Source organism: Ranitomeya imitator, chromosome 7 (genome assembly GCF_032444005.1).
Source record: "Ranitomeya imitator isolate aRanImi1 chromosome 7, aRanImi1.pri, whole genome shotgun sequence".
In the NCBI taxonomy this organism is placed as follows: domain Eukaryota; kingdom Metazoa; phylum Chordata; class Amphibia; order Anura; family Dendrobatidae; genus Ranitomeya; species Ranitomeya imitator.
This window is the reverse complement of record NC_091288.1, coordinates 210,636,172-210,758,067: the sequence shown is the minus strand read 5'-3', so window position 1 is coordinate 210,758,067 and position 121,896 is coordinate 210,636,172. Positions and strand designations below refer to the sequence as shown.

The following is a 121,896-nucleotide window of genomic DNA, read 5'->3' as shown; positions in this document are numbered from 1 at the left end:
CGATAATGAGCGACGTATCGGTAATATACACGTCTGTGACCGATAATGAGGGACGTATCGATAATATACACGTCTGTGACCGATAATGAGGGACGTATCGGTAATATACGCGTCTGTGACCGATAATGAGGGACGTATCGGTAATATACGCGTCTGTGACAGATAATGAGCAACGTATCGGTAATATACGCGTCTGTGACCGATAATGAGGGACGTATCGGTAATATACACGTCTGTGACCGATAATGAGCGACGTATCGGTAATATACACGTCTGTGACCGATAATGAGCGACGTATCGGTAATATACACGTCTGTGACCGATAATGAGCGACGTATCGGTAATATACACGTCTGTGACCGATAATGAGGGACGTATCGATAATATACATGTCTGTGACCGATAATGAGGGACGTATCGGTAATATACGCGTCTGTGACCGATAATGAGGGACGTATCGGTAATATACGCGTCTGTGACAGATAATGAGCAACGTATCGGTAATATACGCGTCTGTGACCGATAATGAGGGACGTATCGGTAATATACACGTCTGTGACCGATAATGAGCGACGTATCGGTAATATACACGTCTGTGACCGATAATGAGCGACGTATCGGTAATATACACGTCTGTGACAGATAATGAGCGACGTATCGGTAATATACGCGTCTGTGACCGATAATGAATGACGTATCGATAATATACACGTCTGTGACCGATAATGAGCGACGTATCGGTAATATACACGTCTGTGACCGATAATGAGGGACGTATCGGTAATATACGTGTCTGTGACCGATAATGAATGACGTATCGGTAATATACGCGTCTGTGACCAATAATGAGGGACGTATCGGTAATATACACGTCTGTGACCGATAATGAATGACGTATCGGTAATATACACGTCTGTGACCGATAATGAGGGACGTATCGGTAATATACGCGTCTGTGACCGATAATGAGCGACGTATCGGTAATATACACGTCTGTGACAGATAATGAGCAACGTATCGGTAATATACGCGTCTGTGACCGATAATGAGGGACGTATCGGTAATATACACGTCTGTGACCGATAATGAGCGACGTATCGGTAATATACACGTCTGTGACCGATAATGAGCGACGTATCGGTAATATACACGTCTGTGACAGATAATGAGGGACGTATCGGTAATATACGCGTCTGTGACCGATAATGAATGACGTATCGATAATATACACGTCTGTGACCGATAATGAGCGACGTATCGGTAATATACGTGTCTGTGACCGATAATGAATGACGTATCGGTAATATACGCGTCTGTGACCAATAATGAGCGACGTATCGGTAATATACACGTCTGTGACCGATAATGAGCGACGTATCGGTAATATACAGATTGATGGACCTGCCGCCGAATGTACAGAGCCGTGACAGCTCAGCAGTTTTCGGCACTGCAGCTCTGCTCCTATTGAAGTGACTGAGAGCTGAGCAGCAGTACCCGAGAGCGGCCACCACAGATGTTACGGCGCTGTGCTGATCACAGGGGTGGCGGTCCACCACCACTTCAATAAGCCGTAACGGGTGCACTTTTTTCTTGCCAGGCTTTATACATAGTGAAAGACCACGAGGGTGAGATTTAGCTCCCTGTTCCCACAATTTCGGTGAGATGACACTGATCTCCGATGCTGGGAGCCTCCAGATACGCAGCCATGTAAGTGACTGATATCAGCAGCTCCTCAGTAATTCCGGTATACACAAGGACAGGTTCCAGCAATGTGTGACTGTCCCATGCACAGTGTATGTAGCTGAAGCTACCATTGTCCACAATGTCTTGTGCTGGGGCCGAGGCCGCCCCCTGATAACAGCCCATAGCATTATTCTCCTCCACCATCTGTACAGGGGGCACAATGCCGTCAGGGGGTAACGTCCTCCTGAAATCACCAAACCCAGACTCCTCCATCAGACGCAGCTAGAGAAGTGGGATCCATCACTGCACAGAACACGTCTCCTCCAGAGTCCCGTGATGGCGGCTTTACACCACTCCATCCGACGCTCGGCATTGTGCTTGGTGATGTACGGCTGCATGCAGCTGCTTCGCTATGAAGCTCCCAGCGGGGCGCAGTGTTTGTGCTGATGTTATACCAGAGGAGGTCTGGACTCTGTATGTGGTCAGCAGAGCGGTGACTTTGCTGCTCTCAGTCCCCCCACTCCGTAACATTAGGTGGTCTCCACTCCTCAGTAATATTACTCACAAGTGATGGGGTAAGATTCAGGAGGGAAGAAATGTCATGGACGGACTTGTTACCCAGGTGGCTCCCAGTACAGGACCGCACTGGTATCAGTGAGCGCTGCACCACCGGCTGATCTGTCACATTAGTAAAGGCATACGGCACGGTGGGGGGCCGGAGGTTATACAACAGGTGGGGGTAGCGAGGGGCCGTATTTTATCACAGGGGTTCAAGTTTTCAGATTATGCAAATAATAATATATGGGAGAAGCGCTGGTCCGATGGTCAGTGCCCAATGGCTGAGCCGTATATAATCTGGTGGGAGTCAGGAGACGACGGCCTGATCCGCTCCTAATGACCTGAATTACCGTCGTCTTATTTGCTGCCCGAGACTCCGTTCAGCTCAGTGCAAGAAGAAGACTGCGAGCGCAGGGACTGTGCACCTCCGGGAGGCCCGGGTGACTCTGCGACTACATGGCGGCTGCCAGCACTCCACGTGGCGGCTGCCGGCACTCCACGCGGCGGCTGCCGGCACTCCACGCGGCGGCTGCCAGCACTCCACACGGCGGCTGCCAGCACTCCACACGGCGGCTGCCAGCACCCCACACGGCGGCTGCCAGCACTCCACACGGCGTGCATAGTGTGTGGGCCCTGTTACCTGTTGTGGGCCTCTATCAGAGGCCACATAGGAAGAGCTGGTAGATGAGGGCCCGGTCCCAGCCTGTGCATCAGTGCCGACCTCTAGAATTAAAAAAAAAGTAAAGAAATGAGACGTCAGATCCCGGATGTTTGTTACGGGTTTATTGAACATATTCTTACTTATCGTCTCTACAGAAGGACATTTCCAGCAGACAATCTAGGGGACGGGGGTTAATAACTTCATTACAGACGACGTCATGAACTCTTAAAATTATGTATTCTCCGAATGAAAAAAAAAAAAAGATCCACAGGCAGAACGCAACAAATAAATAATCTCTGTAACGTTAATAATCTTACTATTAGTGTTCGTATGTATAAAATATACAATAATTTAAGATATTTAATATACAGGTTAGTTGTAGCGTAGGAACCAGGGGGGCAGCAGCCTGGCACTGTGAACGGGGTGGAAAGAGAGGTGGCAATGTTTTTGGGGGTTCATAGTATTTACAAGCATTGCTAGGATACAACCCTTTTTTTGACGTGTCCTAGTAGTCATATGGACTCCATAGATGGGGGCACAAGCTCGGGGACGGGCTGTAATCCTCCCTCTATTAACGGCACCTACTCTTTGAGCTGTCGTATATACACCTACATATCATATATATAACCAGGTAAAACCATGGTGGTTCGGAAGCCGGACCCGTGGTGGTCCGGCTTTAAGTGGAGTCCATCAGGGGTCTCATTTAAAAATAAAATGGGATGTAGCAACCTCTTTAGTGTTTATGAGTCTGGAAAGTAGAGCACCCCCACTAACATAACGAGCATCTATGCAACGACTACGGGGGTCCCACTTGAACCTTTGCCAGGGCATTAAACAAATAGGTGGGATATACGATAAAACCAATTACGAGCCAAGATCAGGGGTAGAAGGTTCAGTCCCAAACTGCTACATTGGACGAACACCCCTCCCCCCCCCCCCCCCCATTTCACGAGAGAGTTTCCCTTTAAATAATTTTTTTTGCAAAAGCGCCACTGTAAAACGCCACTCTCTCCGGATGCCGGGGGGCTCCGAGCCTCACGCCCCTCTCCCTATATATCTACAGTATATTTTGACGACACATCCAAACATTCAAGTCCTAAAAATAAAAAAAAAAGGCCACAGCCAAATTCAATTTTCCCCTGAATTATGGCAGTCGGTGGCATCTTGGGCGGTATAGGGGGTCCAGGCTGCTGACAATCAGTAGTGAAAACCATCAGTGCTATAAAAGAACAAAAACCCCGGAGCGATAAAGCAAGAACTACAATCTATCGGCAGCGGGGTCATGGACGAGCTCAACGCTGCCCCCTATGTGCTAAACTGGCAGAAAAAAAGAAATAATATGGCATCTGAAGGGGTTAAATGGACGACGACGCGTGAAGAGAGACTTCCATGCTGTAGTGACGTCCGCCATGACCGACCTACCGGGCACTGATCGTCCGATGCTGAATAATGTGCAGACATTAATACATGGCGGACGCTCGTCTCGATGAGCGGCTAAGAGGTAAGAAAAGCTGTGCAAACGTTGCAGTTCAGGTATACGTTATATTCTCACTCTTGACCCCGCGCTCTATATACACACACCTCTTTATATATTTATATATGAACAGAAAACAAGAGTTTTCCCAGAGAGGAGACATGCAGTGCTATTGCAATAACCAGGAAAGGAGCATTTACAAGGAAGTGGAGGAATGTGTAAGAGCGCCACCTAGGAGAACAATACCACAGAATACTATATGTAGCAGGGCGGGCGCCTAAATGCACCCCCATATTCTCTAACTATTGGTACAGGCCACTCATTAAAAATGATAATGGGTCATTCCCAAAATGAGGTCGGGAAGGGGTGACATCCGCGACAAGAGCGATCCAGATGAGACAGATCATCGGATCACGGGATGACTCGGATATTAGTGATTTCTGGTTAATTATAAGTAAACCGTGTACATGCAGTGACGTCACCGGATCCCACTGAGCGGCTATTTGTAGGATAGCAGCAGTCCACGATTCGTCCGCCCTCGCCTGTGTCCTATAAATGATGCACATGGTGTGGGGGATGAGGGGCCTGAATGCGGCGGGAGCGACACAGGGCGCCGATTTACAAAGCAAACAGAGAGTCGTCCACCCGCTCCTGCTTCTTTCGGTTTGTGGGATTCACGGTCACGGAGGGCTCTGTAGTGGGGGGAGACGGGAGGTCCGGGAGATGCTCTACGGCTTTGGCTCGTTCTTCCAGAAACTTGTCGAATTCTGCAAAAGGAAAAACTGATAAATAAATCCCCATCACTCCGGAAGGGGTCAGGAAAGACGGATGGAATCTCACTGCACCCCAGCCTCCCCAGATCCCCTCCAATCTCACCGCACCGGCCTCCTCAGATCCCCTCCAATCTCACCGCACTGGCTTCCCCAGATCCCCTCCAATCTCACCGCACCAGGCTCCTCAGATCCCCTCCAATCTAACCGCCTCCCCAGATCCCCTCCAATCTCACCGCACCGGCCTCCTCAGATCTCATCACACAGCACCAGCCTTCCCAGATCCCCTCCTACCGCACCGGCCTCCCCAGATCCCCTCCTACCGCACCGGCCTCCCCAGATCTCATCACACAGCACCAGCCTCCCCAGATCCCCTCCTACCGCACCGGCCTCCCCAGATGCCCTCCAATCTCACTGCACCAGCCTCCCCAGATCCCCTCCAATATCACCACACCATTCTCCTCAGATCTCATCACACAGCACCAGCCTCCCCAGATCCTCTCCAATCTCACTGCATCGGCCTCCCCAGATCCCCTCCAATCTCACCGCACCGGCCTCCCCAGATCCCCTCCAATCTCACCGCACCAACCTCCTCAGATCCCCTCCAATCTCACCACACTGGCCTCCCCAGATCCCCCCTCCCACCACACCTGCCTCCCCAGATCCCCTCCAATCTCACCACACTGGCCTCCCAAGAGCCCCCCTCCCACCGCACCGGCCTCCCCAGATCCCCCCTCCCACCGCACCGGCCTCCCCAGATCCCCTCCAATCTCACCGCACCAGCCTCCCCAGATCCCCTCCAATATCACCACACCATTCTCCTCAGATCTCATCACACAGCACCAGCCTCCCCAGATCCCCTCCAATCTCACCGCACCGGCCTCCCCAGATCCCCTCCAATCTCACCACACCGGCCTCCTCAGATCCCCTCCAATCTCACCGCACTGGCTTCCCCAGATCCCCTCCAATCTCACCGCACCAGGCTCCTCAGATCCCCTCCAATCTAACCGCCTCCCCAGATCCCCTCCAATCTCACCGCACCGGCCTCCTCAGATCTCATCACACAGCACCAGCCTTCCCAGATCCCCTCCTACCGCACCGGCCTCCCCAGAACCCCTCCTACCGCACCGGCCTCCCCAGATCTCATCACACAGCACCAGCCTCCCCAGATCCCCTCCTACCGCACCGGCCTCCCCAGATCCCCTCCAATCTCACTGCACCAGCCTCCTCAGATCCCCTCCAATCTCACTGCACCAGCCTCCCCAGATCCTCTCCAATCTCACTGCATCGGCCTCCCCAGATCCCCTCCAATCTCACCGCACCAACCTCCTCAGATCCCCTCCAATCTCACCACACTGGCCTCCCCAGATCCCCCCTCCCACCACACCTGCCTCCCCAGATCCCCTCCAATCTCACCACACTGGCCTCCCAAGAGCCCCCCTCCCACCGCACCGGCCTCCCCAGATCCCCCCTCCCACCGCACCGGCCTCCCCAGATCCCCTCCAATCTCACCGCACCAGCCTCCCCAAATCCCCTCCAATCTCACCGCACCGGCCTCCTCAGATCCCCTCCAATCTCACCGCACCGGCCTCCCCAGATCCCCTCCTATCTCACCACACCAGCCTCCCCAGATCCCCTCCAATCTCACCACACCGGCCTCCCAAGAGCCCCCCTCCCACCGCACCGGCCTCCCCAGATCCCCCCTCCCACCGCACCGGCCTCCCCAGATCCCCTCCAATCTCACCGCACCAGCCTCCCCAAATCCCCTCCAATCTCACCACACCGGCCTCCTCAGATCCCCTCCAATCTCACCGCACCAGCCTCCTCAGATCTCATCACACAGCACCAGCCTCCCCAGACACCCTCCTACCGCTTCGGCCTCCCCAGATCCCCTCCAATCTCACTGCACCGGCCTCCACAGATCCCCTCCAATCTCACCGCACCAACCTCCTCAGATCACCTCCAATCTCACCACACTGGCCTCCCCAGATCCCCCCTCCCACCACACCGGCCTCCCCAGATCCCCTCCAATCTCACCACACTGGCCTCCCCAGATCCCCCTTCCCACCGCTCCAGCCTCCCCAAATCCCCTCCAATCTCACCACACCGGCCTCCTCAGATCCCCTCCAATCTCACCGCACCAGCCTCCTCAGATCTCATCACACAGCACCAGCCTCCCCAGACACCCTCTTACCGCTTCGGCCTCCCCAGATCCCCTCCAATCTCACTGCACCGGCCTCCACAGATCCCCTCCAATCTCACCGCACCAACCTCCTCAGATCACCTCCAATCTCACCACACTGGCCTCCCCAGATCCCCCCTCCCACCACACCGGCCTCCCCAGATCCCCTCCAATCTCACCACACTGGCCTCCCCAGATCCCCCTTCCCACCGCTCCAGCCTCCCCAAATCCCCTCCAATCTCACCACACCTGCCTCCTCAGATCCCCTCCAATCTCACCGCACTGGCCTCCCCAGATCCCCTCCTATCTCACCACACCAGCCTCCCCAGATCCCCTCCAATCTCACCACACCGGCCTCCCCAGATCCCCCCCTCCCACCGCACTGCCCTCCGATCCCCTCCTACAGCATCGGCTTCCCCAGATCCCCTCCAATCTCACCGCACCGGCCTCCTCAGATCTCCTCCAATCTCACCGTACCAGCCTCCTCAGATCCCCTCCAATCTAACCGCACCGACCTCCCCGGATCCCCTCCAATCTCACCTCACCGACCTCCTCAGATCGCCTCCAATCTCACAGCACCAGCTTCCTCAGATCGGCTCCAATCTCACTACATCAGGCTCTCCAGATCCCCTCCAATCTCACCGCACTGGTCTTCCCAGATCCCCTTCCACCGTACTGGCCTCCCCGGATCCCCTCCAATCTCACCGCACTGGCCTCCCCAGATCCCCTCCAATCTCACCGCACCGGCCTCCCCAGATCCCCTCCAATCTCACAGCACCGGCCTCCCCAGATCCCCTCCAATATCACCGCACCGGCCTCCCCAGATCCCCTTCCACCGTACTGGCCTCCCCAGATCCCCCCCAATCTCACCACACCAGCCTCCCCAGGTCCCCCTCCATTCTCACCGCAGCGGCCTCCCCAGATCCCCTCCCATCACACTGCCTCAGCCTCCCCAGATCCCCTCCAATCTCACCACACCAGCCTCCCCAGATCACCTTTCATCACACTGCACCGGCCTTCCCCAGATCTCCCCCATCACACTGCACCAGCCATTCCCTGCCACCCTCCAATCTCACCGCACCGGCCTTCCCTGACCACTCACTACATTGCCCCAGCCTCCCCTAACCTCTCGCTACATTGCAGCGGCCTCCCCTAACCTCTCGCTACATTGCCCCAGCCTCCCCTAACCTCTTGCTACATTGCCCCAGCCTCCCCTAACCTCTCGCTACATTGCCCCAGCCTCCCCTAACCTCTCGCTACATTGCCCCAGCCTCCCCTAACCTCTCGCTACATTGCCCCAGCCTCCCCTAACCTCTCACTACATTGCAGCGGCCTCCCCTAACCTCTCGCTACATTGCCCCAGCCTCCCCGAACCTCTCGCTACATTGCCCCAGCCTCCCCTAACCTCTTGCTACATTGCCACGGCCTCCCCTAACCTCTCGCTACATTGCCCCAGCCTCCCCTAACCTCTCGCTACATTGCCCCAGCCTCCCCTAACCTCTCGCTACATTGCCCCAGCCTCCCCTAACCTCTCGCTACATTGCCCCAGCCTCCCCTAACCTACTTCTAGCTTTCGTATGACATATTCTATTACACTGACCTCCAATCACCAGCCTCCCCAAACTCGATCTTTTCACACTGTTCCGGCCTCTACTGACCACCCTATTAAAATCCTCCAGCCTCACTGACCCCATCATTCTGTCCTTGCATCTGCTGACCCCCATCACATTGAGCCATTCTACCCCTCCCCACTCTACATTAGCGTCCTCTGAGCCCCCCACCCTCACTGCACTGTGACAGGGACCCTCTTCCCCTGAGTGATCCACTATCAGCCTCCCCGGACCTCTCCTAACCTGTGTCCTGAGCATCATCTGCATAGAAGACACACCGGGCATTTACCTTCACTGGTCACTCCTTCCTCCAGCTCTTCCCCCTTCTGTAAAAAGAAAAGGACATTATTCTACAGCAAAGACGAGAATGTGCCTGGACCAATGCAGCAATCCCCCCACCAGTGACATCATATCATACAGCTTTGATAATCCCCCCACTGACGACATCATATAAAACAGCTCTGATAATACCCCCACTGATGACATCATATAGCACAGCGCTGATAATCCCTCCCACCGATGACATATACAGCTCTGATAATCCCTCCTACTGATGACATATACAGCTCTGATAATCCCTCCCACTGATTACATCATATCATACAGCTCTGATAATCCCTCCCACTGATGACATATCATACAGCTCTGATAATCCCTCCCACTGATGACATATCATACAGCTCTGATAATCCCTCCCACTGATGACATCATATCATACAGCTCTGATAATCCCTCCCACCTATGACAACATATACAGCTGATAATCCCTCCCACTGATGACATCACATCATACAGCTCTAATCCCTCCCACTGATGACATAATACAGTGCTGATAATCCCTCCCACCGATGACATCACATACAGCTGATAATCCCTCCCACTGATGGAATCATATACACCTGATAATCCCTCTCACCGATGACATCATATACAGCTGATAATCCCTCACACTGAAGACATCAAATCATACAGCTCTGATAATCCCTCCCATTGATGACATCATATCATACAGCTCTGATAATCCCTCCCACCTATGACAACATATACAGCTGATAATCCCTCCCACTGATGACATCACATCATACAGCTCTAATCCCTCCCACTGATGACATAATACAGTGCTGATAATCCCTCCCACCGATGACATCACATACAGCTGATAATCCCTCCCACTGATGGAATCATATACACCTGATAATCCCTCTCACCGATGACATCATATACAGCTGATAATCCCTCACACTGAAGACATCAAATCATACAGCTCTGATAATCCCTCCCATTGATGACATCACATACAGCTGATAATCCCTCCCACTGATGGCATATATAGCTGATAATCCCTCCCACTGATATCATACAGCTCTGATAATCCCTCCCACTGATATCATACAGCTCTGATAATCCCTCCCAGTGATGACGTCATACAGCTCTGATAATCCCTCCCAGTGATGACATCATATAATACAGCACTGATAATCCCTCCCACTGATGACATACAGCTCTGATAATCCCTCCCACTGATGACATCATATCACGTAGCTCTGATAATCCCTCCCACTGATGACATATACAGCTCTGATAATCTCCCTCTCACTGATGACATATACATATTGGTGGAAGGGATTATAAAGGCTGTATGACATGATGTCACTGGTGGGAGGGATTATCAGAGCTGTATGATGTCATCAGTGGGAGAGATTACCCGAGGTGTATGTGTATGATGTCACTGGTGGGAGGGATTATCAGAGCTGTATGATGTCATCAGTGGGAGAGATTACCCGATGTGTATGTGTATGATGTCACTGGTGGGAGGGATTATCAGAGGTGTATGTGTATGATGTCACTGGTGGGAGGGATTATCAGAGGTGTATGTGTATGATGTCACTGGTGGGAGGGATTATCAGAGCTGTATGATGTCATCAGTGGGAGAGATTATCCGAGGTGTATGTGTATGTCATCAGTGGTGGGAGGGATTATCAGAGGTGTATGTGTATGATGTCATCAGTGGGAGAGATTATCCGAGGTGTATGTGTATAATGTCACTGGTGGGAGGGATTATCAGAGGTGTATGTGTATGATGTCACTGGTGGGAGGGATTATCAGAGGTGTATGTGTATTATGTCACTGGTGGGAGGGATTATCAGAGGTGTATGTGTATGATGTCACTGGTGGGAGGGATTATCAGAGCTGTATGATGTCATCAGTGGGAGAGATTATCCGAGGTGTATGTGTATGTCATCAGTGGTGGGAGGGATTATCAGAGGTGTATGTGTATGATGTCATCAGTGGGAGAGATTATCTGAGGTGTATGTGTATAATGTCACTGGTGGAAGGGATTATCAGAGGTGTATGTGTATGATGTCACTGGTGGGAGGGTTTATCAGAGCTGTATGATGTCATCAGAGAGAGATTATCCGAGGTGTATGTGTATGATGTCACTGGTGGGAGGGATTATCAGAGGTGTATGTGTATGATGTCATCAGTGGGAGAGATTATCCGAGGTGTATGTGTATGATAATCCCCCCACTGACGACATCATATAAAACAGTTCTGATAATCCCTCCACTGACGATATCATATACAGCTGATAATCCCTCCACTGATGACATATCATACAGCTGATAATACCCCCACTGATGACATCATATAGCACAGCGCTGATAATCCCTCCCACTGATGACATATACAGCTCTGATAATCCCTCCCACTGATTACATATCATACAGCTCTGACAATCCCTCCCACTGATTACATCATATAATACAGCTCTGATAATCCCTCCCACCGATGACAACATATACAGCTGATAATCCCTCTCACCGATGACATCATATACAGCTGATAATCCCTCGCACTGAAGACATCAAATCATACAGCTCTGATAATCCCTCCCATTGATGACATATCATACAGCTCTGATAATCCCTCCCACTAATGACATCACATACAGCTGATAATCCCTCCCACTGATGACATATACAGCTGATAATCCCTCCCACTGATGACATCATACAGCTCTGATAATCCCTCCCACTGATGACATCATACAGCTCTGATAATCCCTCCCAGTGAGGACATCATATAATACAGCACTGATAATCCCTCCCATCGATGACATACAGCTCTGATAATCCCTCCCACTGATGACATCATATCACGTAGCTCTGATAATCCCTCCCACTGATGACATATACAGCTCTGGTAATCCCTCCCACTGATGACATCGTATTATACAGCTCTGATAATCTCCCTCTCACTGATGACATATACATATTGGTGGAAGGGATTATCAAGGCTGTATGACATGATGTCACTGGTGGGAGGGATTATCAGAGCTGTATGATGTCATCAGTGGGAGAGATTATCCGAGGTGTATGTGTATGATCTCACTGGTGGGAGGGATTATCAGAGGTGTATGTGTATGATGTCACTGGTGGGAGGGTTTATCAGAGCTGTATGATGTCATCAGAGAGAGATTATCCGAGGTGTATGTGTATGATGTCACTGGTGGGAGGGATTATCAGAGGTGTATGTGTATGATGTAATCAATGGGAGAGATTATCCAAGGTGTATGTGTATGATGTCACTAATGGGAGGGATTATCAGAGCTGTAAGCGTGTGATGTCACTGGTGGGAGGGATTATCAGAGGTGTATGATGTCATCAGTGGGAGGGATCATAGTGACATCATAATTCAGTAATGGCGGCCATACTGATTTCTCACAAAGCGCCTGTACACAGACAGCAGTTCGGACCGATATCCCTGAGTGAAGAGTAGAAGAACATCTCACCACGTCTGTCCCGAGCCACTCCTCTAGGTCATCCATGTCCGAGGCCTGCGCCACGGGAATCTACGGCAAGCACGAGCAGCCAAAATGCATCCAGAAGCATGAGGCGCGGCAGTGTGGAATGGCAAAACGAGGAGGGGAAAAATAAAACGAAGCAAAATAAAATAAATAAAATGAATAAAAGAAACAAAAAAATGCAAAATATGACAACAGAAAACGTGCTAAAGATGAAGAGGTAATAACAGAGATGGGAAAATAACATGGAGGATGACAACGCCATAGCCGGGGTTGCGGCAGGACGGGGCACCCGTGGTAGGACAGACATGTTAGGAACCTGTGACTACAGATCTTCATGGACGCCCCTGGGCCAGTGATCTACTGACCAGGGCTTGTCCAGAAATGGCTGCTTTACTGAACTCAGTAAGCCACCAGGGGGCGCATGACTAAAAGGATTCACTTGAGTGAAGCTAAGCTGCAATACCAGACGCTGCCTGTAGACATGGGTGGCGCTGTGCCAAGTGGTTTTATATGGAGAATATTAGGCTATAGATCAGCAGCCATGATTCCCAGACTAAAGCATAAAGTCTATGAACTCTTAATACATTTGGCGATGGTTATGGTTTCTACGAGGCCAAGCTTCATTCTGTTATTACACGCACACAGACATGAGACACGTCTAGGGATCGGCAGGTTAGCGGCTGCGGTGTCAGTGGAGGTTAGCGGCGGTGTCAGCGCTACAGGGACAGGCAGCGTCTCCGCTCCTCGTATAAGCACAAGTTTGCTTCCATGTGATTGTGATATAAGAGGGGAGATCGCGGGATGACGACCAATACCAGACCCTTTAAACTGCTCGTTTCCCCCCTCCATTCAGTATCGGGCACTGGCCGCCATCTTGCCTGTCCTCACCGGCTCCGGGCCGATACCTGCTGCACCGGCGCATTCCAACCTGTGTCTCTCCAGCTATTTCAGAACTACAACTCCCAGCATGCCCTGACATGCCGACGACCGGCTGGAGACCACGGCTGCAGAAGCCCCCCAGGCCGGCTGCGGTGCGGAGCTTACATAGGAGCGGCGGGTGCGAGGCTGGCAGCACGAGGACCAGGATCAACGACTCTCACACGTGTCAGGGACTTTAGACAGGAATGTCTCCCCGCCGTGTAAACACAAGTCGTGTCACGGGGGAATTTGGACCCGTCCGTGTGAAGTGCTGGATGTTATCAGTGCGGCATTGCTTCCTATGAGATCACCGGCTGCAGGAGCGAGCGGAGGACTCTGCAGGCACGAAAAGTGGAGGAGAGCAGAGCACAGCGGACCCCGCTTATTACAGGGGTTCAATACAAAGTACAAAGTAGTCTCCTCCTCTCCAGGATCCCCTCCTATGCTCCTCCTCTCCAGGATCCCCTCCTATGCTCCTCCTCTCCAGGATCCCCCCTCCTATGCTCCTCCTCTCCAGGATCCCCCCTCCTATGCTCCTCCTCTCCAGGATCCCCCCTCCTATGCTCCTCCTCTCCAGGATCCCCCCTCCTATGCTCCTCCTCTCCAGGATCCCCCCTCCTATGCTCCTCCTCTCCAGGATCCCCCCTCCTATGCTCCTCCTCTCCAGGATCCCCCCTCCTATGCTCCTCCTCTCCAGGATCCCCCCTCCTATGCTCCTCCTCTCCAGGATCCCCATATATGCTCCTCCTCTCCAGGATCCCCACATATGCTCCTCCTCTCCAGGATCCCCTCAAATGCTCCTCCTCTCCAGGATCCCATCAAATGCTGCTCCTCTCCAGGATCCCATCAAATGCTGCTCCTCTCCAGGATCCCATCAAATGCTGCTCCTCTCCAGGATCCCATCAAATGCAGCTCCTCTCCAGGATCCCATCAAATGCTGCTCCTCTCCAGGATCCCATCAAATGCTGCTCCTCTCCAGGATCCCATCAAATGCTGCTCCTCTCCAGGATCCCATCAAATGCTGCTCCTCTCCAGGATCCCATCAAATGCTGCTCCTCTCCAGGATCCCATCAAATGCTGCTCCTCTCCAGGATCCACTCATATGCTCCTCCTCATCAGGATCTCAAAATATGCTGCTCCTTTCCAGGATCCTTTCATATGCTTTTCCTCTCCAGGATCGCCTCACATGCTATTCTCTACCAGGATCCCTTCATATGCCCCTCCCCTCTGTAGACTCCTCCCCTCTGTAGGCTCCACCCCTCTGTAGGCTCCTCCCTCACAGCGTCGCTATGGAATCCCAGTACAGCATCTATTGTCTGGCTTGCTTGTAGCCGGTTACCATGGAAACATATTGTTGTGTAGAGGAGCTGTGGACACAAAGTAATTTTTCCCAAAATGATGTTAGATACATTGTAAATATATGTTAAAAAAATATAGCTAATTTTAGTTAAACTTGTGTTTATCTCAGGAGTCCAGACACAGACGCTGAGGATCAGGATTGCAGAGATATTAGCCAGATATCTGCGAGTCGTGTGCACTGCATGATGGGACGGGACAGCAGCCATACCGCCATATGCTGGATATATGGACGTCCTAGGGCAGCTCCATTGACCCGCAGGTGCCGGGGTTTGCTGCTACATTACCCTATAGAATATATATGTTCTGCTGGTGCCGTACAAGCAGATATCCGGCTGCTCACACTCCGCTTGGTTAGGTTGGTAAGATGCCACGAGGGTGAAGAGGGTCAGATGGTTATGGGGGGAGGTCTACGTTCGGGAGCACTGCTCACCATTCCTTGAGTAATGAGCCACCTGTCTATGGGCTCCATGGCTGAGACCCCAGCTCTACCTCTCCTCTGGGCAAAACCCAAAAATGGCGTAAAAAACAAAAACACAAGGAAAAAAAAATAGAGATTATATACCGTGAAACAGTGTGAGGACATGATGCATAAAGAGGAGGTGTCCAGGCACATGATCCACTGATCTCGGAGGTCCTTATTATAGAGTTAAGCTTTATAGCTGAAAGCAGCACAATCAGCAGCTCATAAAGACTAATCATCAATACTACGCTCAATATTCGCCTCCGCCGGGGGACGAGGGCAGATGCATCGATCTGCGCTGCAGGAACAGCACTCGTCTGTGACCCTGAAGCTCCTATTACTTCAATGCATTGGTCTGGCACCACCTAGAGCTCCCAAGGGGGAACTGCAGGCTGCATGCCACTGTGCCAGAAGTCACATGGTTAAAACCAGCCGATGCCCAAGGCTCTGGCCGGGCGCTACATACCCCTCCTGTGTTCTGCTGCCGGACATCTAAAGCAGTAGCCAGCCCACCGAGAGCTTGGGGGTCCTCGTAAGTCACACTGCCGGATAGAAAAGTGTCAAATACATACACAAGACACATGGCAGTAAGATGCAAGTACTTGTGTAGTCTTCAAGATAACAACCTTCACCCAAATAAAGGGATTGTATTTATATTACCCAGTAATATTGGTAATAAAAAGCAGAATTCTACTCACCTGCAGTCACCACTAGAGGGAGCTTATTCTTTAGGGTTTATTTTTATATTCGCTGTATCTCTGTATACAGGGAGCTCCCCCTAGTGGTGGCTGCAGACAGGATCTTATCATGTATCTCTGTATACAGGGAGCTCCCCCTAGTGGTGGCTGCAGACAGGATCTTATCATGTATCTCTGTATACAGGGAGCTCCCCCTAGTGGTGGCTGCAGACAGGATCTTATCATGTATCTCTGTATATAGGGAGCTCCCCCTAGTGGTGGCTGCAGACAGGATCTTATCATGTATCTCTGTATACAGGGAGCTCCCTCTAGTGGTGGCTGCAGACAGGATGTTATCATGTATCTCTGTATACAGGGAGCTCCCTCTAGTGGTGGCTGCAGACAGGATGTTATCATGTATCTCTGTATACAGGGAGCTCCCCCTAGTGGTGGCTGCAGACAGGATCTTATGTATCTCTGTATACAGGGAGCTCCCCCTAGTGGTGGCTGCAGACAGGATCTTATCATGTATCTCTGTATACAGGGAGCTCCCCCTAGTGGTGGCTGCAGACAGGATCTTATCATGTATCTCTGTATACAGGGAGCTCCCCCTAGTGGTGACTGCAGACAGGATCTTATCATGTATCTCTGTATACAGGGAGCTCCCTCTAGTGGTGGCTGCAGACAGGATGTTATCATGTATCTCTGTATACAGGGAGCTCCCTCTAGTGGTGGCTGCAGACAGGATGTTATCATGTATCTCTGTATACAGGGAGCTCCCCCTAGTGGTGGCTGCAGACAGGATCTTATGTATCTCTGTATACAGGGAGCTCCCCCTAGTGGTGGCTGCAGACAGGATCTTATCATGTATCTCTGTATACAGGGAGCTCCCCCTAGTGGTGGCTGCAGACAGGATCTTATCATGTATCTCTGTATACAGGGAGCTCCCCCTAGTGGTGACTGCAGACAGGATCTTATCATGTATCTCTGTATACAGGGAGCTCCCTCTAGTGGTGGCTGCAGACAGGATCTTATCATGTATCATTGTACTTGTTTTATTATGTATACCCCTCCTCACATGTAAAGCGCCATGGAATAAATGGCGCTATAATAATAAATAATAATAATAATAATAATAAATCTCTGTATACAGGGAGCTCCCTCTAGTGGTGGCTGCAGACAGGATGTTATCATGTATCTCTGTATACAGGGAGCTCCCCCTAGTGGTGACTGCAGACAGGATCTTATGTATCTCTGTATACAGGGAGCTCCCCCTAGTGGTGGCTGCAGACAGGATCTTATCATGTATCTCTGTATACAGGGAGCTCCCCCTAGTGGTGGCTGCAGACAGGATCTTATCATGTATCTCTGTATACAGGGAGCTCCCCCTAGTGGTGGCTGCAGACAGGATGTTATCATGTATCTCTGTATACAGGGAGCTCCACCTAGTGGTGACTGCAGACAGGATGTTATCATGTATCTCTGTATACAGGGAGCTCCCTCTAGTGGTGGCTGCAGACAGGATGTTATCATGTATCTCTGTATACAGGGAGCTCCCCCTAGTGGTGGCTGCAGACAGGATCTTATCATGTATCTCTGTATACAGGGAGCTCCCCCTAGTGGTGACTGCAGACAGGATCTTATGTATCTCTGTATACAGGGAGCTCCCCCTAGTGGTGGCTGCAGACAGGATCTTATCATGTATCTCTGTATACAGGGAGCTCCCCCTAGTGGTGGCTGCAGACAGGATCTTATCATGTATCTCTGTATACAGGGAGCTCCCCCTAGTGGTGACTGCAGACAGGATCTTATGTATCTCTGTATACAGGGAGCTCCCCCTAGTGGTGGCTGCAGACAGGATCTTATCATGTATCTCTGTATACAGGGAGCTCCCCCTAGTGGTGGCTGCAGACAGGATCTTCTCATGTATCCATGTATATAGGGAGCTCCCCCTAGTGGTGGCTGCAGACAGGATCTTCTCATGTATCTCTGTATACAAGGAGCTCCCCCTAGTGGTGGCTGCAGACAGGATCTTATCATGTATCTCTGTATACAGGGAGCTCCCCCTAGTGGTGGCTGCAGCCAGAATCTTATCATGCATCTCTGTATACAGGGAGCTCCCCCTAGTGGTGACTGCAGACAGAATCTTATCATGTATCTCTGTATACAGGGAGCTCCCCCTAGTGGTGACTGCAGACAGAATCTTATCATGTATCTCTGTATACAGGGAGCTCCCCCTAGTGGTGGCTGCAGACAGGATCTTATATATCTCTGTATACAGGGAGCTCCCCCTAGTGGTGGCTGCAGACAGGATCTTCTCATGTATCCATGTATATAGGGAGCTCCCCCTAGTGGTGGCTGCAGACAGGATCTTCTCATGTATCTCTGTATACAAGGAGCTCCCCCTAGTGGTGGCTGCAGACAGGATCTTCTCATGTATCCATGTATATAGGGAGCTCCCCCTAGTGGTGGCTGCAGACAGGATCTTCTCATGTATCTCTGTATACAGGGAGCTCCCCCTAGTGGTGACTGCAGACAGAATCTTATCATGTATCTCTGTATACAGGGAGCTCCCCCTAGTGGTGGCTGCAGACAGGATCTTATATATCTCTGTATACAGGGAGCTCCCCCTAGTGGTGGCTGCAGAGAGGATCTTATCATGTATCTCTGTATACAGGGAGCTCCCCCTAGTGGTGGCTGCAGAGAGGATCTTATCATGTATCTCTGTATACAGGGAGCTCCCCCTAGTGGTGACTGCAGACAGGATATTATCATGTATCTCTGTATACAGGGAGCTCCCCCTAGTGGTGACTGCAGACAGGATCTTATCATGTATCTCTGTATACAGGGAGCTCCCCCTAGTGGTGACTGCAGACAGAATCTTATCATGTATCTCTGTATACAGGGAGCTCCCCCTAGGGGTGGCTGCAGACAGGATCTTATATATCTCTGTATACAGGGAGCTCCCCCTAGTGGTGGCTGCAGACAGGATCTTATCATGTATCTCTGTATACAGGGAGCTCCCCCTAGTGGTGGCTGCAGACAGGATCCTATCATGTATCTCTGTATACAGGGAGCTCCCCCTAGTGGTGGCTGCAGACAGGATCTTATCATGTATCTCTGTATACAGGGAGCTCCCCCTAGTGGTGGCTGCAGACAGGATCTTATCATGTATCTCTGTATACAGGGAGCTCCCCCTAGTGGTGGCTGCAGACAGGATCTTATCATGTATCTCTGTATACAGGGAGCTCCCCCCAGTGGTGGCTGCAGACAGGATCTTATCATGTATCTCTGTATACAGGGAGCTCCCTCTAGTGGTGGCTGCAGACAGAATCTTATCATGTATCTCTGTATACAGGGAGCTCCCCCTAGTGGTGGCTGCAGACAGGATCTTATCATGTATCTCTGTATACAGGGAGCTCCCTCTAGTGGTGGCTGCAGACAGAATCTTATCATGTATCTCTGTATACAGGGAGTTCCCTCTAGTGGTGGCTGCAGACAGGATCCTATCATGTATCTCTGTATACAGGGAGCTCCCCCTAGTGGTGGCTGCAGACAGGATCCTATCATGTATCTCTGTATACAGGGAGCTCCCTCTAGTGGTGGCTGCAGACAGGATCTTATCATGTATCTCTGTATACAGGGAGCTCCCCCCAGTGGTGGCTGCAGACAGGATCTTATCATGTATCTCTGTATACAGGGAGCTCCCTCTAGTGGTGGCTGCAGACAGAATCTTATCATGTATCTCTGTATACAGGGAGCTCCCTCTAGTGGTGGCTGCAGACAGGATCCTATCATGTATCTCTGTATACAGGGAGCTCCCTCTAGTGGTGGCTGCAGACAGGATCTTATCATGTATCTCTGTATACAGGGAGCTCCCCCCAGTGGTGGCTGCAGACAGGATCTTATCATGTATCTCTGTATACAGGGAGCTCCCCCTAGTGGTGGCTGCAGACAGGATCTTATCATGTATCTCTGTATACAAGGAGCTCCCCCTAGTGGTGGCTGCAGACAGGATCTTATCATGTATCTCTGTATACAGGGAGCTCCCCCTAGTGGTGGCTGCAGACAGGATTTTACCATGTATCTGAAATTTAGAGCTGTAAGTTGAAAATTAAGAGCTTTGATTGCTATTAAGATGTATTATAAGTGAATCAGCACAGAGGCTTGGATATACATCATCACTTACATGATCACTATGTGCTGAACTCTCAATATATTTTGTTAGCGATTTCCTAGTCTATAAAACACCACCATGCACCGATCTCGTACTCACTCCTTCCTCTGTTCGGCAAGAGAACTGCTCCTTGTCTGTGCAAACATATCGAAGTCGTCCCGTGGGTTGGTGTTGGGGAGCGCGCTGAGGGTGGAGCTCACACTATTCGATCCGACATCTGAAAGGGAAAGTTTCCTATATCATTTTGAGATCAGATCCATCTTAAAAAAAATAACTCCTTCCCCCCTTTAATAGAGCAATGTGCGTCTCTTCTAGACAGGGGCGCAGGCGAGCTTCTGCAGTGACGTCACATGCGCCTGATTAACTTCCACCCATAAATCAGGTTTGCTATGGACGTCACAGGGAGTAGTTAACTTTTAGGACCCCTTTTTCCTAACCTTACAGCTCCCCTTGCTCTTCCCGACCACGGAGCCCAAACATCCACCTAAATCAGCAGAGACACATTCCTGTATTTCTGCAGATCAGACATTCAGGGGTTAAGAATGGCTGCTAGGTGGTGCAATTGCAGCCATATTGGTTGGATCATTTGTTACTTACCAAGTCCTCCCAGCTGGGTGGTTAGTGACGCCGGGGCGGTGTTCCCCACCATCGGGCTCACGACTGCAGGGGATCCGGGTCCCAGGTCTATAAGATTATCCTCCGTGACCTCACCCAGCATCTGCGACGGGAAATACATAATCAGCGGCTATTATTTAGGGGGGACTACAAGATAAAAGCGGATCCGGCGCAGTCTCACCCCGTTCGTGTTCGGCGCGGAGCGGCCTGACCTGTAGCGCTCAAACCTAATGAAGAAGAACGGCCATTAGTCAGGTGGACGTGAGGTCTCAGGCTCTCGGCAACGCTTCTTTTCTTTACTCACCTTTCATATCTGAGGAAGACGTTATTCAAGTCGTCGTTGACGTGCAGCAGCTCCTCGGTCACCTCCTCGTTGGACACTCGAGAGATTAGCTCCACGATCCGCTGCTGCATCGCTCGGCAGGTCCTGTTCAGGTCCTATAAACACGAACAGTCTGGGCTCAGATCCGAATCCCAATAGTGCGGGGATCCATCCCCCGTATCCGCGGAGCACCCCCCTACCTGCAGAAGCTCCAGATCAGAAGCGTCTTCTTGGCCGGGAGTCATCTCCGTCAGCATCTCAGACATGACCTTAGTGTTCCCACGGACGATATCCAGCTCGCTCCTCAGGCGGCCGATCTGGAGTGTAAGCGGAGGACGTGACCACCTAGATATAGTGAGCAACAGTGCCGACTCCGCACATGGCCCGTGAACGCTTACGGCTTACCTGTTCTGAGCTGGCAGTGATTGGCCCACGCACGCTTGGCGGAGGTGCTGCTGGGGCGGTGAATGGCGCCGGAGATGACGAGAAAGATCCGGAGTTTGCCCGCTGGTGGGACTGGGGCGTATGCATGTTCATAGCGGGGTCCACCTCGGGCACGCTCTGCGCAAACAGGACACATTAGATAGAGGGACACATCGGCTCGGCAGCTACAGTCTAATAGTCTGTGTGGTTACAGGTCTGGAGCATCATGTCCCGGATAATTGTGCTCCAGCCGCCGATAATAATGTAGAGCGGAGAGCGGAGGACACACTGCACCCGATACACTGCAGCTATGAATTATTGATCCCGTATTCTGTCTGCAAGAAAAATCAGCGGCCCTGCAGACCGCACAGGAGATCGCGGCTTCTCTATATACCGTAACACTGTGGTACTGCAGTATATAGTGTAAGCGATCAAATTCTTGCAGATTTCTATCACCAGGGACACTAAAAAAATAAAGGAAAAATTAAAAATAAAATGTTATAAAAAATTATATTTAATAAAATGTGTATTTTTCATTTTTCCATCATTTTCTTAGTTTCCCTAGGTAAATAAAACCATAACAATATTTAATTAGTTTAAAATGCTTAAAAAAATTAATTACCGTACCCCTGAAAAAAACAACGGAAAGTGATAAAAAAGGAATACAAAGAAAAGAAGACAGCTCAGGGTGGAACACAAAAAAAAAAGTTTTTGTCACAAACTGCAGAAATTCTTTTCCAACCCAAAATAATAATAATAAAAAAAAATGGACAAGTTTGGTATTGGAATTATTGTACAGATTTTTATTCCGTCATGGTGACGGGATATTTTTACCATACAATAAACGCTGTAGTAACATATCTCTCCCCCCAAAAAAAATTCAGTTTCTTAATTGACGGACAAATAAAAAAAAGCTTTGGCTCTTGGAACAGAATTAGGGAAAAACTAAAAATTCTCGAGTCCTTAAGGTCCTGTCCTTTTCCAGATCTGCAAGGATGTGCGTCACATGAGGTTTTCTACAAACGAAAGGCGATTTCCTACCCTTTGTGGTGTGTGTATCGGAGACAGGGCATCGAGATCGGCCATGGGAAACTCAATCCCTTTTCTTTTCAGTTCTTCATAAATATGCACCACTCCGGTGAGGTCGGGGCTGCTCCGAAACGCGTCGGCCCAAGCCTGGAAGAGAGGAACAGAGCGATAACAGACATAGAAGAAATTCCAGAGACATTACTGTCCACAGATACTGGTGAAAGGAGGAAAATCGGAACAGGAACGTCACTGCACTCAGAGGCAGCAATATGGCTCCTGCCCCCAAAAACATTGCGGGTTCTGCTGTCTATCTGCCAACGTGAATGCACATTAAAAGAACAAAGTCTAAATCCCATCTAAATGAAGGATAATAACACCCATCGCAGTCACAAATGGCGCCAATAAGGATGGACACTTCTCAGTCCTCAGGTCTTGTACCCGATCATCCTCATAAGAGCGTCGCTTACCTCGCTGACTGTCTCAATAAAGACTTTAAAACAAAAAGCTGATGAGCAGATGAGCCGGAGAAGAGCCCGCTGGGTACTGAGGCTGCCGAGGTCCCTGGCACAGAGAGATCCCTGTGACACAGGAGCCCAGCGGTCTGCCCAGGGACATCTGATCTGACCAGAGAAACCTCATATGAGCCACCACCCGGCAGGTGGAACACGCGGCACCAGAGCGATCAGTGTCCAATGTCTTATTTATCAGGTAATTTGCTCACTAATTTTTAACTGGTGATTGTTAATATGATTCAGGAACGAGAAACGGAGGACGAGGGGAGAAGAAAAGAGGTCCAGAGAAAGAGCAAAAGAGAAAGAACATAGGAATGTGAGGGAGGGAACGAGAGAGAGAGAACATAGGAATGTGAGGGCGAAAAAGAGAGAACATAGGAATGTGAGGGTGAGAAAGAGAGAGAACATAGGAATGTGAGGGCGAGAGAGAGAGAGAGAGAGAGAGAGAACGTAGGAATGTGAGGGCGAGAGAGAGAACATAGGAATGTGAGGGCGAGAAAGAGAGAACGTAGGAATGTGAGGGCGAGAGAAAGAGAGAGAGAGAACGTAGGAATGTGAGGGCGAGAGAGAGAGAGAACATAGGAATGTGAGGGCCAGAGAGAGAGAGAGAGAGAGAGAGAACGTAGGAATGTGAGGGTGAGAAAGAGAGAGAGAGCATAGGAATGTGAGGGCGAGAGAGTGAGAACATAGGAATGTGAGGGAGGGAGGGAACGAGAGAGAGAGAAAGAACGAGAGAGAAAGAAGTGAGGGAGGGAGGGAACGAGAGAGAGAGAGAGAGAAAGAACGAGAGAGAAAGAAGCGAGAGACGAGGGCGAGGGAGGAGAGAGGAGAGAGCGAGAGAGGAGAGAGAGGAGAGCGAGAGGAGAGAGAGGAGAGCGAGAGGAGAGAGAGGAGAGCGAGAGGAGAGAGAGGAGAGCGAGAGAGGAGAGCGAGGAGAGCGAGGAGAGCGAGGAGAGCGAGGAGAGCGAGCAGACAGAGGAGAGCGAGCAGACAGAGGAGAGCGAGCAGACAGAGGAGAGAGAGCAGACAGAGGAGAGAGAGCAGACAGAGGAGAGAGAGCAGACAGAGGAGAGAGAGCAGACAGAGGAGAGAGAGCAGACAGAGGAGAGAGAGCAGACAGAGGAGAGAGAGCAGACAGAGGAGAGAGAGCAGACAGAGGAGAGAGAGCAGACAGAGGAGAGAGAGCAGACAGAGGAGAGAGAGCAGACAGAGGAGAGAGAGCAGACAGAGGAGAGAGAGCAGACAGAGGAGAGAGAGCAGACAGAGGAGAGAGAGCAGACAGAGGAGAGAGAGCAGACAGAGGAGAGAGAGCAGACAGAGGAGAGAGAGCAGACAGAGGAGAGAGAGCAGACAGAGGAGAGAGAGCAGACAGAGGAGAGAGAGCAGACAGAGGAGAGAGAGCAGACAGAGGAGAGCAGAGCAGAGAGGAGAGCAGAGCAGAGAGGAGAGCAGAGAGAGGAGAGCAGAGAGAGGAGAGCAGAGCAGAGAGGAGAGCAGAGCAGAGAGGAGAGCAGAGCAGAGAGGAGGAGCGCGAGAGGAGGAGCGCGAGAGGAGGAGCGCGAGAGGAGGAGCGCGAGAGGAGGAGCGCGAGAGGAGGAGCGCGAGAGGAGGAGCGCGAGAGGAGGAGCGCAGAGAGAGAGAGAGAGAGAGAGATCGGGCTCAAGAACATGGGGTAAGAGGGGTGAGCTCCCTGTCCCAGTAGACCACTGCGCTGCCCACCTGTATCAGGGCCAGGACTTTATCCTGCACGATGGTCGGGGGGTTATTCTTAGGAGAGATGATTTTTACCAGGACTCCATCTATAAAGTCGCGGTGCGTCACAAGCACGTGAAACCGATGGCCGCAATTCTTCACACAAGTCTCCAACACCTGAGAAAAAGTCAGAGAAAGGTGACGTCAGCGTTCCGATTACTGTCTTTAAGAGCTTTGGTTGCAGTCAGTAAATGGGAACATTCATAGACTGTGCTTTTCTCGAGTGGATTATGTTTTATTCACCAAAAATGCAGCGATTTTTCCCTTTCTCATTGCTTTCCATGGGTGGAAAAAAAAAAAACAGCTGCTCTGAGCGGGGGCGCTCCATCTACCAGGGCAGAGACTCTGAGCTCAGTGATTGGCTGCAGTGCTGTTAACGCTGCAATCAATTACAGACTCTGGGAGAAGCAATAGAGACTCAGCGATGGACCCAGGGAGGGCGAGCAGAGCACATCTTGTAATTGAAACACAAAGCTGGTTAGAAAGTTGCAGAACTTTGCGCACCGTCAGCGCCAGCATCACTTCTCTGTAATTCTTGTTCCCGTTCAGCCTCTTCTTCAGGGCTCGAATTGCATCTTTCGGTCTAAGGGGAAAAAAAAAAAAAAAAAAAGAGGGGTTCTGAACAATTGTTTGGGGTCTAATTTTTTTTGTTTTACGGCAACTTGCCTGTAACCCACCACCACCACATTAAGTGCAATAAATCCAGTTTTGATGAAGATTCTGACCACTGGCGACCATGTGCTGAAGGCAAGCGTTCGGATGACGTCAGCATGGAGGTGACAGGTATATACAACGGTAACATTTCTGGATCAGTAATGATTCCGATGTGTCGAGGGACCGGCGAGACGCCCGCCCGCAGGGTCTCCGCGCTGAACTCACCCTTCCTCCGTCTCGTTGATGATGTCACAGATCTCCATGTTCAGCGTCCAGTCCTCGCTCTGCAGGGAGCCATCTGTGGCTTTTTCTGCCGAGACACAAAAGTAAAAGATACATTAAATTTTTGGGGGTTTTTTTCTCATTTTTTTTTTCATCCATTTCCCTTTCTGGAAAAGCTGGGTTATGATAATCAACATGGTCGCCGTCACAGGGGTCATAACCCAACTTTTCCTGACTGTAACCTGAACTTTCAGAAGAAACTTTTGACATGTCACAAGTTTTGATCTTTTGTGGGTTCCGGGAGCTGAGAACACCCCCCGTCCCCCTCTCCTCCCCCCCCGGGAAAAGGAAGTCAAGGGGGTTCTCAGCTCCATAATAAAATTTTCCGACACACTTTTAGGATTTCATTCACCGCCTCACGACCCACAGATTGAATCCTCTTGGTTTCGTTACAGTGTATCATTGTCGGTAAGAGCCCCCAAGGTTTGAAGTTCGGGGGGAGCGGCTGGAAGAGTCTCCTGCAGCTGCTTTATCATTGTGAATGCCTTCACTGATACACTGTGACAAACTGCAGCTGTGTGGAACGGGACTGCATTGGGTAAAATCTTTTTTTTTTTTTTAGCTTTCAAAAAGGTGAATTCACTGACAGCAAACAGAGGTTTATTTTCTTCCTTTTTAAATAGAAGATCCCTTTAAAGAACTTCTTAAAGGAATGTTCCATCTTTAAATGAGAGGACACCCTTCCGAAAGAGAAAAGAAAAAAAAAAAAAAAAAAAAGGAGGAAGTCTCCCTAAAGGATGAAATTGCATCAATCATGCCCAAGCTGCTGCAGCGCTTCTTGCCTATAAAAGCACATCCTGAATATTTCCTACGCCCCCTTATGTCGCCCCATTACCCCCAGTCTGTCGCCCCCTCTATTGTAACGCACCCATCAGCGCCGGCGGCGGCGGCCTCCACTCGGTGGCTCGGAGCTCTGCGGTGATGATATATCTCCAGGCGAGACGCAGCGTGGACAGGACCCAGTACAGAGTGATCATGGCTGCCCTGGGGAGGCCGAGGCGTGCGGCTCCTCATCTAATCGCCCGAGGATGCTGCTGGCACGCTACACACGGCGCCGCTGCAGCCGGTTTAACCCCCGAGTTCCCCGCAGGAGACGCTGCAGACGGGCGCCGTGCCTCGCACTGCAGCACTGCACAGCTGTGCAGGAAACGCGCGGACACTGCAGAGTCAGCAGAGTCCCAGCAAAGCCATCACTCCGGCGTCGCTCCACCCAGAAGCTGCACCGTCAGCAGCTGCAACAAGGGGGCCCCCCGACCACCAGAGCGGCCGCCCACAGCGCCAAAGACAGGAGTGACATCACCGCAGCCCTGACAGCTCCTGGGAAAGCTGGGTGACAACCAACATGGCGGCCAAGCTCTGTCACTGGGAGACCAGATAAAACTAGGAAAGTGAAGCGCAGACAAATCTTATTGATCAGGGAGATTGAGGAAAGTCAGGAGACGTCAGCAGCCATACTGATGGTTTCCTAGAGAATAAACTCTCAGACAAAACTAATCTGCTTCTTGGAAAGCTGGGTGATCACCACATTGCACGTCCATCCTACAAGACGCACTATGCGGATCTGTAGGAAAACCGAGCGACAGGCATCACAAGAGATAGAATGGCGGCCATACTGGTCCTCACACGGCTTCACTGGAAATGGGCGGATTTATCCAAATAGTCTGAAGGAAAACACAGATTTCTTGACAACCAATCACAGCGCAGTTTTCATTTTACCACACCAGTGTAACAACCAATCATAGTGCAGCTGCCCATTGCAACAAATCAGAGTACCTAGTTTTCATTTTAGCACGTCAATGTAGAAACCAATCAGAGAGCAGCTGTCATTATACCACAGCAGTATAGCAACCAATCACAAAGCAGCTTTCAGTGTACAACAGCAGTATAGCAACCAATCACAAAGCAGGTTTCAGTGTACCACAGTTGTGTAGCAACCAATCACAGAGCAGCTTTCAGTGTACCACAGTAGTGTAGCAACCAATCACAAAACAGCTTTCATTTTACCACAGTTGTGTGGCAACCAATCACAGAGCAGCTTTCACTTTACCACAGCAGTCTAACAACCAGAGTAGCTTCCCATTGCAACAATTCAGAGTAGTTTTCATTTTAGCACATCAATGTAGTAACCAATCACAGAGCAGCTGTCATTATACCACAGCAGTGTAGCAACCAATCACAGAGGAGCTTTCATTTGACACAGCAGTGTAGCACCCAATCACAGAGCAGCTGTCATTTTACCACAACATTGTAGCGACCAAAGAGTACCTTTCATTTTACCACAACATTGTAGCGACCAATCACAGAGTAGCTTTCATCTTACCACAGCAGAACCGCCAAACAGAACAATTTACATTTTATCACAGCAGTGTAGCAACCAATCACAGGGCAGCTTTGATTTTACCACAACAGAACAGCCACAAATCACAGTACAATTTACATTTTACCACAGCAGCGTAGCAACCAATCACAGGGCAGCTTTGATTTTACCACAACAGAACAGCCACAAATCACAGTACAATTTACATTTTACCACAGCAGCGTAGCAACCAATGACAGTACAGCTTTTGTTTTACCACAGCAGAACAGCCACCAATCACAGTACAATTTACAAAAATGAAAAGCAGAGCTTTCATTGGTTGCTAGATAGAATCTATAATATAATGCTAGGAGCATCACTCTGTCCGAAGCCTCTATAGACTGCACAAGCGCGACGCGCCTGCGCAGTCTGGACCCCACAGAGTTACACATCCGGGGATGAGGATTGTGGCCCAGGAGGGTTGTGGCGCTGGAATCGGCGCTTGCGCAGTCCGCACTTTCCGACGCCATTTTTATACTGAATCTATATATAAAATACGTCAGCGGAGCAATCCAGCCACTTTCTACTGAATATATATAGAAAATACGTCAGCGCAGCAAGCCAGTGACTTTTTACTGCACATGACAGAATGAAGGCGCAGGATGGGAGCAGCACATGGCAGAATGGGGGTGCAGAATGGGGGCGCAGGATGGGAGCAACACATGTCAGAATGGGGCGCAGGATGGGAGCAGCATATGATGGGAGCAGCACATGAAAGGATGGGGGTGCAGGATGGGAGCAGCACATGACAGAATGGGGCGCAGGATGGGAGCAGCACATGATGGGAGCAGCACATGAAAGGATGGGGGTGCAGGATGGGAGCAGCACATGACAGGATGGGGTCACAGGATGGGAGCAGCACATGGCAGAATGGGGCGCAGGATCGGAGCAGCACATGACAGAATGGGGGCACAGGATGGGAGCAGCATATGACAGAATTGGGCGCAGGATGGGAGCAGCACATGACAGAATGGGGGCACAAAATGGGAGCAGCACATGACAGAATTGGGCGCAGGATGGGAGCAGCACATGAAAGGATGGGGTGCAGGATGGGAGCAGCACATGGCAGAATGGGGGGCAGGATCGGAGCAGCACATGACAGAATGGGGGCACAGGATGGGAGCAGCATATGACAGAATTGGGCGCAGGATGGGAGCAGCACATGACAGAATGGGGGCGCAGGATGGGAGCAGCACATGACAGGATGGGACCAGCACATGACAGGATGGGGGCTCAGGATGGGAGCAGCACATGACAGAATTGGAGCTCAGGATGGGAGCACCACATGACAGGATGGGGGCGCAGAATTGGAGTAGCACATACCAGGATGAGGGCAGCACATACCAGAATGGGGGTGCAGAATGGGAGCAGCACATGTCAGGATGGGCGTGCAGAATGGGAGCAGCACATGTCAGGATGGGCGTGCAGGATGGGAGCAGCACATGACAAGATGGGGGCTCAGGATGGGAGCAGCACATGACAAGATGGGGGTGCAGGATGGGAGCACCACATGACAGGATGGGGGCTCAGGATGGGAGCAGCACATGACAGAATTGGAGCTCAGGATGGGAGCACCACATGACAGGATGGGGGCGCAGAATTGGAGTAGCACATACCAGGATGAGGGCAGCACATACCAGAATGGGGGTGCAGAATGGGAGCAGCACATGTCAGGATGGGCGTGCAGAATGGGAGCAGCACATGTCAGGATGGGCGTGCAGGATGGGAGCAGCACATGACAAGATGGGGGCTCAGGATGGGAGCAGCACATGACAAGATGGGGGTGCAGGATGGGAGCACCACATGACAGGATGGGGGCTCAGGATGGGAGCAGCACATGACAGAATTGGAGCTCAGGATGGGAGCACCACATGACAGGATGGGGGCGCAGAATTGGAGTAGCACATACCAGGATGAGGGCAGCACATACCAGAATGGGGGTGCAGAATGGGAGCAGCACATGTCAGGATGGGCGTGCAGAATGGGAGCAGCACATGTCAGGATGGGCGTGCAGGATGGGAGCAGCACATGACAAGATGGGGGCTCAGGATGGGAGCAGCACATGACAAGATGGGGGTGCAGGATGGGAGCACCACATGACAGGATGGGGATGCAGGATGAGAGCACCACATGACATGATGGGGGCGCAGAATTGGAGTAGCACATACCAGGATGGGGCAGCACATACCAGAATGGGGGCGCAGGATGGGAGCAGCACATGACAGAATGGGGGTGCAGGATGGGAGCAGCACATGACAGAATGGGGGTGCAGGATGGGAGCACCACATGACAGGATGGGGGCGCAGGATGGGAGCACATTACAGGATGAGGGCACAGGAAGAGAGTAGCACATGACAATATGGAGGCGCACAAAACAGGATGAGGCGCAGGATGGGGGCTGCACATGACAGGAAGTGGGCGCAAGATGGTCGCAGCACATGACAAGATTAGGGCGCAGGATTGAAGCAGCACATATCAGGATGGATACCATATACCAATATAAATGCTCACCACTCGGGCATAGAACGGGTTCAATAGCTAGTAAACACATAAAAGAAGCTGAACTGAGGGAAGGAAGAAAAAAAAACAACAAAATGTTAACAGACCCTTAAATTAAAAAAAATAAAATAAATAAAAAACAGTAGAAAGCGTCCCAATGTGCAGAGCTACATAGATTACTGGCGGGAGAGGCTACGCCACGCAGTACCTGTTGCTCCGTCCTGTCAGGGGGTCACATACTTATAACATGGCACCATTGCAGCTCACACGTTTCCTTCCCTCATCACTGGACTGGTGACAAATCAAGGGTCTGAGACAGGGGAGGATTTTGCAGATTTTGATTCACATTTGCTGTGGATTTCTCCAATGAAAATCCAAATTTAGGGTATGTGCACACGTTCAGGTTTTTTCGCGATAAAAACACATTAAAAATGCAGATATATGCATCCTATCATATGGAATGCATTCTTAGGGTAAGTTCACACAGGGCGTTTTTGCTGCTTTTTTATGCTAATTTTCAGCTGCTTTTTACAGTACCAGCAAAGCCTATGAGATTTCAGAAATCTCCTGCCCACACATTGGTTTTTTGTTCTCTCAGTAGTTTGTGCTTTGCTGTGTTTTTTGGACATAGGACATGTCACTTCAGTCAGCGTTTTTGCCGCGTTTTTTTCACCCATTGACTTGAATGGTTGTTGAAAAGAATGCAGCAAAAACGCAGGTATTTCATTATTTGCTGCTGAAAATCCAAGGACATTAGCACGGACAAAGAGAAAAAAAAAAAAAAAAAAACGCAACAAAAACCTGCGTTTTTGACGCAGCTTCTTTCCTGCCAAGAAGATCAGGTTTTGCTGCAGAAAAAAAAAAAAAAAGCAGCAAAAACTCCCTGTGTGAACGCTTAAAGCACAACGTGTGAAATCTGCGACAAGTTCACAACAAAATCCGCATGTAACAGATAATGAGGGAGAACATCAAACAAAATTCTCATGTAACACGGAGGTAAAGGTGGAAATCTGCGACAAAATCAGCATGCAACGCAGAAAATAGGGTGAATCTGCGACAAAATCTGCATTTAGCACGGGAGTAAAAGGGAATATCTGCAAAATAATACACACAACACAGATACCAAGGCGGAAATCTGCGCCAAAATCTGCATGCAACAAGGAAGCGGAAAATCTGCATGTAAAATGGAAGTAAAGTGGGAAATCGGCCACAAAATCCACATGCAACATGGAAGGGAAAAATCTGCATGTTTCACAGAAGTAAAGAGGGAAATTTGCCAACAAAACACGGAAGTAACAGAAGAAAAAGGAGAAATCTACATGTAACACGGAAGTAAAGAGAAAAACGTGCAACAAAATCCGCATGTAACATGAAAGTAAAAGGGAAATCTGCCAAAAAATCCGCATGTAACATGAAAGTAAAAGGGAAATCTGCCAAAAAATCCGCATGTAACATGGAAGTAAAAGGGAAATCTGCCAAAAAATCCGCATGTAACATGAAAGTAAAAGGGAAATCTGCCAAAAAATCTGCATGTAACATGGAAGTAAAAGGGGAAATCTACATGTAACAAGGAAGTAAAGTGGAAAATCGACAACACAAAATCAGCATGTAACATGGACGTAAAGGGGAAATCTGCCAAAAAATCTGCATGCAACAAGGAAGCGGAAAATCTGCATGTAAAATGGAAGTAAAGTGGGAAATCGGCCACAAAATCCACATGCAACATGGAAGGGAAAAATCTGCATGTTTCACAGAAGTAAAGAGGGAAATTTGCCAACAAAACACGGAAGTAACAGAAGAAAAAGGAGAAATCTACATGTAACACGGAAGTAAAGAGAAAAACGTGCAACAAAATCCGCATGTAACATGAAAGTAAAAGGGAAATCTGCCAAAAAATCCGCATGTAACATGAAAGTAAAAGGGAAATCTGCCAAAAAATCCGCATGTAACATGGAAGTAAAAGGGAAATCTGCCAAAAAATCCGCATGTAACATGAAAGTAAAAGGGAAATCTGCCAAAAAATCTGCATGTAACATGAAAGTAAAAGGGGAAATCTACATGTAACAAGGAAGTAAAGTGGAAAATCGACAACACAAAATCAGCATGTAACATGGACGTAAAGGGGAAATCTGCCAAAAAATCTGCATGGAACATGGAAGGGGAAAATCTGCATGTAACGCTACGTTCACATTTGCGTTGTTGGGCGCAGCGTCGTTGACACAACACATATACACAACGCAGCGTTTTTTGACGCATGCGTTGTCATAAAATAGTAAAAGTACAGGAAATTTGGCGCAGGGAAACCGCTACAAGTAGCGTCTTCTGCGCCCTGTCTGGTGCGTCAAAACGACGCATGCGTCCTAAAACGCATTACACCGCATACCGGCGCATGTCCATGCGCCCCACATGTTAAAGATAGAGGGGCGCATGACGCATGCGTCGGTATCCGTCGACGACGCTGCGCCCAACAACGCAAATGTGAACGTAGCCTAACACAGAAGTAAAGAGGAAATCTGCGCCGTTGGACAATAAACAACCTCAGCATTGAAGGTTCTGCAGTGAGGGCGCACCTGAAGATTTGCAGTTCTCTCAGATTACGCCCTGAGGATTTCTAGTAAGCGACACAGACCCTTTAAATGTTCAGTATTTGGTCAGTGTTTGACCTCAGTATTAGGAGGCCAAGACCAGGAGTGCTGACGTGTCTCTATTATACTTTTCCTCTGATTGTTCCTCTCCTGATTTTGGGCTTCCGAATACTGAGGTAAAATGCTGACCGAATACTGACCGTGACCTAATGGGGCAATCAGTCAACGGTTCACCCTAAAAATCATCTGTGTATTACCTTCGGGACCACCAGAGGTAAACGAGAAAAAGTTTAGGGAATTGTGTCATCTCGGTGGAATGACCCTTCAAGCAAATTCCACTCTGCTCTGGCCCTGAGCCGCACCTCTGCACCACGCCCGGGTACACGACGGCCTCCTGACATCTCGCCCCGATAATTACTATTATTATTCACGTAGGCCTTATATACCACACAAGCAATCACTCCGACATTTTGTTTTCCTGACAAATATTTTCCATAAAAGCAAAAATAAAAAAAAATTTGAGAACTGTCCAAATTCACAACAATTGGTGACAGAATCGATGACAAAATGGACAGTAATGTATATAGAGGAGTATACTGAGTACATGGGGGATACAGCACTGTATATAGAGGAGTATACTGAGTACATGGGGGATACGGCACTGTATATAGAGGAGTATACTGAGTACATGGGGGATACGGCACTGTATATAGAGGAGTATACTGAGTACATGGGGGATACGGCACTGTATATAGAGGAGTATACTGAGTACATGGGGGATACGGCACTGTATATAGAGGAGTATAGCGAGTACATGGGGGATACGGCACTGTATATAGAGGAGTATACTGAGTACATGGGGGATACGGCACTGTATATAGAGGAGTATACTGAGTACATGGGGGATACGGCACTGTATATAGAGGAGTATACTGAGTACATGGGGGATACGGCACTGTATATAGAGGAGTATACTGAGTACATGGGGGATACGGCACTGTATATAGAGGAGTATACTGAGTACATGGGGATACGGCACTGTATATAGAGGAGTATAGCGAGTACATGGGGGATACGGCACTGTATATAGAGGAGTATACTGAGTACATGGGGGATACGGCACTGTATATAGAGGAGTATACTGAGTACATGGGGGATACGGCACTGTATATAGAGGAGTATACTGAGTACATGGGGGATACAGCACTGTATATAGAGGAGTATACTGAGTACATGGGGGATACGGCACTGTATATAGAGGAGTATACTGAGTACATGGGGGATACGGCACTGTATATAGAGGAGTATACTGAGTACATGGGGGATACGGCACTGTATATAGAGGAGTATACTGAGTACATGGGGGATACGGCACTGTATATAGAGGAGTATACTGAGTACATGGGGGATACGGCACTGTATATAGAGGAGTATACTGAGTACATGGGGGATACGGCACTGTATATAGAGGAGTATACTGAGTACATGGGGGATACGGCACTGTATATAGAGGAGTATACTGAGTACATGGGGGATACGGCACTGTATATAGAGGAGTATACTGAGTACATGGGGGATACGGCACTGTATATAGAGGAGTATACTGAGTACATGGGGGATACGGCACTGTATATAGAGGAGTATACTGAGTACATGGGGGATACGGCACTGTATATAGAGGAGTATACTGAGTACATGGGGGATACGGCACTGTATATAGAGGAGTATAATGAGTACATGGGGGATACGGCACTGTATATAGAGGAGTATACTGAGTACATGGGGGATACGGCACTGTATATAGAGGAGTATACTGAGTACATGGGGGATACAGCACTGTATATAGAGGAGTATACTGAGTACATGGGGGATACGGCACTGTATATAGAGGAGTATACTGAGTACATGGGGGATACAGCACTGTATATAGAGGAGTATACTGAGTACATGGGGGATACAGCACTGTATATAGGAGTATACTGAGTACATGGGGATACGGCACTGTATATAGAGGAGTATAGCGAGTACATGGGGGATACAGCACTGTATATAGAGGAGTATAGTGAGTACATGGGGGATACAGCACTGTATATAGAGGAGTATACTGAGTACATGGGGATACGGCACTGTATATAGAGGAGTATACTGAGTACATGGGGATACGGCACTGTATATAGAGGAGTATAGTGAGTACATGGGGGATACAGCACTGTATATAGAGGAGTATAGTGAGTACATGGGGGATACAGCACTGTATATAGAGGAGTATAGTGAGTACATGGGGGATACAGCACTGTATATAGAGGAGTATACTGAGTACATGGGGATACAGCACTGTATATAGAGGAGTATAGCGAGTACATGGGGGATACGGCACTGTATATAGAGGAGTATACTGAGTACATGGGGGATACAGCACTGTATATAGAGGAGTATACTGAGTACATGGGGATACGGCACTGTATATAGAGGAGTATACTGAGTACATGGGGATACGGCACTGTATATAGAGGAGTATACTGAGTACATGGGGGATACGGCACTGTATATAGAGGAGTATACTGAGTACATGGGGGATACGGCACTGTATATAGAGGAGTATACTGAGTACATGGGGGATACGGCACTGTATATAGAGGAGTATACTGAGTACATGGGGGATACGGCACTGTATATAGAGGAGTATACTGAGTACATGGGGGATACGGCACTGTATATAGAGGAGTATAGCGAGTACATGGGGGATACGGCACTGTATATAGAGGAGTATACTGAGTACATGGGGGATACGGCACTGTATATAGAGGAGTATACTGAGTACATGGGGGATACGGCACTGTATATAGAGGAGTATAGCGAGTACATGGGGGATACGGCACTGTATATAGAGGAGTATAATGAGTACATGGGGGATACGGCACTGTATATAGAGGAGTATACTGAGTACATGGGGATACAACACTGTATATAGAGGAGTATACTGAGTACATGGGGGATACGGCACTGTATATAGAGGAGTATACTGAGTACATGGGGACACGGCACTGTATATAGAGGAGTATACTGAGTACATGGGGGATACGGCACTGTATATAGAGGAGTATACTGAGTACATGGGGGATACGGCACTGTATATAGAGGAGTATAGTGAGTACATGGGGATACGGCACTGTATATAGAGGAGTATGCTGAGTACATGGGGGATACGGCACTGTATATAGAGGAGTATAGTGAGTACATGGGGATACGGCACTGTATATAGAGGAGTATACTGAGTACATGGGGGATACGGCACTGTATATAGAGGAGTATACTGAGTACATGGGGGATACGGCACTGTATATAGAGGAGTATAGCGAGTACATGGGGGATACGGCACTGTATATAGAGGAGTATAATGAGTACATGGGGGATACGGCACTGTATATAGAGGAGTATACTGAGTACATGGGGATACGGCACTGTATATAGAGGAGTATACTGAGTACATGGGGGATACGGCATTGTATATAGAGGAGTATACTGAGTACATGGGGGATACAACACTGTATATAGAGGAGTATACTGAGTACATGGGGGATACGGCACTGTATATAGAGGAGTATACTGAGTACATGGGGACACGGCACTGTATATAGAGGAGTATACTGAGTACATGGGGGATACGGCACTGTATATAGAGGAGTATACTGAGTACATGGGGGATACGGCACTGTATATAGAGGAGTATAGTGAGTACATGGGGATACGGCACTGTATATAGAGGAGTATAGCGAGTACATGGGGGATACGGCACTGTATATAGAGGAGTATAATGAGTACATGGGGGATACGGCACTGTATATAGAGGAGTATACTGAGTACATGGGGATACAACACTGTATATAGAGGAGTATACTGAGTACATGGGGGATACGGCACTGTATATAGAGGAGTATACTGAGTACATGGGGATACGGCACTGTATAGTCTATAGGGGCTGCCTGTATACGGGGGCTGCCTGTATACGGGGGCTGCCTGTATACGGGGGCTGCCTGTATACGGGGGCTGCCTGTATACGGGCTGTGTGTGTATACAGGCTGTCTGTATATAGGGGCTATCTATATATATGGGCTGTGTGTGTATACGGGCTATCTGTATATATGGGCTGTGTGTATACAGGCTGTCTGTATATAGGGGCTATCTGCATATATGGGCTGTGTGTGTATACGGGCTATCTGTATATAGGCTGTGTGTATAGGGGCTGTCTGTATATACGGGCTATCTGTATATAGACTGTGTGTATACGGTCTGTGTGTATAGGGGCTATCTGTATATACGGGCTATCTGTATATAGACTATCTGTATACGGGCTGTGTGTATAAGGGCTGTGTGTATACAGGCTATCTGTATATAGACTGTGTATACGGGCTATCTGTATACGGTCTGTGTGTATAGGGGCTGTCTGTGTATACAAGCTATCTGTATATAGACTGTATGTATAGGGGCTGTCTGTATACGAGCTGTGTGTGTATAGAGGCTATCTGTATATAGGGGCGGGCTGTATATACGAGCTCTCTGTATATAGGGGCGGGTTGTGTGTGTATAGGGGCGGGCTGTATATACAGGCTGTGTGTATATACAAGCTATCTGTATATTGACTGTGTGTATACGGGCTGTCTGTATACACAAGCTATCTGTATATAGTGGCGGGCTGTATATACGGACTTTCTGTATATAGGGGCTGTGTGTGTACATACGGACTGTCTGTATATAGGGGCTGTGTGTGTATATACGGACTGTCTGTATATAGGGGCGGGCTGTATATACGAGCTCTCTGTATACGGGCTGTGTGAATATAGGGGTTGTCTGTATACACAAGCTATCTGTATATATGGACTGTCTGTATATAGTGGCGGGCTGTATATACGGACTGTCTGTATATAGGGGCGGGCTGTATATGCGAGCTCTCTGTATACGGGCTGTGTATATAGGGGCGGGCTGTATATACGAGCTCTCTTTATACGGGCTGTGTGTGTATAGTGGCGGGCTGTATGTACGAGCTCTCTTTATACGGGCTGTGTGTGTATATAGGGGCTGTCTGTATACACAAGCTATCTGTATATACGGGCTGTCTGTATATACGGGCGGGCTGTATATAGGGGCTGTCTATACACAAGCTATCTGTATATACGGGCTGTCTGTATATACGGGCGGGCTGTATATAGGGGCTGTCTGTATAAAGGGGCTGTCTGTATACACAAGCTATCTGCATATACGGGCTGTCTGTATATAGGGGGCGGGCTGTATATGCGAGCTATCTGTATATACGGGCTGTCTGTATATAGGGGCGGGCTGTATATACGAGCTCTCTGTATACGGGCTGTCTGTATATAGTGGCGGGCTGTATATACGAGCTATCTGTATACGGGCTGTCTGTATATAGGGGTGGGCTGTCTGTATATAGGGGCGGGCTGTATATACGAGCTCTCTGTATACGGGCTGACTGTATATACGAGCTCTCTGTATACGGGCTGTCTGTATATAGTGGCGGGCTGTATATACGAGCTATCTGTATACGGGCAGGCTGTATATAGTGGCGGGCTGTCTGTATATAGGGGCGGGCTGTATATACGAGCTATCTGTATACGGGCTGTCTGTATATAGTGGCGGGCTGTCTGTATATAGTGGCGGGCTGTATATACGAGCTATCTGTATACGGGCTGTCTGTATATAGTGGCGGGCTGTATATACGGGCTCTCTGTATACGGGCTGTCTGTATATAGTGGCGGGCTGTCTGTATATAGTGGCTCTCTGTATATAGTGGCGGGCTGTATATACGGGCTCTCTGTATACGGGCTGTGTGTATATAGGGGCGGGCTGTATATACGAGCTATCTGTATATAGACTGTGTATACGGGCTGTCTGTATATAGGGGCTGTGTGTGTATATACGGGCTGTCTGTATATAGGGGCGGACTGTATATACGGGCTCTCTGTATACGGGCTGTCTGTGTATAGGGGCGGGCTGTATATACGAGCTCTCTGTATATAGGGGCGGGCTGTATATACGAGCTCTCTGTATACGGGCTGTGTGTATATAGGGGCGGGCTGTATATACGGGCTCTCTGTATATACGGGCTGTCTGTATATAGGGGCGGGCTGTATATACGAGCTCTCTGTATACGGGCTGTGTGTATATAGGGGCGGGCTGTATATACGAGCTCTCTGTATACGGGCTGTGTGTATATAGGGGCGGGCTGTATATACGGGCTCTCTGTATATAGGGGCGGGCTGTATATACGAGCTCTCTGTATACGGGCTGTGTGTATATAGGGGCGGGCTGTATATACGAGCTATCTGTATATAGGGGCGGGCTGTATATACGGGCTCTCTGTATATAGGGGCGGGCTGTATATACGAGCTCTCTGTATACGGGCTGTGTGTATATAGGGGCGGGCTGTATATACGAGCTATCTGTATATAGACTGTGTATACGGGCTGTGTGTATATAGGGGCTGTGTGTGTATATACGGGCTGTCTGTATATAGGGGCGGGCTGTATATACGGGCTCTCTGTATACGGGCTGTCTGTATATAGGGGCGGGCTGTATATACGGGCTCTCTATACGGGCTGTCTGTGTATAGGGGCGGGCTGTATATACGAGCTCTCTGTATATAGGGGCGGGCTGTATATACGAGCTCTCTGTATACGGGCTGTGTGTATATAGGGGCGGGCTGTATATACGGGCTCTCTGTATATACGGGCTGTCTGTATATAGGGGCGGGCTGTATATACGAGCTCTCTGTATACGGGCTGTGTGTATATAGGGGCGGGCTGTATATACGAGCTCTCTGTATATGGGCTGTCTGTATATAGGGGCGGGCTGTATATACGAGCTCTCTGTATACGGGCTGTGTGTATATAGGGGCGGGCTGTATATACGGGCTCTCTGTATATAGGGGCGGGCTGTATATACGAGCTCTCTGTATACGGGCTGTGTGTATATAGGGGCGGGCTGTATATACGAGCTATCTGTATATAGGGGCGGGCTGTATATACGAGCTCTCTGTATATAGGGGCGGGCTGTATATACAAGCTCTCTGTATACGGGCTGTGTGTATATAGGGGCGGGCTGTATATACGGGCTCTCTGTATATACGGGCTGTCTGTATATAGGGGCGGGCTGTATATACGAGCTCTCTGTATACGGGCTGTGTGTATATAGGGGCGGGCTGTATATACGAGCTCTCTGTATACGGGCTGTGTGTATATAGGGGCGGGCTGTATATACGAGCTATCTGTATATAGGGGCGGGCTGTATATACGGGCTCTCTGTATATAGGGGCGGGCTGTATATACGAGCTCTCTGTATACGGGCTGTGTGTATATAGGGGCGGGCTGTATATACGAGCTATCTGTATATAGACTGTGTATACGGGCTGTGTGTATATAGGGGCTGTGTGTGTATATACGGGCTGTCTGTATATAGGGGCGGGCTGTATATACGGGCTCTCTGTATACGGGCTGTCTGTATATAGGGGCGGGCTGTATATACGGGCTCTCTATACGGGCTGTCTGTGTATAGGGGCGGGCTGTATATACGAGCTCTCTGTATATAGGGGCGGGCTGTATATACGAGCTCTCTGTATACGGGCTGTGTGTATATAGGGGCGGGCTGTATATACGGGCTCTCTGTATATACGGGCTGTCTGTATATAGGGGCGGGCTGTATATACGAGCTCTCTGTATACGGGCTGTGTGTATATAGGGGCGGGCTGTATATACGAGCTCTCTGTATATGGGCTGTCTGTATATATGGGCGGGCTGTATATACGAGCTCTCTGTATACGGGCTGTGTGTATATAGGGGCGGGCTGTATATACGGGCTCTCTGTATATAGGGGCGGGCTGTATATACGAGCTCTCTGTATACGGGCTGTGTGTATATAGGGGCGGGCTGTATATACGAGCTATCTGTATATAGGGGCGGGCTGTATATACGAGCTCTCTGTATATAGGGGCGGGCTGTATATACAAGCTCTCTGTATACGGGCTGTGTGTATATAGGGGCGGGCTGTATATACGGGCTCTCTGTATATACGGGCTGTCTGTATATAGGGGCGGGCTGTATATACGAGCTCTCTGTATACGGGCTGTGTGTATATAGGGGCGGGCTGTATATACGAGCTCTCTGTATACGGGCTGTGTGTATATAGGGGCGGGCTGTATATACGAGCCATCTGTATATAGGGGCGGGCTGTATATACGGGCTCTCTGTATATAGGGGCGGGCTGTATATACGAGCTCTCTGTATACGGGCTGTGTGTATATAGGGGCGGGCTGTATATACGAGCTATCTGTATATAGACTGTGTATACGGGCTGTGTGTATATAGGGGCTGTGTGTGTATATACGGGCTGTCTGTATATAGGGGCGGGCTGTATATACGGGCTCTCTGTATACGGGCTGTCTGTATATAGGGGCGGGCTGTATATACGGGCTCTCTATACGGGCTGTCTGTGTATAGGGGCGGGCTGTATATACGAGCTCTCTGTATATAGGGGTGGGCTGTATATACGAGCTCTCTGTATACGGGCTGTGTGTATATAGGGGCGGGCTGTATATACGGGCTCTCTGTATATACGGGCTGTCTGTATATAGGGGCGGGCTGTATATACGAGCTCTCTGTATACGGGCTGTGTGTATATAGGGGCGGGCTGTATATACGAGCTCTCTGTATATGGGCTGTCTGTATATAGGGGCGGGCTGTATATACGAGCTCTCTGTATACGGGCTGTGTGTATATAGGGGCGGGCTGTATATACGGGCTCTCTGTATATAGGGGCGGGCTGTATATACGAGCTCTCTGTATACGGGCTGTGTGTATATAGGGGCGGGCTGTATATACGAGCTATCTGTATATAGGGGCGGGCTGTATATACGGGCTCTCTGTATATAGGGGCGGGCTGTATATACGAGCTCTCTGTATACGGGCTGTGTGTATATAGGGGCGGGCTGTATATATGAGCTATCTGTATATAGACTGTGTATACGGGCTGTCTGTATATAGGGGCTGTGTGTGTAAATACGGGCTGTCTGTATATAGGGGCGGGCTGTATATACGGGCTCTCTGTATACGGGCTGTCTGTATATAGGGGCGGGCTGTATATACGGGCTCTCTGTATACGGGCTGTCTGTATATAGTGGCGGGCTGTATATACGGGCTCTCTGTATACGGGCTGTCTGTATATAGGGGCTGTGTCTGTATATAGGGGCGGGCTGTATATACGGGCTCTCTGTATACGGGCTGTCTGTGTATAGGGGCGGGCTGTATATACGGGCTCTCTGTATACGGGCTGTCTGTGTATAGGGGCGGGCTGTATATACGGGCTCTCTGTATATAGGGGCGGGCTGTATATACGGGCTCTCTGTATACGGGCTGTCTGTGTATAGGGGCGGGCTGTATATACGAGCTATCTGTATATAGGGGCTGTGTGTGTATATACGGGCTGTCTGTGTATAGGGGCGGGCTGTATATACGGGCTCTCTGTATACGGGCTGTCTGTGTATAGGGGCGGGCTGTATATACGGGCTGTCTGTATATAGGGGCGGGCTGTATATACGGGCTCTCTGTATACGGGCTGTCTGTGTATAGGGGCGGGCTGTATATACGGGCTGTCTGTATACGGGCTGTCTGTGTATAGGGGCGGGCTGTATATACGGGCTGTCTGTGTATAGGGGCGGGCTGTATATACGGGCTGTCTGTGTATAGGGGCGGGCTGTATATACGGGCTGTCTGTATATAGGGGCGGGCTGTATATACGGGCTGTCTGTATATAGGGGCGGGCTGTATATACGGGCTCTCTGTATACGGGCTGTCTGTGTATAGGGGCGGGCTGTATATACGAGCTCTCTGTATATAGGGGCGGGCTGTATATACGGGCTGTCTGTATATAGGGGCTGTGTGTGTATATACGGGCTGTCTGTGTATAGGGGCGGGCTGTATATACGAGCTGTCTGTATATAGGGGCGGGCTGTATATACGGGCTCTCTGTATATAGGGGCTGTGTGTGTATATACGGGCTGTCTGTGTATAGGGGCTGTGTGTGTATATACGGGCTGTCTGTGTATAGGGGCGGGCTGTATATACGGGCTGTCTGTATATAGGGGCTGTCTGTGTATAGGGGCTGTGTGTGTATATACGGGCTGTCTGTGTATAGGGGCGGGCTGTATATACGGGCTGTCTGTATATAGGGGCGGGCTGTATATACGGGCTGTACACGGAGGCCCTGCGCTCTGTAGGTGGACGGTAGAGGACACGGTCCGGCCTGCGGGTCTCTTACCGACACACTGCCCCACCGGGGTGCTGTACGGGTTCCCCAGTAGAAACTCCATCTTGATGACAACAAACAGCCGCCGGCCCCTGCAATGGTTCCCACAGACAAGCCGAGCGCCCGCCTGCTCCCTGTGACCATTGGCTGCATTTACTGCTAATCTACAACCATTGGTTGATTCTTCTGTCAATCAATATAAGACCCTACCCATTATTCTAAAAAAAAAAAAAATTAGCATCATCCACATCTGATTGGACACTTCTCCTGTCATTTAATTTGACATACTGAGTCCTCGGCCAATTAGAAATGACTTGTCTCCCCTGCTATCCGATGAAGATGACAGGACCAACACCCGCCCTTTGATTCTGATTGGCTAATGGCCCTTGACATTTCTTGGTCATTAAGAACACCCACCTTCTCGTGACGTCATTTTCAATAACCAATTCCTGTTGGCTCATTATAATTTGAATATGGAAACTTTATTTGTGCCAGTGCTCCTTAAAGTTTATGCTTATTTATTGGTCAATTCGGATCACGTGCCCCGTTTCCCTTAGTAACCATCCAAACACTTTGCAGCGTTTGCAGATCTGACAGGTAAATAATGGAACTTTTGTGTTTTTCAATTTATTTACTGTTTTTTTTTTAAATTGCACTGAAACATAAAGAGAATCTTAGGCGTTGTCATAGTACAGCGGGTACTTTAGGAATAGCCAGGTGTGGAACTACAAGTACCAGCGAGTCCTACGGTGTAGTACAACGTTCTCTATCATCTAATACACCTTTTATTTTGGTTTCTTGTCATTTTTTGCCTCTAATTCTGCTTGCTGTCAGTGAATATACAGATGTTTTTTTTTCACTTTTAGGAAAGAAGCCGAAGCCGAGCGCCATGTATGACACTGCGGAGCCGAACGTGATGGATGAGGAGATGCTGAGAGACGCCGTGGAGGAGCAGGGTCCGCGGGGGGAGGCCGGCCGCATCGCCAAGATGGAGGGCGTCAGCTTCAAGGACGTCACCAGCTTACGCCTCGACTTCAAGAGTGAGACGAGCCTGCAGCATCGCGGCCAGGAGCCGCTCCGGGGTTATGTCGCCCTCGGGTGTCAGGGTCCTTATGTCGCCCTCGGGTGTCAGGGTCCTTATGTCGCCCTCGGGTGTCAGGGTCCTTATGTCGCCCTCGGGTGTCAGGGGCCTTATGTCGCCCTCGGGTGTCAGGGTCTTTATGTCGCCCTCGGGTGTCAGGGGCCTTATGTCGCCCTCGGGTGTCAGGGTCCTTATGTCGCCCTCGGGTGTCAGGGTCCTTATGTCGCCCTCGGGTGTCAGGGTCCTTATGTCGCCCTCGGGTGTCAGGGGCCTTATGTCACCCTCGGGTGTCAGGGTCCTTATGTCGCCCTCGGGTGTCAGGGTCCTTATGTCGCCCTCGGGTGTCAGGGGCCTTATGTCGCCCTCGGGTGTCAGGGTCTTTATGTCGCCCTCGGGTGTCAGGGTCCTTATGTCGCCCTCGGGTGTCAGGGTCCTTATGTCGCCCTCGGGTGTCAGGGGCCTTATGTCGCCCTCGGGTGTCAGGGTCTTTATGTCGCCCTCGGGTGTCAGGGGCCTTATGTCGCCCTCGGGTGTCAGGGTCCTTATGTCGCCCTCGGGTGTCAGGGGCCTTATGTCGCCCTCGGGTGTCAGGGGCCTTATGTCGCCCTCGGGTGTCAGGGGCCTTATGTCGCCCTCGGGTGTCAGGGGCCTTATGTCGCCCTCGGGTGTCAGGGGCCTTATGTCGCCCTCGGGTGTCAGGGTCCTTATGTCGTCCTCGGGTGTCAGGGTCCTTATGTCGCCCTCGGGTGTCAGGGGCCTTATGTCGCCCTCGGGTGTCAGGGGCCTTATGTCGCCCTCGGGTGTCAGGGGCCTTATGTCGCCCTCGGGTGTCAGGGGCCTTATGTCGCCCTCGGGTGTCAGGGTCCTTATGTCGCCCTCGGGTGTCAGGGTCTTTATGTCGCCCTCGGGTGTCAGGGGCCTTATGTCGCCCTCGGGTGTCAGGGTCCTTATGTCGTCCTCGGGTGTCAGGGTCCTTATGTCGCCCTCGGGTGTCAGGGTCCTTATGTCGCCCTCGGGTGTCAGGGTCCTTATGTCGCCCTCGGGTGTCAGGGTCCTTATGTCGCCCTCGGGTGTCAGGGTCTTTATGTCGCCCTCGGGTGTCAGGGTCCTTATGTCGCCCTCGGGTGTAAGGGGCCTTATGTCGCCCTCGGGTGTCAGGAGCCTTATGTCGCCCTCGGGTGTCAGGGGCCTTATGTCGCCCTCGGGTGTCAGGGTCCTGGCTGCTCCGCTTCACTTTCACAGTTTTCCTCCTCAACTTCCAAGAGCTGTAACTTTTTTCCTCCGGTCCATAAAGTCGTTTTGGGGCTCATTCTTTGCAGTACAAGCTGCAGATTCACTTTCACCATTTGTTCCTCTGTACGACTTTCTGATCTCTTTATTTTCCATTTTTTTGGAAGGAGAAGCGATGATAAAACAGCAATTTTTATTTATTGATTTAATTAATTTATTAATTTATTCAGTTTTTTTTCTTATTTCCATGTTCACTGTATGAGCTTTAATTTCAATTTTTTATATATATAATTTTGTTTTTACACTTTTTATTAGTCTTCCTGGGTGACTTGCACAATACAATAATGCGATATTGCAGAGTATTGTAAATTACTGATCTCATATATGGCGGACGCAGAGGATTTCACTGGTTGCCATGAGAAAGTCAGTAGCACCCCTAGATCCGATCGCAGACACAGGGGTTTTCAGTGGAGCCCCCCTGGTTGCCATGAGAAAGTCAGTAGCACCCCTAGATCCGATCGCAGACACAGGGGTTTTCAGTGGAGCCCCCCTGGTTGCCATGAGACAGTCAGTAGCACCCCTAGATCCGATCGCAGACACAGGGGTTTTCAGTGGAGCCCCCCTGGTTGCCATGAGAAAGTCAGTAGCACCCCTAGCTCCGATCGCAGACCCAGGGGTTTTCAGTGGAGCCCCCCTGGTTGCCATGAGACAGTCAGTAACACCCCCTAGCTCTGATCGCAGACACAGGGGTTTTCAGTGGAGCCCCCCTGGTTGCCATGAGACAGTCAGTAGCACCCCTAGATCCGATCGCAGACACAGGGGTTTTCAGTGGAGCCCCCCTGGTTGCCATGAGAAAGTCAGTAGCACCCCTAGCTCCGATCGCAGACCCAGGGGTTTTCAGTGGAGCCCCCCTGGTTGCCATGAGACAGTCAGTAACACCCCCTAGCTCTGATCGCAGACACAGGGGTTTTCAGTGGAGCCCCCCTGGTTGCCATGAGAAAGTCAGTAGCACCCCTAGCTCTGATCACAGACTCAGGGGTTTTCAGTGGAGCCCCCCTGGTTGCCATGAGAAAGTCAGTAGCACCCCTAGCTCTGATCGCAGACCCAGGGGTTTTCAGTGGAGCCCCCTGGTTGCCATGAGACAGTCAGTAGCACCCCTAGCTCTGATCGCAGACCCAGGGGTTTTCAGTGGAGCCCCCCTGGTTGCCATGAGACAGTCAGTAGCACCCCTAGCTCTGATCGCAGACCCAGGGGTTTTCAGTGGAGCCCCCCTGGTTGCCATGAGACAGTCAGTAGCACCCCTAGCTCTGATCGCAGACACAGGGGTTTTCAGTGGAGCCCCCCTGGTTGCCATGAGACAGTCAGTAGCACCCCTAGCTCCGATCGCAGACACAGGGGTTTTTAATGGAGCCCCCCTGGTTGCCATGAGACAGTCAGTAGCACCCCTAGCTCCGATCGCAGACCCAGGGGTTTTCAGTGGAGCCCCCCTGGTTGCCATGAGACAGTCAGTAGCACCCCTAGCTCTGATCGCAGACCCAGGGGTTTTCAGTGGAGCCCCCCTGGTTGCCATGAGACAGTCAGTAGCACCCCTAGCTCCGATCGCAGACCCAGGGGTTTTCAGTGGAGCCCCCCTGGTTGCCATGAGACAGTCAGTAGCACCCCTAGCTCCGATCGCAGACCCAAGGGTTTTCAGTGGAGCCCCCCTGGTTGCCATGAGACAGTCAGTAGCACCCCTAGCTCTGATCGCAGACACAGGGGTTTTCAGTGGAGCCCCCCTGGTTGCCATGAGACAGTCAGTAGCACCCCTAGCTCTGATCGCAGACACAGGGGTTTTCAGTGGAGCCCCCCTGGTTGCCATGAGACAGTCAGTAGCACCCCTAGCTCCGATCGCAGACCCAAGGGTTTTCAGTGGAGCCCCCCTGGTTGCCATGAGACAGTCAGTAGCACCCCTAGCTCTGATCGCAGACCCAGGGGTTTTCAGTGGAGCCCCCCTGGTTGCCATGAGACAGTCAGTAGCACCCCTAGCTCTGATCGCAGACCCAGGGGTTTTCAGTGGAGCCCCCCTGGTTGCCATGAGACAGTCAGTAGCACCCCTAGCTCTGATCGCAGACCCAGGGGTTTTCAGTGGAGCCCCCCTGGTTGCCATGAGACAGTCAGTAGCACCCCTAGCTCTGATCGCAGACCCAGGGGTTTTCAGTGGAGCCCCCCTGGTTGCCATGAGACAGTCAGTAGCACCCCTAGCTCTGATCGCAGACCCAGGGGTTTTCAGTGGAGCCCCCCTGGTTGCCATGAGACAGTCAGTAGCACCCCTAGCTCTGATCGCAGACCCAGGGGTTTTCAGTGGAGCCCCCCTGGTTGCCATGAGACAGTCAGTAGCACCCCTAGCTCCGATCGCAGACCCAGGGGTTTTCAGTGGAGCCCCCCTGGTTGCCATGAGACAGTCAGTAGCACCCCTAGCTCTGATCGCAGACCCAGGGGTTTTCAGTGGAGCCCCCCTGCTTGCCATGAGACAGTCAGTAGCACCCCTAGCTCTGATCGCAGACCCAGGGGTTTTCAGTGGAGCCCCCCTGCTTGCCATGAGACAGTCAGTAGCACCCCTAGCTCTGATCACAGACACAGGGGTTTTCAGTGGAGCCCCCCTGGTTGCCATGAGAAAGTCAGTAGCACCCCTAGCTCTGATCGCAGTTGTTGCCGTCCCCTATGCATGGAGTAAGCTCAGCTGTTTCGCGCACCCCATACATACAGTGCTGACATCCACTGGACGTGTACTGCAGATGCAGTTTGAACCTTGGGCATTGTGGACCCTGACACAACTATGGGTTCTCCCACGTGCTTAGATCCTCAAAGACGTTTTATCTGAAAATTACCTTTTTTTTTTTTTTAATCTAACTATAGAGTAGGTGATAAATGTCTCATCTCTGGGGATTTCAACGATCGTTTGGGTTCTTAGCCAGGTTCCATCTCACTGCCATCAAGATGGGATGACATTGCAGTCACGCATGCACGATGCCATGTAATGTCTATATGACGGGGTATAAATGCAAGGCAATGAACCAGCTCACCGGGTCCGGGGGTCCGCGACCAGCGCCGCTGCCAGCGCCCAGCAAGACATGTTCCTAAACTTGGTTCTTGGACTTCTTAGTCTAAGAACATGTCTTGTTCGAAACGCGTCTGGTAATTACATGGTTTTCCTCCCATGTTTCCCCCCTTTCTCCAAATATTTTTAGTAAATGTTTTTGGATACTTTTTTTTTTTAAATGAATAAGAATAAATCATCGATTTTTATCTACAACGTACCGGGAGCTGGATCATTTTCTATGATGGCGGACAGTGCTAGGCTTTCTCCATCAGTCCTATATATGGCGCTAGGCTTTCTCCGTCAGTCCTATATATGGTGCTAGGCTTTCTCCGTCAGTCCTATATATGGTGCTAGGCTTTCTCCATCAGTCCTATATATGGTGCTAGGCTTTCTCCATCAGTCCTATATATGGCGCTAGGCTTTCTCCGTCAGTCCTATATATGGTGCTAGGCTTTCTCCATCAGTCCTATATATGGCGCTAGGCTTTCTCCGTCAGTCCTATATATGGTGCTAGGCTTTCTCCATCAGTCCTATATATGGTGCTAGGCTTTCTCCGTCAGTCCTATATATGGTGCTAGGCTTTCTCCGTCAGTCCTATATATGGTGCTAGGCTTTCTCCGTCAGTCCTATATATGGTGCTAGGCTTTCTCCGTCAGTCCTATATATGGTGCTAGGCTTTCTCCACCAGTCCTATATATGGTGCTAGGCTTTCTCCTTCAGTCCTATATATGGCGCTAGGCTTTCTCCGTCAGTCCTATATATGGCGCTAGGCTTTCTCCGTCAGTCCTATATATGGCGCTAGGCTTTCTCCGTCAGTCCTATATATGGTGCTAGGCTTTCTCCGTCAGTCCTATATATGGTGCTAGGCTTTCTCCACCAATCCTATATATGGTGCTAGGCTTTCTCCACCAGTCCTATATATGGTGCTAGGCTTTCTCCACCAGTCCTATGTATGGTGCTAGGCTTTCTCCATCAGTCCTATATATGGTGCTAGGCTTTCTCCATCAGTCCTATATATGGTGCTAGGCTTTCTCCGTCAGTCCTATATATGGCGCTAGGCTTTCTCCGTCAGTCCTATATATGGTGCTAGGCTTTCTCCGTCAGTCCTATATATGGTGCTAGGCTTTCTCCGTCAGTCCTATATATGGTGCTAGGCTTTCTCCACCAATCCTATATATGGTGCTAGGCTTTCTCCACCAGTCCTATATATGGTGCTAGGCTTTCTCCATCAGTCCTATATATGGTGCTAGGCTTTCTCCATCAGTCCTATATATGGTGCTAGGCTTTCTCCATCAGTCCTATATATGGTGCTAGGCTTTCTCCATCAGTCCTATATATGGTGCTAGGCTTTCTCCATCAGTCCTATATATGGTGCTAGGCTTTCTCCATCAGTCCTATATATGGTGCTAGGCTTTCTCCATCAGTCCTATATATGGTGCTAGGCTTTCTCCATCAGTCCTATAGTCATGGTGTTCGACCTCTGCTCTACTCAGTCCCAACCATAGTGAGATGGAACAAAGGATCAGAGCCGCTATTTCATGGAACGCTGTGGTTTCATCTTAGGTATCGCTCGGGGAACAATTCGGGAGGTTTACTTAATTAAATTGCTGTTCCAAAGTGACTTGTGACACTGAAATCATCCTCTAGGGTGTCCAGGACCCCCACTGATCTGATGATGAGGGTCCACGCCGCATGATGTGACAGATGACAGATGGATTAATGTCGGTTTCATTGTTTCAGACATCCTGAAGGTGGATAATCTGTGGCAGTTCCACAATCTGACCAAACTACAGCTGGACAACAACATCATTGAGAAGATCCAGGGACTGGACACGTTGGTGCATTTAGTTTGGCTCGGTGAGTAAACTGCTTCCATACAATTCCTCTCTATTGCCGTTATCGCTGGGAAACTTGCAGATCGTGAGAACGTTGTCCTCCTGTAAGTCCGCATCCTCCATTCATTTGTTGCTGCACAGAGGCACTCCTGACTGTGCAGGGAACTGCCGCTGGTCCCATTCTCCCCAATATGGCGGGCTGCGGTTCTCCGTAGAGCTGAGCCAATGCACGCCCTTCATTCACAGATGCCCAAGTGATGGCATATCGTAGGAAAATCGGCTAAATAACCAATCATATTGTGACATCTCACAGACCTGTCTTTCAACAACATCGAGGTGATTGAAGGCCTGAGTGCTCTCACCAAGCTGGAGGATCTCTGTCTGTACAACAACCGCATCTCAGCCCTGGAGAACATGGACAGTCTGAAGAATCTGCAGGTCCTGTCCATAGGGAACAACAACCTGACCTCGCTGGAAAACGTAAGGCAGGACGTAGGGTCCGGAGGGGTGGGGTATACACTGCGATCATTTATGACCCATCCCCCAGATGGACAGATAAATGTAGGATCGCTGAAGTCTGACGGCCCCAATGAGGGTCCCAAATTCCCACGTGCGACCACCGCTTCGATAGGCAATGATTGGAGCAGTGGTCACGTGAACTGCCGCTCCATACCCATAGGGGACTTCATGATTACTGGGGTCTCAGCAGGTAGACCCCAAGGATCAACACCTAAACAAGAACGCCCACTTGGCCAACAGAGGGCATACCTCTAGGCTGACCCGTAGAAGCGCAAGCACAGTGCGAAACGGCCGTCGTCTCCGTTCCCCCCTGCTCACAAGAGCTTTGGCTCCGTCGTTCACGGCCATGAATTTTATCTGGATGTGTTAATAAAAGTTTTTGCATTTCAAGAAGACTGGTGAGTGCCCTCATCTTCTTTTTTTATACTTGGATTATACCTCTAGGCCATACCAGATAAACCTAAAAAAAAAAAAAACACACCGGACCGATAAGGTAATAGTAATATTGCTAGATCAAAAAAGATTGTGCTTTAATAATTATAAGGTCCATGCTGAAAAATAGAGGTATCGGAGAGGATGATAAATATACAAAGATACGTGTATTAACATATTAAATATACATAAACATGGTATAACTAAGCATAATATATAGACAAAAAGGTGAAAGGGAAAGCAACAGCTAAAAAATAGCATACATAGATGGTAAAAAGGATGCTAAAGATAACATCATAAATCCAAACACCCTTGCTCTAACCGCATACCAGCATATACCAGATAGTCATACTCAGGTTAGCGATCCTAAAGTGCACACAGTCTTAATTTAGACAATCCCTAAGGGTTAAACCCTATAAATAGTGGAGGACAGGGAGCACATAGTATGTTCCAGGTAACAAAATTAGACATAGGTGTCACTATAATTAAATAAAGTTACCTTGGGACATGTTGGTCATGAATGCCGGCGTGCAGTCAGCAAAGGGAGAGGCCTCGACGCGCGTTTCACCTGTCGTGTCTTCGCCAGGAATCATACATTTGTCACCTATCACGTGCATCTCACTTAGCCCCCTAGAAAGTCTATTAATTGGTTATGGCACAATTTAACTCTTTTTAAACTTAACCCTGCTGTTGTCTTCGGTCAGGGGAGACCTATTTTGAACTTTGGTATTTTTGCGGGTGTTCAAGATGTGGTTCTGAAACTTGTGGTTGATTGACTTAAATTGAGGATGGGTCAGTCGGCCACGGGTTTCAGAGGCGCATCTTGAATATTTTAAAGAATATTGAAGTTCAAGGTCGGTCATTTTTGACCGAAGATAACAGCAGGGTTAAAGGGAGTTTTCAGGTCCAGAGCAACATGGCTGATTTGTAAGGCCAATTTCAGAAGTCTGTATATCATGGTCCGAGTATGAACCGCATTACACAGAACGGATGCAGCAAGTCCCAGTCAGGGGACCCGTCTCCAGTCCTCGTGTTGTGGTCCATACTCAGACCATGACACACAGAAACGGCACCACACCTGTCCATGTTTTGTGTCCGAGCTGTATTGAAGTGACTGTAGCGGAGCTGCAGTACCTGACACAGCCTGTGGTCAGGGTGGTGCTGTTTAAGAAGAAAGCAGCCACATGTTCCTCACCCCCCTTTTACTCTCTATATGTATAAATGATGCTATGAGGGATGCGTAGAACTCCTGACATCTTCACATAACTCTGTGTTATTTCCTTGCCTCCAGCTCATCTACCTCCGCAGATTCAAGCATCTGAGGACCCTGAATCTGTCAGGAAATCCTCTGTCTGAAGATGAACATTATAAATTATTCCTGGCGGCCCATCTGCCAGACCTGGTGTACCTGGACTTCCGACTGGTAGACGAGAACATAGTACGTATATTGTTCTTTTCTCGGCAGTATCACCATAGCCAAGGACCATAGTAAAGGGGGGTCCGGCGTCCAAGCTCTGCGCCATGCAGATCTATCACTGCACTTGCATAGAGCCGGCCAAGAACTCAGGATCACACTTTACTATGGACAAAGAATAGAAAAAGACTGAGGTGTGACCACGCACGCCCCCGGTGAAGGTTTTTTTCATGGATGCACAATGGCCATCTTTTGGAGCACCAGGGGGCGCTATCATTAGCATAAGAGGTAAAGAGCTTTGTAATAAAACATTTTTTTTTTTAAACAGGGGTCAATTGATAAAGTGAGTAAAATGCATAATTCTACATAATATTAAATATAAATGTGGCACAACCCCTTTAATTTAAAGGGGTTGTCCATTACTTAAATACCGATGGCATGACCTTAGAATAGGTCATCAATCTCAGATTGGTGAGGATGCAACACTTGGTTCCCCTGCCGGATGGATGAGATCAGTTGCGGAGCTGCGCACAGGGCAGATCTGCCATCTTTACAGTGGTCCAGTGCTGCAGACATTCCCCTATTCTTACACATGGGAGTGGATCTACAGTCCCGCGCTGCGCCAGTTGACAGATTGGTGCTGCGCAGATCCGCAACTGATCCCATCCGACCTGCAGGGGAACCAAGTGTGGCATCCTCACCAATCTGACAATGATGACCTATCCTAAGGGTAGGCCATCAATATAAAAGCAGTGGACAACCCCTTTAAGGCCTCCGTTTTGTACCATAGAGGGACATTGCCAACGTGAAGTACCAGTATTCCATCGAGGAGCTGAATCAGAACGAAACCCTGGAGACGGTGAAGCAAGAGAAAGCGGAGAAGCATCAGCGAGAGCTGGATGCACACAAGGTACTCGCCAAATAATAGACCTAAGTGTGGAAGGGGCTTGGTGTTCCCCTGTCCAGCCCCCTCATCAGTCATGACATCGTAGTGCTGTCCCCCATCCCGTGCAGACACCAGGCACCAGCTGCTCTAATCCTCCATTTTCTGTCCAGGCCGCCTATGTGGAGTATCTGAACGGCCCCTACCTGTTTGAGGGGATGTACGCAGAGGACGTGGAGGGATCCCGGCTCTCAGCCCTTCCCGCTGTCGCTGAACTGGTGGAATCATATCCTTTTATTATGCATCTTGTACAGTGAATATGGCGGCATTATGCGGACTCGTTATTGAAAGCAAACCCGACCTTTCACGTAAAACCTGTAGAAAAGCTGCCGCCTTCGCTCACAAGGTACAACTGCTTTTGGTGCACAGTCCAGTTTAATATGTTCAGGAACTATCCCAATTCTCATGCTCTGTAACTTGCCTTCTGCTCTTCACCAGTGGGTGGTGCCTATTCATCTGCATTCTGCCAGCACTATAGGTGCTGAAACTACCTTTCCTTCACTTCCCAGTATGCATTACTTCTACCATTGTCCAATGGCTTGCTTGCCCTAAGATGAAAGTCGTTTCTCTGTTATGTCTGTATGTGGTTTGACAGACAGTAGATAAGAGACAAAGACCCACCCCCACTTCTTACAAAGTCTCGCCCCAACTTCCTCTAGAGAGACAAAGACCCACCCCCACTTCTTACAAAGTCCCGCCCCAACTTCCTCTAGAGAGACAAAGACCCACCCCCACTTCTTACAAAGTCCCGCCCCAACTTCCTCTAGAGAGACAAAGACCCACCCCCACTTCTTACAAAGTCTCGCCCCAACTTCCTCTAGAGAGACAAAGACCCACCCCCACTTCTTACAAAGTCCCGCCCCAACTTCCTCTAGAGAGACAAAGACCCACCCCACTTCTTACAAAGTCCCGCCCCAACTTCCTCTAGAGAGACAAAGACCCACCCCCACTTCTTACAAAGTCCCGCCCCAACTTCCTCTAGAGAGACAAAGACCCACCCCCACTTCTTACAAAGTCTCGCCCCAACTTCCTCTAGAGAGACAAAGACCCACCCCCACTTCTTACAAAGTCCCGCCCCAACTTCCTCTAGAGAGACAAAGACCCACCCCACTTCTTACAAAGTCCCGCCCCAACTTCCTCTAGAGACAAAGACCCACCCCCACTTCTTACAAAGTCTCGCCCCAACTTCCTCTAGAGAGACAAAGACCCACCCCCACTTCTTACAAAGTCTCGCCCCAACTTCCTCTAGAGAGACAAAGACCCACCCCCACTTCTTACAAAGTCCCGCCCCAACTCCCTCTAGAGAGACAAAGACCCACCCCCACTTCTTACAAAGTCCCGCCCCAACTTCCTCTAGAGAGACAAAGACCCACCCCCACTTCTTACAAAGTCCCGCCCCAACTTCCTCTAGAGACAAAGACCCACCCCCACTTCTTACAAAGTCCCGCCCCAACTTCCTCTAGAGAGACAAAGACCCACCCCAACTTCCTCTAGAGAGACAAAGACCCACCCCACTTCTTACAAAGTCCCGCCCCAACTTCCTCTAGAGAGACAAAGACCCACCCCCACTTCTTACAAAGACCCGCCCCAACTTCCTCTAGAGAGACAAAGACCCACCCCCACTTCTTACAAAGTCCCGCCCCAACTTCCTCTAGAGAGACAAAGACCCACCCCCACTTCTTACAAAGACCCGCCCCAACTTCCTCTAGAGAGACAAAGACCCACCCCCACTTCTTACAAAGTCCCGCCCCAACTTCCTCTAGAGAGACAAAGACCCACCCCCACTTCTTACAAAGACCCGCCCCAACTTCCTCTAGAGAGACAAAGACCCACCCCACTTCTTACAAAGTCCCGCCCCAACTTCCTCTAGAGAGACAAAGACACACCCCCACTTCTTACAAAGACCCGCCCCAACTTCCTCTAGAGAGACAAAGACCCACCCCACTTCTTACAAAGTCCCGCCCCAACTTCCTCTAGAGAGACAAAGACCCACCCCCACTTCTTACAAAGTCCCGCCCCAACTTCCTCTAGAGAGACAAAGACCCACCCCACTTCTTACAAAGTCCCGCCCCAACTTCCTCTAGAGAGACAAAGACCCACCCCACTTCTTACAAAGTCTCGCCCCAACTTCCTCTAGAGAGACAAAGACCCACCCCCACTTCTTACAAAGTCCCGCCCCAACTTCCTCTAGAGAGACAAAGACCCACCCCCACTTCTTACAAAGTCCCGCCCCAACTTCCTCTAGAGAGACAAAGACCCACCCCACTTCTTACAAAGTCCCGCCCCAACTTCCTCTAGAGAGACAAAGACCCACCCCCACTTCTTACAAAGTCCCGCCCCAACTTCCGCTAGAGAGACAAAGACCCACCCCCACTTCTTACAAAGTCCCGCCCCAACTTCCTCTAGAGAGACAAAGACCCACCCCATTTCTTACAAAGTCCCGCCCCAACTTCCTCTAGAGAGACAAAGACCCACCCCCACTTCTTACAAAGTCCCGCCCCAACTTCCTCTAGAGAGACAAAGACCCACCCCCACTTCTTACAAAGACCCGCCCCAACTTCCTCTAGAGAGACAAAGACCCACCCCACTTCTTACAAAGTCCCGCCCCAACTTCCTCTAGAGAGACAAAGACCCACCCCACTTCTTACAAAGTCCCGCCCCAACTTCCTCTAGAGAGACAAAGACCCACCCCCACTTCTTACAAAGTCCTGCCCCAACTTCCGCTAGAGAGACAAAGACCCACCCCACTTCTTACAAAGTCCCGCCCCAACTTCCTCTAGAGAGACAAAGACCCACCCCCACTTCTTACAAAGTCCTGCCCCAACTTCCGCTAGAGAGACAAAGACCCACCCCACTTCTTACAAAGTCCTGCCCCAACTTCCGCTAGAGAGACAAAGACCTGCCTCCACTTCCTGTAGAGAAACAAAGAGCCGCACCCACTTCCTGTAGTGAAAAAAAGCCCCTCCTCCACTTCCTGTAACAAAACAAAGCCCCACTTCCATTTCCTGTAGAAAGACCCCCACTTTGGGTAGAGATGAAGTTACACCCTCATTTCCTGTACGGTGATGAAGCACTGCCCCCCACTTCCTGTAGAGAGAAGGACTCCCACTTTGGGTAGAGACGAAGTTCCGCCCTCATTTCCTGTACAATGATGAAGTTCCGCCCTCCCTTCCTGTACAGTAATGAAGCCCTGCCCTCCCTTCCTGTACAGAAATGAAGCCCCACCCTCACTTCCTGTACAGTAACGAAGCCCCGTCCTCACTTCCTGTACAACAATGAAACCCCGCTCTCACTTCCTGTACAGTAATGAAGCCCTGCCCTCCCTTCCTGTACAGAAATGAAGCCCCACCCTCACTTCCTGTACAGTAACGAAGCCCGCCCTCACTTCCTGTACAACAATGAAGCCCCGCCCTCACTTCCTGTACAGTAATGAAGCCCCGCCCTACCTTCCTGTACAGAAATGAAGCCCCGCCCTACCTTCCTGTACAGTAACGAAGCCCCGCCCTCACTTCCTGTACAGTAACGAAGCCCCGCCCTCACTTCCTGTACAACAATGAAGCCCCGCCCTCACTTCCTGTACAGTAATGAAGCCCCGCCCTCACTTCCTGTACAGTAATGAAGCCCCGCCCTCACTTCCTGTACAGTAATGAAGCCCCGCCCTCACTTCCTGTACAGTAATGAAGCCCCGCCCTCACTTCCTGTACAGTAATGAAGCCCCGCCCTCACTTCCTGTACAGTAATGAAGCCCCGCCCTCACTTCCTGTACAGTAATGAAGCCCCGCCCTCACTTCCTGTAGAGACAAACCCCTGCTCCCACTCTTATTATACAAGGGGGAGACACCTTGTGCCTCTACTTTTATAGGGATTTTTCCGGAGATGAGACATAATTTGTAGCTAAATAGACGGATCACTTTATCACATTAGATCTAGTTGTTTGGGGCGATAGTGACCATTGCACGCTGCGCATTATCCTGGCACCATATGGCGGTTTCGGTAATTCTAAACTTGATCCCAGTTTTCGCCGCCCGCCTTCTCCCCACTTACCCCATGGTATCACGAGCCGTCGTGCCTGTGCAATTCCTTAGCCTGCCCCTCACCTATAGGACAAAATGCACTGAAATCTGCCAGAATATATTCGACTACGGCCTCAAGCACCACGAAAAAAGGGAAGCAGAGATGGCGGTATTCAACGAATGTCTGCAGGAAGCCGTGACGGAAAACCAGGAGGCCGGAGCCAAGAAAATCCAAGAATTGGAGTCGAAAAATAACGAGGTGAGGAAGGGACATCACGGTCTACGGGGCTTCTAATCACGAATAGGTCTGAAACTCACCATTGCAATTCTGCAAGATCTCTGCTTGCTGTCAACGAATGCAAACCTAAACCTTGTCACGGCTGAGGATTTGCTACAGTTCCTCCCATGTTTTTCATTCCTGACTGCTCCCGCTGTAGTTCTGTGCTGGAGCCCGGGCTGTTCTGTAGTAGATCTGTCTGTGCTGCTTTCTATCTGATCTTACAGCCAGATTTGTTCGTTTTTCGGCAGCTGCTATATGAACTCTCCCAGATCACCGAGCAGCACATTCTGGATGCTAAATCCTTGCAGTACAGCCAGGACGTGGCGCAGCTGATGGACGCACTGTTACAGCTGGAGATTCAGCTGGTGGATCAGCTCGAGGTATGAGGAGCGATCCATTGGTGCAGATCCGGCAGCGATGCTTTGGGTCGGTGATCACCTGGTCCATTCTCCTTCCCGCAGGAAATCATAAAGGAATACGAGCGAAATATTGGCGATCTGGTGTCCGCGTTCCTGGAAACCGTGCAGAGCCTATATCCTTTCTCAGTCCGTAAAGGCTGGAGGCAGCGGACAAAGTAAAACAACTTCCTACCATAGTTTTCTACTTCAATGCGTCAAGATCTCTGCTTGCTGTCACGCAATGAGATCCTTTTCAAGGAATAGGGCAGGCTGTGAAGTTGCGGCTCCTTGCGTACCCCAATGGGCAGGGGCGCTGCAGCCCCCACATTCTCACAGTAATCATCAACCCCGTCACGACAAGTGCCTTTAACAACGCTCAGCACGCGGATGTTAACCTGTTAAATCCTGCTGTATGCGCCTTACTCACCTGCCCCAGGTCCGGCGCCAAAGCTCCAAGTGTCTCATTGTCTGCATCGCGGATGTGATATGGTAGCAGCCAATCAATGCGCTCAGCTCTTTGATGGCACGAGTTAATTGGCTACGGCGCTCTTGACGCAACATCAGCGCTCCAGACAATACGGAGGAGCGGCCCTGGACCTGAGAAGGGTGAGTAATACACATATTTAAAAAAAAATTAAATCCAGGGAACAGTGGTTTTCCAAAACCCCTTTAAAGGCATATTCTAGCCATATACTATTCCTTATTAACCCCTTTTTAAAAGTAGATTACTGGCAAATACTTAAGCAGTTATTACATGAGCAGGACATTTCGCCAGTGAACTACAAATCCTCCTATTCACTGACAGCTTGCGGAGATGTTGAAAACCGGTACTATACTTACAAGGTTTATTGACTCCCTGAACTTTTTTTTTTTTTTGGAGATAAGCGAGGTCCTTCACCATGGGAGATGAGGGATAATAAAGTGGCTGATAACAGGGGACAGTAGATGAGGGAAAATAAAGTGGCTGATAACAGGGGACAGTAGATGAGGGATAATAAAGTGGCTGATAACAGGGGACAGTAGATGAGGGATAATAAAGTGGCTGATAACAGGGGACAGTAGATGAGGGATAATAAAGTGGCTGATAACAGGGGACAGTAGATGAGGGATAATAAAGTGGCTGATAACAGGGGACAGTAGATGAGGGATAATAAAGTGGCTGATAACAGGGGACAGTAGATGAGGGATAATAAAGTGGCTGATAACAGGGGACAGTAGATGAGGGATAATTAAGTGGCTGATAACAGGGGACAGTAGATGAGGGATAATAAAGTGGCTGATAACAGGGGACAGTAGATGAGGGATAATAAAGTGGCTGATAACAGGGGACAGTAGATGAGGGATAATAAAGTGGCTGATAACAGGGGACAGTAGATAACCTTTAGTTGCTCACCACATGAAGCTAAGATATGAGGGAGGAATAGATAAAAAGACAAGTCATTGGGTAAAGTGATGGAATTTTAGAAATTGCCCTGACTCGTCCCCATACAATGGCCCAGATCAGAGACCTGGAGAACCAGCACCACGAGAAGCTCCTGGAGCTGAGCATCAGCCTGCTGGAGAGAGTCCTGAAGGGGGAGATGGACGACGACGTGACCGATGAACTCCGAGCGGTAATGGAACACGTAGATCTGGCAGTGTAAAGCATGGTGGACAAAGCAGCTAGTCCGAAGTCACTGCTCGCGGTCACTCGCCTTCTACTCTCTTCACAGTTATTTGTAGACAAAGACACCATCATTAACGCGGTCAGCGCCTCCCATGACATACACATGCTGAAAATCGACAACCGAGAGGACGAGCTGGTCACCAAAATTAACAACTGGGCTACAAACCTGGTACAGAAGGTGAGATTTTTTGATTTAGGGGGTTTTCGTTATGCGAGGAAAATCATTAATAAAAAAAAAAAGTTGAGATTTGGAAAACTTGGCAACAGCGCCCCACCTGTCCGCAGGTTGTGTGTGATATTACAGCTGGGGGAGGCGAGAGCGACTTCATTCATCATTTTTTCCACTGTAACTGGGGCTTCAGTAAGAGCCTCGGTCACAGAGGAGACTCATTCATTTTATGTCAACGTCTGTCCAGGTTCACAGGGAGGAACTGCAAAGGAATCGGACGCGGGTCGCCGAGATCAACACCTACATCGATCACTTGCGAGACGAGCTGGACAACCTCGACGTGCTGGAGCAAATATGACAGTCTCTCCGGCCAAGCGTGGAGCTGCGTTTCACGCCATCTTGGCCAGAAACGGTCATTTAAGGTGGAGTTCACACCCACTACAGCTTTCTCCCTGTGAAAAGTCTCCTTTAAAGGGGTTGTCCAGGATTAGAACAAAAAAAATGGCTGCTTTCTTTAAGAAACAGCACCACCCCGTACCATGGATTGTGTGTGAAACTGCAGCTCAGCTTCAGTGGAGCTGTAATACCAAACACAACCCATAGTCACGAGTGGCGCTGTTTCAGGGAAAAAAAGCAGACTTTTTTTTTTGTTCTAATACTGGACAATCCCTTTAAAAGGAGACTTGCCACATGACTTGAGATATTGGCCGAACATCCTAAAAAGACACCGACACAGAGAAAATAGTACCTCCTAAATCTCCAAGGGCCTTTCTCCTGCTGACCGCTATCCTGCCCTGACCGAAGAGGGACAAGAACACCGAGACCCCCCCCCCCCCATGACTAAAGATGGCTGCCTTTCATTTTTGGAGGAGTCGCTTGTTTCGCTAAGATCCTAAGCCATCAAAGGGTTAAACATTGACCTAAAATAGGTGAACTCTCCTCCTTCCCTTTTGCAGAGCTAATTTGCATACTTTTCCCAGGGTGCTTTGCCTCACCTATAAGCCCCCTATACCTGCAGGGTGGTCTCCACAAGAACAGAAAAACTCGCCCCTTCCCCCCACAAAGACTATAATGGATCACATGACCAGAGCAGTCATTTTGTGTAATTGGCCCAAGAAAGCCAATCAGCGAGGAAGAACGATCCTGTCACATGCAGTCCTATGTAAACCGACCACACAATATATATTAACCCATTTCTCATTTATGGTATTTATTTTTTATGTTGCAAAAAAAATAAAATACATGATTACAAATGGGGCTTTCTTATTTTGATTTCCGACCGTTTTGTGTACACAGCTCCAATGCAGAGCTATGACTCCAAATGAACCTTGTCACCTGACCTTGCAAAGACGCCTCCTTTTATCCGTCCCCTAAATCTTGCTAACCTACCGGAAGTGATTTAACAAGAAGTACAGGACTGCTTGACTGGACAGTTGGCTTGTAGTCTGTAACCAAGGAGATGCAGTATTCAGCATGGGAGCTGTGTACACAAAATAGAATTTATAAAAAAAAAACATTGAAACAGCATTGTGGTGAGAAGTGAGATGTTGTCCGTGCGTCATGGCGGATCTTGGAGATCAGTCCTGCAGGAGTTTGTGCTTAATACTGGAGCTTGATGAACAGAGATGGACAAACAAGGTCCCTGCCGCCGTTCGGGCCTGTAACTCCTGAAGGTCGTAGTCGTGAGCCCATTCCACGTTGCCCCAGCGCTGGATCTGAGATCAGAGAGAATAAAGGGTTAAACGTCCATCAGATAATAGTAGACGGATCCGAGCCCTTTGATCCTACCTGGAGATTTCTGTTACAGGGTCATCCCTTCCATTACAATGTTGCACCGTGCCAAAGGGATCTGATCTCTAAAGCTACTAGGCTACAACGCCCGGTCTACCCCATAGGCTGTGAGGACTCTCTGGGTGTTATAGTCTATGTATAACTGGAGACCCCTGCTCTACAAAGCCCTTTCATAATGGTGGTCCCAGATCACAGGCACCTATCAAATAACAAAGGGTCATTCCACTGGATTCCCCCTTTACATGTGTCAGATATCAAAGGGTCATTCCACTGGATTCCCTCTTTACATGTCAGATATCAAAAGGGTCATTCCACTGGATTCCCCATTTACATATGTCAGATATCAAAGGGTCATTCCACTGGATTCCCTCTTTACATATGTTAAATATCAAAGGGTCATTCCACTGGATTCCCTCTTTACAAAGGTCAGATATCAAAGGGTCATTCCACTGGATTCCCCCTTTACAAAGGTCAGATATCAAAGGGTCAATCTACTGGATTCCCCCTTTACATATGCCAGATACCAAAGGGTCATTCCACTGGATTCCCCCTTTACATATGCCAGATACCAAAGGGTCATTCCACTGGATTCCCTCTTTACATATGCCAGATACCAAAGGGTCATTCCACTGGATTCCCTCTTTACATATGTTAGATATCAAAGGGTCATTCCACTGGATTCCCCCTTTACAAAGGTCAGATATCAAAGGGTCAATCTACTGGATTCCCCCTTTACATATGCCAGATACCAAAGGGTCATTCCACTGGATTCCCCCTTTACATATGCCAGATATCAAAGGGTCATTCCACTGGATTCCCTCTTTACATATGCCAGATATCAAAGGGTCAATCTACTGGATTCCCCCTTTACATATGCCAGCTACCAAAGGGTCAATCTACTGGATTCCCCCTTTACATATGCCAGATACCAAAGGGTCAATCTACTGGATTCCCCCTTTACATATGCCAGATACCAAAGGGTCAATCTACTGGATTCCCCCTTTACATATGCCAGATACCAAAGGGTCATTCCACTGGATTCCCTCTTTACATATGTCGAGTCCGGATGAATGAAGCAGGCTCAGGAGCTGGAGATGTCAGCTGTGTTATCCAGATGTAACAGCAGCAATCAGAGCTAGCTCAGTTTGCTGCTGTTTAACTATTTAGATACTGTTGTCAATCACTGAATGTGGCATTTAACCCCTTCCCGACCCATGACGCCACGTAGGCGTCATGAAAGTCGGTGCCATTCCGACCCATGACGCCTATGTGGCGTCATGGAAAGATCGCGTCCCTGCAGGCCGGGTGAAAGGGTTAACTCCCATTTCACCCGATCTGCAGGGACAGGGGGAGTGGTAGTTTAGCCCAGGGGGGGTGGCTTCACCCCCTCGTGGCTACGATCGCTCTGATTGGCTGTTGAAAGTGAAACTGCCAATCAGAGCGATTTGTAATATTTCACCTATTATAACGGGTGAAATATTACAATCCAGCCATGGCCGATGCTGAAATATCATCGGCCATGGCTGGAAATACTAATGTGCCCCCACCCCACCGATCGCCCCCCCAGCCCCCCGATCTGGCCGGTACACTGCTCCGGCTCCCCTCCGTCCAGTGCTCCGCTCCCCCCCCGTGCTCTTGTCCGCTCCCCCCGTGCTCCAATCACCCCCCCGTGCTCCGATCACCCCCCCTGCACTCCGATCCACCCCCCCCCCCCGGTGCTCCGTTCCACCCCCCGGTGCTCCGTTCCAGCCCCCCCGTGCTCCGTTCCACGTCCCCCGTTCTCCGTTCCACCCCTGCCGCGCTCCGATTCCCCCCCCCCGTGCTCCGATCCCCCCCCCCCCCCGTGGTCCCCCCCACCCCATCATACTTACCGATCCAGCCGGGGTCCCGTCCGTCTTCTCCCTGGGCGCCGCCATCTTCCAAAATGGCGGGCGCATGCGCAGTGCGCCCGCCGAATCTGCCGGCCGGCAGATTCGTTCCAAAGTGCATTTTGATCACTGAGATAGATTATATCTCAGTGATCAAAATAAAAAAAATAATAAATGACCCCCCCCCCTTTGTCACCCCCATAGGTAGGGACAATAAAAAAATAAAGAAATTTTTTTTTTCCACTAATGTTAGAATAGGGGTAGGGTTAGGGGTAGGGTTAGGGGTAGGGCTAGGGTTAGGGGTAGGGTTAGGGTTAGGGTTTCGGTATGTGCACACGTATTCTGTTCCTCTGCGGATTTTTCCGCTGCGGATTTGATAAATCCGCAGTGCTAAACCGCTGCGGATTTATGGCGGATTTACCGCGTTTTTTTCTGCGCATTTCACTGCGGTTTTACAACTGCGATTTTCTATTGGAGCAGTTGTAAAACCGCTGCGGAATCCGCACAAAGAAGTGACATGCTGCGGAATGTAAACCGCTGCGTTTCCGTGCAGTTTTTCCGCAGCATGTGTACAGCGATTTTTGTTTCCCGTAGGTTTACATTGAACTGTAAACTCATGGGAAACTGCTGCGGATCTGCAGCGTTTTCCGCAGCGTGTGCACATACCTTTAGAATTAGGCCATGTGCACACGGTGCGGATTGGCCGCTGCGGATTCGCAGCAGTGTTCCATCAGGTTTACAGTACCATGTAAACATATGAAAAACCAAATCCGCTGTGCCCATGGTGCGGAAAATACCGCGCGGAAACGCTGCGTTGTATTTTCCGCAGCATGTCAATTCTTTGTGCGGATTCCGCAGCGTTTTACACCTGTTCCTCAATAGGAATCCGCAGGTGAAATCCGCACAAAAAACACTGGAAATCCGTGGAAAATCCGCAGGTAAAACGCAGTGCCTTTTACCCGTGGATTTTTCAAAAATGGTGCGGAAATATCTCACACGAATCCGCAACGTGGGCACATAGCCTTAGGGTTAGGGTTGGAATTAGGGTTGTGGTTAGGGTTAGGGTTGGGTTGGAATTAGGGTTGTGGTTAGGGGTGTGTTGCGGTTAGGGTTGTGATTAGGGTTATGGCTACAGTTGGGATTAGAGTTAGGGGTGTGTTGGGGTTAGTGTTGGAGGTAGAATTGAGGGGTTACCACTGTTTAGGCACATCAGGGGTCTCCAAACGCAACATGGCGCCACCATTGATTCCAGCCAATCTCGTATTCAAAAAGTCAAATGGTGCTCCCTCACTTCCGAGCCCTGACGTGTGCCCAAACAGTGGTTTACCCCCACATATGGGGTACCAGCATACTCAGGACAAACTGCGCAACAATTACTGGGGTCCAATTTCTCCTGTTACCCTTGTGAATCTAAAAAAATGCTTGCTAAAACATAATTTTTGAGGAAAGAAAAATGATTTTTTATTTTCACGGCTCTGCGTTGTAAACGTCTGTGAAGCACTTGGGGGTTCAAAGTGCTCACCACATATCTAGATAAGTTCCTTGGGGGGTCTAGTTTCTAAAATGGGGTCACTTGTGGGGGGTTTCTACTGTTTAGGCACACCAGGGGCTCTGCAAACGCAACGTGACACCCGCAGACCATTCCATCAAAGTCTGCATTTCAAAAGTCACTACTTCCCTTCTGAGCCCCGACGTGTGCCCAAACAGTGGTTTACCCCCACACATGGGGTATCAGCGTACTCAGGAGAAACTGGACAACAACTTTTGGGGTCCAATTTCTCCTGTAACCCTTAGGAAAATTAAAAATTCTGGGCTAAATAATTATTTTTGAGGAAAGAAAACGTATTTATTATTTTCACGGCTCTGCATTATAAACTTCTATGAAGCACTTGGGGGTTCAAAGTGCTCACCACACATCTAGATAAGTTCCTTTCGGGGTCTAGTTTCCAAAATGGGGTCACTTGTGGGGGGTTTCTACTGTTTAGGCACATCAGGGGCTCTGCAAACGCAACGTGACGCCCGCAGAGCATTCCATCAAAGTCTGCATTTCAAAACGTCACTACTTCAATTCCAAGCCCCGGCATGTGCCCAAACAGTAGTTTACCCCCACATATGGGGTATCACCGTACTCAGGAGAAACTGGACAACAAATATTGGGGTCAAATTTCTCCTGTTACCCTTGGGAAAATAAAAAATTCTGGGCTAAATAATTATTTTTGAGGAAAGAAAACGTATTTATTATTTTCACGGCTCTGCATTATAAACTTCTATGAAGCGCTTGGGGGTTCAAAGTGCTCACCACACATCTAGATAAGTTCCTTTCGGGGTCTAGTTTCCAAAATGGGGTCACTTGTGGGGGGTTTCTACTGTTAAGCCACATCAGGGGCTCTGCAAACGCAACGTGACGCCCACAGAGCATTCCATCAAAGTCTGCATTTCAAAACGTCACTACTTCACTTCCGAGCCTCGGCATGTGCCCAAACAGTGGTTTACCCCCACATATGGGGTATCAGCGTACTCAGGAGAAACTGGACAACAACTTTTGGGGTCCAATTTCTTCTGTAACCCTTGGGAAAATAAAAAATTCTGGGCTAAATAATTATTTTTGAGGAAAGAAAACGTATTTATTATTTTCACGGCTCTGCATTATAAACTTCTATGAAGCACTTGGGGGTTCAAAGTGCTCACCACACATCTAGATAAGTTCCTTTGGGGGTCTAGTTTCCAAAATGGGGTCACTTGTGGGGGGTTTCTACTGTTAAGCCACATCAGGGGCTCTGCAAACGCAACGTGACGCCCACAGAGCATTCCATCAAAGTCTGCATTTCAAAACGTCACTACTTCACTTCCGAGCCCCGGCATGTGCCCAAACAGTGATTTACCCCCACATATGGGGTATCAGCGTACTCAGGAGAAACTGGACAACAACTTTTGGGGTCAAATTTCTCCTGTTACCCTTGGGAAAATAAAAAATTGCAGGCTAAAAGATCATTTTTGAGAAAATAATTTTTTTTTTTTATTTTCATGGCTCTGCGTTATAAACTTCTGTGAAGCACTTGGGGGTTCAAAGTCCTCACCACACATCTAGATTAGTTCCTTTGGGGGTCTAGTTTCCAAAATGGTGTCATTTCTGGGGGATCTCCAATGTTTAAGCACACAGGGGCTCTCCAAACGTGACATGGTGTCCGCTAATGATTGGAGCTAATTTTCCATTTAAAAAGCCAAATGGCGTGCCATCCCTTCCGAGCCCTGCCGTGCGCCCAAACAGTGGTTTACCCCCACATATGGGGTATCAGCGTACTCAGGACAAACTGGACAACAATATTTGGGGTCCAATTTCTACCATTATCCTTGGCAAAATAGGAAATTCCAGGCTAAAAAATCATTTTTGAGGAAAGAAAAATTATTTTTTATTTTCATGGCTCTGCGTTATAAACTTCTGTGAAGCACCTGGGGGTTTAAAGTGCTCAATATGCATCTAGATAAGTTCCTTGGGGGGTCTAGTTTCCAAAATGGGATCACTTGTGGGGGAGCTCCAATGTTTAGGCACACAGGGGCTCTCCAAACGCGACATGGTGTCCGCTAACAATTGGAGCTAATTTTCCATTCAAAAAGTCAAATGGCGCGCCTTCCCTTCCGAGCCCTGCCGTGTGCCCAAACAGTGGTTTACCCCCACATATGAGGTATCGGCGTACTCGGGAGAAATTGCCCAACAAATTTTATGATCCATTTTATCCTACTGCCCATGTGAAAATGAAAAAATTGAGGCGAAAAGAATTTTTTTGTGAAAAAAAAGTACTTTTTCATTTTTACAGATCAATTTGTGAAGCACCTGAGGGTTTAAAGTGCTCACTAGGCATCTAAATAAGTTCCTTGGGGGGTCTAGTTTCCAAAATGGGGTCACTTGTGGGGGAGCGCCAATGTTTAGGCACACAGGAGCTATCCAAACGCGACATGGTGTCCGCTAACGATGGAAATAATTTTTCATTCAAAAAGTCAAATGGCGCTCCTTCCCTTCCGAGCCTTACCATGTGCCCAAACAGTGGTTTACCCCCACATGTGAGGTATTGGTGTACTCAGGAGAAATTGCCCAACACATTTTAGGATCCAATTTATCCTGTTGTCCATGTGAAAATGAAAAAATTGAGGCTAAAAGAATTTTTTTGTGAAAAAAAAGTACTTTTTCATTTTTACGGATCAATTTGTGAAGCACCTGGGGGTTCAAAGTGCTCACTATGCATCTAGATAAGTTCCTTGGGGCGTCTAGTTTCCAAAATGGGGTCACTTGTGGGGGAGCTCCAATTTTTAGGCACACGGGGGCTCTCCAAACGTGACATGGTGTCCGCTAAAGAGTGGAGCCAATTTTTGATTCAAAAAGTCAAATGGCGCTCCTTCCCTTCCAAGCCCTGCCGTGCGCCCAAACAGTGGTTTACCCCCACATATGAGGTATCAGCGTACTCAGGACAAATTGGACAACAACTTTCGTGGTTCAGTTTCTCCTTTTACCATTGGGAAAATAAAAAAATTGTTGCTAAAAGATAATTTTTGTGACTAAAAAGTTAAATGTTCATTTTTTCCTTCCATGTTGCTTCTGCTGCTGTGAAGCACCTGAAGGGTTAATAAACTTCTTGAATGTGGTTTTGTGCACCTTGAGGGGTGCAGTTTTTAGAATGGTGTCACTTTTGGGTATTTTCAGCCATATAGACCCCTCAAACTGACTTCAAATGTGAGGTGGTCCCTAAAAAAAATGGTTTTGTAAATTTCGTTGTAAAAATGACAAATCGCTGGTCAAATTTTAACCCTTATAACTTCCTAACAAAAAAAAATTTTGTTTCCAAAATTGTGCTGATGTAAAGTAAACATGTGGGAAATGTTATTTATTAACTATTTTGTGTCACATATCTCTCTGGTTTAACAGAATAAAAATTCAAAATGTGAAAATTGCGAAATTTTCAAAATTTTCGCCAAATTTCCGTTTTTATCACAAATAAACGCAGAATTTATTGACCTAAATTTACCACTAACATGAAGCCCAATATAAAGTATAGACAGGAGAGGCGCACTCTGTATCTAGTGTCCAGTGGTGCTCAGAGGAAAAAAATACAATATCAAGTTTTATATATAACCTCTGGCACTCAAAAGAAGAAAACAACTTGGTTTTGAATTTCAAGGATTTATTCACCACCGGTCATATTTTAAATCAGACCATCTCCAACGTTTCGGCTTTTTAGCCTTTTTCAAGGAAGTCTAAGATAAACAATAAATAATAAATGATAATTTCATCAGATAATATCACATATACTGTACTTTGTACCCTATCAAAGTACCAAAAAGTACCCGGTGGTAGTGAAAGATCCTAGCGTGAAGATCACCAAAGTCTTAGTGAATCATATATCAGGAATGTGAAAAGGAAAAAGAATAAGTCCAAAGCTATATAGTACCAAGAAAAGGCCTAAGGAAATCAAAGTGAAGAACAGCTGATAACGCCACGCCGCCATTAATGGCTAAGGGAGATAAGTGAAAACAGTGTGTCTCAAATGCTCATAGAAAAACAAGTACCTGTATCCAACCTACATCAGTAGAAAACTAAAGGGGAATCTGCCACTCCTGTTATAAAAGACATGAGGAATCCCTCTGATGAAAACCGATATGCATAAGATGATAAATGAGTAGCCTGGAGACCAAATACCTTAGTATATGTGTGTCCTCGGGGAGACCGGTGTGTACGCTGACCTGCGGTGGTGGATAATGCCGAAAAGCATGTATAAATGCGGTAAAGACCGTTACATCATATCCGGTCACCGCAATGTACTATGCTAAGTATGGAAAACGAAAGTGAAAGATGGCACATGCGCAGAGGAAACAAGTATGGTCGCAAAGCAAATAAAGGTAGAAAAAATCTTGAGTGCTGCGAGAATCTCATTTGAAATGGCCACTATGGCCAAATGTGCATAAAGAGGGAGACTATATACAATAATGACCGCTAATGGTACAATTTTAAAGGTGAAATCTTAAAGGTCAAACTAGATGTTAGATATAAACGGAACACTATACAAAGGGCTCTGATCGCATGTATATAGTAGCCCTACCTTAGTTTAAAGATGCAGGGATAGGAGGAAAAAACACCCGTGCCGGAATATGATAGAAGACACAGACTAAGGAAAAAGAAAAGAAAAAAGGAAAAATAATATACATACAGAAACACATCAATTCGTTTGTTTTACATTATAATGAATCATACATAATTACGTCAATATATTAGTTTGAGAACATGTCCTCTAACAAAAAAACAATAGCAGAAAATTCAAGTCATGTAGGCATCTGAAAAAACAAAAAGACAAGAAAACAGCCAATTATATCATAATGCATAGCAAGACAATATGTCCACTTGAAATTTCAATGGGGAATCACCTCATATTCCCTATTCATGCCTAAGGGATGAAGTGTTTGGAGTGTAAAAATCCAATAGGATTCCCTCTCCTTTAGTTTTAAAACTCTATTTCCACCCCGTCTCAGTGGGGGAATACTCTCTAGAACCTGAAATCTCAATTGAGATATGGAATGTCCCGCTGATAAAAAATGTGCTGGGACCGGCAACAATGTACGTCCACGGCGAATAGTAGATTTGTGTTGAGAAATACGGTCTCGGATATGTTGGGTAGTCTCTCCAACATATCCGAGACCGCAAGGGCATTTAACTAAGTAAACGACATAAGTAGAATCGCATGTAAAGAAACCCTTAATAGGGAATAATTTTCCAGATCGTGGATGTGAAAAGGTATCTCCTTTTGTGACATTGGAGCATTGAGAGCAATTAAGACATGGGAATGTACCCCTTCTTTGTGTGGTTAATATAGTTTGTCTCAAATCTCTTTTACTTGTACCTACATCCGCTCTCACTAAAATATTGCTAATATTCTGTGATTTTTTATAACATAATAGAGGCGGAGTCATAAATTCTGGGATAGAAGGATAAGCTCTATTCAATAGAGGCCAATGCTCTAAAATTGACCCTTTAAGAAAATTAGTATAGGGATGATAGGTAGTTACACAGGCCACTCTTTTAGTCCTTTGGGGGCGCACCTGTAGTTGGTCAGAGGTACCTTTTAAAATCGAAGGGGGATAGCCACGGGCCCTAAATTTCATTTGCATCTCCTGAATACGTTGTTCCTTCACATCTGATCTAGTGACAATCCTTTTAATACGTTCAAATTGTGACCTAGGTAAAGATCTTTTCACAATTCATGTGAAAAGATCTTTACCTAGGTCACAATTTGAATTTTAGAGCATTGGCCTCTATTGAATAGAGCTTATCCTTCTATCCCAGAATTTATGACTCCGCCTCTATTATGTTATAAAAAATCACAGAATATTAGCAATATTTTAGTGAGAGCGGATGTAGGTACAAGTAAAAGAGATTTGAGACAAACTATATTAACCACACAAAGAAGGGGTACATTCCCATGTCTTAATTGCTCTCAATGCTCCAATGTCACAAAAGGAGATACCTTTTCACATCCACGATCTGGAAAATTATTCCCTATTAAGGGTTTCTTTACATGCGATTCTACTTATGTCGTTTACTTAGTTAAATGCCCTTGCGGTCTCGGATATGTTGGAGAGACTACCCAACATATCCGAGACCGTATTTCTCAACACAAATCTACTATTCGCCGTGGACGTACATTGTTGCCGGTCCCAGCACATTTTTTATCAGCGGGACATTCCATATCTCAATTGAGATTTCAGGTTCTAGAGAGTATTCCCCCACTGAGACGGGGTGGAAATAGAGTTTTAAAACTAAAGGAGAGGGAATCCTATTGGATTTTTACACTCCAAACACTTCATCCCTTAGGCATGAATAGGGAATATGAGGTGATTCCCCATTGAAATTTCAAGTGGACATATTGTCTTGCTATGCATTATGATATAATTGGCTGTTTTCTTGTCTTTTTGTTTTTTCAGATGCCTACATGACTTGAATTTTCTGCTATTGTTTTTTTGTTAGAGGACATGTTCTCAAACTAATATATTGACGTAATTATGTATGATTCATTATAATGTAAAACAAACGAATTGATGTGTTTCTGTATGTATATTATTTTTCCTTTTTTCTTTTCTTTTTCCTTAGTCTGTGTCTTCTATCATATTCCGGCACGGGTGTTTTTTCCTCCTATCCCTGCATCTTTAAACTAAGGTAGGGCTACTATATACATGCGATCAGAGCCCTTTGTATAGTGTTCCGTTTATATCTAACATCTAGTTTGACCTTTAAGATTTCACCTTTAAAATTGTACCATTAGCGGTCATTATTGTATATAGTCTCCCTCTTTATGCACATTTGGCCATAGTGGCCATTTCAAATGAGATTCTCGCAGCACTCAAGATTTTTTCTACCTTTATTTGCTTTGCGACCATACTTGTTTCCTCTGCGCATGTGCCATCTTTCACTTTCGTTTTCCATACTTAGCATAGTACATTGCGGTGACCGGATATGATGTAACGGTCTTTACCGCATTTATACATGCTTTTCGGCATTATCCACCACCGCAGGTCAGCGTACACACCGGTCTCCCCGAGGACACACATATACTAAGGTATTTGGTCTCCAGGCTACTCATTTATCATCTTATGCATATCGGTTTTCATCAGAGGGATTCCTCATGTCTTTTATAACAGGAGTGGCAGATTCCCCTTTAGTTTTCTACTGATGTAGGTTGGATACAGGTACTTGTTTTTCTATGAGCATTTGAGACACACTGTTTTCACTTATCTCCCTTAGCCATTAATGGCGGCGTGGCGTTATCAGCTGTTCTTCACTTTGATTTCCTTAGGCCTTTTCTTGGTACTATATAGCTTTGGACTTATTCTTTTTCCTTTTCACATTCCTGATATATGATTCACTAAGACTTTGGTGATCTTCACGCTAGGATCTTTCACTACCACCGGGTACTTTTTGGTACTTTGATAGGGTACAAAGTACAGTATATGTGATATTATCTGATGAAATTATCATTTATTATTTATTGTTTATCTTAGACTTCCTTGAAAAAGGCTAAAAAGCCGAAACGTTGGAGATGGTCTGATTTAAAATATGACCGGTGGTGAATAAATCCTTGAAATTCAAAACCAAGTTGTTTTCTTCTTATGAAGCCCAATATGTCACGAAAAAACAATCTCAGAACCGCTAGGATACGTTGAAGCGTTCCTGAGTTATTACCTCATAAAGGGACACTGGTCAGAATTGCAAAAAACGGCAAGGTCTTTAAGGTCAAAATAGGCTGGGTCATGAAGGGGTTAAATAGCCCAAATTGACACCCTCACACAATGCAATCGCGGGGGCCGATGGGATATCACGGCTGCTTTGGACATGCAGAAGGCCTCCATGGCTGCTGCCAAAAATGGCTCTTGGAAAAATAGGAGGAAAAACAAAATATATATTTTTTGCAGGTCATTAAAAACTTAGTAAGTCCCAAGTTATAAATATATACAACCACAGAAAGTATGTGCACCCCTTCCTCCCATGCTGCTGTTAGGGGGACCTCTTTTACCATATCATGGGCGTCTAGGGGGAATGGAGGAGTATTGATGTACCTGATACTCCTCCTCCAGGCGGGACAGCAGGACGGCCTTTTGCACAGTCATGAATCGGTCCAGAAGGCCCATGGCGAGGATCAGCGATTTCAGCTGAGAAACCATAAACTCGATGCCTACGGAGCAGAAATCATCAGATCAGGGGCACAGACGCAGCCCCGAGGAGCGGACAACATGGCGGTCACTGACCTATTAATGACCAGGAGTTGTAGGAGGCCAGATGGCGGTGTAACACCTCTCTGGTCTCATCGGGAATCACTGGACCCATGATGCTGGTGGACGAGCCGATCACAACGTTGTACCTGAAGAGCAGAACTTGCAATAAGAAGGGGTTTTTTTCCCTTTTACTCAAATGTCTATATTGTTTAATAAAAATATTTTTTTGCAATTGCGTTTCATTAAAATGTTTCCATCGTTTGCCTTCTACAGCCTCCGTGTCTCCCTGTCTAATACAGGCTGCAGAAGGAGTAAACGGGAATTCTGTCAGTGAGCTCCATCTGAAGGTCCTAAGAGTTTATAACGCTTTTATCTGAGCCCCGCTCACGTTTTCATGACCACGGACCATATTAAAGAGAAACAGTCTGTAAAAGCCAAACGTGCAAAATAATTGATGAAAACCAATTGCAAAAATTAATTATTATCCCAAACAAATGCATTTCAGTGAAAAAAAGAAATATATTGTCCCCAGAGATGGAGTATCCCTTTAATAGGTCACTAACGATGCACGGGATGTCAGAACACTGCACCCTCTCACCTATTTTCTGCCCATTTCAGTACGGGGTCCCATTCGTTCGTCTGTAGCTCTACTAGTGCGGGGGGCTCCTCTACTCTGTAACTGCAGGGGAAAAACAGGAAGGAGTGAGCGGTCCCGTCATATGGCGAGGGTGGGCTGCAGGTGTGCCACAGCAGGGCAGAGGATTTCAGGAGCGGAGTGTGCTAATGTCATGGGAGGCAGTGACTGAGGACAGAGCAGAATAGCACAGCAGCACAAAGTATTTCAGGAGAGGAGTGTGCTAATGTCATGGGAGGCAGTGACTGAGGACAGAGCAGAATAGCACAGCAGCACAAAGTATTTCAGGAGAGGAGTGTGCTAATGTCATGGGAGGCAGTGACTGAGGACAGAGCAGAATAGCACAGCAGCACAAAGTATTTCAGGAGAGGAGTGTGCTAATGTCATGGGAGGCAGTGACTGAGGACAGAGCAGAATAGCACAGCAGCACAAAGTATTTCAGGAGAGGAGTGTGCTAATGTCATGGGAGGCAGTGACTGAGGACAGAGCAGAATAGCACAGCAGCACAAAGTATTTCAGGAGATGATTGTGCTAATGCCATAAGAGGCAGTGACTGAGGACAGAGCAGAATAGCACAGCAGCACAAAGTATTTCAGGAGTGGAGTGTGCTAATGCCATGGGAGGCAGTGACTGAGGACAGAGCAGTATAGCACAGCAGCACAAAGTATTTCAGGAGAGGAGTGTGCTAATGTCATGGGAGGCAGTGACTGAGGACAGAGCAGTATAGCACAGCAGCACAAAGTATTTCAGGAGAGGAGTGTGCTAATGTCATGGGAGGCAGTGACTGAGGACAGAGCAGAATAGCACAGCAGCACAAAGTATTTCAGGAGAGGAGTGTGCTAATGTCATGGGAGGCAGTGACTGAGGACAGAGCAGTATAGCACAGCAGCACAAAGTATTTCAGGAGAGGAGTGTGCTAATGTCATGGGAGGCAGTGACTGAGGACAGAGCAGAATAGCACAGCAGCACAAAGTATTTCAGGAGAGGAGTGTGCTAATGTCATGGGAGGCAGTGACTGAGGACAGAGCAGAATAGCACAGCAGCACAAAGTATTTCAGGAGAGGAGTGTGCTAATGTCATGGGAGGCAGTGACTGAGGACAGAGCAGAATAGCACAGCAGCACAAAGTATTTCAGGAGCGGAGTGTGCTAATGCCATGGGAGGCAGTGACTGAGGACAGAGCAGTATAGCACAGCAGCACAAAGTATTTCAGGAGCGGAGTGTGCTAATGCCATGGGAGGCAGTGACTGAGGACAGAGCAGAATAGCACAGCAGCACAAAGTATTTCAGGAGAGGAGTGTGCTAATGCCATGGGAGGCAGTGACTGAGGACAGAGCAGAATAGCACAGCAGCACAAAGTATTTCAGGAGCGGAGTGTGCTAATGCCATGGGAGGCAGTGACTGAGGACAGAGCAGAATAGCACAGCAGCACAAAGTATTTCAGGAGAGGAGTGTGCTAATGCCATGGGAGGCAGTGACTGAGGACAGAGCAGAATAGCACAGCAGCACAAAGTATTTCAGGAGCGGAGTGTGCTAATGCCATGGGAGGCAGTGACTGAGGACAGAGCAGAATAGCACAGCAGCACAAAGTATTTCAGGAGCGGAGTGTGCTAATGCCATGGGAGGCAGTGACTGAGGACAGAGCAGAATAGCACAGCAGCACAAAGTATTTCAGGAGAGGAGTGTGCTAATGCCATGGGAGGCAGTGACTGAGGACAGAGCAGAATAGCACAGCAGCACAAAGTATTTCAGGAGCGGAGTGTGCTAATGCCATGGGAGGCAGTGACTGAGGACAGAGCAGAATAGCACAGCAGCACAAAGTATTTCAGGAGAGGAGTGTGCTAATGCCATGGGAGGCAGTGACTGAGGACAGAGCAGAATAGCACAGCAGCACAAAGTATTTCAGGAGCGGAGTGTGCTAATGCCATGGGAGGCAGTGACTGAGGACAGAGCAGAATAGCACAGCAGCACAAAGTATTTCAGGAGCGGAGTGTGCTAATGCCATGGGAGGCAGTGACTGAGGACAGAGCAGAATAGCACAGCAGCACAAAGTATTTCAGGAGAGGAGTGTGCTAATGCCATGGGAGGCAGTGACTGAGGACAGAGCAGTATAGCACAGCAGCACAAAGTATTTCAGGAGCGGAGTGTGCTAATGCCATGGGAGGCAGTGACTGAGGACAGAGCAGAATAGCACAGCAGCACAAAGTATTTCAGGAGAGGAGTGTGCTAATGCCATGGGAGGCAGTGACTGAGGACAGAGCAGAATAGCACAGCAGCACAAAGTATTTCAGGAGCGGAGTGTGCTAATGCCATGGGAGGCAGTGACTGAGGACAGAGCAGAATAGCACAGCAGCACAAAGTATTTCAGGAGAGGAGTGTGCTAATGCCATGGGAGGCAGTGACTGAGGACAGAGCAGAATAGCACAGCAGCACAAAGTATTTCAGGAGAGGAGTGTGCTAATGCCATGGGAGGCAGTGACTGAGGACAGAGCAGTATAGCACAGCAGCACAAAGTATTTCAGGAGCGGAGTGTGCTAATGCCATGGGAGGCAGTGACTGAGGACAGAGCAGTATAGCACAGCAGCACAAAGTATTTCAGGAGGGGCTTGTGCAGATCTTGTAGGTTAGGGGCAGAACACTGAGGCCTTATTCACATGTCAGGGTTTTTTCACATATGAGAAAAACTGACTGAGGGTCATCATTTTTATGCGTACATGGGGAAAAGAGAAAAAAAAAAAAGTTTATTTTTTCCCTAACCAAGAGTCTGTGAAAATCGGACAGTAGTCAAACGGATGTGTGACTGAGGCCTAAGGGCAAGCTGCAGCACAGAGCATTTCAGGAGTGCACTTATAATGGGAGCCGATGATGTGGCCACTTTTATATTAGTGAGAACAAGGCTGAATGTGCCAGGATCAGTGTAGAGGGGCGAGAAGGAGAAGTGGGAGGAACAGAATCTGCCCGGCAGCACAGAGTATTTTAGGAGAAGAGTCTTCTCATTTAAAGGACAAGTGAGAGACCCCAAATCAGCAATGTGAGGAGGGTCAAGAGACTCACCAGACAGTATCTGTATCGAGGAACTTCAACGAGGCCGCGATCAGCTGCTCCTTACTCCTGTGTGTGGGGTTATCCAGAGCCGTGTTACACAGGGTGGTCTGCAGGACAGGAAATGAGGGGGGACGGATAGATGATAGATAAGAAAAAGAAAACCAGCAGCAGGCAACAGTGTGTCTGTGTGTCGTGCCTCCAAGGCAGAAGCAAGAAATGGAGGCAGCACACCAGTATAAGGTGAAACAAGTGCTTATTAATAGCCCATAGTGGCGACGTTTCGGCTTAAAAAGAAAGGCTACTTTCACACTAGCGTCAGATTCGGCCCATCGCATTGCGTCGGACCGAGATTCCGACGCTAGCGTTTGAGGCGCCGCACAACGGGTGCAGCGGATGCATTTCTCCGGCGCATCCGCTGCCCCATTGTGAGGTGCGGGGAGGTGGGGGCGGAGTTCCGTTCGCGCATGCGCGGTTGGAAAAAGTGGTCCGTCGGCAGCAAAAAAACGTTACAATTAACGTTTTTTGCTCCCGGCGGTCCGCCACAACACGGCGCAACCGTCGCACGACGGTTGCGACGTGTGACAATACGTCGCAATGCGTCGGTAATGTTACTCTATGGGGCAAAAACGCATCCTGCAAATAACTTTGCAGGATGCGTTTTTTCCCCTAAACGACGCATTGCGACGTATTAAAAAAAAAAACACCAGTGTGAAAGTAGCCAAAGGGTAACAGTTTTTGAGCTGAAACGTCGCCACTATGGGCTATTAATAAGCACTTGTTTCACCTTATACTGGTGTGCTGCCTCCATTTTTTGCTTCCTAAATATATAATAGATAGACAATAGGTAGATGATAGATACATAGATAGATAGATGATAGATAGATAATAGATAGACAGACAGACAGACAGACAGACAGATAGATAGACAGACAGACAGACAGACAGACAGACAGACAGACAGACAGATAGATAGATAGATAGATAGATAGATAATAGATAGATAGATGATAGATAGATAGATAGATAATAGATAGATAATAGATAGATAGATGATAGATAGATAGATAGATAGATAGATAGATAGATAGATAGATAGATAATAGATAGATGATAGATAGATAGATAGATAGATAGATAGATAGATAGATAGATAGATAGATAGATAGATAGATAATAGATAGATAGATAGATAGATAGATAGATGATAGATAGATAGATAGATAGATAGATAGATAGATAGATGATAGATAGATAGATAGATAGATAGATGATAGATAGATAGATAGATAGATAGATAGATAGATAGATAGATAGATAGATAGATAGATAGATAATCTCAGTTACCAGGTGCATTGTGAAGAATTTGATGGTGTCTCGCTGTGATTCCCACTCGGTGGCCACGGCTATCGCTAGGGGTTCACTCGGGACAGTGAAGATCTTTCCCTGCGGGGTCCGTAACTTCCTACGATCCAGGTTAACCTCAAATCCACCTGATAAATACAGCAAACATCAAATGATTCCACATATTTAGAAAGGTGAGAGCCGCAGAGAATGGGGGGCACCGGTGTCCAAAGTTATCCGAGGTCAAATCTCCTCAATCCGCCATGAAGACAACACTCAACTCCTTCCCCTTGATACCTTTCCCTTAGGACAGCGGTCCCCAACCTTTTTGACCTTGAGAGCCACATTCAGCACTGAGAGAGGGTCACGAGCCACATTCATCTGTGAGAGGGGGTCACGAGCAACATCCTGCTTATGTCCCCCTCAGTTGTGTCAACCAAAGCCACCATTACGGGTATAATGATAACCAAAGCTTTTCCACAGAAATCACTCCAGAGCAGTATACTGAGATCCAGGGGTTCCCACAAAGCCCCAATTCAGTATTATCCCATCAAGGACTCCCAACACTCTGTTGTTTCCAGCTTCAAGAACCTCCTCTAACAGGTAGTATCATCCTCCAGCGTACCATACGTAGAACATCTCTATACCCCAGTATATGTGCATCCAGATCGTATCTTCTGTGCAGGGCTACTCAAATATTCACCATTTTGAGATGTGCTCTTCATACCTGTTTGCTAGACCTGGAGCTAATGCACTAAGCTGGCAGACAGTCGCGAGCCACAATTCCTGGGACCGCGAGACACATGTGGCTCCCGAGCTACAGGTTGGGGACCCCTGCCTTAGGATATGCTGGGACTTTCACTATTAATATTAGATCTAATGGAGGTCTGTCATTTTTAGCGCTGGGACCTGTATATTCTCATCTAGATAAATAAATAAATATCCCTTTAGATGGCAAAACTTTGCTTCTCAGATACAGAGGTCTGTATATACAGGGAGCGCGGCGCAGCCACCACTAGAGGGAGCGCGGGGCAGCCACCACTAGAGGGCGCGCGGCGCAGCCACCACTAGAGGGAGCGCGGGGCAGCCACCACTAGAGGGAGCGCGGCGCAGCCACCACTAGAGGGAGCGCGGCGCAGCCACCACTAGAGGGAGCGCGGGGCAGCCACCACTAGAGGGAGCGCGGCGCAGCCACCACTAGAGGGAGCGCGGGGCAGCCACCACTAGAGGGAGCGCGGCGCAGCCACCACTAGAGGGAGCGCGGCGCAGCCACCACTAGAGGGAGCGCGGCGCAGCCACCACTAGAGGGAGCGCGGCGCAGCCACCACTAGAGGGAGCGCGGCGCAGCCACCACTAGAGGGAGCGCGGCGCAGCCACCACTAGAGGGAGCGCGGCGCAGCCACCACTAGAGGGAGCGCGGCGCAGCCACCACTAGAGGGAGCGCGGCGCAGCCACCACTAGAGGGAGCGCGGCGCAGCCACCACTAGAGGGAGCGCGGCGCAGCCACCACTAGAGGGAGCGCGGCGCAGCCACCACTAGAGGGAGCGCGGCGCAGCCACCACTAGAGGGAGCGCGGCGCAGCCACCACTAGAGGGAGCGCGGGGCAGCCACCACTAGAGGGCGCGCGGCGCAGCCACCACTAGAGGGAGCGCGGGGCAGCCACCACTAGAGGGAGCGCGGCGCAGCCACCACTAGAGGGAGCGCGGGGCAGCCACCACTAGAGGGAGCGCGGCGCAGCCACCACTAGAGGGAGCGCGGCGCAGCCACCACTAGAGGGAGCGCGGCGCAGCCACCACTAGAGGGAGCGCGGCGCAGCCACCACTAGAGGGAGCGCGGCGCAGCCACCACTAGAGGGAGCGCGGCGCAGCCACCACTAGAGGGAGCGCGGCGCAGCCACCACTAGAGGGAGCGCGGGGCAGCCACCACTAGAGGGCGCGCGGGGCAGCCACCACTAGAGGGAGCGCGGGGCAGCCACCACTAGAGGGAGCGCGGGGCAGCCACCACTAGAGGGAGCGCGGGGCAGCCACCACTAGAGGGAGCGCGGGGCAGCCACCACTAGAGGGAGCGCGGGGCAGCCACCACTAGAGGGAGCGCGGCGCAGCCACCACTAGAGGGAGCGCGGGGCAGCCACCACTAGAGGGAGCGCGGCGCAGCCACCACTAGAGGGAGCGCGGCGCAGCCACCACTAGAGGGAGCGCGGCGCAGCCACCACTAGAGGGAGCGCGGCGCAGCCACCACTAGAGGGAGCGCGGCGCAGCCACCACTAGAGGGAGCGCGGCGCAGCCACCACTAGAGGGAGCGCGGCGCAGCCACCACTAGAGGGAGCGCGGCGCAGCCACCACTAGAGGGAGCGCGGCGCAGCCACCACTAGAGGGAGCGCGGGGCAGCCACCACTAGAGGGCGCGCGGGGCAGCCACCACTAGAGGGAGCGCGGGGCAGCCACCACTAGAAGGAGCGCGGGGCAGCCACCACTAGAGGGAGCGCGGGGCAGCCACCACTAGAGGGAGCGCGGGGCAGCCACCACTAGAGGGAGCGCGGGGCAGCCACCACTAGAGGGAGCGCGGCGCAGCCACCACTAGAGGGAGCGCGGGGCAGCCACCACTAGAGGGAGCGCGGGGCAGCCACCACTAGAGGGAGCGCGGGGCAGCCACCACTAGAGGGAGCGCTGTGCAGCCACCACTAGAGGGAGCGCAGGGCAGCCACCACTAGAGGGAGCGCGGCGCAGCCACCACTAGAGGGAGCGCGGGGCAGCCACCACTAGAGGGAGCGCTGTGCAGCCACCAATAGAGGGAGCGCAGTGCAGCCACCACTAGAGGGAGCGCGGGGCAGCCACCACTAGAGGGAGCGCAGTGCAGCCACCACTAGAGGGAGCGCAGTGCAGCCACCACTAGAGGGAGCGCGGGGCAGCCACCACTAGAGGGAGCGCGGGGCAGCCACCACTAGAGGGAGCGCAGTGCAGCCACCACTAGAGGGAGCGCGGGGCAGCCACCACTAGAGGGAGCTCAGTGCAGCCACCACTAGAGGGAGCGCGGGGCAGCCACCACTAGAGGGAGCTCAGTGCTTACTGATCTTGTTTTGAACCTAATAAAAACCCAGTCTGCAATGAGCTCCCCTTTGTGGTGACTCAAGGTAGACTTATATGTAACACTTGTCTGTGGATCTTTCTATATATATCTCAATCCTTGGAGGCAGAATATAAGTGCGAGCTGCTCACCTTCACCTTGGGAGATGCTGACACTCTTATAAAACTTCTTTCTTTCTAGAGCAACAAAAAAACAAAACAGAAACTAGATCGGATACAAGTTATAATTCACATAAACATAAGTGATTTTATTACAGGGATTGTCCAGGATCAGACTCGTACGTCACATATAAAATGTTTAGATAAACAGCACCACCCCTGTTCACAGGTTGTATGTGGTATTGCAGCTGAGCTCCATTACCAGGCGTGTCTTGCACAACCCCTTTAATCCAGACTAGGTGATTTTTCATTTTTGCGCTTTTATTTTTTTCTTCCCCATTTTAGAAGAGCTGGAACTTTTTTTTACTCTTCCAGTCTCATATCCATATGAGGTTTTGTTTTTTGAGGGGCGAGTTATCGATTTGAATGACGCCATTTATTGTACCGTTAAATACACTGGAATATGGGGAGGTGGTTGGTAACCTTGGCAACAAGCAATAAACAAATGAAAGTGATTCTTGAGAATGGAGAGAATTTATAATAAGAGGTGTTTCCTATATAAGAAGCACCCGCTCATCTATGGGGGTCACATCTCGGCACTCACCAGTCGGGGGGGCATAGGACCTCCTCTGTGTGACGACGCTGTCCAGGGAGCGCAGTTTGCGGCACAGGCCTCCGTTCACACCCGCAGGCCGCATGGACAGCATACGGTGAAGGATCGGCAGCATCCTGACAGAGGGGGTTTGCACTTAGTTTAGAAAACTGAAATAAAAGAGGACAAAATGCTGAGTGTGAACAGAAACCAAGAATTGTCTAGTCTTTAAAGTAAGCGGCTATTTTACATTTAAAGGGGATGTCCACCTGCGCAGACATCTATTGAAACGCATTTATTTCTGCGGTTAAAAATCAAGTTTGCAATTGGGTTTCAGGACAAATTTTGCTCCATTTGGCTTTTACAGATCACATTCAACTTTGATGAGGTCTGTAGTTATAGATCAGAAAAAGGAGAGGAAGGAACTTGCATTGGACAGAGGGAGCTCACTGAGAGATGCTCAGGTGACTCACTCAGCAGCCAGCAACAGAGGCTGAAGGTGAGAGGTGCAAGATTTGTGATGACACCCAGTTATAAAAAGGGAGGACAGGGCGACTCTTAGGGCCACCCACTGCTGCCAATGTACCTGCTCACAGTACACACCGCCCGGAGCAGGTGAGCGGCGCCATGCTGATCCTCCCGGCGCCTCCTCCTCTGGGCGCAGCCATCTTGCTGGTGACCCTGGTATCTCTCCTCCTACGTCACATCCCTCTTCCAACCAATCACAGCCTCCGCTCCTGGACACGAGAACTACATCTCCCGTCATTCAACGCTTGGCACTTCGACCAATCGTATCGCAGGTGAGAGTGTGGGTGGAGCGTCTGTCGGCCAATCGCCGCGCTCGGTGGTGAAGAGGCCCAGGCGCTCAGGCCGGGAGCGGAGAAACGGCCGAGCCCTGCGGGACGAGCTGTGCCCATCGGCAGGGGGGCCGGCCCTGGATATGCCGGTCCGAACCGAGGCTAGCAGCACGGCTTCCGGCTCCTCGTCCCTCATCCCGCCACCTCCCATCAACACGCAGCAGCCCGGGGTGGCCACCACCCTGCTGTACAGCGGCTCCAAGTTCCGGGGGCACCAGAAGAGCAAAGGCAACTCGTACGATGTGGAGGTGGTGCTGCAGGTGAGCGGGGGCTGCCTGCACGGAGGGGCGAGACACCGGCTGTGCGGCGTGGGGGCCCGGTGCTCGTCCAGGTGGGGGGCCCGGTGCTTCTCCAGGCGAGGGTGGGGGGTCCCCGGTGCTTCTCCGTGCGAGGGTGGTGGGGGGCCCGGTGCTTCTCCAGGCGAGGGTGGGGGGTCCCCGGTGCCTCTCCAGGCGAGGGTGGGGGGTCCCCGGTGCCTCTCCAGGCGAGGGGGGAGGTCCCCGGTGCTTCTCCAGGCGAGGGTGTTCTCCGGGCGAGGGTGGGGGGTCCCCGGTGCTTCTCCAGGCGAGGGTGGGGGGTCCCCGGTGCTTCTCCGTGCGAGGGTGGTGGGGGGGCCCGGTGCTTCTCCAGGCGAGGGTGGGGGGTCCCCGGTGCCTCTCCAGGCGAGGGTGGTGGGGGGCCCGGTGCTTCTCCAGGTGAGGGGGGGGGCCCTGTGCCTCTCCAGGCGAGCGTGTGGGGTCCCCGGTGCCTCTCCAGGCGAGGGTGGGGGGGGGGGCCCGGTGCCTCTCCGGGCGAGGGTGGGGGGGGCCCGGTGCCTCTCCGGGCGAGGGTGGGGGGGGCCCGGTGCCTCTCCGGGCGAGGGTGGTGGGGCCCGGTGCTTCTCCGGGCGAGGGTGGTGGGGCCCGGTGCTTCTCCGGGCGAGGGTGGTGGGGCCCGGTGCTTCTCCGTGCAAGGGTGTTCTCCGGGCGAGGGTGGTGGGGCCCGGTGCTTCTCCGGGCGAGGGTGGGGGGGGGGGCCCGGTGCTTCTCCGGGCGAGGGTGGGGGGGGGGGGCCCGGTGCTTCTCCGGGCGAGGGTGGGGGGGGGGGCCCGGTGCTTCTCCGGGCGAGGGTGGGGGGGGGGGCCCGGTGCTTCTCCGGGCGAGGGTGGGGGGGGGGGCCCGGTGCTTCTCCGGGCGAGGGTGGGGGGGGGGGCCCGGTGCTTCTCCGGGCGAGGGTGTTCTCCGGGCGAGGGGCCCGGTGCTTCTTCGGGTGGGGGGGCCTGGGTGCTCGTCCAGATGGTGGAGGGGCTCGGGTGTTCTTCCTTTTTCTGCTCCTGTTCCCCTACTCAATATTTTGCCCCCTGGTGTTGTGGCCCCCCTCCCTTCTTATCTTGCACCCCTCACTTTCCTTGGAGACTGCACAGATTGCCCCCTTGTTGTTGCCTTAAAGCGTTATTGGGGCCAGGGGCAGGGGGTCTTCAGCTGCCATCACCACCATTATCCAGGTGCTCGCAGCCCCCTGTGCCTGGGCTGCAGCGATCTCGGAGATGAGCAGCTGCCGGACCCCTCTGATCCTTGGCAATCCTCTGGGCAGGCTGATAGCGTTACCTGACAGCCTCCATCACACGTGTATACTGCCCCCTGTAGGGCGAGAAGCCTCCTCTGTGCCGTTCCATGGCTGCTGTTCTCCCTGTGTAGCCCCCCGCTGTCCTCGCACCTATCCTCTGCTGCATAGTGATGATCCACAGGACTCCGGAGCCGACGATCCGTCACCGCGGAGTCCTGCACAATCCGCACATGTGACTGATACATTGTAACAGAAGTTCAGGAGTGAATGTTCTGCTGAAGGCAGCAAGTTGTTGGGTTTTTTTTTTTTTTTTCGGCTTTCTAACACATTCCTTCTTTCGGTTCTTCATCATTTTCAAGATTTCTATGAATCGAAGCCACTCGGGAACGTCACAATCCGCGGGAATGTCTGGATTTCCCTATAAACATCTCTTATCCTTTAAATCTATTGGTGCCGCTGTGATGATGCCCTGTCTATCAATCATCTGACCGCTGCAGCCAATCACTGGTTTAGCAGTCGTTTTCAGAGTGTGGAATTATACATGTTCACAGCTGTGGGGTCGTTACAGTTGTATCCAGTGTAGACGATACATTACAGCAAGCAGAGATCCTGGGACATGATGTGGGTGACTGGGGTGCAGCGCCCCAGTGGACAGGATGTGTTGTCATAGGGGCCCGGGTGCTATTAACCCTTTTTCTGCTCCGCAGCACGTGGACATGGAGAACGCTTATCTGTGTGGATACTTGAAGATAAAAGGCCTTACTGAGGTGAGTGACCCCATTACTGACAGCCGTGGGGCGCCCTTCTCCTGCGTGCCGTGGGGGTTGCTCTAGATGGCTGGACCAATAGTAGGGAAATGGCGGCCATGATTATTAAAGGGGCGTTTTTTTAATTTTTTGTTTAAAGGCATGGGCTGATTATTTTTAATCATAGGCGGACTCTCCTTACAGCACAGATTGCTTTGTTCGTCCGTCCATGTACCCCCGCCAGGTTCGGAGGGTCACAATATAGATCAGGAAGCCCCTCGGTGACCCCATAAGCTCTTCCTTTTTGCAGCTTGGGGCACTGGGCGCCTCTTTCCTCGTGTGTGCATTTTAGGAGACCTTGAGGGGGCACGGCTGTGATCCTGCCATCTGGACCGCTCAGGGTACAGGAAGCTGCAGGCCACCATATAGCGCGCTGTCCTAGGAGCTGGGTCTCTAGTCGTCCCTCCACCTCTGTGACGGCACTGTCCCTTTTTTTTAAAGGGCTATTCCCATCTCGGATATTTCTGGCTGAGAATCCCTCTTTTCTAAACCCCGTGTCTATCTCTAGCATGGGGAGGTAAGGAGGTGGTCGCCAAGCTCACCTCTTGTCACCTCTATGGGAGCATGCTTGCTTGGCAATTATCAGAACTCCCATAGAAGTGAATGGAGAGGATCACACATGGACGGCCACCTCTGGCCCAGCTCAGCGAGATGCCTCGTCTTTCCCTTTGTCTGGTGTTACAGCTCCCACCTATAGAATCTGCTTTATTCCCTCCTTCATCCTCTTTTCAGGAATACCCGACCCTCACCACCTTCTTTGAAGGGGAGATAATCAGTAGAAAACATCCCTTCTTAACCAGAAAGTGGGACGCGGATGAGGACGTGGACAGGAAGCACTGGGTGAGCGTGGGCAGTATGTGGGCCGGTCACTCTCCGCCGCTCGTATTCTGCCCCCCTGGGCACTGACCCATCGTCTCTCCACACAGGGGAAGTTCCAGGCTTTCTACCAGTACGCCAAAACCTTTAATTCCGATGACTTTGGATTCGAGGAACTGAAAGCCGGCGATTACGTCTTCATGAGGTGGAAGGTGCGTTTTCCTGTAACCTTTCTTAAAAAGACCAGACCCCCCTCATCTATAATGAGAAGGGTGCAGATTATAGACCCCCCCCCCCCCCCCATCTATAACGAGAAGGGTGCAGGTTATAGACACACACCCCCGTCTATAACGAGAGGGGTGCAGATTATAGATCCCCCCCCCGTCTATAACGAGAAGGGTGCAGATTATGGACAACCCCCCCCCCCCCTCGTCTATGACGAGATGGGCGCAGATTATGGACAACACCCCCCCCCCCCCCCCCCCTCTCGTCTATAATGAGATGGGCGCAGATTATGGACAACCCCCCCCCCCCCTCGTCTATAATGAGATGGGCGCAGATTATGGACAACACCCCCCCCCCCCTCGTCTATAACGAGATGGGCGCAGATTATGGACAACCCCCCCCCCCCCCCCTCGTCTATAACGAGATGGGCGCAGATTATGGACAACCTCCCCCTCGTCTATAACGAGATGGGCGCAGATTATGGACAACCCCCCTCGTCTATAACGAGATGGGCGCAGGTTATGGACAACCCCCCCCCCCCTCCCCCCCCCCCCCCCCCGTCTATAACGAGAAGGGCGCAGATTATGGACAACCCCCCCCTCGTCTATAACGAGATGGGCGCAGATTATGGACAACCCCCCTCGTCTATAACGAGATGGGCGCAGATTATGGACAACCCCCCCCCCCCCTCGTCTATAACGAGATGGGCGCAGATTATGGACAACCCCCCCCTCGTCTATAACGAGATGGGCGCAGATTATGGACAACCCCCCCCTCGTCTATAACGAGATGGGCGCAGATTATGGACAACCCCCCCCTCGTCTATAACGAGATGGGCGCAGATTATGGACAACCCCCCCCCCCCCTCGTCTATAACGAGATGGGCGCAGATTATGGACACCCCCCCCCCTCGTCTATAACGAGAAGGGCGCAGATTATGGACAACCTCCCCCTCGTCTATAACGAGAAGGGTGCAGATTATATACCCACCCCTGTCTATAACAAGCAGGGTGCAGATTATAACCCCCCCCCCCTGTCTATAACGAGATGGGCGCAGATTATATACCCACCCCCGTCACTAACGAGCAGGGTGCAGATTATAACACCCCCCCCCCCCCCATCTATAATGAGATGGGTGCAGATTATAGAACCCCCCCCCCCCCCCCTCCCGTCTATATCGAGAAGGGTGTAGATTATATACCCACCCCCGTCTATAACGAGCAGGGTGCAGATTATAACACCCCCCCCCCCCCCCCCATCTATAATGAGATGGGTGCAGATTATAGAACCCCCCCCTCCCGTCTATATCGAGAGGGGTGTAGATTATATACCCACCCCCGTCTATAACGAGCAGGGTGCAGGTTATAACCCCCCCCCCCCCCCCCCCCCGTCTATAACGAGATGGGTGCAGATTATAGACCCCCCCCCCATGCGATTTAGGGTTTACATGGTTTCCTCTCTCTCCTCTGCAGGAACAGTTCCTGGTGCCTGATCACACAATCAAAGACATCAGCGGCGCTTCCTTTGCCGGCTTCTACTACATTTGCTTCCAGAAGTCGGCGGCATCCATAGAGGGTTACTATTATCACCGGAGCTCAGAATGGTGAGCGCTGCAGGGCTCCTAGTGACATTCCTGCAAGAAGAATGTTATGGTCAAAGGCAAAAAAAATTCATATACTTGCACCACCAGAGGGCGCTGTTGTATTGCTAGTGTTTTATTGCACTTGGCACCATATGGCGATGTAATACAGTACCAGTGACGGCAATCTCCATCACACAGCGCAGGTGTATTGCCATCACTTAATGACTACTGTAACGAATCTTCTGCTGTGCAAAGCATTGGACTTGGGCACCCAGTGTCTGTAAATAAGGCTGTTTCCACTCACTTCAATGAGTCTTCTGTTTCTCTTCACCTTGCAGGTATCAGTCCTTAAACCTGACGCATGTCCCAGAACACAGTGCACCCATCTACGAATTCCGGTGACAGGAGCCTGACCTCGCCGCTGCCACCGCCATCACCACCGTCGCACCGACAGAGCGGAGCTGTCCGCACCGAAACCTGCCGTTTCCTAACTGTCCCAGCGACTCTGAGAAGAATGTATGAGTGTTAAAGCAATGACGCGTGCAGCGGCATCCACTCTGTACGCGGGTTTTATTTTAATCCGCTGGGTTTTTTGTTTTAATTTTTTTTTTTTTTTCCTGCTTGACATTACTGCGCCTTCAGCTTTATCCCTCCAAGACTAACATGGACCCCTTTGCCTAAATGCATCCCATTGGACCAGAATATGGATTATTGCATCACGGTGGGGGTGGGTGCTGCGGAAACACCCCTGAACATACGAGCTTCACACTCCATCTGTGGGGGATCTACCCCATTCCTAATACCAATTAGCAAAACTTTCCCCCACCACCACCACCCCGTCCTCCGGTCCCAATGTCAAAAAGGAAAAGGTTTTCGGACTGCAATACGTTTCTCCGTTTTCACATTGAAAATGGGAAATGTCAGATTTTTTTTTTTATATATATCTATAAATATATATTATAAATACACATATATTTAATCAAAGTATAAAAAAAAATTCTATGGATGCCTCCTGAGAGCCGACCGAGCTGCTGAAGATTCAGTTCCGTATTTTGCGGCGGCCTATTTTTCCAGGGTATACGTAAACGGGTGACGGAGACGCGTTGCACCCCCTGCTTGTTCAGTCTCATTTTAATGAATTCTAGATATCCGGGCTTCTCAAGGGTCTGAATGCAAAGTGTGGGAACAGCGCCACCGGCTGGCAGACTGTGCTCACCACAGCTGAATGGGTAATAAAAAATGACCAGCGGCGAGGTGGACTGTTGACGCAAGTGACCATTTTTTTTTATTTTTGCGAGGAGCCTGTTTTTTTGGAGTTGTTGTCGTATTTGCTATGTGTCATGGATTAAAGCGTGGCTGGCTTTTCTCTCTGATTCTCCGCAAGCAAAAAAAAAAAAAAGCTTCAGACTTCTCATCTATTCCACAGTCGCTGCACATTTGTTGAGAAAAAACACTTTAACTTTTTTTTATTTTTAATTCCCCGTCAAAGAGAAACTCTTGCTGTTACACTTCTGACTTGTTGCTTCAATGTGTTATTTACACCGATTAGAATGGATGGAGAGGTCAAATTGATTTTTCTTTTTTTTTATATATATAATACCATAGAGTGGGGCAGAATACTGCCAGGTAAATGTAGGGTTAAATCTAGAGCATCTCTTGCACTAGGGCACATCGCAATGCATTGAGTTCTGGCAGCAACTGGAGCACAAGAACCGATTTGATATTTCATTGCAGCAAATGCACAATAAAGAAAATATAATAAAAAAAAATCTATGATGGGAGGAGGCTTGATCAGCCTGGAAGTGGACGGATACAAGGGCATGGGCCTTTGCCCAATTTCTCAAATGAAGTGACAGCTCTGGGTCTGTTTTAATTGTTGGGCCTGTGTGCACACTGCGCCTTCCACCCCCATAAACTGAACATAATGCACATGTTTCATCTCATTTCACTTCTTTTAACCGCTGCGGGGTTGGTAAAGCGGTCAAAAAGAAGGGCACGATTAGTCATTGGGCTGCTCCAGAGGTTAGAGGGAAAAACGCCGGTGGTGGAGCTTCTGCGAGAATAACGGCGAAACCCACTCCTGGTTTTGGCTTACAAATACTGATGTTAAATACTGACCGAATACTCAATGTGTGAATGTGGCCGAAAGCGATTGATGGGTGGTGGGAAATGCATGTGTCATTTTCCTGGTGGAATCAGCTACAAACTAGGCGCAGTCCAAGCAAAAGGCTCCACAATGACGTATCAGGTCGGGTGCACACAATCTGGAAGTGGCAGCGCTTTGGATGTAGCACATGTCCGCTGCGGCCACAGCTCTGCCGTCTATTGAACGCAGGTGATTCCGCATGTGTTCACCGTGTTCAATACATGGGGGAAATTTTCTCTTGCGGAGACTAGCGTATGGAAAGACGCGCTGCATGTCCGTCTCCGCGAGTGTCTGTGGACGCATAGTGGGCATGGGATTTCTTCTATTCTGTAACGTCTGGACTCTGCGGGTTTGACGTTGCACAAGTACGCAGAATCCAACCCGCAGCAACTCCGGATCGCGGCCACGTACCCTCGGTATGTGCACACGCTGCAGAATGGTGTGCGGATTTTTCCGCACTGATTTTGGGAAAACCGCACTGCAGATGTACTGGTTTTTGTGCGGATTCCTATTATGGAGCAGGTGTAAACCGCTGCGGAATCCGCACGAAGAATTGACCTGCTGCGGAATGTAAACCGCTGCGTTTCCACGCGTTTTTTTTTTCTGCAGCATGTGCACTGCGGATTTTGTTTTCCATAGGTTTACATGGACCTGTAAACTCATGGAAAACTGCTGCGGCTACGCAGCGTGCGCACGTACCCTCAGGGAGAAACAAACCTTCCAAAAGGCTTCAAGACAAAAAAAATACTCCCCAAAGGAGCGTTTCTTGAAGCTATTTCCACTAGAAAACTTCACCTCCACACAAAAAAAAGAAAAACTCCTGATTCCACATCCCCCTAAGGCTACAGTTACACATGGCTGCTACGCTGCAGATTTTCTGCCTGGATTAAGTGGGAGATTTGCTATGTTTTACAGTGACGGCATCATGAATGAGAGATTACCGAGTCGGTAAAGTCTACAATTAACATTTTAAGGGTTTGCCACCCATTTCGAACATATAATGTACTTCCACAATGGAAAATCTGTTGTGTATTATGGTACCAGAAACGTGGATTAGATTTTAAGAAATCTCATCAAAATGCTGCAAATTTGATTTTTTTTCCAGCTTGTTGGCATTTCTGCAGAACTTTGCATGAAGATTGTTTCTATAGATTTGCTGCTAAAATCCAACATCGGAAATGATCCATATGAATGTTCCCTAAATATGTTGCATGTAATTACAATTGCAGGTGGAATTTGTAAGTTTTGCTGCAGATCTCCAGAATAATCAGCAGCGGAAAGCCTAGCATGTGTGCACACGCCCTTATGCTACGAATGCAGGAGACCTTGTCCAGCGCTGAGCCATCGGGCGTTCTGCTACCTCCGTAAAGAACACAACCAATGCCGTGATCTATCCAAAAGCGCTGTGTGAATAGGGTGTGCACACAGGGCTGATTTACTGCTGCATATTGCAAGAAACATCCACATAATGCGTAAAACTAAATGTCGAGTCACGCCGTGGATTTTCTGCAAGAAATCAGCATTTGTGACCGAAATCCACTGACGTGCGTGGCCGCACCGTAATGCAAAGAAACTCCTTTACTGTATGTGCACACAATGGCTTTATTTCCTGCACATTTCACTTAGAACCCTCCTGAAAAAGTGCGAAAAATGGCGAGCGGTGCAAATGTTAAATCCAAAGAGGTTTTCTTATATGATGCTTACCCTTCATCTGTGTTCACACTGTGATTTTTGGGAAAAACTTGAGATGTGTACCCAGATGGGACTGTTCTGATCAGGAGATCCTCGGCCGATCCGGAACTAGCGGTCCATGCAAGGACCATGAAATTCCGATGTCCAAATCCGGCCCTAATATGGGATCTAGTGAACAAATGTGAATTTTTTTCTGGAACGGATCTGCTTTAAAAAAAAAAAACTAAAAAAGCGCTAAATTAATACTTTGACTCTTTTTATTCGGTTCAGCTTTTTGAGTGCTTTTTTTTTCCCACTTTCAAGGTTTGAAAAACTGTTTTTTAGAAAATAAAGTGCATGTCTCGTTGTATTGGATCCTGATTAGAGATGAGCGGACCCGTGGAAGTTTCAGTTTTGGTACCCGATCCAAAGTTTGGTTCTGGTATCAGAGTTGGACCCGAACTTTGGATCTGGGGAAAAAAAATTCTTGTCTCTCTCATCCCATTCTTATCTCTCTCACCCCTGACTTTCCCTGAAACACCAAACACAACAGACTTTAGGGAGAAGTCTGCGTTCGGAGTTCACCGCCGGACGCTATTGTGCAGTATGATCCCTGAACTTTTGGGTTCGGCTTCGCTCAGCTCTAAATCTGATAACAAAACCGCTCCAAACTAGGCGTTGTCCTGTCAAAAGACTAAGGCTGTGTGCACACGATGCGGATTTAGTGCGGATCCACAGCGTTTTTTTCCGTGCAGATTCGCAAAGTGATTTACAGTACAACGTAAATCGATAGGAAAAAAAAAAATGTGCTGATGGTGCGGAAAATTCCGCATGAAAAACGCTGCGGATCAAAAGAAGGAGCATGTCACTTCTTTTGTGCGGATCTGCAGCGTTTCTGCACCCTTCCATTATAGAAATCCGCAGGGGTAAAAAATGCATCAAGTCTGCAACAAAAACGCACAAAATCCGCATAAAAAACGCGTCAAATCTGCACCTGCGTTTTCTGCCAGGAGATGCGGATTTTGTGCTGAAACTTCTGCACCCCAATCCGCAACGTGTGCACACAGCCTTAAAAAAAACAACATTAGGCTGCCGTCACACGTTCAGTATTTGGTCAGTATTTTACATCAGTATTTGCAGCCAAAACCATGAGTGGGACAATTAGAGGAAAAGTGTAATGGAAACATGTGCCCCACTTCTGTATTTATCACCCACTCCTGGTTTTGGCTTACAAATACTGATGTAAAATACTGACCAAATACTGCTAGTGTGACGGCAGCCTTAAAGGAAGAAAAACTCCCAAAATCGCTTCAGGAAACTAAAAACTTCTCAAAGAAGGGTCATTTTCTGAAGCAGATTCCATTTAAAAACTCAGAATCTTCAACTGCCTCAAACACATTTTTAGACTTGGTCAATAACTGCAAGTTTTTCAAGCAAAAAAACGCTTCAGAAAAGGGAGTCGTGGGTGAAATTTTTCTTTTCCTGAAGAGGTTTTGAAGAGTTCTTTTCAGCCTTTTAATTGGATAATGCCTTTTTTAAAGAAGTTTCCTTCAGTATCCGCTACAAAAAAAAGTGATCTTCCCTTTTTTTTTTCTACCAGGTCCTCTTAAGTTCACAAAACTGAACAGCAAAAATAATTTGGACAAGTTTTCTACGTTTTTTAAGGAGGATTTTGGACAGGATTCGCTGCGAAAACTCGTCCACATTCCATAATGTTATGTTCACAATGAGATTTCTTTTTTTTTCCAGAAGTTTTTGGAGCAGAAACGCTCCAAAATCCTCAAGTCTATATGCACGCAGAGGTTTTGGAGCAGAAATGGGCTATATACCCGCTGAGTTTTGGGAGTTTATTCCTTGCAGGAACCTGTGCCGTACCTCCCAAGTTTTTGAAGAGTTTTGCATTTTTGAGGAATTGGAAAAGTTTCTTCTCAGTTTCTGCTCTCAAACCTCCCCGAAATACTCCGCGTGCACAAAGCCACCGAGCGTCAACGATCCAATTCTCAACTCACTTTCCATTCAATTTCTGCTCCAAACAATCAGCAAAAATATTTTTTCCCCTCTGTGGTGATTTTTTTTTTGTCTTGAAATGTTTTATCTGTGTTTTTGAGGAGTCTTTTGTTTTTTCTTATTTTTTTACGATTTTCTCCCATTTTTTTTTATAAACCTGTTAAGCAATGAATAAAATGTTCGCGTTCTTATGGCAACAAAATTAAAAAGGCCTCAAGCGCTTGTGGGTTTTTGTTGTTTTTAAAGCCTCATTGACGTCTATTGTAAATTATGGAGCGGCTCCATGTTGGAAAACACCTCAGGAATGGTTCTGGTCACTTTACATCAAACTCTTGGCGTTTTTAAAAACCTGAAACTAGGGGAATATGCCACGGTCTGCTGACTGTGATGGCGTGCGTCACGTCAAAGGCCAGGGCACTTCTGTAGGAGCCCATCTTGTCTCTGGGCCAAAATGAGGGCGGGGAAGTGACACAGAGCTGCCAGGCGTCTCTGTGCTCAGATTAATATCAATTTTATCCCAAATAATCTGGTCCAGATTATTACACCCTGACAACTGTTGCTAAGGAGTGCATTCCTAACAACCAAGCTGTCCACTATCACAGAGCTAGTCAGGAACAACCCCTTTCACTGCCCATACAGCTTAAGCCCAAATATGAGCACAAAATCCTCTTTAGTCTCCCTGAGAACAGGTAAAACAATGTAGAAAGTATGCTGATGGGGTGTCAGGCCCCGTGATTAGACCGACAAACTAATTTTGGGATAAACAAGTACCAAGTGTGCCTTTATTTGTGCATTTAGTCTCAAAATCAACCACTTGTATAATGTGTCAAAGGAGACATAAGAGCAAAAATGAAGGGAAGAATGCCCTTACTAAAGATGGCGACCGAGTGACGGGCGCCGGCTAATGACGTCAGCTAGAAGCTCCGCCCTTCCCCGGCTCCAGTGTGCTTGGCTGCTTCCTTTCACGTCTGTGCTGGCAGCAGTGAGGAGGCCGCAGACATGGGGATCCTGGAGAAGATCTCCGAGATCGAGAAGGAGATCGCCAGGACCCAGAAGAACAAGGGTGAGATGGGGGGAAGGGGCTGCACTGGGGAGTGAGGGACCCTGCATGTGTCACTATAAGGGGATATGGTCAGGTGACCCTGCAAATAGTGGGGAGGACCCTGCATGTGTCACTATAAAGGGGATACAAATAGGGGGGTATAGAGGGGAGGAATGGGCTCCTGTACTGGTTATAGGGGGATATAGTGGGGGGGATCCTGTACTGGTTATAGGGGGATATAGTGGGGGGGATCTTGTACTGGTTATAGGGGGGTGTAGTGGGGGGGACCCTGTACTGGTTATAGGGAGATGTAGTGGGGGGGACCCTGCACTGGTTATACGGGGCGTGTAGTGGGGGGGACCCTGCACTGGTTATAGGGGGATATAGTGGGGGGGACCCTGTACTGGTTATACGGGGGGTGTAGTGGGGGGGACCCTGCACTGGTTATAGGGGGATATAGTGGGGGGGACCCTGTACTGGTTATAGGGGGATGTAGTGGGGGGGACCCTGTACTGGTTATACGGGGGGTGTAGTGGGGGGGACCCTGCACTGGTTATAGGGGGATATAGTGGGGGGGACCCTGTACTGGTTATAGGGGGATGTAGTGGGGGGGACCCTGCACTGGTTATACGGGGGGTGTAGTGGGGAGGACCCTGCACTGGTTATAGGGGGATATAGTGGGGAGGACCCTGCACTGGTTATAGGGGGATATAGTGGGGAGGACCCTGTACTGGTTATATGGGGGGTGTAGTGGGGAGGACCCTGTACTAGTTATAGGGGGATATAGTGGGGGGACCCTGCACTGGTTATAGAGGGGTATAATGGGGGGACCCTGCACTAGTTATAGAGGGGTGTAGTGGGGAGGACCCTGCACAGGTTATATGGGGGGTGTAGTGGGGAGGACCCTGTACTGGTTATAGGGGGATATAGTGGGGAGGACCCTGCACTGGTTATAGGGGGATATAGTGGGGAGGACCCTGTACTGGTTATATGGGGGGTGTAGTGGGGAGGACCCTGTACTAGTTATAGGGGGATATAGTGGAGGGGACCCTGCACTGGTTATAGAGGGGTATAATGGGGGGACCCTGCACTAGTTATAGAGGGGTGTAGTGGGGAGGACCCTGCACAGGTTATATGGGGGGTGTAGTGGGGAGGACCCTGTACTGGTTATATGGGGGGTGTAGTGGGGAGGACCCTGTACTGGTTATAGGGGGATATAGTGGGGAGGACCCTGCACTGGTTATAGGGGGATATAGTGGGGAGGACCCTGTACTGGTTATATGGGGGGTGTAGTGGGGAGGACCCTGTACTAGTTATAGGGGGATATAGTGGGGGGGACCCTGCACTGGTTATAGAGGGGTATAATGGGGGGACCCTGCACTAGTTATAGAGGGGTGTAGTGGGGAGGACCCTGCACAGGTTATATGGGGGGTGTAGTGGGGAGGACCCTGTACTGGTTATAGGGGGATATAGTGGGGAGGACCCTGTACTGGTTATATGGGGGGTGTAGTGGGGAGGACCCTGCTCTAGTTATATGTGGGGTGTAGTGGGGAGGACCCTGTACTGGTTATATGGGGGGTGTAGTGGGGAGGACCCTGCACTGGTTATACGGGGGGTGTAGTGAGGAGGACCCTGTACTGGTTATACAGGGGAGTGTAGTGGGGAGGACCCTGTACTGGTTATACAGGGGGGTGTAGTGGGGAGGACCCTGTACTGGTTATACGGGGGGTGTAGTGGGGAGGACCCTGCACTGGTTATACGGGGGGTGTAGTGGGGAGGACCCTGCACTGGTTATAGGGGGATTTAGTGGGGAGGACCCTGCACTGGTTATACGGGGGGTGTAGTGGGGAGGACCCTGCACTGGTTATAGGGGGATTTAGTGGGGAGGACCCTGCACTGGTTATACGGGGGGTGTAGTGGGGAGGACCCTGTAGTTGTTAGTGGGGGGATGCTACACTGGTTAGTACATGGCCGCCTATGATCTCTTCCTCCTTGTCTTCCAGCCACTGAGTATCACTTGGGATTGCTGAAGGCGAAGCTCGCCAAGTACAGAGCCCAGCTCCTGGAGCCCTCCAAATCTGCTGCCGCCAAAGGCGAGGGCTTCGATGTGATGAAATCTGGAGATGCCCGAGTGGCGCTGATCGGGTTCCCCTCTGTGGGTAAGGTCGGTAACCCCCCTGATCCCTTGTGACCGCTGTACTCTAAATCTGCATAACAGCATCAATCTGCCATAGAGCAGACCTGATCACACCCAGAGCTGCATCCTAAATGTTGGCTGCCACCTGCATTGTGCAGAGCCGCACCGCAGTGATGACGTCCTATAGTGCTCGCTATGGTCCTGCATAGTGAAGGATGTGGCGTCTCCTGGTATATCCCGCACTTGGCCTCTTGGGGGCAGCAGTGTCATCCGGCATCTTAAAGGGGTATTTCACCCACTAACAGATCATCTATCCACTGTGAATGTGATGTGTTACGTCACAGGGTACAGATGCCCGGTATTTCTCCAGTCACAGCCGACCAGTTAGGAGGAGACTGACTAGATCCTTAGTCGCCCTTGCTCAGTGCTGCCCCCTATTCAGAATCTATGGATGTTTCATAAACCGCTGAGCACCGCACAGAATTGTGAATGCAGCTCTGGATGTGACTGGAGTATGATGATAAAACTATTTACAGTGTTCTTTGAATGATTTTTGGAATTTTAATGTTTTTTTTTTCCAGTCCACGTTTTTGAGTCTGATGACCTCCACCGCCAGTGAGGCTGCCTCCTATGAGTTCACCACGCTGACCTGCATCCCGGGAGTGATAGAGGTGACAATGATTGGACTTCTGCATGATTTTATTTATTTATTTTTTACCGTACCGTTTTCAAGATCTCTGCTTGCTTTTATTAACCCCTTAGTGACGGAACCAATTTTGACCTTTAATGGCCAAGCCAATTTTTTACAATTCTGACCGCTGTCACTTTATGTGCTAATAACTCCCGAATCCCACTGGTTCTGAGATTGTTTTCTCGTGACATATTGTACTTTATGATAGTGGTAACATTTCTTCAATATGACTTCGCTAATTTATGGGAAAAAAAAGGAAATTTGGCCAAAATGTAGAAAATTTTGCAATTTTTAAACTCTTAATTTTTATGCCCTTAAATCAGAGAGTCATATCACACAAAATAGTTAATAACAAACATTTCCCGCACGTCTACTTTACATCAGCACAATTTTGGAAATTTTTTTATTAGGTAGTTATAAGGGTTAAAAGTTGACCAGCGATTTCTCATTTTGAAACAAAATTTACAAACCCATTTTTTTTAGGGACCACCTCACATTTTAAGTGACTACGAGGGGTCTATATGACAGAAGGTACCCAAAAGCGACACCATTCTAAATACTGCACCCCTCCGGGTGCTCAACACCACATTCAAGAAGTTTATTAACCCTTCAGGTGCTTCACAGGAACTGAAGCAATGTGTAAGGAAAACATTAACATTTAACTATTTTCACACAAAAAATTATTTTAGACCCAAACTTTTTTACTTTCACAAGGGTAACAGGAAAAAAAGGGGCCACAACGTTTGTTGTGCAGTTTCTCCTGAGTACGCCGATACCCCGTATGTGGGGGTACACTACTATGTGGGCGCACGGCAGAGCTCAGAAGGGAGGGAGCGCCATTTGACTTTGTGAATCAATGGCGGGCCCCATGTTGTGTTTGTAGCCCCCCCTGATGCGCCTAAACAGTGTAAACCCCCCCCCCCCCCCCCCACATGTGACCTTATTTTGGAAACCACACCCCTCAAGGATTTTTTCCAGGGGTATAGTGAGCATTTTGAATCCATGGTTACAACACATTAGGTTAGGTTGTTGGACATCCCAAAAAAATCTATGCAGGGATCCGCAATAGTCGGTGCCTCCGATTTCGCTCTCCATTGGTATGTTAGATCAATTCAGGGGAGAGAGAAATGAACTGTAAATCAATCTTCAAAAGAAAAAAAAATGGGGTCTCCGTTATTCACTGAATAGCAGCGATCACATGACAGGAGACTGTAAAAACCAGTTTGGATCATGTTCTCTCTCGGAGACCCCAGAGATTTTCTGACGCTGGGGGGGGGGGCGCTATACCCTTATTTCTCAGCGCCGTTAAAAAGCGGCGCTGAGGAATAAGTACCCTTAACTGATATCGACGGTCATTAAAGGGGTTAAATTAGAAGTATTAGATACCGTAAAGCCACTGAATGAACTTCTGAATGTCCCCATTCACTGACAACAAGCAGAGCTCTGCTTTAGCTCTTTATACATATAAACTGGGGAAAGCACCTGTGGTTTGGGCCGTCCGTGATACATTTCTGTGCTTTCAGTACAAAGGAGCGAACATCCAGCTGTTGGATCTGCCGGGAATTATCGAAGGTGCAGCGCAAGGTGAGGGCTAGCTCTTGCGTTCACAGACCAGGACCCCGGTGCTCCTGATAATCGCCTGTGATGCTCTGCATGAACGGGGCACGCTGCATCGTCCATAATGCACCCTATACCATATCCCCCTGTAGGGAAGGGCAGAGGTCGCCAGGTCATTGCTGTCGCTCGGACATCGGACGTGGTCATTATGATGCTGGATGCCACGAAAGGTGAAGTCCAGAGGTGAGCAGTCCGCGGCGGGCACCAGATCACGCCCTGCTGGCACGTGGTGGGCACTCCTATCGTACGCTCACTGTCGTGACTTTCTTTTCACCAGATCCTTATTGGAGAAAGAGCTGGAGTCTGTGGGTATACGACTGAACAAGGAAAAGCCCAATATATACTTTAAGGTAAGTGATTGGAAAATACATTGTCACGGGGGTCTGCAGTTCTCGTAAGGTCGGGGGTACTGAGAAGGAATATGGGGTTCATGGAGCTGACTTTTTTTTTTTTTTTTTTGCGTAATTTTGACTATTTTCTTACTAATCTCCTCCCAGTATAATAATGTATATATAGATAGATCCCATTACACAAAGTTCGGGGTCCGTAGATGTAATGTAAGCGTTGAGTGAACCGATCGGTGGGTTTCACGCGTGATTTCTTAGTTGTTGCCAAACATTTCTGGACTGAATTTGATGAGCGGTGCCTGGATGCCGCTGCTGCCGCTTATCCTCACAGGGACCATACAGCGGAGCAAAAAATAATAATCGCCCTATTAGCTTGTCAGTGGATCCTGACGAAACATGGGCAACTTAATATGCTGCATTTTTAGAAAAATGTTGTAGAAAGAGAAAAAAAAACTGTGCCAAAATTTGAAGCAAAGAAATTGTCACTTCTTTCCTTTTTATTTTTTTTGCTCCATATCATAAATAGATAAGTTTCTGCTCTGGTATAGTAGTAGAATTTCTGCATAAAGTGGCGCCACTCGCCAATAATGCTTGATTATTCCATGCCGAAACAAGATTCTACATCGGCGATGGCCGTTTCGCACTTATAGCGCTTCCTCATTCACACTGTTGTAATTTTCTTTTTTTTAATTTATTGCTAGCCCAAGAAAGGAGGCGGCATCTCGTTCAACTCGACTCTCCCCCTGACCCAGTGCTCCGAGAAGCTGGTACAGCTCATTCTGCACGAATACAGTATCCTTCCTGCTTGCCGCAATGTATCTGTCCATATAGTGGAGGAGGCTGAGTGCACGGTGGTCCTGCCATACAGATCCTCGGATCCTGCCCCTAAACGTTATGGTCCTAGAGAATGGTGACTGACAGTACGGGGTTCTATCTGACGGCAGCCATCTTTGCACAATACAAAGGATGGGAAGTAGAGGATTTCTATGATCCATGATTGGTCTCTGCATTAGAATCCTTCATGTATCATTATTGCTGGGGAGCTGCATACACCTAAACCATACATTCACCCACCGCAACCTATAGATTGGACCTTAATGAGCTTTTCACCAGAAATGTTCAACGCCGAGGTGCTGTTTCGGGAGGATTGCAGCCCGGATGACTTCATAGATGTCATTGTGGGGAACAGGGTGTACATGCCGTGTCTGTATGTAAGTAGATGAGAAATATTCAGCACGTCTCCTTTCACACCGATTGGGCCGTATCTGCACGGAGGACCCATTTATTATTATATTCTACAGGGTTTTGATGTGACAGATAGTAGTATGGAGGAGTTGGTATTGCTCTGTTCAGTAACCCCCTTATTGTCCTCCCCATATATCATCTATAGGTGTATAATAAAATAGATCAGATCTCCATGGAGGAGGTGGACAGACTGGCCCGGCAGCCACACAGCGTGGTCATCAGGTGAGAAGTTGAGTCTTCTATGGCTTTTCTGACATCCCATCCTTATCTGGCTTTTTCCACGCCCCCTCTCTGGCTTTTTCCACGCCCCCTCTCTGGCTTTTTCCACGCCCCCTCTCTGGCTTTTTCCACGCCCCCTCTCTGGCTTTTTCCACGCCCCCTCTCTGGCTTTTCCCGCATTCCATCCCTCTCTAGCTTTTTCCGCATCCCATCCCTCTCTAGCTTTTTCCCGCGTCCCATCCCTCTCTGGCTTTTCCCGCATCCCATCACTCTCTAGCTTTTTCCCGTGTCTCATCCCTCTCTGGCTTTTTCTCGCATCCCATCCCTCTCTAGCTTTTTCCCGTGTCTCATCCCTCTCTGGCTTTTTCTCGCATCCCATCCCTCTCTGGCTTTTCCCACGCCCCCTCTCTGGCTTTTCCCACGCCCCCTCTCTGGCTTTTTCTCGCGTCCCATCCCTCTCTGGCTTTTTCTCGCGTCCCATCCCTCTCTGGCTTTTTCTCGCGTCCCATCCCTCTCTGGCTTTTTCTCGCGCCCCATCCCTCTCTGGCTTTTGCTCACGCCCCATCCCTCTCTGGCTTTTTCTCGCGTCCCATCCCTCTCTGGCTTTTGCTCGCGTCCCATCCCTCTCTGGCTTTTGCTCGCGTCCCATCCCTCTCTGGCTTTTTCTCGCGTCCCATCCCTCTCTGGCTTTTTCTCGCGTCCCATCCCTCTCTGGCTTTTTCTCGCGTCCCATCCCTCTCTGGCTTTTTCTTTTTCAGTTGTGGAATGAATCTGAACCTGGACTATTTACTGGAAATGTTATGGGAATATTTGGCACTTACCTGTATCTACACTAAGAAGCGAGGAGGTAATGATGTTTTACTCTCTCCCCAGCCAGTTGGATGCTTTTTTTATGTCTGAACTATCTAGTAAGGGTTAATTAAGTTCCCTTCCACCTTTACTGAGTGGACTATACATAAGCTCCTTTTGCTCTGACCTTAATGCGTGACAAGAACCGATGAGTGAATTCACTGGGAACTCTGCAATGCTTCATGTTCCCTGTGGAGGCGCTGTGGGGAAATGAACACTTGCTGCCACCAGCAGTGAGAACCTGTGATCTTATCTCCCTCTTCATCCACAGAGCGGCCTGATTTTGCAGATGCCATCATCCTCCGTAAAGGCGCCTCTGTGGAGCACGTGGTAAGAATTCCTCTTCTTGTTTGCGGCACTTTTATAGGCGTTTAGTCCTACTCTATAATAACCAAGGACACTTTCTCGGCAATTATTAAAACCAATAAATTGCAGAAAAAAGATACCTTCTGTTTGTATGTCATTTGTCAATTTCGGGGGATCGGTTTACACCAAAAACTTGTGGAAATGGATTCATAAATGGCGCTGCTGTGCGTGATTCAGGTTCTGTTTTGGTGTCGTATCCCAGTTCACTGGTGAGGATTTGCCCGTATATTAATAATATCGGAGCAGATCAGACTGTAAAGTCACACGAAGAAAACTGGTCAAAAATGGAAGTGTCCAAATTTATGTTACAGCAAGTCTGAATTTAGTGCCACTTCAAAATGGATTTGTCACCAGAAGACAGTCAAAATGCATATAATATTAAACCGTTATTGGACCTGATGAGGCTCATGTACTTACCTTGATAATGTCAGAAAGCCTGTATCATTTTTTTTTTTCTTTACACCGTGCCCACTCCTCACTGTCCCTCCTCCCTGCTGCTGCTGACTCTCCATCTATTCTGATGGACAGCTCTTCAGTGTACATCCTAACTGCTGCTGAATCTCCATCGATCTAGTTTTATTGATGTCTCCCCTCACTGTCCCTCCTGCTGCTGAATTTTCGTTTATCTTGATGGACAGCCCCTCACTGTCCCTCCTCCCTGCTGCTGCTGAATCTACATCTATCCTGATGGAGAGACCCTCACTGTCCCTCTTCCCTGCTGCTGCTGAATCTACATCTATCCTGATGGACAGCCCCTCACTGTCCCTCCTCCCTTCTGCTTCTGAATCTGATGGACAGCTCCTCACTGTCCCTCCTACCTGCTGATGCTGATTCTCCTCCCTCCTATCCTGACTAACAGCTTTTCTCTGCTGCTGAAATCTCACACTGCTTAGTACAAGCTGCAGCTGTCAGTCATCCTGGCCGACTGGAGACTGAATACTTTTGGATGCTCATTTTAATCAAAATTATACATCCAGATTTTCAAAGTAAGCACACGAGTCTCCTCAGATGTAAGAGATCTAATTAATAACCTATGCAGGTTGCACTGTAAAATATTTCTTGTTTTTTTCCCCATTCACAGTCCTTGTATAACAGATGTTTAAACTAACAGGAGGAGAGGAGAGCTGGGGCTGTGCATGTTGGCAGAGGAGGAGAGTAGAGCTGGGGCTGTGCATGTTGGCAGAGGAGGAGAGGAGAGCTGGGGCTGTGCATGTTGGCAGAGGAGGAGAGGAGAGCTGGGGCTGTGCACGTTGGCAGAGGAGGAGAGGAGAGCTGGGGCTGTGCATGTTGGCAGAGGAGGAGAGGAGAGCTGGGGCTGTGCATGTTGGCAGAGGAGAGGAGAGCTGGGGCTGTGCACGTTGGCAGAGGAGGAGAGGAGAGCTGGGGCTGTGCATGTTGGCAGAGGAGGAGAGGAGAGCTGGGGCTGTGCATGTTGGCAGAGGAGGAGAGGAGAGCTGGGGCTGTGCATGTTGGCAGAGGAGGAGAGGAGAGCTGGGGCTGTGCATGTTGGCAGAGGAGGAGAGGAGAGCTGGGGCTGTGCATGTTGGCAGAGGAGGAGAGCTGGGGCTGTGCATGTTGGCAGAGGAGGAGAGGAGAGCTGGGGCTGTGCATGTTGGCAGAGGAGGAGAGGAGAGCTGGGGCTGTGCATGTTGGCAGAGGAGGAGAGGAGAGCTGGGGCTGTGCATGTTGGCAGAGGAGGAGAGGAGAGCTGGGGCTGTGCATGTTGGCAGACTCTAAGTCATAGCTCCATGGCTGCTAATAGCGGATGCTATAACCTTGCAGCCTTCATTCTATCAGACAACGCATACACTCTGTTACCTTTCAAATATATGTTTGTTTTTTTTCCAGTGTCACCGGATTCACAGGACGCTCACCAGCCAGTTTAAATATGCACTAGTTTGGGTGAGTATATAGTTAATATGCCTTACTGCTTTATTGTCCTTGATTAGAAAAATATCACTGCTGTCTGCCTAAAATAGCACCACCCCATCCACAGACTGCAGATCAGTCCCATTAATTAACTGCCTTATGATGGCAGGATAAATAATAGCTGCTGTGTAGGCTGGAGAATGGAGAACAGTGAGTGCAGCTCTGGAGTATAATACAGAATGTAACTCAGGATCAGTAATGTATGTACACAGTGACTGCACCAGCAGAATAGTGAGTGCAGCTCTGGAGTATAATACAGAATGTAACTCAGGATCAGTAATATATGTACACAGTGACTGCACCAGCAGAATAGTGCGTGCAGCTCTGGAGTATAATACAGGGTGTAACTCAGGATCAGTAATGTATGTACACAGTGACTGCACCAGCAGAATAGTGAGTGCAGCTCTGGAGTATAATACAGAATGTAACTCAGGATCAGTAATATATGTACACAGTGACTGCACCAGCAGAATAGTGCGTGCAGCTCTGGAGTATAATACAGGGTGTAACTCAGGATCAGCAATGTAATGTATGTACACAGTGACTGCACCAGCAGAATAGTGAGTGCAGCTCTGGGGTATAATACAGGAGGTAACTCAGGATCAGTAATGTAATGTATGTACACAGTGACTGCACCAGCAGAATAGTGAGTGCAGCTCTGGGGTATAATACAGGATGTAACTCAGGATCAGTAATGTAATGTATGTACACAGTGACTGCACCAGCAGAATAGTGAGTGCAGCTCTGGGGTATAATACAGGAGGTAACTCAGGATCAGTAATATAATGTATGTACACAGTGACTGCACCAGCAGAATAGTGAGTGCAGCTCTGGGATATAATACAGGAGGTAACTCAGGATCAGTAATGTAATGTATGTACACAGTGACTGCACCAGCAGAATAGTGAGTGCAGCTCTGGAGTATAATACAGGATGTAACTCAGGATCAGTAATGTAATGTATGTACACAGTGACTGCACCAGCAGAATAGCTAGTGCAGCTCTGGAGTATAATACAGGATAAGTAAGGCATTTACACAGTGATCTTGACTGTAGGGCCCGGTTGCATTGATATTAGCAAATTTTGTAATCTGGATAGTAGTTCAACCTTCAAAATGGTGGCCTAGTAGGATACATTTTGTTAACTTCCGATGGGATTTTATAGCTATTTCTGACATTTTTCTTTTGTATTTTTAGGGAACCAGCACCAAGTACAGCCCGCAGAGAGTCGGACTGACGCACAACATGGACCATGAAGACGTCATCCAAATAGTCAAGAAATAAAATGGCTGACAACACCTACACCTAGAAGTTACGTACTGCTGCCTTTATACCCTCTGATTAAATCCCCCCAAAAAACGACATAACATGCCTGAAACACAACACTCAATGTTACGGCTGTGTTCTCTGGAATGGACACTGTTGATATCGGAGCCATGCATCACCCCAACCGCATTACTTCAGGACCTGGAGCCCGATTCTGGCAGTTAGCAAATACACAATCTCTGTACCTTGGCGACTGGTCTAATTTGTGTTTCTTTGCGAGGTTTTTGGGGCACCATTTATTAAAATTGTCTGAGAGGAAACCTGGCCCTTGGCAGCCAATCATATCTCTGCTTTTAGGTCTGCCGCCATTGTGAACAAATGAAAGGTTTGCTGTGATTGGTTGCTATGGGCAGCAATGTTGAGTTTTCTGTCAATCCTGACTTATTTCGGGGACATAAAATACATTTAAACAGCAATTTTATGAGGAAAATCATTTTATTTTTTTATGTTTTTATTTCTACAATTTTTCATTGTGAAGTAAAAATGACCTGGCAAGATGTCTCTGCAGATCAGTACGATTATTGCCATAAATTAAATTTATTTTTTATTATTATTATTCCTTCCTACCGCTAGTTTCACTTCCTCTTTCCTCCAGGAGGCTTGAAATTGCTATCATTTCATCGATTGTACAATATATGAGCTGGTGGTGGTTAGCTGCATGGAAAAGTGGCAACAAAAGCTAAAAAGTAAAAAAAAAAAAAAAATCAACAAAAAGTCTCCTCCCAATAAAATAAGACGCAAACCCTCAATCAACATAAAATGAAAACGTCACCGGTCCTGTAAAATGGCGACTTTTTACGTTTTGTATACTAATTTCTGTTTGTTTGGTTGTTTTTTTACACATTTTTGAATTTTTGTTTTTGTTTTTTTCAGATTTTTTTTAATACTAATTTTTGTTTTTCTATATAATTTTGATATAGTTTTTTAATTTAATTTTTGTAGTTTTTGAAAGAAAAAAAATTAACTTAAAAAAAAATAACCTTCAAGTTTTTTATTGCCGTATTCATACTGACCCGTAGACTCGTGTAACCGTGTCATTTTTACAGCAAAGTGCCTAAAAAAAATGACGGGGAATGTTTTTGTTGGTTTTTTTGTGTGTTTTGTGTGTGTGTGTTTTGTGTGTGTGTGTTTTGTGTGTGTGTGTTGTTTTTTTGGAGGGGGTAGTGGTCTGGTCATGGACTGCATTTGTTTTGAGAGTTTAGTCTGGGGCCTATGTTTATTTTGGGGTCTCTTTTAGCGGTCCCCATGGTCAGTTTATTTAGGAGGAAGGGGTTCGTTTTAGGGCCTATATTGACTTATGTGGGAATGAGAGGGGTCTGGTTTGCAGTCCTTAGTTTAGTGTCCTTTTCTGGTGGGGTTTGTTTATTTTCGGGTATGAGAAATTGGGTCATAAGTGGTAATTGTGTAATGGTGGGGTCTCGTGTTACTGTGGTGCTGCATGGTATTTATTCAAAATGGCTGCACACCTCCCTCTCCAGCTTTCTTTCATGTACTACAGAGCTCTGACCAATGAGAATGCGGAGTTTTGGAGGGAAAGCAGAGGCAGAATCTGTCTGAGCGCCACAAGGAATTCTGACTGGAAAATGAAAGGTCTGTGAGGCGAAACGGACACTACTGACCGGGAAGAAGAAGAACAGTGAAATATAAATGAAAAATGGTGGCAATAAGTGAATTAAAAGGTTGAGCCCTCTCAAGAAAGAGATTACATACCTAAATCCACGATCTTATATGCACCATTTTGTGCTCGTATAACATCAAAAAAGTCCAACCTGCAACTGGGTCTATGATTCTATGATATTATACCGAGTTCGTGGCAGTGTGCCCTTATTTTATAGTTGTGTGAAACCTGCTGCAAAGGGGCCATTTTACCTCAGTGACTACTTTTTTTTTTGTTAATTAAAACTGGGCTGGTAATGAGCACGGCAAGAACTGGAGGGGGTTCCATTAATTACAGTAGGATCTGTGCATGGCGGTCGCCTCAGTCACTGCGGTCGGGTAGCGCATTTATGCTTGGACGTTCCCTCCATAAATTTACATAATGTAAGTGTGTAACGGAATATAGGAAAGAACACACCAGTAAGAAAGCATCACAGCAGCTGAGGTGTGTATTATGAGGTTCTGCAGCAGCTGCTGCTGCGTGTATGATGAGGTTATGTGACAACTGAGGTGTGTTTTATGAAGTTCTGCAGCAGCTGAGGTGTGTATGATCAGGTTCTGCAACGCCTGAGTTGCGTATCTTGAGGTTCTGCAGCACCCGAAGTGTGTATTGTGAGGTTCCGCAGCAGCTGAGGTGTGTATTATGTTCTGCAACAGCACAGGTGTATTACGATGTTCTGCAGCAGATGAAGTGTGTATCGTGATGTTCTGCAGCAGCTCAGATGCGTGTTGTGAGGTTCTGCAGCAGTTGAAGTGCATAGTATAAAGTTCAGCAGCTGCGGTCTGTTATGGTCTACATGAGCTGAGATGTATTATGATGATCGGCGCGAGCTCAGGTGCGTATCATGATGTTCTACAGCAGCTCAGGTGTGTATTATGAGGTTCTGCAGCAACTGAAGTGGCTATTCATGATTTGCAGCAGCTGAGGTGTGTATTTTGAGGTTCTGCAGCAGCTGAAGTGTGTAGTATGAGGTTCTGCAATCACTAAGGTGCGTATCATGATGTTTTGCAGCAGCTCCTGTGCGTACTATGAGATTCTGCAGCAGCTCATGTGTACTATGATGTTCTGCAGCAGCCGAGGTGCGTGTTGTTTTGCAGTAGCTTAGGTATGTATTTTGAGGTTCTGCAGCAGCTGAAGTGTGTAGTATGATGTTCTGCAGTAGCTATGGTGTATTATGATGTTCTCCAGTAGCTCAGGTGCGTATTATGATGTTCTACAGCAGCTGAGGTGCGTATTTTAAGGTTCTGCAGCAGCTGAAGTGTGTAGTATGAGGTTCTGCAATCACTAAGGTGCGTATCATGATGTTTTGCAGCAGCTCCTGTGCGTACTATGAGATTCTGCAGCAGCTCAGCTGTACTATGATGTTCTGCAGCAGCCGTAGCGGTGCGTGTTATGTTTTGTAGTAGCTGAGGTACGTATTTTGAGGTTCTGCAGCAGCTGAAGTGTGTAGTATGATGTTCTGCAGTAGCTATGGTGTATTATGATGTTCTCCAGTAGCTCAGGTGCGTATTATGATGATCTTTAGTAGCTCAGGTGCGTATTATGATGTTCTACAGCAGCTGAGGTGCGTATTTTGAGGTTCTGCAGCAGCTGAGATGTGTATTATGAGGTTAAGCAGTAGTGAAGGTGAGATCAGCAGTGCCCATGTAGCGCCGCTTATCTATATATTATTCTCCCGTGAGAAGGTGATGCTCGTACAATTATTACCTACAGACACGTGACCTGTAATATACCGTGATGGCTCCATTATCCTGAGGGCTGCAGTACTTGAGGGGTTAAGTGTAGCGTCGCGGTCCCCTCTCCATCCATGGCTGATTTGAGAATAATAGCTGTCATGAAATATGCATTGGGAAGGAGCGAAGGCCGGTGTGCGGTGTGTGCGGGGCCGCAGCCATGGCTCCGGGGGTCTCCTAACCCTATAATCGGACTTACAAGACACCTACGGCGGGGGAGGCGCCTGGCTTTGGGACTGCAGCCCTTGTGGACATGTGGCGGCTGTAGGGGAAGGTAAGCGCCGTCCTGCGGTTACATGATCCGTCCGCACCAATGGCTTTTGTTTGTTCCGACGGCTTCTAGGTTACGGGAAGCTTGTATTTCCCAGGCTGCTCCTTCCCGTGTAATGTACACAATCTGTAATGGTGTCACCACCTGTCTCTACCGCTCTATAGGATACCGGGCTGGGTAGGACTATGGCGCTGCTGGGGGGGGAAACATGACTTACGTGGGTCAATAAATAAAGTCTATTGAAGTTGGCACAGGACGTATTCACATCCCGTTATAATGTGTGGTGCATGGACTGGTATCCGTGTACGGAGAATGATGGGAAGAGTAGTGCTGTGCGGGGACGGGATTATAAATACCGTGTATATTGGGATTTATTACCGATGGATAATGGGGCGTGTAGTCCTGTTAGCGCCACCTATTTCATTTTTTACGTAAACTTCACTATTTAGCTCTTTAGGCAGATTTTCCCCTTTTCCTATACTTTGCAGTGCAAGCCTGTGGATCACCGCTAAAGCTCCTGCCTGCCAGGCTACAGGTTGTGAGTTTGAGTCTTGACACAAACAACAATTTAAAAAAATAATGAAACATACATTTATGAAAGCAACTACTGAGCATGGAGAGATTCAGGGAGAACTTTCCCTCCCCAAATGTCTTGAGTTTGAGAAAGAAAATCTACGGAGCGAGAAAGTAGATGGACTGTGACTGGGCCCTTGTGCAACTAAGCCTGCAGTATGTTTTGTGATGCGACAACGCTACGCATTAAAGGCTTAGGCTACTTTCACACTTCCGTCTTTTAGAATCAGTCACAATCCGTCAAAATGTTGAAAAGACGGATCCTGTGCAGATTGTAAAAAACGGATGCACTGGATCCTGTTTTTTGACGGATCCATTGATGCAGCAGCTGCAGGAAAAATGGGTTAAATTAAAGGAATTGAAATCCTTCCAGGCATGCTCAATGTAAAAAAACGGAATCTGCTGCAGGATTCCGCCATTTGACGGACAGCAACGGATGCAGCGCGCATAGGCTTCCATTCTAGCCAACGACGGACGCCGCAGGATCCGTCGCTGTACGTTTTTCCGACGCAGACAAAAAACGTTAGGCTACTTTCACACTAGCGTCGTTTTCAATACGTCGCAACGCGTCGTTTAGGGGAAAAAACGCATCCTGCAAAGTTGTCTGCGGGATGCGTTTTTTCCCCATAGACTAACATTAGCGACGCATTGCAACGCATTGTCACACGTCGCAACCGTCGTGCGACGGTTGCGCCGTGTTGTGGCGGACCGCCGGCAGCAAATTGCTGCGCTGTGTTCGCCATTTCCGACCGCGCATGCGTGGCCGGAACTCCGCCCCCGCCTCACCGCACCTCACAATGGGGCAGCGGATGCGCTGGAAAAATGCATCCGCTGCCCCTGTTGTGCGGCACTTTCACTGCTTGCGTCGGTGCGCCGCAATGTCGCATAGCGACGTGCAGTGCACGACGCAAGTGTGAAAGCAGCCTTACATTGAACGTTTTTTCCAGACGACGGTCCACCAAAACACGACGGATCCGTCGCACGACGGATGCGACGTGTGGCCATCCGTCGCTAATACAAGTCTATGGGGAAAAAAACTGATCCTGCGGGCACATTTGCAGGATCCGTTTTTTCCCAAAATGACGCATTGCAACGGATCTGAAAAGATGGAAGTGTGAAAGTAGCCTTAGATACGCAGCTCAGAAGACCGTGTAACACATGATAGGCTTAGATACAGCAGCTGCAGATGGTCCTATGAAGTCGCTGAGGATATGGAGGCCAGATATTGTGTCACCTACAGCATTGTCCTGGCAGAGCACCAGGTGACAGCAGGTAAGGCGGCACAGCCCTGACTACAGATGATGGCTCAGTCCATGCTCCTTTTTTAATGTAAATCAGACCATTGTCATTGTTATTTACTTGTGCTGGTGACGTGCAGCTGCCACCATCACGGAGAGCGAGCGGACAGAAGGCTGTAGGGTCAGGAATCGCCATCTATGTACAATGTTTGGGGAAGGCTCTATTTCTTCTGACGTCCATCATCGGGTCTGAGGCCCACCAGCAGGTAATGATGCTAAGGATTCATAAAACATCTGAAGCAGAAGCAACATGTTGGTGTCCCTGCATGCTACTCCAAATAGGCTCAGTCTTTCAATTCCTCACTATTTTCACACTTCAGCTTGTTAGCTTTTGCTTCAATTGTGGACAATCCTCTAGGAGCCACATGCATATGTCCTGTTCAGATGGTTTATTATGATGTATCCGTCTCACAGAGTGTTACGCTGTGACAGCCTTCAGTAAGGAAGGGGGCCACAAACTGTCCCTGAAACTGAGACACTAACTATCCCTGTAAAAAGGGTACTCTTGAAGGTAGAGAGGCCTGAGTCCCCCACCTTACTATGCTCCTGCTAAACCCTGATCTGTCCTCTCCCGCACCCCATGAGACCTGGGACAGAAATATAAGGTAAACAAGACACAGAGACAACACAGGAATAACAGAAAGTAGCAAACATACACACACCAAAGGTAGAGATGTATATAGGGAAGGATAGGAATGTACCAACCAAATGGAAATAATACAATGAGGAAAGCATACACCCAAAAATGGCGCACAACAATTTCTAATATCAACAACGATCACCAATTCAGCACTGCCTCCCCAAGGAGCTAGGAAGCAAAGCTTTAACTGGTAAGACAGAGAAGGTTTGGCTAGATTTTATGGGGAGAGGTAATGACCAGATCAGAAGCAGCTGTAAGTTTCTGACCAGCATAGAAAGGGTCGTTAACTTCTTCAGCACCAAAGGAAACCAAGTCCATTTAATATGGGACATAAACACACAGGCTAAATGGAAGATCTGCCATTCACAATACGTAGTGATCTTCTAACCCCTGATCTTCTAACCCCAGATCTCCCAGGAGGACGTGACACAGAGGATGGTCTACAATTGTATCAGAAGTATTCTTTCGGTACAGGTTTTCTGCCTCTGTAAACTGATTCGCATCTTGTTTTTAATTTCCATCGGAGGTATAGGTTGAATATTCCCCAATGTATACCCTGACATATGACATTATATAGTCATACAGTAACATACACCAGCCGTTAATAAAAAATAGTACAAAAACATACCAAACAGGATAAGGAAAAAATATATAGTTAAAAAAATTGTCTATCAATGCATATTGGCCCAATGCGTGCAAAAAAGGAGAGTCTTTCGGGACACTCTGGGTACTTGGAGACTATAGTCAGGCAAGAGGCTTTCTCAGTGAGTGTGCAAAAAATATGTTCCATTTTGCGTAGCCGACAAATGTGAAGAACTGGAACACAGTATTTAATAAAGTAGTAAAACTTTTAATGATTAATCTTCATTTTACAGAAATAATTTTGCATTTTTTTTCCCATTAAATTACTATTAAATACTAATTAAGGAAGAGGAAGGTCATTGGGGCCACTTACCTTGATAATTAAAGTGTGTATCTCACTTGGCATAAATATGCAGTTTTATGTCTGGTGTAAAAGCCGCCGTTCTCCTGAATCCGGCGCCGTTTTTCTTCTTGTTCTGCTCCTTTCCGTTCCTGAGATCTGACCCCTTCTTGCCTGTATATAAATCTAATCTTGTTAGCCAAGAGGGTGTGGTCCTCAAGAACACGCCCACAGAGAAGAATTCAGGATCATGCCCAACTGGCTAAAAAAAAAAAAATGGATGTATGTACAGAGAAGAGGAGGCCATATATCAAGAACAGAGAGGCCCAGGAAGAAAAGAAAAACGTCGCCGGATTCAGGAGAACAGCGGCATTTACATCAGCTTCAAAAACAATTATGGCAAGTGACAGGTACTTTTAAAAGGGGTCCTACACTTTATGGTCAACAATCAAGAACAGAAGACATCGGTAGGGGGCTTTTCCGCACACAGATTACATTTCTGGGACTTAACCCCTGCAGCGCCATTGTCGTGTTATCTTAAATGGATTTGATGGGTGGGATCAAGTCTCCTGTCGGTGCCCCCTTAATATGTGCGTTATGGCATGTGTGTGTGACCTAGATTAGAAGGTCCCAAAATCAGGAACTTCTAAAAATCAGGGCACATTGTCATGAAACTTTATATGGTAGGGGAAAAAACTGCATGCTAACGACTATTACTGCGCCATCCTCCGGTATCATCCTAGGACCCAATGCCTTAACCCCGACCCTTGCCAAAATTATTAATCATGACCCATTGTCACAAATGGTGATTCTTCAAAGTGGTTGTATACAGTGGCTCCGTCATGTGACATCTCTGGGTCTGGATTAGCTCAACCAGTTCACAGGAGGAAGAGACTCGGCTCCTCGTGCAACTTAAGGAGCCCCTGACATCACCCCTCTGTATATTTGATGAGGAAGTGGGGGCAGCGCAGTCACAAAAGAATATTGTGCAAGTCAAAATGTACATTTATGGAGTAACATGATAGATGGGATCTGGTGTTAACTATTTAATGACCCGGAGATGCTGAGAACTTTAAACAGGTGCCCATTTGTACTTATGCGAACCAGTTTCGCCTAAGTGTGAATATATATATTTATTAGACACTAGGGCATTAATAATGTCACCCTTGTTTCCCAATCTTCTGAATGTCAAATCTGTAGCATAGAAGTAAGGAAGCATCAGGAGTCCGTGGGCCTAGATGGCTCACAATTCTTTTATTAGAGGTGCTACAATGTTTTAGCTGCTTGTGAACAATGGCGAAACGTCAGAAAATGTTTTAATGGTGGATTTTTCTTTCAACTAAAAAATCTTTTAATTAGGTGATTGACAACTTTGCAGAATATGACGTGGATTGAGTCTTCAGATTGTGAGGGATTTAGAGGTAACCAAGGGTTGTCTAGAACAAACGGTGGTTATCTTGCACTCTGGAGGACTCATGCCCATGACAGACAGCATTTTTCATTGTAATTCATAAAGTCTTCTGTGGAGGCGCCGTTGGGAGAGTTAACATTTGTTACTAAAATCCCCCTTGTTTAGCACATTGCTCATCCATGTTTTTATGGTACCTGTTTAGTAAAAAAGTGTTAAAAAACTTCACAATTATTTTTTAGGTGTCCATAGACACATTTTTGGAAGATCTATTCAAGATTGATGGGTCATAAATTATATAAAACATCCTTCTAAAATGTTCTAGACTCTACAATAAAAAAAAAGAAAAAAATAATCTCCAGCATGGATCTTCTAAAAAGTCAATTCATTGGAAACACTTTAAAATGCAAAGATTTGCAAAAAAAAGAGATGGGGGTCCCAGGTGGTCAACGCCGACGCGTTTCGACCATCAGGTCTTAGTCATGGCATGAGACTCTACAATAGGGTTACCTCTAGGAATGTTTAATGGAAGTTAATGTTTTTTTCCAGAATGGCATGCATGGCCATAGGTCTGTTACCAAGTTGGCCGTAGGTCTGTTACCCCGGTCTACGGCCGTTTTGTAGGGGACCTTTTGGAAGTTTTGCCCGGTCTACTAGGTAGAGGTGAGTGGCAGCTTTCCTTCACAGCTGAGTAGGCGCACCGGTTGCTGAAGACGCTCTCCCAGACGTCTTTAACAATATATTACTTGTGAAGATGAGAAATCGATCTGTTCAAACAAAGCAAAAGACAAATTTGGAAACATCTCTGATTAAAGTTGTATGAATCGAAAGAGACCTGAATCCAAAGCTTTCATTAATTTTTCACAGCTCCCCGCTGGCAGAAAATAATTAAGACGGTATTAGAAGAATTAACAGATTCTGTCAAGTTTTATGTGTTTTTGACCACGATGGCAGGTACTTGACTATCAATTTATTCTATTAAAGAAGCTCCACCACCATTTTAATTAGTATTTAAAGCTATGGTCGATTAGAATCGAGAACTTTTTCTCATGTACAAATCAACCCAATGGAGGCCAAAAGAAGGCTTTTTTTTTCCTTCGGGTAAGTAATAGTCTATGGCTAAATCAGTTAGCCTTTACTGCCCATTCCCGTATGTGTACTGTACGTTTTTGTTAATGGGTAACATACAGACACACTCTAATCTTTGGGTCATGACCATTTTTTTGTGGGCCAATAGTCCGCAAGAAGCGGAAACAGGTCAAAGTTTTGGTCCAATTTTCAGACCAAATTTGCCTACTCAAGTGAATGTGTCCTTCGAAAATTAAAATGGACACCACACGAAAGCCAACCTCGTTGCAGCCATCTTTTTCACTAACGGGTTGTAGGAGAAATTTGGGAAACTTCCATCATTTTTTTTTTTTGCAAACTTGAAAACCAGATCCGACATGGATGGTAAAAATGAACACATGGACCAAAACTGGATTAAAAAAAAGTCTTTTTTTTTGTGTATGAGAATAAAATACCTTACATATTAATTTAGCCTATCATTATATGAACAGATAAAAAATAGGATTTTTCTACGAAAGTGCTAGTTTTTAAACAGAATATTACTTTTTTTTTTTTACACAGAATACATTGGTTTTTTTTTATTTGGATTATATTGTGCTTTATAATGCAAAATGTCATCTCTGAATTTAGTTTTCAGACAAAGATAAATCAGACTTTATGTATTTTGGATTCACTATTTTTTTTTTTTTCTATAAACAATGCCCCATAGATTAACTGTGAGAATAAAAAAAAATTAAAACTCTTTTTTTTCCCTTTCATTAAAAAAGGAAAGGAAACTGTAAAACTTAAGCAGTATAGTTGATTTTTAGGTATATTTTATTAAACTTTCCACAAGTCTTTCAACCCATGTTCACAATATTTAATGTTTAGGATAGATCCCATAGATATCCTTTTTCACTATATTTCTGCATTGTGTAAAACAGTATATCCTGCATCTGCAAAATCGTCCTCCAATTAAAAGGATAATATAATGTGACCATGTACCCTCGGTCTTTCATGCACATTCGGCTTCTTGCATCTCAGCACTTAAGTCTTTTTTTTTTGTTGGAAAAAGTCTCAGGGTGGTAAAGTAGGAATGGTACAGGCTACTTGCATTATTCATATTAAACTGAGCCAAGAATATAGTGTTACAGCACAAGAGGACGGCCACTATATCTTGGCTTCCTACTTCTCGGTGCTCTGCAGAAGCATCACTGCGGCTTGATGTAACAGGAATACCTCTGGACTTATACTGAGAGTCTCTAGATTTCTCAAGATTCCTTTAAGCCTGATGTACTTACATGGATTTACCGTTTTGCCTGGAAACTGAGCTTGGTGGATTCCTGCAAAGAAGAGACAGTTTACGAAGTGACTTTTCTTGTGAACCAAAGGATGGGTGATTTGGTCATCAATCATGCCACCACCAGAGCAAGGTAATTGAAGATGTTGATTGCAATGAGCTTGATATTCATGAGCATTTTGCATCGGTCTCAGAGCCACCTGGAAGCACGGAGTATTTTTTCTTAATTAAGGCAAAGACTTTGGTTGCGCGTACGTTACTATTTAATTCCGCTCCCCATATCACCTAACAGCATGAGCATTCCGTTTCGTAGAGTTTTCGATCTACAATTTGCTTTTTGCGTTCTCAACCAAAGTGAATACAGAACGCTGCCGTATATAATCTCAGAGACGGCAGAGACATCGCACCGTTTAGTGTCCACAGAGGAGCACTAGCATGAGCTTGGAAAATTATCATTATGGGCGGCAAAAAAGGTGATGCGAAACCAGCCAAGAGAGGTGGTGGAAGAGAGTCACCCTCTAAGCCTGAACCCAAGAGCAAAGATGAAAAGAAAGGTGGCAAAGGTAAAGAAAAAGATGATAAAAAGAAAGGAAAGGATGCCAAGAAAACAAAAAAAGAAATAGTAAGCGAGGAGGAAGAGGAGGAGGAAGTGTCTGAGGTAGAACGTGGCAAAAATGATGAAGAAGAAGATGAAGATATTGTACCAGCGGCTAGAGGAAAGAGAGGAAGAGAAAAAGGTGTGGCAGCGCTAAAAGGTGCGGCAGCGTTAAAAGGTGCTTCTAAGGCAGTGGCTGGAATGAACAAAGGTAAAGGAAGAAAAGATCCAGTAGAGGAACCAGAAGTTTCTAAAGCAAAGGATCCAAAAAGGGATATAACAAGAGCCCAACTAAAAGGGGCAACAAAGGCCATGGCTGGACTGGCCAAAAAAGCAGCCGCTCCTCCTAAGAAAAAAAGAAGTTTAAAGGCAACATCGAAACTTTTCATGAAATTCGGGCAGCTAAAACCAAGGAGATCAAAAAAAGGTCACTTCAAGACAGCATCAAAACTGTTTATGGGCTTAAGAAGAAAGTTTGCAGCTTCGTCTCTACTAGATAAGAAAAAGAAGTCAGCTTCCATGTTGAAAAAAACATCCAAGCTCATGGTGGGCTTACGGAAAGGCTCAAAGAAACCATTGCCAAAAGCTAGTGCAGCGAGTGATGGGTCAAAACCAAAGCCTTCATTTTTACTGATAAGATTAGGAGGCAATGCTCCAAAACCAGATCAACAAGAAAAAAAAGGACCAGGGAAGCTATTTGGGGGATTGTTTGGTCGAAAAAAAGCAAAAGATAAATTTAAACCAAAAGCTAAAGTGCTTTCTAAAGTATCAGCAGCTGCCAACTGGTTGACCAGAAGATTTCTATCCAACAGAAGTAAATACATTCAAAATGAAAGAGCCATACAGGATGCTTGGCTTACTAGGATGGGAGCACAAAAGTTGCCATTCCCTTCACGTGAGGAACTTGACAAATATAGGACGAATATGAAAAGGTTTCCAGGTGCTCACAGATTCTATGGCCAATATGAAGATGTTTATGGACATCCTAAGAACTTTGAAGCCTATCGACACCAAAGATTCCCAACGCAGAGATACTTGCAACATGGGCCAGGAAGACACGATGATGCATCAACTGAGTATTACAACTACGACAATGAAGAGTACAATTTTGATCAGAATGGATATTATAATGAGGATGAAGAATTTCCATTTGCCTATAATGGTCAATATCCAGCATACGCAGAAGCTGAGGAAGAGTATGATAATTATCCGGGGTACCCTATGGAAGATGGCTACACTTCACATCAAGATAACATGGAGTATTATGATGAAGGCAGTCATCTGCTTAAGAGTCAAAACTCTTATTTTCAATATGATGTAGATGTACACAATTCACACAACGCATATTCAACATACGGTTATGACGGGAATCAAATGGGTTACTCCCAAGATCCAATGAATCCATATGATTCACAAGAAAATGAGAATGAGTCATTTGGTTATTTTGATAGTCAATCTCCTTATTCTGACATGGAAGAAACAGATGACTATAACAACTACTCCAATGGAATCAATAATGGTGGTTACATGGTATCCCCATACGCAGAACCATTTAACCCATACGCCCAACCTTCAGATGATATCATAGAATATGATGATTCAGTAGCAATGGAACATGGTAATCATCCATATTACGAATCAGGAGACCAATTAGAAGAAGAATCTTCAACACTATCCCGAAATAGGAAATATAAGCTGTTTCCAAGACCACAAGTCAAATTATTTGGCCGAGAGAGGTTAGATGTTCCCCTACCCCCATCTCCACATATATCATTTACAGATTTTGATGATGAAGAAGAAGAAGATGGTGAAGATTTACCATTACTTCAACCAAAGCAGCCTAGAAATGGAAGACCTATTGGTGCTAAATCTCTTTTTGCAAAATCAATTCAAAGAAATTTTAGTCAGCCACATGCAAGAGGAGTGCAAAAGTTGCTATCTACAAAACCTATAGGAAAAAAAGGAAATGCACCCCATTATCAAGAAAATTACCCAGAGACGGATTTGCAAGACTTTTCCCCAAGAGCATTCGGTAGTCCTTTGGGTCAGTTTATGAAAAAGTCACTTTCCCCTAAGCCAATCTTAAAGCGTAATGAGCATCAGATTCAAAGGCAACCTCTGTCTCCACCGCCAAGGAATCCTTTCGCGGAAGCAACATTTGAAAGACCACATTCTCCACTTCCTTCCCTAAAACGTGTTCAAATACCACAGCCTTCTAATGATTATCAGACCAACAAAAGTCCCTCAGCACAACGATTAGAGGCCTTACAGAAAGATCTGGCAGATGAGCGAAATTCTACTCTCCCATACCACAAACGGTTTGGCCATAAACTGGCTGGTATGGATTCATCAAATGTTCTAAGAAGAACCAACCTTTCATCTTCCAGCACACATAATGAAACAAACCCTACGTTACAGCACTCTAATCAAAGATTTCTCCCATCGCCTAATGCTGTTCCAAGATTTAGTAACCAAGGAAAGGAAATATCTATGCCCCCATCTCCAAACCTTTCGACAAGGCAGAGACCAGTTTCTCCTAAACCTACAATGAATGCATTTGGTTTAAACAAATCTAATCCTGTCTCTCAAAATCAAAGTGGACAAAAGGAAGCCGAATTTCGTTCTTCGTTAAGACAGAGAGGAATTATGTCCTCCCCTCAGATGGGTAAACCAAATTATCCAGGCTCACCGTCACCTACCAGGGTATCACATTGGACTTCCAATTCTAGCAATCTTCCCTCAGCTCAGTTGGACAAACCAAATTTTCCAAGGTCACCTTCACCTACAAGACTGACACATTGGTCTTCTAACTCTAGCAATCTAAATGTAGGTGCTGTGCCCTCATCTCCACTACCTACTATGAAGACAGGAAACTGCTTTAGAAATAATCCTCTAGGTCTTCAACCATCGGTGAATTCAAGAAGTGTCTCTCCATCGCCCTCAGCAAGCCCAATGCCCCAAAGGATTGGTCATTTTGCAAAAAAGGAAGTCCAAATGTCATCATCACCACCCTCAACCCGAAAAGCTTTTGAAAGTCCCAATTTTTATCCTGATCGTCAGATTGCACAGCAGAAATCTCCACAAATGGCAAGAAGAATGGATGGAAAAATAAATAATTACCAAGGAGGTTCCATGCAAAGACGGAGGATTGAAACTGAATCAAGTCAAGAAATCAAACCACTAACTGTGAATCCATTTATGAAACATTTACGACGCACTGCTGACATCAGACCAAGAAGTCCATCACCAACACGAAACTCAATGTCACAGATGCCACCCTATAGAGAAGATAACATAAGCCCATCTAATTCAAAGTCTCTTCGGCCACAAAACATGTATGGATTGCCTAGCTCACCATCTGAACTAAGAAAGTCACCCGTGTTGAACAGATATGACAATATGAGAAGTTCTTCCAGTCTATGTCCACCTAGCACTTTATCAAACACTTCAAGGCAAGGAAATGGCCATCCTATGGCCCAGAACTTTCAAGAAAGTTCTTCACAATCTCCTCCTTTCTTTGATCCTCCAAGGTCCCCATTGCTGGGAAGAAATAATAGCATGAGAAGAGATGCAAATTCATTGCCACCTAGCCAAGCACCACCAGAACCTGGTTTCTACGCACCAAGAGAAGCTGCTGAGCCTTCGCCACATTCTGTCTCATTTTCTGATCCCACTAGGTCACCGATGCAGGGAAGACCTGGTAGCATGAGAGGAACCTTAAGTCGCTCATCCCAAAACCCAGTTTCCCAACCAATAGGAAGACATAATAGTATGAGAGGAATAACTAGGCCAATATCCTCCAGCCCAGCACAAGGACATGAAGATGTTTTTTACTCACCAAGAGAAACATCTGAGCCTACACATTTTGTCCCATTTTCTGATCCCACAACGTCACCAGTGATGGGCAGACCTGGTAGCATAAGAGGAACGTTAAATCGCTCACCGCAAAGTCCAGTTTCCCAGCTACAAAATAGGCAAGGAAGTAGTCTGGGGATAAATGAAGACATGAATGAGGGTCCAATGATGTCACCATCTGACTTGACTCCGAATTCTAAGAGTCCATTCTGGAAGCGTTTTGGACAGCCACTTGTGG

At 48.3% G+C, this 121,896-nt stretch overlaps 5 protein-coding genes across 10 annotated transcripts; 3 read left to right on the top strand and 2 right to left on the bottom strand.

The window, feature by feature from the left end:
* Positions 1-3,009: 3,009 nt before the first annotated feature.
* TOM1L2 (target of myb1 like 2 membrane trafficking protein) lies at positions 3,010-43,788 on the bottom strand. Of its 5 annotated transcripts, XM_069734686.1 has the most exons (16): positions 26,795-27,129; positions 25,870-25,954; positions 25,495-25,573; positions 24,958-25,107; positions 22,739-22,873; positions 21,680-21,835; positions 21,475-21,591; positions 21,257-21,390; positions 21,134-21,179; positions 20,935-21,055; positions 20,437-20,554; positions 15,949-16,025; positions 15,454-15,539; positions 12,732-12,791; positions 9,228-9,264; positions 3,152-5,143 (listed from the first exon to the last, which is right to left on the bottom strand). In XM_069734686.1, exons 1-16 carry the CDS (start codon positions 26,901-26,903, stop codon positions 4,995-4,997), a joined length of 1,659 nt encoding a protein of 552 aa, XP_069590787.1. In that variant the 5' UTR covers positions 26,904-27,129; the 3' UTR covers positions 3,152-4,994. The 5 variants fall into 5 exon arrangements, with proteins under 5 accessions (XP_069590784.1, XP_069590783.1, XP_069590786.1 ...); XM_069734683.1 differs by lacking the exons at positions 15,454-15,539; positions 26,795-27,129 and adding an exon at positions 43,690-43,783 and having other exon boundaries at positions 3,010-5,143; positions 15,950-16,025; XM_069734682.1 differs by lacking the exon at positions 15,454-15,539 and having other exon boundaries at positions 3,010-5,143; positions 15,950-16,025; positions 26,795-27,206.
* A 449-nt stretch (positions 43,789-44,237) lies between these two features.
* DRC3 (dynein regulatory complex subunit 3) lies at positions 44,238-61,962 on the top strand (the record flags this gene model as incomplete). The annotated part of the gene is made up of 13 exons (XM_069735649.1): positions 44,238-44,274; positions 44,544-44,717; positions 50,808-50,924; positions 51,216-51,382; positions 53,145-53,291; positions 54,058-54,177; positions 54,324-54,436; positions 58,308-58,482; positions 58,752-58,883; positions 58,965-59,035; positions 60,391-60,514; positions 60,614-60,745; positions 60,984-61,962. Coding segments are annotated over 13 exons (1,620 nt in total), but the record flags the coding sequence as incomplete, so codon positions are not given.
* ATPAF2 (ATP synthase mitochondrial F1 complex assembly factor 2) lies at positions 61,930-83,647 on the bottom strand. Of its 2 annotated transcripts, XM_069734680.1 has the most exons (9): positions 83,524-83,647; positions 82,950-83,107; positions 82,379-82,423; positions 79,168-79,313; positions 77,833-77,930; positions 74,744-74,824; positions 74,179-74,291; positions 73,990-74,105; positions 61,930-62,451 (listed from the first exon to the last, which is right to left on the bottom strand). In XM_069734680.1, exons 2-9 carry the CDS (start codon positions 83,071-83,073, stop codon positions 62,314-62,316), a joined length of 861 nt encoding a protein of 286 aa, XP_069590781.1. In that variant the 5' UTR covers positions 83,074-83,107; positions 83,524-83,647; the 3' UTR covers positions 61,930-62,313. The 2 variants fall into 2 exon arrangements, with proteins under 2 accessions (XP_069590781.1, XP_069590782.1); XM_069734681.1 differs by lacking the exon at positions 74,744-74,824 and having other exon boundaries at positions 62,169-62,451.
* A 121-nt stretch (positions 83,648-83,768) lies between these two features.
* Positions 83,769-90,697, top strand: GID4 (GID complex subunit 4 homolog). Its single transcript, XM_069734679.1, has 6 exons — positions 83,769-84,054; positions 86,047-86,106; positions 86,878-86,985; positions 87,072-87,173; positions 88,659-88,789; positions 89,107-90,697. The coding sequence occupies exons 1-6, from the start codon at positions 83,878-83,880 to the stop codon at positions 89,168-89,170; spliced, it is 642 nt and encodes a 213-aa protein (XP_069590780.1). The 5' UTR covers positions 83,769-83,877; the 3' UTR covers positions 89,171-90,697.
* Positions 90,698-95,506: 4,809 nt separating this feature from the next.
* On the top strand, positions 95,507-106,775 carry DRG2 (developmentally regulated GTP binding protein 2). The gene is made up of 13 exons (XM_069734678.1): positions 95,507-95,655; positions 97,638-97,798; positions 98,353-98,442; positions 99,986-100,046; positions 100,172-100,262; positions 100,357-100,429; positions 101,128-101,218; positions 101,540-101,637; positions 101,817-101,893; positions 102,649-102,737; positions 103,011-103,069; positions 104,954-105,007; positions 106,231-106,775. Exons 1-13 carry the CDS (start codon positions 95,592-95,594, stop codon positions 106,315-106,317), a joined length of 1,095 nt encoding a protein of 364 aa, XP_069590779.1. The 5' UTR covers positions 95,507-95,591; the 3' UTR covers positions 106,318-106,775.
* Positions 106,776-121,896: the final 15,121 nt, after the last annotated feature.

Coding starts and splice junctions, on each gene's coding strand:
- TOM1L2 (XM_069734686.1), bottom strand. CDS start 26,903: ATGATCACTCTGTACTGGGTCCTGTCCACGCTGCGTCTCGCCTGGAGA. Junction 21,836..22,738: donor CGATACACACACCACAAAGG/GTAGGAAATCGC, acceptor CTGTTTGCGCAG/AGCGTGCCCGAGGTGGACCC. Junction 21,391..21,474: donor CTGATCTGGAGCTTCTGCAG/GTAGGGGGGTGC, acceptor TCGTGTTTATAG/GACCTGAACAGGACCTGCCG.
- ATPAF2 (XM_069734680.1), bottom strand. CDS start 83,073: ATGCTGCCGATCCTTCACCGTATGCTGTCCATGCGGCCTGCGGGTGTG. Junction 82,424..82,949: donor GTCCTATGCCCCCCCGACTG/GTGAGTGCCGAG, acceptor TTGTTGCTCTAG/AAAGAAAGAAGTTTTATAAG. Junction 79,314..82,378: donor CAGCATCTCCCAAGGTGAAG/GTGAGCAGCTCG, acceptor TGTATTTATCAG/GTGGATTTGAGGTTAACCTG.
- GID4 (XM_069734679.1), top strand. CDS start 83,878: ATGCCGGTCCGAACCGAGGCTAGCAGCACGGCTTCCGGCTCCTCGTCC. Junction 86,107..86,877: donor AGATAAAAGGCCTTACTGAG/GTGAGTGACCCC, acceptor TCCTCTTTTCAG/GAATACCCGACCCTCACCAC. Junction 86,986..87,071: donor ACGTGGACAGGAAGCACTGG/GTGAGCGTGGGC, acceptor CTCTCCACACAG/GGGAAGTTCCAGGCTTTCTA.
- DRG2 (XM_069734678.1), top strand. CDS start 95,592: ATGGGGATCCTGGAGAAGATCTCCGAGATCGAGAAGGAGATCGCCAGG. Junction 95,656..97,637: donor CAGGACCCAGAAGAACAAGG/GTGAGATGGGGG, acceptor CTTGTCTTCCAG/CCACTGAGTATCACTTGGGA. Junction 97,799..98,352: donor GGTTCCCCTCTGTGGGTAAG/GTCGGTAACCCC, acceptor TTTTTTTTCCAG/TCCACGTTTTTGAGTCTGAT.